The 142949-nt window shown below is 41.1% G+C and overlaps 10 protein-coding genes and 1 long non-coding RNA gene across 22 annotated transcripts; 5 read left to right on the top strand and 6 right to left on the bottom strand.

The window, feature by feature from the left end:
• Positions 1-4640: 4640 nt before the first annotated feature.
• On the bottom strand, positions 4641-7459 carry LOC146980091 (D(1) dopamine receptor-like). Its single transcript, XM_085788302.1, has one exon. It carries the CDS (start codon positions 7098-7100, stop codon positions 5982-5984), a length of 1119 nt encoding a protein of 372 aa, XP_085644428.1. The 5' UTR covers positions 7101-7459; the 3' UTR covers positions 4641-5981.
• A 12134-nt stretch (positions 7460-19593) lies between these two features.
• Positions 19594-21646, bottom strand: nek12 (NIMA-related kinase 12). Its single transcript, XM_085788751.1, has 2 exons — positions 20466-21646; positions 19594-19887 (listed from the first exon to the last, which is right to left on the bottom strand). Exons 1-2 carry the CDS (start codon positions 21547-21549, stop codon positions 19700-19702), a joined length of 1272 nt encoding a protein of 423 aa, XP_085644877.1. The 5' UTR covers positions 21550-21646; the 3' UTR covers positions 19594-19699.
• Positions 21647-25296: 3650 nt separating this feature from the next.
• pin4 (protein (peptidylprolyl cis/trans isomerase) NIMA-interacting, 4 (parvulin)) lies at positions 25297-27369 on the top strand. Its single transcript, XM_085788328.1, has 4 exons — positions 25297-25457; positions 25665-25732; positions 26202-26321; positions 26880-27369. The coding sequence occupies exons 1-4, from the start codon at positions 25421-25423 to the stop codon at positions 27036-27038; spliced, it is 384 nt and encodes a 127-aa protein (XP_085644454.1). The 5' UTR covers positions 25297-25420; the 3' UTR covers positions 27039-27369.
• A 1239-nt stretch (positions 27370-28608) lies between these two features.
• faf2 (Fas associated factor family member 2) lies at positions 28609-32860 on the top strand. Its single transcript, XM_085788320.1, has 11 exons — positions 28609-28690; positions 29627-29695; positions 29845-29979; positions 30259-30335; positions 30427-30565; positions 30685-30770; positions 30981-31072; positions 31311-31488; positions 31659-31830; positions 31957-32100; positions 32427-32860. Exons 1-11 carry the CDS (start codon positions 28628-28630, stop codon positions 32607-32609), a joined length of 1338 nt encoding a protein of 445 aa, XP_085644446.1. The 5' UTR covers positions 28609-28627; the 3' UTR covers positions 32610-32860.
• A 1096-nt stretch (positions 32861-33956) lies between these two features.
• Positions 33957-45725, bottom strand: rnf44 (ring finger protein 44). Of its 12 annotated transcripts, none has more exons than XR_015036771.1 (13): positions 43622-44051; positions 41681-41873; positions 40891-41113; positions 40517-40684; positions 39934-40107; positions 39644-39805; positions 38987-39102; positions 38621-38708; positions 38225-38346; positions 38027-38126; positions 36995-37908; positions 36653-36778; positions 33957-34378 (listed from the first exon to the last, which is right to left on the bottom strand). XR_015036771.1 is itself a non-coding variant. In XM_085788322.1 (11 exons), the coding sequence occupies exons 2-11, from the start codon at positions 41785-41787 to the stop codon at positions 37846-37848; spliced, it is 1323 nt and encodes a 440-aa protein (XP_085644448.1). In that variant the 5' UTR covers positions 41788-41873; positions 45403-45725; the 3' UTR covers positions 33957-37845. The 12 variants fall into 12 exon arrangements, 5 of the variants coding, with proteins under 5 accessions (XP_085644448.1, XP_085644452.1, XP_085644447.1 ...); XR_015036770.1 differs by having other exon boundaries at positions 36653-36774; XR_015036772.1 differs by lacking the exon at positions 36653-36778 and having other exon boundaries at positions 37756-37908; positions 43622-44053.
• Positions 45726-47495: 1770 nt separating this feature from the next.
• On the top strand, positions 47496-49565 carry LOC146980086 (uncharacterized). Its single transcript, XR_015036774.1, has 3 exons — positions 47496-47844; positions 49358-49414; positions 49503-49565. It is a non-coding gene; the product is annotated as an uncharacterized LOC146980086 (long non-coding RNA).
• On the top strand, positions 49565-58003 carry LOC146980085 (cadherin-related family member 2-like). The gene is made up of 25 exons (XM_085788640.1): positions 49565-49574; positions 49659-49792; positions 49903-49953; positions 50040-50129; positions 50309-50398; positions 50488-50607; positions 51512-51658; positions 51989-52064; positions 52156-52265; positions 52421-52633; positions 52776-52925; positions 53048-53209; positions 53295-53356; positions 53452-53657; positions 54240-54289; positions 54387-54538; positions 54779-54875; positions 54996-55084; positions 55203-55265; positions 55703-55838; positions 56495-56616; positions 56735-56848; positions 56961-57032; positions 57381-57444; positions 57540-58003. The coding sequence occupies exons 1-25, from the start codon at positions 49565-49567 to the stop codon at positions 57681-57683; spliced, it is 2724 nt and encodes a 907-aa protein (XP_085644766.1). The 3' UTR covers positions 57684-58003.
• Positions 58004-59305: 1302 nt separating this feature from the next.
• Positions 59306-77685, top strand: cdhr2 (cadherin related family member 2). The gene is made up of 31 exons (XM_085788329.1): positions 59306-59339; positions 60346-60402; positions 60489-60548; positions 60647-60786; positions 60897-60947; positions 61034-61123; positions 61303-61392; positions 61482-61601; positions 62590-62736; positions 63049-63124; positions 63216-63325; positions 63576-63788; positions 63897-64046; positions 69700-69861; positions 69947-70008; positions 70104-70347; positions 71699-71938; positions 72028-72097; positions 72183-72767; positions 72864-72935; positions 73296-73345; positions 73443-73594; positions 73835-73931; positions 74051-74139; positions 74258-74329; positions 74633-74768; positions 75466-75587; positions 75706-75819; positions 75932-76003; positions 76313-76376; positions 76465-77685. The coding sequence occupies exons 2-31, from the start codon at positions 60348-60350 to the stop codon at positions 76606-76608; spliced, it is 3849 nt and encodes a 1282-aa protein (XP_085644455.1). The 5' UTR covers positions 59306-59339; positions 60346-60347; the 3' UTR covers positions 76609-77685.
• Positions 77686-78593: 908 nt separating this feature from the next.
• Positions 78594-81599, bottom strand: gprin1 (G protein regulated inducer of neurite outgrowth 1). The gene is made up of 2 exons (XM_085788313.1): positions 81302-81599; positions 78594-80829 (listed from the first exon to the last, which is right to left on the bottom strand). The coding sequence occupies exon 2, from the start codon at positions 80797-80799 to the stop codon at positions 78628-78630; it is 2172 nt and encodes a 723-aa protein (XP_085644439.1). The 5' UTR covers positions 80800-80829; positions 81302-81599; the 3' UTR covers positions 78594-78627.
• Positions 81600-82623: 1024 nt separating this feature from the next.
• Positions 82624-84003, bottom strand: adirf (adipogenesis regulatory factor). The gene is made up of 3 exons (XM_085788293.1): positions 83747-84003; positions 83497-83559; positions 82624-83001 (listed from the first exon to the last, which is right to left on the bottom strand). The coding sequence occupies exons 1-3, from the start codon at positions 83823-83825 to the stop codon at positions 82898-82900; spliced, it is 246 nt and encodes an 81-aa protein (XP_085644419.1). The 5' UTR covers positions 83826-84003; the 3' UTR covers positions 82624-82897.
• A 222-nt stretch (positions 84004-84225) lies between these two features.
• sncb (synuclein, beta) lies at positions 84226-95129 on the bottom strand. The gene is made up of 6 exons (XM_085788292.1): positions 94903-95129; positions 93748-93881; positions 90004-90033; positions 89634-89719; positions 86600-86686; positions 84226-85023 (listed from the first exon to the last, which is right to left on the bottom strand). Exons 2-6 carry the CDS (start codon positions 93866-93868, stop codon positions 84994-84996), a joined length of 354 nt encoding a protein of 117 aa, XP_085644418.1. The 5' UTR covers positions 93869-93881; positions 94903-95129; the 3' UTR covers positions 84226-84993.
• Positions 95130-142949: the final 47820 nt, after the last annotated feature.

The raw sequence follows: 142949 nt of genomic DNA, 5'->3' as shown, positions 1-142949 counted from the left end.
CACTGCTCCATGGATTGATTTTTCACCAGCTTCGTTAAAAACAAATATACAGTACATGGCCAGGCGGAGGGTTAGCAAAACAGTGGGAAAGCGACCAGACTTGCATAGTGACTTCAGCGCCTACTCTCATGTGACACAGGTTGTATGTGTTTGTGTTATGAGAGTGAGTGATGATTTCTGAAATGTGGGGGGAAAAAAAACAGAAGAAGGGGCAGTGGCCTCTGGATATAAAAGAGAGAGTGCAGTCAGATGTGAAAGTGAAGTGGCTGTTAGCTTAGTGGATTAATGGAGATGTTTACTTAGCAGTTTCTGAGTCCATCTCATAACAGTGAGAACAGGGCTTTGTCAGACACACATAAATGTTGTGAATCTAACAAATCATTGTTTCACCACTTCCCGATTGCTGTTGTAATGAAAATCAAAATCAATGTTTCCAGTTTGGGTTTAAGATTCAGTTAAGCTGCTGTCTTTTTTTCTTCCTTTTAATACTTTTTGGGATCTTCACAAGTTCATTCAAACGCATTAATTTATTTGGCCGAATGAAACTTGCGGTAAATAATTAATGTTTTTCAGTCACTCCATTCTCCCACAGGATTAACTCGGAGATATCAAAGTGGCTTAAGAGGCTTCCCACCCTCAGCGTGACGTCAGAGCTAATTCGCTGCCTTGTGAATGTGATCTACCTCTGCTCCACCTTAATGTGCGACAGCATCCTCTTTCTCTTTCACACACTTGCGTCCTGCCAACTGCAGATAGTAACGGAAGTCCATGTGTCTCTCCAAATAGCCCCATTGGTGGCAGTTGGAGAGACGAATGGGTTAGCATTGCCATTGGCCCGCAGCACATACAGTAAATAGAGCGAGGGAGGAGGAAGAGCGCAGAGAGGGGTGTGATAATAAAGAGGAATGAAAAGCAAGAGTAAACGAGGAGGAGGAATGGAGGGACTTGACGCACTAAAGGTCAAAAGATATGCAGGGTTGTCTCCTCTCCAGCAGAGGCTTATGTACCACATATTTATTTAGAAGTTGTGGATGAAATGGCCTGTTGGTTACATCAGATATGTGTTGCATACTTTTTGAATTTCTTTTTACGGGTTACCACTGTCTTTGCCCTCACATGAACACATTTCCCCTCGATGAGTAAGTGTGTTTCAGCAGCGCCCAGATGCATGCATGTCTTGTCAGTTGAAAATGAATATGGAGCATCCGTTTACCTCACCGAGGAGGCTAGACGCAGACAAACAGAGGGATGGCATTTTTTTCAACATGCAAAGTGCATTCATGTCTGTCGGCATGTGACCGTATTGACGCACTTTGGAACTACCAACGCACTCACTCTCAGATATACTTGTGTCATGTGAGGTATTAAAAATGCATTAGACTCTGTTGCAATTATGATAACGCTGTTGTGAATAATACATATTTCATGGAGAGTAATTTTTTTTGCAAACTCTTTTTGTGATTGCATAAAGACCTACTTTAATATGACCAGGTGTGCTTGTTCATAAGCAGACAGCATTGTGGCCACAGAGGATGCTTCATTATAGATGTGACAGCAGTCTGACTTTGGTGCTACTCTTGGACTATGTGATATTTAGAGAGCATCCTGCGAGTCTCTTTTTTAAGTTGCCATTGCTTGATACTTACATAAGACTCTGTCTCTCTTTGCCCCCTCTGCTCTCTCTGTCTCAGCAAATCATTTCCTCAGGGCCAGTCATTAGCATCATCTGAAGTTGCCATGTCTAATTTCACTTCTTCGATGTGCCAATCTAAAAAGACAGTATCACTTTGAGAATCTCACAGGCTTGACTTGGGAAAAAGGGAATTCATTCTGTGTGTTTTCAGAGTGCAGTTGACATTGCAGGGACCCCGGGTTTGGCACTGGAGCAGGTGATAGTTACGCTGCTGCACCACATACACACACATCCACCGACACATGCACACACTCCCTGTCTTGTCGCCACCTCAGCCATCACTCTGAATGATGTCAGTCAAATTAATTGCTGTTCCCTTCCCGTGGCACGCTTGAGGAGGTTTCACAGAGGCAAGGACAGTGCGAGGCCCAGAGAAAGCGGGCTTTAAAGGACAACTGTGTATGTCTGTGTGTGTGTGTGTGTGCGTGCGTGCGTGCGTGCGTACGTGCACGAAATGGAAAAATAAAGACTTCTCATTTGGGTATTTACAGTTTTTTTTATATTTCTAATGAACATTAAGTTAATTTGATTAAAAGAGCCATCCTCTAAACCCAGCTGTTAAGTAAGAGACACTTATGACTCTCCAATCATTTTAAAATGTTAATACGACAAGTGCAACGTAGTTATTCACATCAAAATACATCAACTTGAGATTTGTATGGTTGTGGAATATCAGACACATTTATAGAGATGTCCATCCACTGTCAGAAACAGCCGATCAGTGGGTAAATGTTTAATTGCATCGTAACAGAATTAAATCCATCACATGTCCTTGTCGCTGCTCTCCTTTCAACAGAAAAGATTAAGGATATAACGTATTGATTTGGTGTCACTCCAAATAAATTATTAGTGTATTTCCAAATTGAGGCCTTTTTATTTGTGCTAATTATTTGTTCTCCAAAAAGTGCATTAGTCTATTTTTCAAATAAACACAACTAAAAATACAATGTAACTTTCACTTCCAAACAAATATTGATTTTCATTACAACAACAAAAAAAGGCATGTGGTGGATCATGCTTTTGTATGAGAAAACATATTTTGGTACACAAATAAAGTCCACATTTGCAGTAAAAAAATCATATTAATTTTTGTTAACTGTTATGCTTATTTATAAAGTTGCTTGTACAGCCGGTGATTACAAATATTTATTTTAGGATTTTCAGGATTTTTAGAAAGTAACTCTTAGAAACTGATCTTAAAGGTCTCCCAGTAGATTGTGATCAACAGGCTGGTGCCCCTTGCTCCATGTGTCACGTAAGAGCCAGCTGAGAGGTTAAAGGGTCAGCGCATGATGACCACCTGAGTGTGATTGATTGAGTCAACTTTGTCATGTGTCATTTTGTGTGTCTGACAGTCCATAAGAGTCGCCCTGTGAGGTAAGTCTAATATTGGTTAAATGAATAGAATAGGGTAAATTCTGATGTGAACAAAAAGTTCCTCAGCTACTGAAAACTAAAATTTACATTTACACATGTCTACAAGATTCACGTGTAGTTTAAAGAGTCCAGTCACTCATCAGAGGCTGAAAAACAACTTTAATGCAACAATTACAGAAACAAATCCAACAGTCGGGACAAAGAGGTATCACAGTGGTTGCTCTACTTTGTTATTATTCACAGCTCCAGAAACTGCCTTTCACTTTTCTAATGACGTCGCCAGACTGAACACACACATGGACACCAGAATTATGTGAGAGTGAAATTTTGGATGTGAGACACAGCTGGTCTCGTCAAGTTTTACCCTTTCTGGTGTGAAATGCGCTTCAGGAAGTTTGTTATGTGGAGGTCAGAGCTGTACAGCCAATCACACACGCACACACGCGCGCACGCACACACACACACACACACACTTTTCATGAAAAATGCACAAATACACTTTTATTTCACTGAGCACTGAGATTTTTCCACAATTGAAACAGACACTGCACTGTTTCTTCCAATGTGTGACACTGTTATGAATGTGACATAACAACATCTATGTAATGGTCTCTCACACTTTCATAACAACTGTATATTCTAGAGAGAGGTTGATTATAGCTAAGTACACACCTACAGTACAGCTTTTGTTTGTGCCATAAATGTTGACTCTAGCTACCTGAAGCAGGTTAGCACTTCAAAAACAATGCAATACACCAAGCCAGAGATAACTGTTAATGAAAAAGGCCATGCTCCGGAGTTCAGTGCTTCTTTTCAAGCTGAAATCTGATGATCTTGCTGAGAGCAACATTAAGGGCCTTTCAAGGAGATGTGTAGCTTATCTTAGAATTAACATTGGTAACAGGGAAACAGTTAGTCCAGCTCTGTCCAAATTTGTATTAAAAAGCATACCAGCACCTGAAAAGATCAACACCAAGCTGTGGTTTTATGCTACTGTACTTTTATAGGAATATTTATAGTTACTGAGTGTAATGAAGTCCTGGAGCCTTGTCACTGTGTGGTTCCCAGGCCCTACAGGGAGAAAACTACCAGGTGTATTTGCCAAAATGTTAGAAACATGTCTTCATCTGGAAACACAGAGACAACTCCACAATGACATCTGACGAGATGAAGTGCTAGCAGTCAAATAATCAGATCTAAGGTTTTAAAATCATAATCAAAAAAGACATGGAATAAATTAAAGAGTAGACAAACTCTCATCACAGTTTACTGACTGCCTGCTTCATTCTTACTTTTGTATCGTGCTTCAAGACTGTCAGTCTTTATTTCAAATTCAAACTACCATCCAAACTGAAAAGTGAAATTATTTATTTGAAGTAAGAATTCACAGTTTGTATGTGCAGGATAAAATGCCTCGACAATGCATGTCCTATTACTATGTTGTTATTTTTACTCACACCATATGTGCACAGTGAGTCAAATTGTGAGGAAGCAATTTGGATTTTGAAAAATCAAGGTTAAATGTAAAGCTATTGTTTAAATTGTATGATTGTCAAACCCTTAATGTGTTTGTTCCTTGTCTTATTTTCAAGACAATCACTAGTGACATCGCGTGTGTGCTCACTTTCCAGTTTGCTTTCAAATAAATTGGCTTCAGCAATCTGCCCAAGCTGTGGGCTGGTTTACTTCTTGACTGAGCGTTTGACTACTCGTGTTTCTTGTCTTGTCGGATTTCATCGTGGTGATGTCAGTGTTTCCCAGATTTCCCTGCAATTACTTTTGTGGAGAACAATGTTATTATAATAAATAGGAATCATAGCTAAACCTGTACAAATAAGATCCAAGTTGTAATAAACCCACATTCACCTTTAATAATTGACTTTAAAGATCAAATTAAAACAGATTTACTCAAACATGACTCAGTCAATTAAGTACAATCCTGTTTCAGCTCCAAAACAAGCAGAACATGTAAAGACACCACGAGCTAGTCAAAACCTTTAAGATCTTTGCCTTTCCCTTAAAAGAGGTCATCAGCTGCTGTTTATGAAAAATACAGGGCACACAAAGTAATATGAGACACTCATCCATAAAACACTTTCAAGCAGTGAAACAAATAATATATGAGGCATCTGTTGAGTAAATTTGGTTTAAAGTTGTAAAAGGTTTGACATTTCAACCTGCAGACTGACAAGCTGCTCTCTCAGTGTCGCATTTTCATTAGTGTCCAGAGGTCTCCCGTAAAACATCAAATCAAATCTGCTCTCCATCTAGCTTTAGTATCGGAGTTGCTTGTTGATGGACTTGTTTATCTATGTAGAAGCATGATTTGGTCTGACGCATTACTGCAAGAATTCCTTGCAGAGCCCAGTATGTTAACGTAATGAGTAACGGTATTTCTATGTGCTGTCATGTAATTTGTTGTAGTGTGCATGCTGGGTGCTGCAACTACACTGTATTTAGAGAGGCATGTTTTGACAGTGTCTGTGTTTGTGTACGAGTGTGTGATGGTATTGAAGAGAGCAGTGTCTGACAGCATTAGGGACTGTGCTGCCCAGTCATGGGATTATCTATCCCAGAGGCGTGTCAGCACCGCTGCACTCCCAGTTCTCTGGCACAGCAGCGGAGAGTCTTAATCTCAATCCCCAATATTCCCTCCCCTCTTTCAGGACTTTCTTCCATCCAAAGAGAGTGTGTAGTGACCATGGCGCACGACAAGCTCGCTCTGACAGTCTGCACACAGGCAGGCCACTCGCCCGGACACGGGTACATATAGGGTCACCGTATCCTTCAGTCACACTGAGAGTTAGCACAGTGAGCAGCGTCCTTGTTTGAAGTCGATCAGACCGGCCTCAACAGGAACGCTTGTACTCTTAGCATTACGGATGAGTCAGTGCTGTGAGAGAGTCATGAGTCATTTCTTGTTTAGACTGACCGTCTCTATGTTGTGGCCTCCTGGATACAGTCTGTGGCAGCCCAGCAGGATGGAGAAGGCCTTGCGGAAATCTGCATTGAAGGCATAGATGATGGGGTTGAGGGAGGAATTAGCCCAGCCAAACCACACGAACACGTCAAACGTGGTAGGGCTGATGCAGGGGAAAGCCTCCCCTCCGCTTGACTGCTCGCAGAAGGGCACCATGCAGTTGAGGATGAAGAATGGGAGCCAGCAGCAGACAAACACCCCCATGATAACCGACAGCGTTTTCAGCACTTTGGTCTCCCTCTTGAAAGTCATTTTGAAAGAGCTCTCAGATTCTGCGATGCTGGACCCTCCGCTCATACTGTCGTGTCTGTTCTTTGCACTTTCGGCCGCTCGCTCTAAGGCAGAGATCCTCCTGATTTGCCTGTGGGCAATGCGGTAAATCTGGGTGTAAGTGGCCACCATGATGACCACAGGAATGTAAAAGCTTATCAGAGATGTGGAGATGGCATAGGTCCTGTTCAGGCGCGAGTCACAGTTCTCTGGGCTGTGGTAAGATGTAGCGTTTAAACCTGAAGAGCCAGATGACCCTTTGAGAGGGGTGTAAGATTTAGTTTGGGCTTTGTGCCAGTTGAGCTGCACCGGAATGAAGGAAATTAGGACGGACAGTGTCCAGGCTACACTGATCATCACATAGGCCACTTTAGGTGTCATCTTCCTCTCATAGCGAAAGGGGCTGGAGATGGCCCAGTACCGGTCCAGGCTTATCACACAAAGGTTCAAAATGGACGCTGTGGAGCACATAATGTCAAAAGCCACCCAGGTGTCACAAAAGGAGCCAAATGGCCAGAATCCCGCAATCTCTGTCACCGCCTTCCACGGCATCACCAAGATGGCGACCAAGAGGTCTGACACAGCCAGTGAGATCACAAAAAAGTTGGTCACTTTGGAGCGAAGATGTCGGAATTTGGTGACAGCCGCGCAAACCAGGGTGTTGCCCAGCAAGGTGGTCAGGATGAGCAGCGATAGGAAACAGCCGGTTAGGACACGGCCCGATGATGCCTCGTCCAAGAACCCACTGTCGATGACAGTTGTAAAGTTCTTGGGATCCATCCCTGGACATGTGTGGGTTGGAGAGTGTTCATTTAAGTCATACTGAAAAGTCGAGCTACATTTTATCCACCGGATTAGAATCTAGGAGGCTCCTGCTCTGTAACCAGGCAAAAAAATCTCCATCATTGTGTCCTCTGATGTATGATGAAGGATTAGATGTTTGAGTCAAACCCTCTCTGTCCTGGACATTTGGTCCGGCTTTGTGAATTAGGTTTGACATCATTTGAGCCGCAGTGCTCCAAGAGTTAGTGGTAACTTAATTCCTTGGTGTAATGAATGGGGCTCTTCTGTCTGCCCCGATTGTTGGTCCCAAACAGCTGTAATTTTAGGAATGCTGTCTGTTTACTAAAGTCACCAGCAGCCCTGTGGATTAAAGAAATGAATTATATAACGTGTGACGAAAGCTTATCTGTATTCATAGCTGTCATAGAAATGCTGGTGTTTAAAATATGTCAGTTATATTTTGGTTTCTTGTTTATGTAAACACTGTTCATAATGCATAGGCTACTGCGCTGTGTAGTGCCTATGATCTGATTTAAAAATCTAATTGCTTTTAACTGTTAGAGCATTTCCCCATAAGCGCACTGTAATTATTAAGGCATGCCTCAAATCAAGAGTCACACCTCCTTATGTACATTACATACTCTAAATGCCGTTTTTTTCTCCAATCTGTATCATCACACTCACCTCCTGAACTCACAGACCTCCGGTGAGCTGAAGCCGGATTAAAAATAATTCAAAATAAACGTCCCATCGCGTCAATAACAACTTCACAGGGCAAACTCCTTTCAAATGGCGTTCCAGCATCCATGTCCGGCAAAACACAAGCAAACAAAGAACAGTCCGACTATGTCCCCGATGGTGTCCGCGTCGCTGCCTGTTGTGCATCAATAAATGATACACACAGCAGGATTCAAATGTCACTCAGCCATCACCGCTGCTGCTGCTGCTGCTGCTGCTGCTGCTGCTGCTGCTGCTGCCTCCCAGTGCGCGTCTGCGGCCGGAGACCGCGCGCTCCGGTGGTCCAGTTTCACACCGGCGCTCTGACGTTGTCCCATTCAAGAGAAAGAAGAAGGGATGAAAGCATGTGAAAGCGACCCTTGGGCGACCGGTTCTCCTATATTGCCTCGTGTAGCCTATACAGTGTGACACAGAAGGCAACTCTTGACTTGGCTCAAGTGACCTCCTCTCCAGAGATTAGAGGTTGGAAAAAAAAAAAAAGGACGATGGTGCCGATTAAACCGTCCTGTCATCAGCAGTGCTTTCTCTTAATTTGACCTAGTTAAATCTGCACTGTGGTGTAGTTTAATGAAATCAAGAAGCACGTTATAAAACTGAATCAGGGCACGGGCCAAACACAGGGGCAATGTGTTACTGGGGCCACCTAATGGAGAAAGAGAATAATTACATCAGTGGAGAGAACCGAAGCTGGGAAGGAGACAAAATAGGTCTCACTTCTGTCTAGGAGTTTTAACAAATGAAATATAGATTTCCTGAAAGACAGGTTTATGCCCAGACAGGAACTCACATACTTCACCCACCAGTGCCAGAATCTTCATGTGTGGACACGTGTCACCTTCATCATTTCTGTCTGCTCAACCGATAAATTGTGCACTGCTTGTAAAAACCCTGACAATATCTGTCAGCATATAACCCTGGTTGTTTTATTTAGTTGAAGCCGGTATCTTGCATGCAGAGCGTCATGGAATGCAGAAACAATCGTGACATGCCAGCTGTCACCTTACAGTGATGTAAGTACTTGTGACAGGAGGAAAAGAAACAGCTTTCACCCTTTTCCTTCACAAACATCCACTCTAATAGAAGGGTTTAAGCTCATGTTTTTATTATTACTGTTATTATTATCATTATTATTAATGATCAATTTCATGATCCATAAAAATAGATTATATGTTTTTAAATGCAAATGAACATGAAGATTATTTGCAGCCATAAATGACTAAGAGACATGATTTGATTCTGTTTACATCACCTTTAAATGCCACATATTATTATGTAAAATGTCATATTTCATTCTAGCTCCTGGTGAGTGTATCTCCCAAATGGTTAACTGATTACTAGTAATATAATTTAATTTGTCAGTTAGTTGGCGTCTGAGCTCTGCTTACCGCTTTCCTCCTGAAATCATTTAAATCTGGGCCAAAAACGGGCAAGATAGTCCATAATGAGCATCTTTTCCTCCCTGTGTTTGATTCTGATTATGTGCCTCATGTTGTCCCTTTTCCTTGCTGCTTTTCTATGACTCAAACTCTGACTGCTGCCTTGCTTCGAGGACATCAAAGACCTGGCAGAGTGAAAAGGTCAGAGGTGAGACCAGGGATAGAGAGGGACGCTGCAGTGCATTGTGGACCTTCTTCAGAGTGACTCTCTACACCTGCCTCCAGCTCTGCTAGTTTTGTGTTCAAAGATGCAGCTGCGGTTCCTCTCATGTCCCATGCAGATCAAAGGCTCTCGTGCCACACTGTCCCTGCTGCTGCTTGTGCTGCATGAACTCTGAGCTCCTGTTTCCCCAAACACGATGATTATCAGATCCTCTGACTCTGTTTTGTTACAATATAATGAGTCACTTTCACTACTTAGACAGTGAGATGTGAGCAACAGACAAAGCAACATAAACATTTTTTCAAGTAATCCATAAGTCATCACTTGCTCTTGAGCATGGCTATTCAAGTCATGACAGAACTACCTGAGTGTTGGTTTTGTCTGATGTGGGAAAATAGGCAGCAGCATACACACACATTCATAACTGTTACGATTAAGACAATGATAAGCAAGACATGCTGCTTTGGTAGCCAAAATGCTTGAAAGCTTAATCCCTTTTTCTGTGCCGCTGCATGTTCTTCCTGTATATTCGTGCAGGTTCATCAGAGTTGATGTATGTCTTTGTGGGCTGTCATGCAAACGAGTCAACTCTCCCTCTCCCCCAGATGGGTAGAATAGATAAAAGAGAGACTGATTCTCACTGACGCTGATTTAGCTCAGTGTGTCTGCCTGTTCCTGTTTGGCTCTTGCATGTAAAGCCACCTCTCTCATACTTTCACAGAACGCCTCGCACTTCTGGGTCAGACAGAAGGTGGGGAACTTTGAGCCTTTGCTAATTGTGTCCTCTTCACCTCCAACACTTCTTCCCCCTCCTCTTCACCCACCATGGCATTACAATATGTAAGTATCAGCAGATGCTTTGGGGAATTTCAATACTGAATTTAGTTCATGTAGCATGGTAAGATACCTCTCTATAACAGTGTCAGGGTTAGCATATGTCATGCTGAGTGGATTCATTTTTTGCATCCAAATAAAGCGCAGTAACAATTCAGTAGGATTTCAACTCAGAGATGACGTATCATTAAAATAGTGAATTTATTTATTAAGACAGCAGCACAATATTTCTGGCCTAAATGGTTCTTCACATAAGTAAATTAACAATTGCAAATAAATTAATAAATAAAAATAAATACTTTTAAATAGTTGTAATAAATATAGAAAACCTTTTTTTTGAAAAACTAGATATTTGTGTAAAAAAACTGTAAAAAAACCGTCTATCACATACACAAAAAACATTTATACCATACATTCAATGGTCATTTCATATCATGTAAAACTGCACTGCAAAAAACAGAGAACAGGTGAGTATCTTCAGTTATCTCACTGCCTTGTTGTTGAGTTTTTTGAGGAAATTAGCATAGTCGGTGAAAACAGCCGAAGGTTTGGTTGTGTTGGTCATGTTGCAGACAGTCTGGTGGACAGTCTGGCAGAGAGCCTGGGAAAGGAACAGAGTTATTAGCCTATGTCGCATCTGGAAACCTACAACTGATGCAACAGTCAAAACGTAGACAGTCAGAGGTCGGTGTATTTTGAGAAACCACACAGTCATATTTTTTGTCAGCTTACCTTATTAACTTGCAGAGCTTCCAAGTTCCCCGTAAGTTCCTCAAGAGTATCTAAGATTAAGTCTGTGTCATCGTGCTTTACGTGATCTGTGAGCAGGGTGTTCAGCTCTCTCTTAAAGTCCTCAACACAGCAAACCTAGAGTGGAGGGATGAATGGCAATTATCAGGCTATTGCATCAAATAACATACAGTACACACCATCCTAAATGAAGCATAGAGCATCGAAATACAGCACAGGGAAGAAAGTTGTATGTAGATCATCCAGAGGGCAGAGGGTGCTAAGAGTATACTTACGGCGTGGTTGCGCATTTCCTTTGATGGCACTCTCAGTGTGTCTGGCTGTAGGGACAAAATAAACATTTTAATGCCTGACATTAAAAGTCGTTGGTCGATGGTGAAGCAAATAGAGAGGGTGAAACAAAATAAAGCGTGAGGGTATCAGCACATTATACTCACAGACGAGATACTGATTTGGTTCTCTTTATAGAGTTTGGTCAGCTTGTGCAGGCTGGCAATAATCTCCTTGTTCAAGTTTAAGTCTAAGGGCATAGTGTTGCAGAGATGCAACAGCACAACAAGGGAAAATACGCGCTTCATCATGCTGCAGTCTTGTGTTGCTCTTTCTTCCTTAACAGCTTCTTGTTTGTTGTCTTAAGTGTGACTACTGATGTGATCGCTATCTTTATATATACGTAGGCCGTCACCAAAAAGAGGAAACTCAACGTCGTCACTCACACCTTTTTTTTTGCAGTGTAATACAAGTATAGATTTAAACGTTGAGACAAATTAAGCCATTTTTAAAATCATTTGTTTTCTTTTTGTCTTTCTTTGCTGTAGTGTACTGCCGCTGACTTTTTAACCTCACCTGTTTTATGAATGACTGCTAACAAACCTGTTTCACAGCATTTTTGTAATATGATATCCTTTACCAAAATAGTAGTGGGCTGGTGATAGGTGGTCTATTGCCAAAAGAACAAATAAACAACAAATAAGTAGTCATAAATGTACAGTTTATTGTGTGATATTGTTTAAATCTATGTATCTATTTTGAGGTAAATGACTCACTGCGTGTCAGGGAAGAACAGCCTATGGTTGCATCACGCTATAACGTAACCAGGGTGACGTCATAGTTTCTGTCAGCGGCTAGAGAAGGTGTTTTTTTTGTTGTTGTTGTTTTTTTAAACACTTCTAATCTTATAGGGCACTGAAATACAGTGAGAGGATTTTTTTTTATTTTTCTTTTTAAATATTGTCAATGCTTGTGCAGATCTTTTTATTTTAAAACAATTGAAACATCACTAGTGGTTATTATTACAAGATACATCTTTGTTGCCTGCAATCTAAACACAGCAGAAGCTCCACTGCTCTAACACTGATGAATGAGGTGTTGTGCACGCACATTGCACAAGTGATATCATTAGCAGCCTTGTTGATTTTTATAAGTTTGTGAAATTTTGGTAGTGTGCAGCTACTGAATGCATGAAGGGGAATCATTGAACACCTTGTCTCAATCAAAATGCACAAACTTACTGTAGAGTACCTCGGAGAATCCTGGGAGTAGAATGAAATCTAGCATCTCACAGCTCTTATGCATCACTTAGTGCTTGGACTGATCAAATTAGGTCAGTATTGTCAGGTTTCATGCAAAACATACAAAACAACACTGTAAACAATAACCTGGATACAAATGATACCTGCCCACCGCTACAAACTGGTTGTCTGCACATGAGGGGACACACAATCAAGTCCAAAATACTGCACCGTCTTTGAGTAGAAGGAAGCACTCAGATGGACTCTTTTGCTTTTTTTCCTCTGTCCTTCTCACTGAAATTTTTTAATGACTCATGTCTGTGGTATAACATACTGCAGTATAAATATCGATTGTTGGCACTGTAATAGTTTCTGTTACATAGTTTCACAACGCAGGCAAAGTATGCCACCTATAACTTCTTGATAATCTGTAGAGGCGGTGGTAAAAGATGGGGGAGATTCTCTGTATAGACCACAGTCCCTGAAGATTTAGCAATTAACTCCACTAATGGAAATGACAGAGACCAGACCACATAGATTTGTCCACCACTGCTTTAATTTCATCATGCAGCCAGTCGGTGACAGACCTATTCTAGCCCTTGTTATGAAAATTCAGCAAAATGAACAGTTACACTTTCCCATAAGCACTGGCAATATTACTAACACGTGTCACGTACCCTCCCCACGATGGCAAGGACACGTTGAAGGGCGTGGCCGGACTTGCCTAAATGATGTTGTTTCGGGTAAACTCTGGACTATATCCCTTCAGGACACTTTGATTGCGGCGACCAAGCAGTGTGGAGGAATATTAGAGGGTTTTTGTGTAGTTTTATGGACCTGTTTGTGTTGGGCACGATGCACGCGTGAATCGTGTGAACGCGAGAGCGCGCCCAAGGCAAATTCAATACAGGACTGTTAAGGCTGTAAAAAATTCCTAAATGACGTTGTTTCAAGTAAACTCTGGATTATATCCCTTCAGGACACATGGATTGCAGTGGACAAGGAGTATGGAGGAATATTACAAGGTTTTTGTGTAGTTGTATGGACTTTTTTGTGTCTGGTGCTATTACTCTCATATAAAGTTTTCGTTGGACTATGAACCCCTCTCCGGGGTCTCCAGATGCACTTTGAGGAATAAAAAACTACTCCGGAGTATTCATCAGCATGAGGGTGAGCCAACAATGAATTTCATTTTTTGGTGAACTATTCCCAGAGGTGGGTAGAGTAGCCAAAAATTGTACTTAAGTAAGAGTATAGTTACTTTAGAATAATACGTAAGTATTATAAGTAAATAAGTAAAAAGTAGCCATTCAAATATTCACTTGAGTAAGAGTAGAAAATACTTGGTGAAAAAGCTACTCAAATACTGAGTAACTGCTGAGTAACCTCTGATTTGTTCGTTTAATAACCTAATTAACCTCCGACCTGAAGGTAACAGTTCAAACTCGGTCTGAAGGGGGTGATCTACGCACTCCTGAATGGAAGTGGCCTTCTTGAACACCTGCCTTTTATAAAGGTCTATAAGATGGGCTTGCCTCCTCCCAGAAATCTTACTGGCCACGTTGATGAGGCTACCCAGCCTGTTTTTGTTGGCTACAGTCAAGTTCCCAAACCAGCCAATAGTGCAAAAATGTTAAAACAGATTTGATAAAACTTCTATAAAATAAAGTCATCATCTCAGTGGACACATTAAAAGAACTCATTTTCCTCAGAAAATAAAGACGTTGTTGAACTTTTATTGTTGTGGCAGTGACATGTTGGTCAAAACAGAGTTTCTTATCAAGAACCACTCCAAGATATTTATAACTGTCCACAATTTCAATCTCTGTACTATTTATGCTGGTGAGTACAGGACTAGGAGGGGTCTTTCTGAAGCTAATTAACATATCTTTAGTCTTTGTCACATTCAGCTGTAAAAAAGACTCATTACACCAGCGAACAAAATCGTCAACCATAGGACCATGTTTTTTTGTGATCAAATGTTTATTTAACAAGAATACAAGTTACAACCAAGAAACATGACTCATTAATTGACAATAGAGACAGTACAAAATTGACTGTAACAACTAAATCACAAAATAATAATAGTGATAGTGTAACCTTGCACTTCAATAAGGTGCAAGAAAAACCAAAACAAATGTGCATAAAAATGATTTATAAAACAATATATATATATATAATTTTTTTTTAAAGGAGAGAGAAAAAGAAAAGGAAAAGGGGCACCACCCCCCACCCCAACAGCACACTCACAGTGGTACGCTCTCTAGCACCCTATGGAGTATCTATATCTAACGTGACACACACACACACAAACCCATTCAGGAAAAACAATGAGGTTAGAGTCTCATTGAGCTTATCTTATAAGTTCTTTCAGTGCATCAGCTGCTGCACGCCAGTTGTTTATGGAAGCCTCACTAGCGCCATTAATTCTAGCAGTTGACACTTCTAGATAAATGACATCTAGGAAAGTAAGTGCCCAGTGTCTGATGGTGAGAGAATGGGGAGGTTTCCATCTTAAGGCTATCAACTTCTTGGCAGCTGTTAAGCCAGCTAGTACAGTGCGCTTTTTTAACTGTGACAGATCAATTAGCAAAAGGACAGGTATAGTCACTGGTATGGTCACTGATACTAATTCAGAAAGCTTGGCTGCCACCTTGGACCAGAACTGTGAAACCGGAGGGAAGTTCCACAACCACAGGACCATGTTGAAACTCATCCCCTTCTAAGAGACTGACGACCACTGAGTCATCCGCAGATTTGATGATATGTCTGTTGGGATGATTGCTACGGCAGTCATTAGTGTACAAGATATAGAGTAAAGGAGAGAGACAGCAGCCCTGAGGAGACCCAGTAGAGGACTGCAGCTGGTTGGAGAAGGAGCCGTTTACCCTCACACACTGAGACCTGACAGTCAAAAAGTCCAGTATCCAGCCCACAAGACCCACAAGAAGATCCAAATTAAAAGTGAATTAGCTTGTCAACTAAAAGATGTGGCTGGATAGTATTAAAAGCTAAAGTCTAAAAACAACAATCTGTTGTCATCATGAGCTTTTGTCCCTTCAAGGTGGCGGTACAGAAGGTGTAGCAGTGTGGTGGTGGCATCCTCTACACCTCTGCCACACCTGTAAGCGAACTGCATGAGATCAAGGAGTGACTCCACCTGTGTTTGAACCTCTTGTTTAATCATTTTTTCTAGTGTTTTCATAATTAAAGAGGTCAATGCTACAGGCCTAAAGTCATTTAATGTTGCTTTGCTACAGGAACAGTATGGACACACAGGCTACAGATCGGATCGGACCACTACCAACATGTAATGTGGACTGTCAGTCAGTGAGGTCGGATCCTGATCAGATTTGCCAAAAAATACTAAGGATTTGTGCTGAACAAGGCCTGAGTGTTAACCTCCTGGGTGCTGTTTAATAGGACCCTTCCACCTGTCCACAGCTCTCCACGCGCTTGACACTGAACCATCAGTCATGGAGGAGGGGTCAATAGGTCAGGCCTCACCTCTCCTATCCAATTTTTATAGTTTTTTTTTAAATTATTAATTGTAAAATTGAACAAGTTCTGTATTGTTGGAGATTTTAATCTCCATATAGATGACATGAGGTGTAATCTTGCTTCCGAATTCCTGATTCTAATGGGTCATTTGATTTCAAGCAACACGCATCAGGGCCTAAGGGTGGGCCTAAGGGTGGGCACACTTTGCACCTTGTTTTGTCCCACAAAGCTTGAGAGCAACTAAAATCCCTCCTCTCCAGACACGCATTTGGCAAGATTGTAGTGTTTTAATCCTGTGCTTGTATCTGTCTCCCATGGTATATTTCGTCTGCTGTTTTTATCTTTTTTTTTCTTCCTTATTCTTTCATTTCTTTTATCACAGTGTTGTCCTACTTGTATGTCCACATCCTCAGGGGAATTCCAAAGAGTAACCCTGAAGAGTGACTAAATGTTTAATTATATATCTAGAACTTCTCTGAAAGTAGAGCAAAATAGATGAGGATCAGTGAGACTTATCTCAGTGAAACTGAGTGAGACAAAAGTCCAATCTCCTTGTGCAACTTTGGGACCCACAATGAGTCAGTCAAGTGCATTGCCATTGAAATTAATTTCCAAACATACAAAGTGCTGTAAATATTCTCAAGTTTGGTCTTTTTTCATGTGAAAGCCTTATTTCCCGAAGAAGCTCACACAGCTTAAAATGACTTCAGGTAAGTGCTGTTGTAAGCAGAGAGATGAGAAAAGATATCATCACAAGCAAAGACCACAGTGTAATTTGATTACACCCAATTTCTTTAAGTATATAAAAATTACCAAGTTTCTTCCTAAGGTTACCTGAAGCACCTCACATGCAGATCATGACTCATACTGTCTAGTGTGGATGTGGTTGCAACAATTGTCATCATGGAAGTTACTTGGGCTGCTTTTGTCTGTTAACACCATCAATGGATGCTAAATGAGTGTGCAGGCGTGAATTTGTGGATGATTTAGAGCAACATCATTGTGTACACAGCAGGGGAATTACCAAGGTTTTGAATCCGGCTGTTCAGGAGTATCAGCGTCTGACTTATTTTGACAAACAGTTTCTAGGCACTGATGCCTTGAAGACCCCCTGTCCCACCCTAACCCTGACCCCACACCACAGGCAGACACAGTTCATAATGGTTTTGTTGTTGTGACGTCTTCAAAGTGAAAATTTCCAGCAAAATTCGTTTTGACTAAACCTTTCGATTCTCCTCCAAAGTTCTCAATCAGCAGATAACTTTCTCTACGCCCAGAGCCACAGCTGCCCCGGCTTTAGGGGTCCTGTGACCTCTTGCCCCCATTTATTAATCCATCCATGACGATGCCTGTGGACAAAACAGAAATTGATGTGTGGTGCTTGCCTGATATATGACATCACCATCCCAAACGAGATCGCTGATGGTTCAGGTAGTTGGATTTTCTGCTCATATGGGGAACCATATGGGGAATCATTCTTCACCCATTAACGAGGGAAAAAATCTTTGCCGATACATCAGTATTGGCTTATGGAAATTTGTTGTGTCTCAGTGTGTCAAAGTGGGACCTGTATGATGTATTGCAAGTAAATGTAATGTGGGTGAACCTGAGACTGCTGACTGCTTAGTGTGGAAAAACTTCGGTCAACTCATGAGAGATCGTGTGTTGATAAAACATGAATCTTACATTTCCGCTGAGAACACTGAACGTTGAGCTTGCCACATTCAAAGCTTAACATTTCCACATCATTACTGGATTTTAAAGCTGTGTACCCAGAAACTGCACTACTGTAAATATGTTAATGTTAAAACATGATTCCTGTAAAGCCCTTCTTCACACCTTACCTGTCATGACAAATCAACAATCTGAGTAGGCTACATACTGTATTTGTTTTAAAAGCCAACATTTTCTATTCACCGTAACTGTTAAGGATAACAACTTCAAATGATGAATAGTTTGTTAAAGAAAAGAAAGAGCAGAAAAGGATTAAAATTATGTCATTGTATATTACATACCACAAAATACTGTTTCCTGTCACAGGCAGAGGTAGAAGCCACAAGGTATTTAGATTATTATGTGGATACTATAGATGGTATCGTTGCCCCCTGGAGACAAAAGCCATGGTCAAGTTGTAAACCATAGGTTGGTAAGTTAATCACAGTTAGTTATGAATTACAAAGTAGTAACATTCATGGTGATAGATCGCTATGGGCAAAAAAACAAACAGTGATAGAAAACATTTTTTGTTAGCAATGTTTATTTTTCACTTGTCCGTATCTCCACATTACTGGACAATATTTGTGAAATTACAGGGAAAAAACGGACACATCAGGCTTAAAGGGATACTTCACCCAATTCAATTTATATGCCTCAATTTACTGAAGAATTTTAAGCCTAAATAACACTAAAACAGTTGTGGTACAAAAAAATTCACCCCCTATTTTAACTATGACTTTTTAAGTTGGCTATTTTAACATGGGGGTCAATGGAGAATTACTCACTTCTGGTCCCAGGGTGTAAACTACAATCTGAGGTGCTCTTGAGCAAGGCGGCAGCTAGTTGCTCCGGTTGTACTGGGAAGTTTTAAACAAGAAAATTTCCATTTTGCAAAGTTGAGTTTTTCCAGCCACCAGTTACCATAGCTGAGCTATTAGTCCCGCTCGCTTACTGATCATATCCTAGTTCCATCTGCTCATGGAGGCAAACGTACAGATTCCCATAAAAACTAGTTATAGCTGTTTAGATTGTGTCTCCTTATGTAAAACATTAAGTCTGTCAGATTTATTTTATTTTTTGGGACTATTTATTAATTTACAGTGTCAGTTTCTGAATGTGCCTCTTATTCTAGGTGTGATGAAATAATATCTTTGTGGAAAGCTGCTTACACCACATATTTCCTTTGTGGACATAGCTGTACGCATATTCTTGACTTAATCTCATTTTGAGTCAGAGATAAAAACTCAGTTGCTTCATTTCAAATGTTTAACCACAATGTTGTGTAACAAAGACAAAAACAAAGGTGGGAAAAAAAACGGACAGGAGAAACTGACACAATGAAACCCTGATATATGCAAGTCATCACTGTGAAATGTAATTTTGATCCTTACTTAAAATAAAGATTGATCTTGACTAATGTATGCTTAGTTTGTTGACTCTCCTAGCTTACACTTACTTAATACAACCTTCTGGTGAGAAACATGCCTGGCTCAGGAGGTAGAGCGGGTTGATTACTAACCAGAAGGCCGATGGTTTGAGTGCCTCATTCATTCACTTTGTGAATGTGAGTATTATTTATAGAGGCTCCACAAGTACATTTCATTGCGTACTGCACAATGACAATAAAGTCTTTGAATTTGAATGTAATTTAAATGGCTGACATGAGTTGTCTAAACACAAGTTATTTTTAGCTTAAACAATTTAGAATTAATGATGTACTTAACATGTTAATTTTGAGGCAATTGGTTTCCAAATTACATTTTTCAGTGTAGTTTTTAATCTGGGTGCAATTTTTTTTAAATAATATAAGCCTTACAATGTCTCATGGTGTCTAATAAATGTACAGTGAGGCATTTATTTTACTTGACAGATATTTAACTGGTCCATCTCCAAAGGTTACATTGTGCTCCACTGCAATGTTCATGTTTTGGGGCTCTTTAAATGTTTTTAACCCTTTTCCTTCAGTGCTTTCAGTGTAACACTCAATCCTCCAGCATCACGGAGCTGAAACACTTCCTCCAAGCCATCCTCGTCATGTGGCTGCTGAAGAGCATCAGTGTCGACAAAGTCTGCTTCACTGTCATCATCTTCCCTCTCCTCATCTTCCTCAAAGTCGTCTGGATAATCATCTTGTTCTGAAACACCAAACAAGTCTGTTGAGTGATTTGTCATACCTCAGAAAAGTTTACAAGAATTTAGGGCCTATATTTTATTTTATTTTTTACCATTTTTACAAGCTCATATTGTCTACCAAATTATCACCAGAATGCTAAAAAAGGTTACTATCATAATTTACATACAAAAAGCTTGTGGCGTGCATAATATTTTGGTTAGGCTATATATTTACATTTTTTTCATTATTATGTTCAGTAAAAACTATGAGTCAAAAACTACGAGTAAAAACTATGAGTCAAAACTATGAGTCGGGCCAGAGTCAGACAGTCTCTAATTGTTTGTTTTCTCTGACCAAAATTTTATTTCAAGACTCAAAGTGGTCATATTAAAGTTCACTTTGTTGACTCACTCTGATCCTGGTAGGGGAACCACTTAACAAAAGTGTAAAAAAGAGTGTGCTCTTTCTTTAGCATACATTTGAATGCACTTTTTGTTGATAGCACTGGTGCTTTCACAGATGTGATTCCCCCTGAACCTTTTTTTTTTTTTTTTAAGATGCTTGTTTATATATATATATATTTTTTCAGCTCAATTTTACCAGTGTGTTCGGCTGAATCACTCCTCATTGGAGACCTGCAGTGTTCAATGTGCTCCTCTCCAGAGGACAACGTCTCATCCTCATCGAAGTCTTCGGGATAGCAGCAGTCACACTGGGTGTGTCCTCCAACACACAGAGCATCACAATCTTCCTCCTCCTCATTGCTCAGGCTGTCCTGCATAGTGTGAATTTTCTCTTTCAACAAGTGAGATTGACCGAGAGCATGTGGCCCTGTGTTGCATTCAGCCACTGGAGCACAGTCAGTCTCTGTGTTTGTGATATTCCTTAGGTGATCCTGCACATGTGCACTGCTCAGTATGCACGCCGCACTTGGCCTCTCTTCTGGGTTGAGGCAGAGCATCCTCTTTACCAAAGATGAGATACTGTCTGAGTATGTGTCAGGCACGGGATCGTACTCCCCTTTGGTGATCTTGTACAACAGACTGAGGAGGTTTGTGGCTGTAAATGGGGCTCTGAGGGCACAGATCTCGTAAAGCAGACAGCCAAGGGCCCAGATGTCGGACTTGGAGCTGTATGGGACATCCTGGCAAAGCTCGGGACTAAGGTAGCTGGGTGTCCCAACACATGTGGATGCCATATCAGCTGTGTTGGTCATTACTTTGGATATCCCAAAGTCCCCTAACTTCACCACACCTTGCTTTGTTAGCAGCACATTAGACGTTTTGATGTCCCTGTGCAGTATTTTAGCAGTGTGTATGTAAGTGACAGCCATAGCCACCTGCACAAACCACCCCATCACAGTGTCCTCTGTGAAAAACTCCCCCGGTGTCCTCTGTTTCACTTCGTCATCCAAAGTCCCACCGTCACAGTAGTTCATCACAATGTAAATAAAGCCGTCATCCGGGTTTACAAAGGCATCGCTACATGTGACTATGTGGGGATGCTCTAGCCTCCTGATGATTTCCGCCTCTTGGAGAACAGCCCTCCGTGATCTCGCTGACCGTGCCTCCTCCACTTTCACCCTCTTCACGGCGTGCAGGCTCTTCCGCTCCACATGCCTCATGAGGAACACGTCTGCCGCTCCCCCCCGACCCAGACACAGCACCTTATCGTACATCTCCATGCTTTGAACTGAAGCAAAGTTCAAAAACAGCTTCTTCTCGCCACCACACAAGACACCTGTCAGTACCACACGGTCGCACGGTCGGTTTGTGTTCAGTGTCGTCGTCATGGTAACCACTGCACAACAGTGCCGCAGGGAACATCGATGGAAGAAGACGACCAGCGTTAAAGCTGTGGTTCACTGGTGTTAGTTAGGCTAGGCTAAATGTATGTTAATCTATCATCTCTTGACTGTTTATTTGTCAGCAGGACTATCTATCTATCTATCTATCTATCTATCTATCTATCTATCTATCTATCTATCTATCTATCTATCTATCTATCTATCTATCTAGGGTGAATTCGCCTAATGTGGGACACTTAAGCTTACTGTAAATGGGTGTAGGTCTTCCTATAGCAAAAGAAAGTTAATGTAAATGTGGTCTCACACAAGCTGTGATATTGCATGACATCTCAAATGTCCAATCATAGATTTGGGAGGGAGAGCCCGGAGGCACCCTGTGTGAAGACCACCAAAATGCTAGTTACTTAGGGTTTGGACAAAAATAATGTTAAGGCCATAATTTATTAACAAAAAAAACAAAATTATTGCAATTTTTTGTCAAATTGTGTTTATAATATGTTGATGCATTAAAATATATCTTAATATGGTGTAACCATTCTCAATATTTAGAATTTTGATCAACATTTCTACTGTCCCACTTTAGGAAACATGCCTCCCTAAAGCGGGACAGGTGGTTTTTCCTAATGTGGGACAGGGCTTTTCCAGGTAAAACTGTGTAGTTGAATAGGTTGAACAATAACAATGGTTGTTTACATGGTTTTATTGTTATAATGCATTGTTTTGAATATTTTACAACAAAAGAACATTATATTTATTAACTGGAAGTAGTCATAATACTGTTAAAGGGGTAAATGGCTCTGATTTTTTTTATTTCTTGTTTCTAAATCTTTTCTTTTTTGATAATGTTCATGAAAAATGTTTGAGTTTAGAAGTAATCAAAGGATAGCACATTATTGATTAATTAAATGATATATATTTCAGATCACAGTGGAAAAGAAGAGTAAGGCAATGAGACAAAATCAGGGAAAGAAAACATTGGAAAAGAAAGGAAAATAATCAAGCAAGAGAACTCAACCAGTGGAAAAAAGACAGGATGAGGGGAGACATTACTGATAGGGGGATCACTGAGGATGGTGGCGTCCCACAATTGAGGTTGTCGACCAGGGCTTGGAATGACCCTAAGTCCACTCTGTAGCGAAGGGTCAAAGGTCACCTCCACCACACAGTTGGTAGAAAACCATTAATACTATAGAAGATGAAGCAGAACTAGGACAATAAGTGATATGAACACTGGTTTGCAATCTAGCATTTATCATGTACATTAAGATGACTTTTAAACAGACTTTTTAGTGTCCCACATTAGGAGCATGACTGTCCCACATTAGGGAACGGAGATTGCCGCAAAAAACTTTGCAGTCAGAGTTGAAATATGTATGGTATTTCTTTTAGGAGTGTGATATCAGAATTTTCTCTTTGGATTCCATTAGATCACAACCTAAGGATTTCAGAATGGTACAGGATGTAGATTTAAAGTGTTTGCTTCATATCACAATATACACAGAAGTCTAAATTGCAAAAAATGTCAAAAATGTCCCACATTTGGCGAATACCCTATCTGTCTATCTATTGTAGTGTATTATCCACCTGAACTTTTTGCTTTAACATCATGCATTATGTTCTTCTGTTTTTCTTGGAACTGAAGGAAAGTGTTTAGTAACAGTAATAGATGAGACATGAGTGACCCTTGTGAGATGCACCCTAGGAGAATGTGTTTTTGTTGTTCACAGATTCTTAAGCTGATGATTAGCCCCCTTGTCCGAAGGATGAACCCAAGGTCGTAAAATTATATATAGGCTAGGCTAGATCCTGTCTTGTGTTCATGAACACAAAACATGAACTGTGTATGTTAGACAGATACAGGTTACTGTAATGCCTAATATGGTAAGCTATATCCTTATGAGGGGAGAAGGTGGAGTTTTGGAGTTAGAAAGCATAAAGATTGTGGTTTTGAGCCATAGGGAGAGATCTCACATTGGCACCATGAGATGCTCCAAGACTCGACATTTTTTCCTACACTGTTCTTCTTCTATCTATCTATCTATCTATCTATCTATCTATCTATCTATCTATCTATCTATCTATCTATCTATCTATCTATCTATCTATCTATCTATCTATCTATCTATCTATCTACCTACCTACAGTAGCCTATTGTAAAAAACAAAAAACTGAAATGATCTATCACAGAATACCGGAATGTCTTACTCCTAATGTCCCTTTTGGTGTAAACTTTATGATGTAAATGACTGTAATGACTCTGAGCTCATCTTTGTGACATGAGGTGGTGATGATGCTGCAGCACGTACTCACTCTTTGAAACTTTTCCACCAAGCTGCGTTCACCCGGAATTGTGCCATTTCCCCTCATGGCTTTTCTCAATTGGAAGCTTAAATTACTTTATGTGTTGGCTAAATACTTGACATGCTAATAATATTCCAACACACATCCAAACACATTTGCATACTTACAGTATCTTCTATTGCACTTAGATTGACACTTTTATTGAGTTTGTACATGTGGTAGGAAGTAGGCTAATGTCTGCCCACAGGATATCCTGGCAAACCACCAGGCTGAAGATCAGCTTCTTCCCAGATGCTGTGAGACTGCTGAGACTGAACTGCTCCTCAAAGCCACACCTCTGAACTTACATCTACTTTGATACATCTACAAATATTTGTATTCACTTTTACTTATATAGACCCTTTCTACTTTAGTATGTTAGTTCTTATTTATTGTTTATTTATTTTATTACTTAAGTACTGAGACCTGAGTAGCTGCATCTCGTTCTGCATGTTTCATGGTGTGAATGATAATTAAAAATCTAGCTAGCTAGAAAGCTAAATAAAACAAATGTGTAGCTACATAAGTAGGCTAATGGCATGAAAGAGATAGCACAGGCCAAAAATATGTGATGGCAGTAGCTTTTGTGGGTACAGCTGTGAAGGTAGTAGCATACTCATACATGGAAGTTTTGACCACACAGGCCGCTATCAGTCTTTCCCACAGCGTCACTGAGTGAGCTGGCTGTTGCAGCCTAATGATGATGGTGTTGATGATGGTGTGACAATGTGGTTTGAGTTAATCTCATCTTTAGCACTTCGCTGGCTTTGATGAGAAAAGTGTGCTATAACATTAAACTTGCTGATTAATTATAGTTTGAGAAACACCCGCAAAGAGCAATGTGTGCTACTGCTGCAGCATCATCACCACCTCATGTCACAAGATGGGCTAGATAATCCTTCTGACAAATAAACAGAGAGGATGACTTTGACCTATAGAGGCATAGTGTTTTTCTTTACCTTAACTTTAAAATATAAAAAAATATAAAAGTCTGAAAAGCTGGAAAAGCATAAGTCCCCTTTAACTTTAAACATGAGCTGATGGAATAACTGAACTGATGATAGGCTAACAAATATTTAATAGCCTAACTAACACCAGTGTTTCCCCAACCAGCCCAGCACTATTTTCATAGCTACACCCGCTCACACATGCATACACAGCATGGATGTATTATATTAGGCTATACACAGTCAAACCTCGACAGATAAAACACATTTATAAGGTGTCATGTCGGGTCACTACACGAGGTGGCGGTGTGGAGAATTAACTACCTGCAATCTGCCAATAACTATCTAAAGAAGAAGAGCGGTGTGACGTCACTGCTAATCACAACAGAGCATGAGCGCGTGCTGTTAAATTTCCTGTTTTAATTATTTCTTGAATTGCAGTTTACTTTAATCAAAAAAAAATGCCACCCAAGGGTAAAGGTGGCAAGGGTGGTAAAGGTCAGTGACTGCCAGCTATGTCCTGTTTGTCATGTATTGCGTATTTCTGAGCTTTTAGTCTGTAGCATTGAACTGCAGTAGCCTAACTTCTACATGTTTTTACTGTGATTGTGGTCGTCAGGTAGTGCTGCGCTGCTTGTTTTTAACATTATAGTACTTATTAGGTCTACTCTTGTTGTGTTGTGACACTCGGTTCGTTCTGTGCAGGAGCCGCTTCAGGAAGTGCAGACGCCGAGAAGAAAGAGAAAACACCCAAAGGCGGCACAGCTGTAAAGGTAGTAGCCCACTCATCCATATTTTTCCGCTGAGGTCAAGTGCGGTGCTGCAGGGGAAGTTTGACCACGCACGCCGCTGTCAGTCCTTCCCCCACAGCGTCACTGAGTAAACTGGCTGTCATAGCCTAATGATGATGATGATGATGTTAATGATTGTGGTGATGATGATCTTGAAGATGGTGTGACTATGTGGTTGAGTTGAACTTTAGCACCTCGCTGGCATCTATGAGAAAAGTGTGCACCTTAAAAAATTTCCCGTCCATAGATAGACGAGTTAAGAGGAAATGAACCATGGCTAAGCCCCAACCCTTTCAGCTGGTCATCGTTTAGGAAATTCCTTTGAAACTCTGGCCTGCATGCATTAACAAGCAAGGTCTCAATGAAGTGCTCAGTGAGTGTATCATTGCAGGGCTTCACTGTTGTTTACTCCTGGAAGTCAAACTGTGCTTTCATGTTCTGTGTTCCCCAGGTTCGACATATCCTCTGTGAAAAACATGGCAAATGCATGGAGGCGATGGAGAAACTGAAATCTGGTGTCCGCTTCAGTGAAGTAGCATCACAGTACAGTGAAGACAAAGCTAGACAAGGAGTAAGAGCATGTTCTCATATTCAGATATCATTCAGATATAATCAGTTTTGGTCAGGTTCAGCTCCATTACTTCTTCTTATTGCTTGATTCAAATCCTTCCCCATTACTTGTATTTCGCCCTATTTTGGACACCATCATTCTTGAGATTTATACACAAGGGAGTTGTATCCGTTCCAATGATCAGTAGGATCTGATGATGATAAAACTGACTGTTTGGTTACATCGGTGCCCTAAAGCATGGAAATCCCAGCACATGGCTGCAGTCAGAAGTTGCATCTGAATGCAGGCATTAGCATCTTTCAATTTGGATTTGGAGATGTCATATAATATACAGGCCTAAAACTCATGAGTTCTCAAGTCATTACTAAATAAGTACAGTGTGTAATTGTACCTGCTTATTCACACCTGCATGTCATCACAGCACCTACACTAGTGTATTCTTGTGCACTGGAAAACTTGGGGGGTGTCAGGGTAATTTTCTTATAATTAAACTTGTGTTGCTCATGCTGACTCACTATTTTTCTGCTTGGGTAACCATGAGTGTTATATTGATGACAGGGTGATCTGGGGTGGATGACTCGGGGATCAATGGTTGGACCTTTCCAGGATGCAGCATTTGCCCTACCTACCAGCTCCATGGATAAACCTGTCTACACTGACCCTCCAGTCAAGACTAAGTTTGGCTACCACATCATTATGGTAGAAGGAAAAAAGTGATGCGGAGTGACTCAACATTTGAAATCAGGACACATTTCAATTCAACAGTTCGCTTTTCATTTTTTTCAACAGTTCGCTGTTTTGTGAAACTGATGATTTCCTGATATCACCTCTTCATGTTTTGCTTGGTGTTATAATATGAAACAGAAATGATGCTGTCTGGTTTGTTTTTTTGGTATACATACACTACCACAGTGACAATTCAACCTTGGGGGGATATTTTTGCAAGCTCAACTTTTACATTCTCATAATCATCTGGATTTTCCTTTTCTGTTGGATCAGTTATGTGGAACTCAAAACACCAATGGCCAAATAAATGCATTTTCACTCACATAGTATAAGATGTGTGTGGTTTATGAGATGTGTTTTATGAGAAAGCTGAGAAGGGCTTGATGGAACCAGACGGGAGGCGTGGGATAGTGGGAACTTTGACTCATAAAAGAACACCTCAGTATTTTGAGTTTGCTGTTCACATGAAACATCCTCGTTGCCTCACAGAAAAACACCTCTTTCACAGAAGGTTACATCACACCAAATTGTTGCCCCAAAAAGTAATGCTAGATTAGTTACTAGATAAATCGTCCCATGGGGGAATTCTTTTCCCCTGCATTGGACCATACCTATGACAGAAGGTTAAAACAATACACACAGCATGTCAAGACTTGGCTCTGTCACTGAGGCACCTCGTTTAGGGCTGCTATGGGCTTGGGTACCAGGCTTTTGCCAAAGTGCAACTTTATTTATTGAACCCTCGGGACCTGGACCTGCTCCCAGAGGGCAGTAAGGTTTGTCTGTATGATGGCCTCACTGTTGAGCTCTGAGAGATTGGGTGCTGTGAGACCAATTATATTGTCAGTAAAATAAGTTAAATTGGGTGCTGGGAGACCAATTATCTTGGCAGTGAAATAAGTTAAATTTGTGAGTTTAGGACCTGCTTTGTGACAGAAAGCATACTGAAGAAGCAGGTGGAGCAGTAGAGCAGGACTGGTTGAACAATGCTGCTGTGCAGCTGAAGGAGAAGATGGAGGGCAATATTAAGTCCTTAAAGCTTAGCCTACAGATTGAGAGTCTTCTTTGCTGATGAATATAATTTAGGCCAAGATGATTTTAAATGAATCTTCGGAGCTGGTTTACATCTCTGTTCATGAGTCCGTCATTCACAGATCACAGAGCTCAGAGCAGGAGGAAGCTGTTGCTCTCCAGGACAATCATCTCCTCACCTCAAGAGAGCACAGTGACTCTGTAGCCTACATCACATCTGGGAAATGTTTTGTAGACTGATGAAACTCAGGTTGGGGCTGCTTAGCGTGCAACACTATGATTAGGAATTGTGAGAAAAAAAAAAGAAAAAAAAAGGAGAACTGCAAACCAACAAAAGAAAAACGGGTGAATTTCGGTGGAGGAGGGGGGCATCGTGGGTATTTCCTCAGTCTCTCTCCGAAACAAGTGCAGTGTTTTGAGTAGCCGACGTGGGGACATCCAGACCGCCAGGCGGCGGTAGCCCGCAGAGGCTGCGGGCGCCCGGCTGCCTCGCACCGGGAAAAGACGGTGGACGTTGATACGCCTTGCTAGATGATTGGCGAGGTAAGATGGCGGCGCCAGAGGAGCCAGAATTATCCCAGGCGCAGACCGAAAAACTCCTCCAGTTTCAGGTCAGGGGACAGCTCAAATACACCGCTAACATGCTTCTGTGTGAAACCTCATACTCTTTTACGCTGCTGTTGTTACTAACTCGTTGTAAAAAAGAGGAAACCGCGCGACTTGAAGCGTTTTTCGCACAGTCAACTTCGGGACCGTTTCCCCTTAATGTTGCCGTCAACTGGAGCCACAGCTAGCGTTAGCAGCCACAGCTAACATTAGCCAAGCTAGCAAGTTAGCTTACTTCAAGGGCCAATGGGTGGACTTACACATCATAACGATGGTTTTGTTGCACTAACAGGCGTATACCCGGTTCAACTGTGTTCATCCAAATCACTCGTGGCTCGCTCTCCCGATGTAAATGTTGACTTTCCGTGGAGTTGGCTGACTGACGGGGGGTTTCTCCTGACGCTCCCTCCAACACTTGCTGAGTTAACATTAGCACAACAGTCATGATCGAGCTGTCACTGAAGTTTCTCAGCGACACAATTGTTTGTTTTTGGGCGAAATTAAGCGGAATCAGTAATTTTTTATAACGATGAGAGTAATGCAGTTCTCCCCATCCTTCGTGCCAAGGCCTGTTGTGTGATCTCAGTCTGTCAGTGGAAAGGCTAGCTAGTAAAAGTGTTATCTTGATGTTTTGAGAGCTAGCTATGCTTTAACGTCAGCCTGCATTGGGATAAACGATATTTTTTCCTGTTCATGTTGACGTTAGTTAGCTGTGTAACTAAATGGTAGTTAATCTGCCATATTAATAATGTGATCCTGACTCGGCTGACCGCAGTTATTTTGTGGTTTCTTCCTGCTAACATTTTTCATGAGGAACTTGACATGGTGAAGCTGTAGTAGATGAGCTACAGGGGGGAAGCCCTGGTTGTGGATGCTCAAACGTACCTTCCTGCAGGTCTGATGCACCTGAGGCCTTCAATCTGATTGTATTTCTTCAACAGGACCTAACTGGGCTGGAGTCTATGGACCAATGTCGTCGCACATTAGAGCAGCATAACTGGAACATAGAGGTAACTTTAAGTGATTTAATGACTCTTAATGCTTTAATTTCTAAATTAATTCTGTGAAATGTGTTGTGTGTCTCTTATTGAGTTGTCATTCCCTCAGTTCAATGAAGGACTTGACTTGAGTGTGATGGGCTTAACTCTGTCCATTTCAGGCTGCAGTACAAGACAGACTTAATGAGCAGGAAGGAGTGCCCAGTGTGTTTAACCCTCCACCATCCAGACCATTGCAGGTCAATACAGCAGACCATAGAGTATATAGTTACATCGTGTCAAGGCCACAACCCAGGGTAGGTCAGCACACTTTCATGTATTCGCTTTTAGGATAATATCTCTGCTTCGATGTTGACTATTTTCACACCAAAAAGTATACATGGTTCCTGTTCAGTCTTAATAGTTGACGTAACTGTTGTTCAGGCTTGACACTTGGGACATTCTGCCTATTCTTTCTTAGTCAATATTTTCATTGGTATGATGTCACACGGATACTGAGACTTAGATGACTGTGTGATTATAATGTTTTTATATGTTTATAATATATATTATAGGCTGTTGGTTCTTCTTTTCAGGGATTACTAGGATGGAGTTACTACTTGATAATGCTGCCATTCAGATTTACATATTACACACTCCTGGACATATTCAGGTAATTTGAGCACATTGATTTTAAACTGTAGTTGCTACTTACGCTACACAGAGCAATGTAATGTAATCGCTACAATGTTTTCTTCTTCAAGGTTTGCCCTGCGGTTCATCAGGCCAGATCCTCGTGGTCGTGTGACAGACCCTGTCGGAGATGTTGTGTCCTTCATTCATAGTTTTGAGGAGAAGTATGGGCAGGCACACCCTGTATTTTACCAGGGAACATACAGCCAGGTAAGTTAAAGACATGTGCAAACATACTATTAGGAAAAGGAATATGCATCTTGTTTCTGCCCCAACAAGGTAAATGGACAACATCCTGTGTTGCTTTTGTTTACTCTTGACACGTGTAGGCGCTGAATGATGCCAAACGGGAACTCCGCTACCTATTAGTGTACCTTCATGGGGATGATCATCAAGACACTGACGAGTTTTGCCGGTAACAGCTGATTTCTGTCTGTCATGCAATTGCCAGCCAAGTTTTGTACAGTTGCTAGAATTTGTTTTGTGAAGTCTACTGGGATTTTCCCACATGGTTAGAAAACTATTATTGCTAACTGTTTTATATAACTTTGTTTCTCGTAAACATTTGCGCATAAAAAAAGATATTGGTCTTTCAAATTGTTGGTTTTTTGTTTGTATCTCATAGCTCCACGTTATGTACAGAAGAGGTCATAACTTTCCTCAACACACGAATGCTTTTTTGGGCATGCTCAACCAGCAAACCTGAGGGCTACAGAGGTATGCACATTCACTGTTGTTGAATACACCATTTGTTGTGAATTAGCTGTCAGTGTAACATGGGTTACTGTAATCATGAAAAAATATGTTTATGAGCGATTGATAGAAATGTTTTGCTTGTAGGCTACCAGAGAGCTAACTGGGATATGATTTGTTTTGTGCATGTATTTTTGTGTGCTTGGGTAGCAGCACTGTGTAACGCAGTGATATTACTGTTTAATACTTGGGTGTGTTTCAGTGTCTCAGGCATTGCGGGAGAACACCTATCCATTCCTGGCCATGATAATGCTGAAGGACCGCAAGATGACGGTGGTGGGAAGGCTCGAGGGCCTCATTCAGCCAGAGGACCTCATCAATCAGCTTACTTTCATCATGGATGCCAACCAAACATATCTGATGTCAGAGCGCCTTGAACGGTATGAGGAATAAATCAAGTCACTTAAAGAAAGGAACAGTGAAAGTCATGTGTTCTAAGGTATGACTGTCGAGGTTACCGTTGAGAAGCAGCTCTGTGTTTAATGCCACAATCTGCCATGTGCCACAATAGGAACTAGTGTGCAACTAAAGAATAATGTGTTTGTGTCAGGGAGGAGAGGAACCAGACCCAAGTGCTAAGGCAGCAGCAGGATGAGGCCTATCTGGCCTCCCTCCGTGCCGACCAGGAGAAGGACAGAAAGAAACGGGAGGAACAGGAGCAGCGCAGGCAAGAGGAGGAGAAGGTCCGACAAAGTGCTCTTGCTGAGGAACGGAGACGAAGAGTGAGTCTAATTTTCCATTCGTGTTGTGAATGCCAAATTTGCACAGGGGGGAGACCTCATCCAATAATTATTTGAAATACAAGTCGTTTTTTCCCTAATGTTGTCACTTTTTGCTGTGACTTCCAGACACTCGAGGAGGAGAAGGAGAGGAAGTCAGAATGTCTTCCTCCAGAGCCGCCTGCAGATGACCCAGAGAGCGTCAAAATAGTGTTTAAACTGCCGAATGACACGCGAGTAGAGAGACGGTTCCTCTTCGGGCAGTCTCTGACGGTGAGTATCCCGGTGGATTTCTCTTAACCAGAGGTTTTCAGTAGGTTTGACAAGGAACTCAGGTTTTGTCGAAGCTACGTAGAATTAATTTTTATCACTGCATGATACCATGTACAGTGAAGCAACACAAGATTTTCATTCCAGCCAAACACCACCACATATAATAATGTTAGTCTTGGGTTGGAACAAAATCATGCACGCTGAAGCATGCAGTCAACACCACATGGTTTGACACCCATAATTGGAAGAATGTCTCCTTGGTGAATACTTTTGTTGCTTCAGAAATTAATTACATGCCCATTCACTTGCCTGTTTTCCTCCCACAGGTAATATACGACTTCCTTTTCTCACTGAAAGAAACCCCAGAGAAGTTTCAGATAGTTACAAACTTCCCTCGCCGAGTCTTGCCCTGCCTCCCGACTGAGGAGCAGCCCAACCCACCCACACTGAAAGAGGCAGGACTCAGCCGCTCCGAGGTCCTTTTTGTTCAGGACCTTACGGACGATTAATAGATGACATGCCTCCTCTACATGGAAACACATTTTCCCTTGATGCCCTCCCTCCCCGTTCCTCCCCTTTTTTTTTGTCCTTTTTCTTCTTTTGTTGAATGGCCATTATGCACAAGGGGATCATTGAGATAAAATCCTGACTTGGAAAAAGTAAATCCACCTTGCATTCAGTCCTTGTTCAGTTGTGTTTACAGGGTTCCCAGTAGCCTGGAAAGTCTTGAATTTTATCAAATAAATATTTCTTGAAGTCCTTCCTTGAGCTCATCTTTGTATCGGTGTGGAGAAAGAAGTTTGTTTTCCATTGTCTGTACTAGTTACCTGTTAATTCTTGTCCTTCCTCACCAGTAATTGTTGCATCAAAGGATTAATCATCTACTGAAATATACTGAAACAGTAGCATAGCTTTGTGCAAAACCAGAACCATATCCCAAATTACTTTAATGACAACTGGGCAACTGAGGAAGGCAGGTTGTCTTAATACCTACTGATACACACAGGATGAAGCATGGAGACGTGTGGATCTCCATGATGGTGTGAATGCCTTGCCTATTTCTTTTTTGTCAGACTTGATGTTTGTTCCATTTGTCCTAATTCAACACCCTTTTTTGCCTTAAGTTTACACATGCTTCCTCCACAGTGAGAGAAGAGCACAGAGGTGGTCTTATTTTGGAATGGTGCTGCTGTTGTGGTTTATCCATGTGGTGTGGAGAGCAAATGTATTACTTCAGGGAGCAGGTTGATGGATTTGGACAAAAAGGAAATATGGGAACCCTGTTATAAATGAGCCATGACCTGTACATAAGTTAGATATTTAAAACCTTCAAATTTACCGAACTTCTTTTTTTTTTTTTTTTGACTCATGTGTCATAAAATGACCAAATGCAGGTTGGTTACTATGTCAAGCAGACTGCCTCAAGCTCATGAAGTTTAAAAAGATGATATTTAACAGAGGCCACAGCTTTTACATGTGGCTGTACCTAGTCTAGTACAAGTCTGCCCATAGTGTGCCTGTGGTAACTCATAGATGCCTGTTTTGCCTGTAACATCTAAATGGGCTCATGTAAAGATGTAATTTTCCAACTATAAATTAAAAACATTTTAAAAACGCAGGTTTATGGCGAATGTACGACTTGCTTGTTGTAACAAAATGCATTGAATAATCACTTCTTTTGTCTGTGGGGAAACAACTGGAAGAGAAGCTTTCATTTTGATAAGTGGAAGATTTTAGGTAGTTTTTAAAGTTTGTTTTCGCTAGAATCACATTGAAAGTCCACTGAGGGTCAACTTTATTTAAAGTACTGCAGCTTTATCCTTTTATTTTCTTGAAGTCAACTGCAACAAGTGTGATATTGGTATACATCATACATTTATTAGTGAACAACCCTCTCAGATCAGCCACAACAATTAAAAAAAAATATGATTGCACTACTTGGTAAAGCATAACTAGCAACTTTCATTTAAAAAAAGTACAAATCTTAAAAATTTCAAACAGTATACAGATGTATATATAATACACTAACTAGTTATGTTAAATGCTACAAACAATATGATTCCAATGGAATGAAAAATTATAACATTAATAAGAACCATTTCCTATATATAATATATATTAGTCGTTTTCTCCCCCATCCCCCACCCCCCAATACAAACATGGAAAAAATGAGGTAACTGTAAATGTGCAAGTACCAAAGCAAAATATCTGCCTAACACAGAACACATGCCCCTGGCTCTGTTGGCGGGTGGGTAGTCTGGTGTTCAGGCAAGGACCCCTAGAGGCCAGGGAGAGTAAGAACAGTAAACCACTATCCCACCACAGCAAAAATCATTGGTAAACAATAAATGGCATCTACGGAGCAATCAATCACAAATCCTAAATAAATTTTAGCTGCTTATTGGAACACATTTTTGCACCACACAAGCTGTGAGATTATTCAATAACTCTTAACAGAAAGACTACAAGACTCTATTCTCAGTTGTTGTTAAAAATTACCTCATTACCTAGGCGTTAATGGGAGTTTCTCTTTTCATTTGACAGGGTAGCTGGATATTGTCAATTAGATATTAACTCCAAAAATAATAGTGCTAACATCAACATGAATTAAGGTATCTATATGTGAACAATACATTTTAAGATATTGATACACTGAGAGGAAGAGCCTGATAGGCAGGTACAGTACTACACTGAAATAAGTATGACAACACTTTATTCTTTTTTAATAATCCCTTAAACTATATTGATTTTCACTGACATTGTTTTAGGGGTATTAGTATAACATGCTTTAAGAATACATGGGATCCATGACAAACTATTGCATTCACGCAAGTGAGTTTTCATACCTAAAAGCAGAACATCTAGCACCTTTTCACTATGGCTTTTGATAAACTACAGTAGTTTCAGAGCATGTTATTTTCAGTCGTTAGGGCAATAACAGTAACACAATGTATGTAAGAATTTCTGGAATCAAGACCAGTTTTTTTTTTTTTTTTCTATAAAATGAAGTTAGCGCAATAAAATCTTGTAGTCATTCAGTTCTATTACAAATGTGTGCAGTACAATGCATGGCAGTTATCAGCTGAGCGTTAAGATCCAAACCCCCAGAACCCAAAGCCAACTAGAGCTAAAAATCAGTTGGGATCTGGTTGACAAGCATGCATATTGTGCACCATTAAATAGGTCCCCACCAGATTTTGAGATATCCTCCACTATAACACACTTGTTTAACTTTTTTTTTTTAAGTCATGCAAAACACCTCTGAAGTAGATTTGGGAGTGAATTAGGTAGGATAGTGTGCACCGCCGCACATTTAGAAATGGGATCACAACCGCTATGTTTCAACATATGGTTTGAGTACAAGAACAAAAACCAAACAGGTTTGAATAATACACTTGTAATGAGTTGCAGTGTACATTGCCTCTTTTCAGTGAATATCAATAACATATTTACTGATCTTTTTTTCTTGCATGCCTGTCTTTAAATGATGTAATATCTACTATTTCAGACAAAACAGAATATTATAATTGATTACATTAAATTATTTATGGTCTGAGGAAAACGACCAAACTAAATTCAGATATACCCTTTTCATGGCATCCTTTCCATTTGAAATGGACTGTTCTCCTTTATTTTTTATATACCGAGAGGCCCTGAGTGATTTTTTTTAACTTACAATATATGCCAGCGAATAGATATGTACACATAGGTTAATTCTCAGAGCTGTGGGTTTAACTCATTAAATGGCTTCTTTTTTTCTCTTGAAGGTGGCACACACATCAAAGACTCACATTCACTTAAGAAACAAAAGTAAAGAAAAAGGCAAGATCCCTTTACACATAAAAGCAAAGGTTACAACTGCCTGTTAGTGCTTACTGGGGCAGTTAAGAGATAAGAGTGAATCCAAAGCAAAAGTTCATTTGTTGCTCTTCTCCCTCCCACCCCAAATATATCCTGTTTTTTTTAGTGTGAACACAAGCAGGGAACTAGAAGTCTAACAGTGTTTCTACACTACTGAACACTCCAGCTCTGTGTCATCTGAAGGCCGTCTTGATCACTGTGGGATGCAGACAGCTGGCATAACAGGGAGTGTCACCAGTGACTTCTACAATGGTTTTAAACATTCTTCTGTCTTCAAACGTTTATCTAAAAGCATTCACACTGAAGCTATACATACAGTTGCTCTTTTACAACACCATTACCATGGCCTAAGACAATGACCTGACCAAGTTACCAGAATATAACACATACCATACACAAACATTGTTAGTGCTCCAACTGTTTCCTTCAATGTATTTTCTCTAGAAGATAAAACCAATAAATAAACCTTTTTCTTTTTTCTAAAAAAAACGGCATACCTTTAAAACAAGTGGAAATGACAAAGTATTTTCAGGATTAGTAATAGGTTTGTGCTTGTCAAGGTCATAAGAAGGCAGATCTGAAATCTTGAACAGTAGGCTATATCTGTATATTGGATTTGGCTCACAAAGAAATAAAAAGCCCAGTCTTCCTAAAAGGGCAAGAAAATGTTCATTTAAAACTCGCCACTCACTGCACATATTGCTTTCTGCACAGGCCTCAGGAGGTCTATGGCATCAGCATAGCCTTCAGACGAGGACTCCCATCCTTTAACGCAGTCGGGTTGGAACCACATGCTAGTCTTCCCTCATGGCGCTTTCTGAATAAGCAAGCAGTTCTTTTAGTATGCTTCTTTGTCTCTTCTTTTTCTTAAATTTGATAATTTTGGTGGCAATGCTTGATTAAAATATTGCTAGTCTGAATCAACAGTTCATGCAAATCCTAGCATGCTGCCCTGTATCCAGTGGTTACACAATGCATTGGGTCTGTGAACAGGACAAACATACACACACAATATGCACACGCGCGTACACACTTGCCAGAGGAACAATGCTGACGTGGAGGGTGGATGTAGCACTTGTGCAGTTATGCCAGATGACCTCGAAAAGATGCAGTCCATTAATCCATGACTGCTTTTGTACAGATCTGTGTTCCAGAGTGGATGATCTGGGGTAGAAGATACCCCACAGTTGCATGTCCCATAACCTCAGGCTTAACAGAATCTGCATGTAACCACAGCAAGTCACACTGTCACAATAGCATTGGCAAAATCTAAAACAAATAAGGGGTAAAACTGTTGAAATTATCAATACATTATTGCAGAACATACATTATTAACAAGTCACTTTGCCCAACACCTACAGAAACATGCATCTATGATGGTCAGGCGTCGCCTCCAAACACAGATACCCATGTTGAAGTATTCCTATTATTTTTCTGCTAACTGCACAAGGTGTCCAGCCTATGATCCTCCAGGCTCCCAGCTCACCTCTTCCAACGCAAGAAGCGCACTACTCATGAACACCACAACCAAATCCATTAAAGAAAAATGAAACCCTGTAAACAAAAGCAGCAAATAATGCATTGTAGGGAAAATCTTTGGAATCTGCAACGAGGGGGCAGAGAAAGAACTGGCTGGCGATCCCAGGACTCTGGCTATAGGCTGCAATAGGCAGTGGGTTTCATGAGACTCAGACCATGAAGCACAGCAGAGGTACAACAGGCTCCAGAAACAATCCTGGATTGCTTATTATTTAGGAAGGGGGCAGAAGTAGTGGGTTGGTAAGCTATATTTACTGGAGGACGCAGGTTAGGTGGCAGGTGTCCCCAGCTTTGGGACAAACTCTGGTGTGTACAGCTTTCCAGTTCAGCACTCAGAGACAGTTCTCACTCCACCTCCCGGTGTACGTCCGAGGCATCGGCTCGGCAGATAGGACAAGTGCGATTGGTCTGGAAATGCAAACAACATCCAAGTATAAGAACACCAGCCACTAGTTATGACAGTACTCACACAAAACAATGGAACAAAAAGGTGAAATAATCAAATTTGAAACTGGCATCAACTTACCTTTAACCATTTATCCACACACTTGGCGTGGAATTCGTGGTTACAAGGTAATACCCGAAGTAGCTGCCTACACTCAAAGTCACTAAAGCATACAACACACCTGGAAGAGAAAAGGGGGAAATGAGCAGGATGAAGATGCATCTATAAGGACTGAATCTAACTGGTGAGACTCATTGATAAGGTGAGGAGTGGGCTTACAGCGTTTGCTCAGATAGATGATTCTCTGAGTTGAATCTGTAGGACGGAAGTTGCTCTATATCTGCTTTTGTGAGTCCACGTGGTTTCGCTTCACCAAGCCTCTCTGCCAGATTCAGTAATGCCTACAGAGAGAAAGCAAAAATAATGTCCCAGCTTTAACCTTTCAGATATCAAACAATCCAGAAAGGAAAGAAGAAACCTTCCATTAAAACAGTTTATTGTTATTTTCTAGCGAGCACAGGCTAAATCTTAAATCTTGTGCATGACAACCGAACACTGGTTGCAATGACAGTCCTACTCTGAAATGAGTGCAACACAGATTGATGTCAGTATCAATATTCAACAACAAAGGGGAGTTTGCGACCATATTTTGGGTTCAATCCACCAAATTCTAACCTCATAGTTCTCCATCTCCACATCATCCACATCCAGGTCTAGACTGATGGCTGGGCCCACTGCTGTTGGAGGCACAGGAAGCATTGACCTGAGCAGAGGAGGAGAGACATGAACTACTGAGCAAGCTTTCACTGTGATCACAAGCAACACTAGTCCTGCAAATACCAATGATGAATGCTAACTTAATAACTGTTTCTGCTACTTTGCTGTTCATTTCTGGATCGCACAGATGGAAATCCTAGAGGTAGCACACTCACCCAGCTGCAGTATTCTAATAAATAATAGTAGACCAGTTGATCACTGTGAAGCCTGTAACTTGGTATCATCTAGCACTTTAAAATCAAAGAAATAATGGCAGACACTCACAGGAAGTAAGGGAGGAAGCCTGGGTAGTAAGATGGAGGGGGTGGAGGAGGGGGGAGTGGTTGCTGCAAGCGGTATCTCTGTCCACTCACTCGCCGGGGCAACATGTGGGGATATGGCTGTGGAGAAACACAGATCCGTGAATTTACGTAAATTTGAAGTCTGTGATTGAAGTTACTGATCTGTATCTTTGTATTATCTGCAGTTTGACAGTTTCCATAGTCTGCAATGCAGCAACTGACGTTTTAAGTTACACCTTTGCTGCTGTGAAAAGGGTCTACATAACTTTAAGTTTTCTTCTGGTTGGTGGTCAGTGGTATAAATTTAACTCAGGGTTCCTGTGGGGTTCATCAAGTACGCAAATACACGTACGCGTACGCATAGTATGTATGATGACTGTGCATCCTAGTTATTGTTGCTTACAGTTGCAACATTGCTTCCTATTCCATAAAGAAGGACTAAGCTCCTCCTCTGTCATGACAATCTGTCTGCATATAGTAGACAGAACTGTTCAAGACTTTTGTATAAATTACAAAAATAGTACAGTAATAAGATAAAATAAATTCAAACTTTCTAATAATCAGATGTCCTGTGTACTGGACTGTCCTTTGTCAATATCCCTGTGAAATAACTGGCTGAAAATGTTTCTGTTTGTCTTACCACTCCGAAGGGAAGCTCCTGATGCAGAGGCTCTTGAGGAAGATACTGCAGGGGTAGAGAAGGAGGCAGCGCTGGTGGGTGATGAGAGGGAGGGTAGGAGAAGGTCCCTAATGGGTGCTGGTCCCCTCTTAGGTCAACTTCATTCTCTACCCTCTGTAGAGGCTAAGAGGAGAAAGGAAACACTGCTATTAGACTCAAAATAGGCATGCAAGTGAACAAACCAGTGATTACACCCTACATGCACTGTACTGTGTCTTCATTGATAAACATGTACAATGTCAACTACTCACCATGCGTGGGTGCTGAGGCTGTAAAGGGACAAACTGGCTCAAAGGAGTAAGGTGCGGCGGCTGGTGGGGGGGTACAGATGGGGTTGGGTGCAATACAAAATGTTCGCTGGAGATCAGGGGTGGAAAGGCTTGATAAGACACTGGCATATGCTGCATGGTACATGCCTGTATGAGCTGAAGAGAGGAGAAAAAAACACAAGAAGGGACATAGATTTATGACAGTCCACCACAATTTAGGATATTTGATTATGCGAACACTTTGAAGCAGCCTCCACCTAACCAAAGTAAACAAACACCTTAGATTACAGTACGGCAGTTACAATGAAAGCATGTAAAGCGTGTAGTGAACAGAGGTGATGTATTACTTAAAACCACAGCACTGACAATATTGCCAAACAAACAAACTAAATGTACAACAGAATTGTTTTGGGCGCAATCGTGCCAACATCAGGACTATATTACAAACCCTGCACACTAACAGCAGCAGCTTATTTGTTAGTCATGAACAGTGACAGATTGCATAGCTGGTATGGTGTGCTACATGGATGCCACTGACATTTGGGCTCTTCCTTTTTAAACTCACAGGAGGAGGAAGGCAGCAGAGCAGAGAGAGCTGTCCGCTGAACATTACCGAGCATGCTGGGAGCTGCTGAGTGTTGCACCCTGGAAGGGGCTGCCCGGTGTGGATGGGAAATCCATGGGTCGTCACCGTCGTAACAGTGTATGATATTGGAACTGATCCCTGGTGCATCTTTTGAGAAAAGAAGTGGGGGGGGGAGACATGTGGTGACTCCTCAATCTGCCTAAACAGAAGCATGTCTGCCAAAAACAACTTAATATACAACTACACCACATTAAATCTGCACATTACTATGACATCTGGTCATGGCAGAAAGAACATTATACTCAGGAAATGTTATAACCTTTTTCCCCATCAGGTTGTACTGGTTCCTTTACCTGGTCATGTAGATCCACCATGATGGGGCTCTGCTGGGGCAGGTGAGCAGCAGGGTGAAGCATGCGTGGTGGTGTGCTGGTGTGGCTGTATTGTCTGGACTCATCTAAAGGAACCTGTTGGTGATGCTGGGAGAAAAGCAGATGATGGAAGTTTTCATCCTGGACCAGGGAAGTGTGCAGTACAGGTCTGTCTCGTCTCCCCCACTGGCGTCTCACTGGCGGGCTGTAAGATCATGTAGACAAAAGTTAAACATTGCCACACTTCAACCCATCATCTCTACAAACCCCCAAAACTTCTGAGGTAAATGGACATCATTTTTCCCCTAATTTGAATGTGTTTAAGTGTTAAAATACTTTGTTTTCAAGGCAAGTGGCCATACAAAAAAAGACAAGTCAGTTTGGTCATTTAGCACTGACAACTGATTTGACTTCACTGTAATATTTGGATGTTTTTCTACCTAAAAATGAATGAAACTGTGTGTGTAATTAATTAATAGCATACTACTGATAGAAAAATGTAGAAATATTTTTCCTGAACAGTAAAATTTTGTGTATCTTGTGGGAAAACAAGCAGGTCATGTTTTTGAGTGTTTAGTATGTCTACATTTCTTGCAGGGGTTAATTATGGTGCTTAAAAAAGTCTTATTGGAATAATAACAGGTGTTGGTTGATGTTTTAAAAGTTTTTAAAGTGTTTAAAAATCACAATCTCAATCTCAATAGGTGCACACTACAAAATAAATGAAATCAATATTTAAAAGACAAAACTCTTGGGCAAAGATGTGTTTTACCTTCTCCTGAGATGCACTGGCGCGTTGCAGGGCTCTCCAAGGAACCTCCTCGGGTTTAAGGGGGCTGTTGGTGGCAGCCTATTTACTGCTATTTCCCATGGTCGCATTGGTGACGTCGTGCAGACGAGTCACACTCTGGGAAAGGAAACGGTACAGTGGAGGCACTTGTATGTTGCCTCTGATTGTCTTAACCCTGAAAAAACAACAACAAATTGACAAACAGATTAGCTTTTTTTTTTTCCACCGAGGATAACCAAATAAAAATAAATAAAAATTATGTTTTTCCCAGTAATATATCAGCAAACAAGTGTACATGTCCTGTATCAGAAATTCTGATTTTCAGGGGCGGTGTTTAGCTCACTTGGTAGACCTGCCGTCCCATGTTGAGGCTATAGTCCTCACTGCAGGTGTCCCCGGTTCGAATCCCGCATCAGGCAGCCCTTTCCTGCCTGTATGACCCCCCCCCCCCCCCATTTCCTGTTTCTCCCTTAAAAAGCCCAAAAAAATATACTTAAAAAAAAGAAAGAAAGAGATTCTGATTTTCAGATCTCATATAACACAAACCAGAGGGACATGATGTGATGTTGACATATATAATAATTATCTTTACATGCTATTGAAACAGGGGTTGAAAAACCAGTAAAGTTAAATCAGTGTTTACGTGATGACCTCATAAGGCATTGGGTCCCTGATCCAAATCCAATCAAACATAGAATCAGCTGCATCTTAAATAGCCCAAAATTCAGAATATATGTGAGAGAAACTGTGATCTCATATTTCACTAAAGCAAATGAAGCCTGTGGTCACTTGTGTTTTATATTTTATATTACACAGTAGGCTACATTTCGCTGTTGCATTTCACTGACCCTATTCTGGCTTCTCCCATCCTATTGGAAATGACCTATTTAACACACACTGTACTTTTGCTAGCATTCTCTGCATGCATTAACATAAAGTGATTCTGAAAAACCTACATGCTTTTTGACAGTGGAAGCTGCATATCCAAAAACTATAACATTGTAACGATTTATCAGAATAATATTTAATTCTACATTGCCAGGAGAGATCCTGTGAGCTGACATTTGCCCCCAATGATGACTGTTGTGTTGAGTCAGTAAAATATTTGAATTAGTGTTTTATTGATTGAAAACAATGTAAGTTTGACACATTAAAACAGCACCAATAACAAGAAAAAGAAGGGCATGCTGTCAGCTACAGGTGCGTAATCAGGGCTTATATCTAGGCCAATTATAAGTGAACTCATACCATGTAAGATGAAGAAAGGAGTCACAAATGTGTCTCTGTTTAGTCATAAATATTCGGTTGTCACATCTTTAATTACAAACGCTTTACCGTCGCATGTGTCGAGCGAAACTAAAAGGCGTACCGTACTCAGAAACACTAAAGTGGCAGTGTAATTAATACTGCATGTTCAGGGGCAGGATAAATAGGGGTCGCTGTAGCCTGCCTGAACAAAAACATGGAAAGCCATGTGCTCAAAAGACAAAGCAACAACAAAAGATGTAGTAAGCGAGCGCACCGCTCGCAGGCAGTTTAGGAGGCCACTGTACCATTACATTGTTTACCAAGAGTATTATGCAAAGTCCAGCATACATTGCCGTGGTAGTGAGATTATTTTGTCGTTGTTACATCCGCTGGTTGGTTCCTCTCTGCCAAAGCAAATTCGACGTCCCCCGTTGAAGGGGGGCTGCTAAGTTTAGCCAAGCTAGGCTAACGCTTTGTCCAAACAGACCGAGGCTCTGCTGCAGATGAGTAGCAGGCAACTTAGCCAGCATGCTAAATGTGGCTAGACGTATGTTGAGCTATCACTCAGTATTCTCCTGATGTAGCCGATATGTTACACCACAGACAGACAAACACCAACATTGTACGGACACGTTTAGCTATGCGAGTTGGCCAACAACACAGCCCACAGCTTACTTTCTGAGCTAGTTCGCTGGCTCGATGAGAAGGGGAGATGGCAGGTGTTTCAGTCTCCGAAACGTCGTGTCCCATGAAGTTATCCTTGCGTGTAAGCGACCACCACCATCTGGTAGAAACGGGCGATAACCGACTATCAATTGACAGGTCCTTCCTCCGACAGATTTTTGATAATGTCCCCGACCGAGCTGCTATTAGCTTGCTAACGCTAACCAGCTAACACAACACTTCCAACTGCTGCATGAGGAATCCGCTCTCTATGGTAACCGTAAATCAACGTCCTTCTGTTAAGGGCAACGTTCACTCGAGCAGAGAGACGCCGTTAAACGTTTAGAACGACAGAGGTTAACGACAAAGCGACAGAAAACATTCCTTGGCGCGTGTATGTTCCTTGAAATGCATTGTTATGGCGAAACCACGCCCCCTTCCCCCCAACGGCCAATCGGGGTGCAGCAAACACAGACAGCAGACATCCAGACTGTCTTGGCTACAGTGTATCTAAACAAACAGTTCCTCTTGTTATTCGTGGTTTATAAACAATAAGCTCCTGTGAGGTTACACGCACCAAAACTAGCTAAAATACCGTATTAGTTAGTTAAATAGCCATAAACTTTATGGTAAACCCAACGAAACTGTGAATAATTACTCTGGCCTAAGGTTTATGTTGTTGTTTGTTTCTTTGCTCACTGTTGCATAGGCAGCTATATTGTGTTTTCTTTTTAAATAATAGTTGAGGGTTGAAATAAGCAAGTATATTTCCTGCAGTGCACATTTCATAAAAATACTATGCATTGTTATACAATTTTCTTTATTATTAATAAAGCAATCCAATGTACAACTCCACCACAACATTTATACATAAGAAATAATAACAGTAATAGTTATTCAGTAATTTTAAGTAGCACTGACAGGATCCAGTCTGTACACTGAGCACTTTAACTTTTTAAACTTCAAGTGCCTTGTCAGAAAAGATGTCCATTGGTCAGACTGTTTGAAAATAGAGAACTCGAGTAAATATTCAGTCATCTGAGCATCCTCTATCTCAAAAGCTCTCTCCAAGAATATTCCAAACAAAGCATCTCTCCTTTTAAGTAAAAACATTAGTGATCAGTCTAAACCAAAAGTACATTTTTTCATTATAATACATTATTCAGCCCATATAGCCGAAGTGTTAATTTGTAGAATATACTGTTTTGCTGTAGGTCTGTTACTCTTCTGTGGCCTACACTCTGTTTTGACTCCCACTGGAGGCCACAGTGTCCTACTGTAGACTACCCAGTCGGTTATGTAATATTGCACTTGCATGATCAAGTGAGAAACATCTTCCATCAACTGTGATACGAAATTCCTCCTTCACATCTTTGCAGGACAGCAAATGCAGCTACCAAACATTAGATGTGATACTACACTTGTGAATTTCCCAGCTTTGTTAGGCCTTAGCTACCTATCAGGCCCAGTTTGTCCAGTAAGAGTTAATAAATAATGTCTCCGTCTGTTTTGACTGCTTCACTTCGAAGCATTGGGTTGTATCTAGCCTTCTGAACGGACCCAAAAGTAAGCGCCAAATGCAAAGCTACCTAATGAGAGGAGCAGGGGTATGCAACATGGACTAAATGTAAACATTACAACATCGCACTCGGTAGCAGCAAAACAAGGAGGGGCTGGAGGTTGAGCAGGATGACAGCCCTAATCACCCGTCTAACCACCTCCCGTAAACACGCACCGTAAACCTCCAAAATTCAACCGAGACCAAGCAATAACAAGAGGAGCAGTGCAGTTACCTGATTGTTAATATGCAAGCATCGGATCATTGATATTTTCCTTGTAATGTTCACATCTCGTTAGGCTAAGTGCGGCATCCTATGGTCAGCTGTCCCCGTGTGGAACATTCCGTGGATTTCACCACTGCTGCGAAAAAAGGTGCTAAACATTAGACTCTCGCATTATCACCACATGCTGTCTAAATCTTGCGCTGCGTCGTGGCTATACAACCCATGGAATTACTTCCGTAATCGCCACTTTTTGGTTTTGAAATTGGTAATCCAGCCACACTGTTGTTTTGGGTTTCTGCAGTTCCCTGTTACACCCCCATTTCTGCGTATTTCCAGAGCGGAGGGCATCCGCTGGGCTGCCATTTTTACCGTAATGGACAGAAAAAAGTCAGTGTGACTCGAAAGTTCAGAGTCGCCTTGACAAGCGTTCATTTGTAGGCTATCCTAGACAGAGAAACTGAACCGGTGTCCTGCATCAACTAAAAGTAGCCTATGACTTGTGTAGTAACGTCGTCATACAGTCGAAATTCTAACTCCATGAAAGCGCAGAATTACCAGCAGCATTTGTTTAACATATCGTTGGTAAAATTGCATGTAAGCCTGCTGTTATTGTTTTGTTCTAAGAAGGCTATAGGCTATATTTTATAATTAAAAAAACATAATAGCATAGGCTGCAATTTTGCCAAAAGCCAATTTACCTTCTTTGCTGGGCAGTTTAACCCATAGTAGTAGTAGACAACATCGTGTAGGTTTTGTATCTAAGTAAATAGACTTATTTACTACAAGCATAGTCCTCAACATAACAGATTATGTCTTGATATGACGAATTGTCTCTTTAAAGATCCATGTGTCTTCAGCCAATAATACATTTTGCCTTCTTTTTGTGTGGAAAATTTATAAAGGAATGCCACTGCCTTTTCTTTTTCTTACTTTCTTTTTTCTTTTTAAATAAGTGGCTGCCTTTTTGACACCTGCTCAAAAAGAGAAATTCTACAGTGTCTTTTGGGATTTTCTCTTCTTTGCTTGAGTGGTGACCAAATTTAAAAAGAAATATCTTCACTAGAAGTTAGTTTAGCCCATGTTAGATCTTGATTACTCCGAGTTATATATTTTCCGCCACTTTTCATTTGATATTTAAAAAGTTTACTTTTACTATTAAAGGGATAGTTCACCCAAAATTCAAATTTCACTCATTATCTACTCACCCTCATGTCGACTAAGGGCTGGGAGAATTTTCAGAGTCCTCCGTGCCTTCTCGGAATTACGGGGGGTCCGCGCAGCAGTATTTGTCCGTAAAATGGTTGTGAATGGAACAATGCACAATGGAACAATTTCTCATGTCGGGGCTTCAATACAAGAGGGACATTACAGACGAGCTGTGTGGAGGTATTTGGATGTTTTTTGGTGTGTCTTTTTGGACAAAGAAAAGTGAGCATCATTCACAACCATTATATGGACAAATACTGCTGCGCGGACCCCCCGCCCCCCCGTAACTCAGAGAAGGCACGGAGGACCCTGAAAATTCTCCCAGCCCTTAGTCGACATGAGGGTGAGTAGATAAATGAAATTTGAATTTTGGGTGAACTATCCCTTTAAAAAGCTATAAAGGCCAAGTCCCCAGTCATAAGGAAGCAACTAAAACAACATATCATAGGTCCTCCAGATGAAAAACAAGGCTAGTACCTTTGTGTACTGAAATGAAAAAAATATGAAGAGTCCAAACGAAAGGGAAAAAAGTGTGCCTTATTACTTATCTGAACTTATTTTATTATCATGTCTGCGTGGAAAGACAACACCCTCATTCATTTTGACTTAGCCTATTTTTAAATTTAGATTCTGTTTACTGCATGCTATGGCAGTGTTTTATTATGTTCACACCCGTTTCCATTGCCCGGTCAGCAATGGCAGTGATATGTTTTATAGTTACAGTCAGTCATAAACCAGAAGTCTAATTGGATAATATTAAGGAACAGATTTCTGGAATATATAGGCCTACAGAATGGGTAAATGATAATATTCCTGTGTAGAATAATTGTTTGTTTATCTCCTCATAATTTACCAGTTACACATACGATCTCGAGAAGTTGTAAAAACAAAACAAAAAAAAACTTCGATCTGGAATCGATCTGATCTGATCTGACTTTGATATTTGCTGACACCTTTGTCATAGAACATTATACCAAAAATCATGTTGCCTACAGCTTCACAGAGCCTCTAGCGTGACTATGACAAGACATGTGTAGCCCACCTCATTTGAAATGTCAGTTCTCTCAAATAAATGAATATTTTTCATCAGAAAGAAACATTTACTGTCGATGTAGCCTACATCCTTGGTTGACCTGTTAATCATTCACATTTATGACTCTGTGACGGTAATCGCTTGAACGAACAAGAACCAAAGGTCTCATCCAGATGTCAGTAAAGGAGAAGCTTCCCTGTGGACGCCATCCGGTAAGTCTGACTGCTGCATTTTAAATTACACTTCACCTTTTTTGTGTCAGTGTCTTGCTTTTAGTGAATGTTAGCTGAGATAAAATCACAAACAAAACAAAATAGTTCACAGCATACAAAATGTGCTGCGAGTTTAATTTGCTGACATTATGTTTCGTCGATCAAGCTTGCTAAAACAAAAACATTTGATTGTAAGATGTAGTGACATATGACTCATCCTCATAAATGTCAGTATTAAAAAAATTTTATTAAAATTTTTTAAATACGTTTATAATTAGGCTACTCTTATCATAGCAAAAGGAAGAACATCAAATGTTATAGTCCAGGCTGAAGCAGTAGAACCAGTGGCAAAATTTATATGAAGATCTGATCATGTAAGCGAAGGGGTACTTAAATCCGTAAAAAAAAAAATTCAAACAGAATCATAAATGTGAAACCAAACACATTTACAACTTGATTTTGATCCATTACAGATAATCTCTTGTGCATCTCATGTTCCTAATAAGCAGTGGTGTTTCTAGACACTCTGGTAACCCCAGGCACGAGGCACCCTGTAAGCCCATCACCATTGATGACTCAGTTTTGCAGTAACAACTTCAATGCTTCACGTTAACATATTGTTTAGTGCAACAGTTATATACCAGAAAATTCAAGGAGATGTTTAATACCTTCCTCTTCCAAATACAAATGAGTAACAGTTTGGACTGAACAAGCCGATCTACTGACAGCAAAACTGATGTTGGTATCAATGTTATCATTTCACAACAAATGCATTATTCTATACTGCTAATGGAAGAACTTAGTATTTGCGTTGGCAGCACTGTGAGTACTATGCCATTAGCAACATCATGTCATTCGTCACTGATATGGACCAATGTCAGCCGTCTCTTAGGGGCCCCCTTCCAGCCCGGGGCCGTAGGAACACAGGGTTGCCTGCCCTGTTGCAACGCCTTTGCTAATGAGGGAGACAGCACAGATAGCTGCTCTGCATTCTCCATAAATGAAACTTTACAGCAGGTGACAGCACATTTAGTGTCGTCATATCATAGCAAGTGTTTTCACCACCTGCCATGATATTACCGGGTGTGGTCATAATTCAACCCACCGAAATCAGAGCAACAGTTTTCTGTCCTGTGCGATTCACAGATAACTGAATACATCTTACACCGTAAACTAATTAATATTTGTTTTGGAATAAAATGTAAAAATATTACAATTTTGATCTTCAAGAGAGAAGCTTTGAAGTCAGAATGTCAGATGTTGATCTGTCAGTTGCTCACTGAAATATCTCAACAACAATTGGATGAATTAATTTTGGAGTGTTTTAATAAACATTAACACTCCAGACGTTGGTGATCCTCTGAGTTTTCGTCTAACTTAAGTAAAACTTAACAAATTATAATATTCCGAACTTAAATGGTGAAATTTGTAGATATGGTAAACATGAAATTTACTGGACAGCTGCACGTTAGCATTGCCTGGATTTACTAATTATCTTTATTTTTAGTTGCAGACATGGAGCGGATCAGAGGAACTATTCTACTGTTGTGCCTTATTGGCTTAACTAATGGTGAATATTCAGTCATTTTTATTTGTCTGCAGTTGTGTCTTTATGTATTTACTTCACAAACTAACACTTTAATTCTGTGTGTTGACAGCAAATTCCCCTCCTACAATCGAGACAAATCTTTATAATTTGTGTGAAGACATCCCCGTAGGTATGCATGTGTGTGAAAAACTGACTGTTTTCATTTCACCTTTGTGATTTTCTGCCTGCGCATCTTTCATTGCATGTTCCACTGATGTTTTCACAGGTGAACCTGCATTTCAGATAGATGCAACATCCAATGACACTCTAACTTATTCAATCTCTGGGCCCAATGCTGCTTTCTTCAGTGTTAACAGAGACACTGGGGTTGTAACAGTCCGTCAGCCCCTTGATCGAGAGGTATGGCGGGGTAGAAGGCCAGAAGAAACCAATAACTTCATTTTGATTATATGTCAATTTGTTTCATTGAGTTAATTTTTTACCTGTTTTTTTTTAATTTTTCATTGTAGAGTAATGTCGTCATGACGCTTCAAGTTGTTGTTTCTGATGGCCCCAATAGTGTAAGTCACATGTAATCTGTGTTAGTCACCAATTTCATACAAATCTACCAATATACTCACAGACTCTGTCATAAAATGTCTTTCAGACACCAGGGGAATTAAATCTCATATTATTGGATGCCAATGACAACAGACCCCTATTTCAGCAGTCTTCATATGATGCTACTGTCGCAGAAGTAAGTCAAACAGAAGTTAATCGTTCTCTTTACCTTTTCCTTAACCACTTCTTCCATCCCTGCAGGATTTTTACCATGCTTCAGTGAGAGAAAAAACAGCTTTCCAACCCACCATGACATTTCAGTGTTAATTATTTTGTTCTTTTTTATTTTGTTCTTATCCCTATCTAATTTATCAGAATACCACTGCAGGAACATCTCTGTTTACGGTGCACGCCATAGATGCAGACTCTGGAGCTGCTGGTGCCATTCAGTACAAAATTGAAGACGTAAGCTTCCTCAATAAATCATGTCATTGATATTATATTCTGATGTTACATTAATGTGTTGAAAGCTTCAACTGCACTCTGTTTTCTAGGTTATTCCAAATAGTGGATCAGGTTTTTTCAGCATCAGTGCAACTGGTGAAGTCAAATTGGAGAAACGTCTGAATTATACATCACTGAGCACTTTCTATCGGCTTAATATCACTGCAACTGTAAGTATTTTAGTTGGGGTTTGATGTGTTTGTCCTTAGTGATACTCATCATTATTAAGGAAAAGTGGAACTAGTGCCAAAGCATCTCTGAAAACTCAAAACATCTGTGAAAATACCTCCTAATAAAATCTCATGGTTCATTGAATCTTCCAGGCCATAATTTCACATTAAGGGGGAATTCAGTTGCTTTCTCGCTGAAGTATAGGTCGAGATCAGAAGATCCAAGCTTGCTGCCATTGTCTTAGTCATATCTCTCTGATACTAACTAGGCCATTATCTTAGCCTAGCATAAAGACTAAGGGGAACAGCTATGTGGGAGAGAAATCTCCACCAGGGCCAAATGGGCTCAGAACTCAGTTTAAGTATTCCTTCATTGTGATTGATTGCAGATAATTATTCAGAGGAAAATAAATTATACAATTGGTATAAAATTCCCTGATATATTTGATAAGATATTAGAATAGACTCTGGAGCAATAAAACACATTATTAGAAATATTTTCAGTGCTAGCCAATCTCTGTCTAAGTTCTAGTTAAAACCACTTGTCATGTTAACATTAATTACATCAGTGATTTAGAACATGTAGCCTTTCTCAGCGAGTATCAGAGGTGTTGGCAGCGATATATTCCCCAAATTTCTTTATGATTTAGTTGTCATGAATTGACGTTCATCAGTAAGAGCAAAATGAGGAACAAAGTGCTTATTACATGTATCTTTATCTTGACTGTAATATGAAAAGTTTAATGTGAGGATCTCTGGAGTGATGTGACATCATCTATTATCCTTAGATGGTCATATAATGACTCAACAATATTGACTTTATGGGTCTTTAATTCTAAAATATTTTAAGACAAGTTGGTTTAAGACAAATGGATTAGAATAACAACTGTGTGTTTCATCACAGGACGGCGGAGGAAAGTGTCATTCAACTGAATCTAATGTCTTCACAAGCTTCGCATTGTCCTTCATTACTGTTGCGGATGTCGCAGACCTGGACCCACAGTTCATCAATCCTCCCTATCAAGCCAGAGTTGAGGAGAATTCTCCTGTGGTAAGTTTTATTCAAGATGCCGCATCAGGAAATGTGCTGAAAAATTCATTTTTGATGAGTAAAATGAAGAGGAGATGAGGCTCTTATCCATGTCATTATTACACATTTTAACATTTCTATATGTGTGACATGTGCTTTTAATTCTGACGTGTCCTTGAGTGCTTTTAATGTATCTTTCTGCCCGTTTAATATGACAATGCTGCTGCAAATTCATAGTGTAGCATGACACAGATCTAGAAGTAACCCTGCATTCAGTTGCCAGGCTTTTGAATGTGACGAGACCATCAGCTACCTCAGGTTTCAGAAAATCTGACATTTTTTCATTTCCAGGAAACCTCTGTGTTTGTAGTGACCGCCATAGACCCAGACACAGGAATCAATGATAAGATCATCTATAGCATTGAAGGTCAGCCTCAATATTTTTGGTTGATTTGTTTGTTGTTTATAGTCAGTGAGCAAGTCAGAAATGTTTCTGTGTTTTCCACATTGTTCAACAGCTTCAACGGAAGACGGCCTGTTCACAGTCAATCCAGACAGTGGTGTCATAACTGTGGCGTCACCAATTGACAGAGAAGATGTTGGTGATACTGTTACTCTGACTGTAAAGGTAAAGTTGTTCTATCCTCTATTACTAACAAATGATGTTGTGAATAAGTTGTGCGCAGAATTAGAAAAGATCGATGCTAGTCAAGTTCTAAATTACATTTATTTATTTTGGTAAAATGTTGAGGCAGTAAAATATTATGCTCTGTTGTATTTTAGGCCACCGAGTCTAGACAAAACATCAATGGGGTACAAGCCAGCACGACGGAAACCGTACACATCACCATTACTGACAAAAATGACAACAAACCCGAGTTTTACAAGTGTGGAGAAACTGGAAAGTGTGTTCTAGATACTAACTTCACAGGAGAGGTCGAGGAGAACTCGCTGGGGTCCGTTTCCATCAACATGACAGTCAAAGATCCTGATGAGGTAAAAAAAAATAAATTAATAATAATAATAAGAAGAAAAAATAAGAAAAGTCATTTTAGCAGCTTAAAGGTGTGATTTCCATCCATGAGTTACCATCACTGACAATAACAATTAAACATGAATTATTGTTGTATTGTCACAGTTTCCCAGAACTAGACTAACCCTGGAGGGAGCTGACAAAGATGTGTTTTCTGTGGATCCTCGAATTGCGACATCAGACAGCATCGTTCAGCTTCTGGTCAAGCAGCCGCAGATGCTGGACTTTGAGAAAAAACAGCAAATGGTTTTACAGGTACAAAGGAATGTTAAAAACAGCAGTGATCATAGTATTACTCATGTATTGTTTCTTGAATTTATGATTTGTCTAAGTGCTTTACCAATCTGTGTTTCATGCAATTCTTGTGTCATGTGCAGGTGATCGCTGTAGATGAAGAGGACCCCACCTTCCACTCCACTGCTACAGTTACTATTGACATCAGGGACGCCAATGACAACATCCCCAAGTTCCAAAATGACACATATGAGCTTCAGGTGCCTGAAAACTCTCCCGCTGGGACGACAGTGGGCACGATAACTGTGAGTCAGACATGTTTCTCACTCAGACCGTTCAAGCCTACATGTCATGTACTTTTGAATGGCTCATTGTGTTTCTCTTCCCCAGGCGGAGGATCCTGACACGATGGATCAAGACAAGCTCACCTACAAACTTCTTCCAGACAGCATGTACGTCTACACTCAAACCAAACAGAGTAACTCTGCCTATTTGAATGCAGACCCTGTGTGTTTTGTGCTGTCATAAAAATGTCCTGTATTTCCAGACTACCATACTTTGATGTGGTTCCACGGACGGGAGCAATCTATGTGAAAAACCAAACTCTGTTGGATCGTGAGGTCAGATCTTTTTATTCGATGACTCTGCAGGCCAAAGACACAGACAATAAAGTCGGCTCCACAGCGGTAGATATAACAGTGACTGACGTCAATGACAATGTTCCAGAATTCATTCCCTCAGATGCCGTGTTTGGTGAGTGTGCGTGTGCATGTCTGAGTGAGGGCTCTGTTTTTCTTACTTGTGACACTTTAAACTAAATGCTGTGTTCTCCTGATCCACTGTCACAGCTAAAAAAACACTTATTCTTTCACAATGTCAGTAAAAAATGTGCAGCTGTTAGTAACTACATGAAAAATTACATCATCGTGGCACAACAATGTCAATTCAAAGTCCACTTAAAAGCTCCTTTTTCTCCAGCATTTTAAACTGTATCACATAATCGTAATTAGTGTCTAGAGATTTCTCAACATGACCTATGATTTAATCAATGGTGTTGTAACATCTACAAATCATTGTTATTATTGGTGAATATAAATATAGTTTTCTTTAGATTTGTTTCTGTCAGGTCTTTACATCTTTCATGTGATCATGTGCAGGTGTCTTGACTCTTAGGGTTAGGAACCACTGATTTAAAGAGACATTGTCCTACTCAGCACAAACATAGTCATTTATATCAGCAAACAACTTTTCCCCTCTTGGAACTGTCATTAAAAACCCCCACAAATGTTGTTATTCTGTGACATTAATACACATTTTTCTGTCTGTGTGCATTAGTTGTGGTGTCAGAAAGTGCCAGTAAAGGGACCTCGGTGGCAGGAGTCACAGTGAGTATGAAAAGAAAAGAAAACTGACATGATTTCAGCAACAACAGTAACAAGATGTGTGACCAACATACCTGCTCTTGTCTCATGCTTCTCTCAGGCAACGGATCGTGACTCTGGAATAAACCGGCAGATTGAATTTGAAGTGACAAAAGTCCTATTTCAAGACAACAACGATCAGACAAGTGACGAGGGGATGCTGTTCGAGGCTGTGACCACACAGCAAAACGACATTTATGTTGGGATTATACAGTGAGTGCAAAGTCACATCGATATCATATGAACACTTATCAACAAAAGAGAAACTAAACAACCAAGTGACACAGGAGAGACACATGATTTTAAATCTTTAACCGTCATTAAGTGACTGAAAACAACAGTGATGACATGCCACACCTCACAAAGAGACAAAAGCTGACCACAAAGATTTGTGTCTGTACCTTTTGTTGGCTTGTTTGTCCACGGCTTCATGATTTCTTCAACTTTCCACAGAACTACTAAAGGGCTCGACACGTCACTGAAAGGAAAGTATTTGGTGACAGTAAATGCCACTGATAAGGGCGGCCTCTACAGCAGCACCGTACTGGACGTGAGTGACTGGAGTCATCCAACTGACTTGCACTGAAGTGTTTTTGTGAACACCAGGTGGTGGGGACGGGGGGTAAAAACTGCAGTCTTTGTTGACACTTGTGTTGGTCTTATATTGCAGATTTTCACAGTTGATGAGTCGTATAAAGTGGAATTGCAGTTTGAAAAAAGTCTTGCTTACGTTGAACAGAATCGTGATAAAATCATCAGGTAAACATTTCTCCAGGCTGCACCATGTGTCAGTAAATTCTGCATCTGTCGACAGGATTTTTCGGTGGATCTCTTCTCATTGAGTTCTTAGTGTTTTCTCTGATCTCTACATATCCAGGTCATTGACTGCTGCCACCAAAGCTGCTGTTGAGGTTGTCGCTACCACAGCTGAAAAATCAAGGTAAGTTCATCAAACATAACATCAAAATGTTTCTCACAAATTACAAAGCACTGTTTTAGGCTGAATTTAATTATCCCTAGCTTTTCTCTTATTACACTTACAGTTTTTGTCCAGCAGGTGGTGCTGTACAAGTTGCTACTTGTTAAAATAATATGGGCAACATGATCCAACATTAGCTATGTTTATTAGCTCATCAACTTGCAAAGCTTTCTTACAGACCGACACTCAACTCCCTATAGTGTGATGTGATACCTCTAAAGAAACATACACAGTAAACAGTCCCTGAAATACATGTGCACAAACATACCATTGAGAACAATTTATTTGATGATAGTAGTTGATTCTACATTTAATAGCTAAAATAGTTGATTTGGCTATGGTGTTTTATATTAATACATTATTATCATATGTCTGATGTCTTTGAATTCCTCTCTCAGGGCGACAGATATCACTGTCATGGTGGCATATTTCGTCTACTCCAACGGGACAGCTCTGACCTCTGATGAAGTGGAAGAGATGGTCTCTGATCCTGAGCACTATCCCATACTGGCAGAACTTGGCCTCATGTACATTGTAAGTATGAACAGGTTTAAAACTGAATTCTCCGACAGCCTTTCTGCCGTCTGTATTTCTTTTCATCACATTATCCCCTTAATTACAGTAGCATTATTAATATTTGGAGTCAATTTACATCACATCCTCTTCCACTGACGTTGCTGCATAATCTCTCACTGTGCTGTGTGAGATGTGCTCATCTCTGGAAAAGTGAGTACCTGAAAAAGATGAGTTCAACTAAAGAAGAACAAGAAGCACATCAGTGCAGGAGTTTCCTGTTGTTTTTGTCTTTGTTCACTGATCCATGTAAATGACTTATTATTTTTAGTTTATCTTGAGCAATAACTCATCTGTTGTTAGAATTCAACAACACCCACTGATGATGGACTGTTAAATACTTTTCCCAATTATTAGCCTCAAGTAACCATATTTCTTTGTTGCTGCAATTAATTATAAAGAATCAGAATTTAGTGACAGTGGAGATTATTGCAGAAGTACAAAATGTCACATAACTCTTTATGTTCGAAATAAATATTAACAAAAGTTGATCATTCATAAATGGAGATAAAAAATAATTATTGAAATGTTTCTATTTTTCTTATATTGTAGTGTAATGAATGAATGATAGTTTCAGACAACATTACACTAAGACAGATTTCCTACCTCTGTTTCAGGGGAAGGCTCCTGTGGTGGAAGCGGCCGTAGATCCTCTAAAGTACATCCTGCTGGGGATGGTGGGAGGTCTCATCATCGTGCTGGCTGTCCTCACCACCTCTCTGCTGTGCACTCGCAGAACGTAAGTGAAGAGGACATGACAAAAACATATTGTCCTTTTCCAGTAAAGACAAACAGCCAATATTAAAAAACACTAAGGTACTGGGTCTGTGCACTCATCAACTCACTTCATACCACAGCTACAAGAGGAAGCTGAAGGCAGCTAAGGCCATGAACTCTGCATCTATGGTGACGTCTGACAACCAGAAAGGTGGTCCTGTGGTACCTGGAACCAACAAGTACACCATGGAGGGGTGAGGAGACATTAGCATCTGCCAAAACAAAGAATCCAAGCCAATGAATGAGCAATAGAAACTTAAGTATGACTTATTTTCTGACTCGGTGCATGTCGTTACTCTGTGACAGAGCGAATCCTGTTCTCAACCTCAACATCGACACAACGGCCCTGGATGAGGACTCAGATGTGGACAAAGTCAGGTAAAGACGACCTCTGTCCACCATCGGTGACAGCAGTCATTTCTGCTCGGTTTGACAAGGTGGTGGCTCACAGTGACACAAACACTCATGCTCCACTCCCTAGAAGTGCTGCTTGATAAACTGGGATGGTTTCCAGGTGGACAAACAAATCTATGAATAAAGTCACCTGAACCTGAACATTTGGTCACAGAGAGCATTACATCATGTTGTGAAAGAGAGCTGGCTTTCAGCCTCTGTCAGTGCCGTTAAATCAAAAATGTAAACTTAGATTTAAAGAACAAGCTTATTTTTCAGAGATGTTTAATTTTTAATTTTTATTTTGATGCCGTTTTCTTCTTTTCATTGAAGCATCAACTCCCTTGACTACACTGATGAAGTGACTCTGAGTGGAAAGGACACAAAACCTATCATGGTGAGTATCCATTTTAAAATCCATCCATTTTTTAAAGATAGAATCTTTTTATTATACTATAGTCTAATTTTAAAAATGTGTCTGCTCCTCATTAGCAGGGGATCCAGGAGGAGGAGGACGATGACGCGCCACCAGAGTACATTGAGCCTCTGGGTGCAGCTCTGGCCCAGCGGGGACAGAAGAAAAACAACCCTCTGATGGGTTATAACAACCCTGCCTTCGGCGCCACAGACCTGTAACGGGAATAATGAAGTGAGAGGGACTGAGCTGAGGCCTCAGATGGACACATGTTGCCTCTTTGTCATCACAAATGACCAAATCACAAATCAAACATAATCATGCATGAAGGCCTTGTTCTCAAATAACCTAAACCTTCTGCTCTGACCAGTACTGACCAATACTGGCCAAAAATTGTTTGTTTTTATTTTTCCAAAAAGCATGTATCTATTTCTAAGATTAATAATACTATTTCATGACAAATTAAACAACTGCAACACAATTAGCTTAGCTTTGGTAGTCTAGTTCTGTCCAAAGCGGGAAAAGCAAGCAAAACAACTGTTTGTTGCACATGAAAATATTTGTTCATATATTAAGCAATGGTTTAATGTTTTTTGCATTGAAATAAACTGTATTATAAATTATGCCAATGTAACGAGGTGCACTCACTCACCCATAAAGGATGTGCTAACCAGACTGCCAAGCGCTCATTGAGCTCTTGGCAAAAAACGGTTTGCATCGTCACCTGCCGTGCAGGAGATCACAACGCAGAGGGCCAGATCGACATCGGCTACACCAAGTGTGCCTAATTGATAGGACAGTAGATCTAGACAGGAAATGGGGAGGCAGAGGAGGGGGAATGACACACGGCAAAGGGTACACTAGGATTCAAACCGGGGCCGGCTGCAGCGAGGACTAGCCTCTGTGTATGGGGCGCCTGCTCAACTCAGTGAGCAATATGACGCTCCACTGAAATCATTTTTTATAACAGCATGGCAGTCTTAATGTTTAACCTAATGCATGATTCAGTGTTTGCTTGGGGTTTGAGATTCTTGTTGCTGAAATAAAAAGTCATGCAGTGTGACGTGGCAGCGGCCTCCAACAAGCAGCAGATTGAAAAGACTATTTCACTGTTTACTGACATCTAAATGAATGTAAAAGGTGCAATCTGTGAATAAAATAATTATCTTTAAAAGGATTTTAGCTCATGGAGTTAATGTGTGAACACCAACATCACTGACACTGTAACAACCTCTGAATTCAAAACATTTAAAGTAAGTTTCATCACATAAACTACAACTGAATCACGTATGATGGCATTATGTGGTGCTGTCCCACAGGAGCTGGGGAACATGGTTCATGGGAAGGTGGATTAGAGGGGTTTCGAGCTGATGGCGCAGTCATCATGATAGTCTCAGTTTCTGTCCTGACCCGTGGGAGTGTTGTTGTTGTTGCCATGACAACAAAAGACTCAATCGGACAATAGAGTGGTTCACATGCTTCTGGGGTTCGGGTATGGACACTGGTGACCCAGCATGGCACACTGCCATGTATCGCTGATGACAGGGTCGGCCAGCCAATGATGGTGTGAGAAGAGTGCTGCTCCTGTCTCTCATTACAACCCATGCGTAAACAGCATAATTCAGCCATGTGTGAGGGCATTCAAGGGGTGGGTGTTTTGCAAAGTGGATCTGGTTTCTGGAGGTTTTCTGGTCACTTTTGGGTTTTGTTCAAGACACAAATACAAAGGAGGAGTCTGAGTGCTGTGAAACGTTTGTATACATGTTAATCATTCATATTTATGACTGTGAGGGTCACGGTAATCAACTGAATCAACAAGAACCAAAGGTCTCATCCAGACATCAGTAAAGGAGAAGCTTCCCTGTGGACGCCGTCTGGTAAGTCTGACTCTTCATTTTATATAATAAATGCTTTTTAAAGTGAACGTTAGCTCAGATGAAATCACAAACAAAACAAAACTGTTCTCGGCATACAAAATGTGCTGTGCTGACATTGTGTTTCGTCGATCAAGTGTGGTAAAAAAACAACATGTGATTGTCAGATGCAGTACGACTCATCCTCAGAAATCTTAACGTAAAAACTCTTTATTCTCATATTTATCATTTATATTTATTCTTAATCAGAGTTTCATCAAGTTTATAATTACTCTTAACATTCAAAACCTAACACAGGGCAAACCACAAACTTAACATGAGTCCAGGTAGAACTACCGGCAAAATCCTTCAACCTAAAAAAAAAAAGTCTTATGAAGACTTGTAGCTATGTCCTTAAATGCTTTAAAAATTTCAAACTGAATCATAAATATAACACATAACTTGATTTGGATCTATTACTTGTTAGCTTAAACCATGCATCTCTAATAATGTTCCTCTAACTTTAACAGTAATAAAGAGGAATATCCAGCACAGATAGCTCTGCTTTCTCCAGAAATGAAACTTACAGCAGGTTACAGCACATCACTTAGTATTGTCGTGTCATAGCAGGTGTTTTCACCACGTGCCATGATGTTACTCATCTGGGTGTGGTCATAAATGCAGTATTCTGTTAATTTTCAACCCACAGAAACCATATATTAGCATTTTAACACGCTGAACTAAGATGGTGAACACTGTATGGTAAACATTAAATCGACTGGGGGTGCTGTATAGTTCACTGGGTTGAGAAGGTGCCCCATATACAGAGGCCACAGTCCTCGTTGCAGCAGCCCCGGTTCAATTCCCCCAATGGCCCTTTCCTGCATATCATTCCCCCTATCTGTCTCCTCACTCTCCAACTGTTATATCAAGTAAAAGCCCCCAAAATACTTACAAAACTAAAACAAATACATTAAATTGACTGGACAGCTGCACGTTAGCATACTGATATTTTTCTTTTTATTTGCAGGCATGGAGGGGATCAGAGGAACTATTCTACTGTTGTGCCTCGTTGGTTTAACTAATGGTGAATATTACATTATTTTTATTTGTCTGCAGTTGTGTCTTTATGTATTTACTTCACAAACTAATACTTCAATTCTGTGTTGACAGCAAATACCAGTCCTGCAATCCTGAAACGTCTTTATCAATTGTGTGAAGACATCCCCGTAGGTATGCATGTGTGTGAAAAACTGACTGTTTTCATTTCATTTCTGTGATTTTCAGCCTGCACATCTTTCATTGCATTCATTCCACTGATGTTTTCACAGGAGGAACTGCATTTCGGATAAATGCAACAGATGCAGAAAATGACCCACTAACTTATTCAATCTCTGGGCCCAATGCTGCTTTCTTCAGTGTTAACAGAGACACTGGGGTTGTAACAGTCCGTCAGCCCCTAGACAGAGAGGTATGGTGGGGTAGAAGGCCAGAAGAAACCAATAACTTCATTTTGATTATATGTCAATTTGTTTCATTGAGTTCATTTTTTACCTGGTTTTTTTTATTTTTTCATTGTAGAGTGATGTCGTCATGATGCTTGACGTTGTTGTTTCTGATGGCCCCAATAGTGTAAGTCACATGTAATCTGTGTTAGTCACCAATTTCATACAAATCTATCACTATTCTCACAGACTGCATCATAAAATGTCTTTCAGACACCAGACACCTTAACTCTCATATTATTGGATGCCAATGACAACAGACCCCTATTTCAGCAGTCTTCATATGATGCTACTGTCCGAGAAGTAAGTCAAACACAAGTTAATCGTTCTCTTTACCTTTTCCTTAACCACTTTTTCCATCCCTGCAGGATTTTTACCATGCTTCAGTGAGAGAAAAAACAGCTTTCCACCCCACCATGACATTTTAGTGTTAATTATTTTGTTCTTTTTTATTTTGTTCTTATCCCCATCTAATTTATCAGAATGCCACTGCAGGAACATCTCTGTTTACGGTGCACGCCATAGATGCAGACTCTGGAGCTGCTGGTGCCATTCAGTACAGAATTGAAGACGTAAGCTTCCTCAATAAATCATGTCATTGATATTATATTCTGATGTTACATTAATGTGTTGAAAGCTTCAACTGCACTCTGTTTTCTAGGTTATTCCAAGTAGTGGATCAAGTTTTTTCAGCATCAGTACAACTGGTGAAGTCAAATTGGAGAAACGTCTGAATTATACATCACTGAGCACTTTCTATCGGCTTAATATCACTGCAACTGTAAGTATTATTTATTTATTTATTTATTTGGTTCATTTCGGGCATGTCACACATGACCGAAAGGGAAAGCGGGAGAAGCAAAAGCTTATCTAGTCCCGCCCCCAAAAATGCTTCTAGTTTAGTTGGGGTTTGATGTGTTTGTCCTTAGTGATACTCATCATTATTAAGGAAAAGTGGAACTAGTGCCAAAGCATCTCTGAAACATCTGTGCAAATACCTTTTAATAAAATCTCATGGTTCATTGAGTCTTCCAGGCCATAATTTCACATTAAGGGGGAATTCAGTTGCTTTCCTGCTGGAGTATAGGTCGAGATCAGAAGATCCAAGGTTGCTGCCATTGTCTTAGTCATATCTCACTGATACTAACTAGGCCATTATCTTAGCCTAGCATAAAGACTGAGGGGAACAGCTATGTGGGAGAGAAATCTCCACCAGGGCCAAATGGGTTCAGAACTCAGTTTAGGTATTCCTTCATTGTGATTGATTGCAGAGAGGAAAATAAATTAATATACTGTACAATTGGCATAAAATTCCCTGACATATTTGATAAGATATTAGAATAGACTCTTGAGCAATAAAACACATTATTAGAAATATTTTCAGTGCTAGCCAATCTCTGTCTAAGTTCTAGTTAAAATCACTTGTCATGTTAACATTAATTACATCAGTGATTTAGAACATGTAGAGTATCAGCGTTGGCAGTGACACATTCCCCAAATTTCTTTATGATTTAGTTGTCATGAATTGACGTTCATCAGTAAGAGCAGAATGAGGAACAAAGTGCTTATTACATGTATCTTTATCTTGACTGTAATATGAAAAGTTTAATGTGAGGATCTCTGGAGTGATGTGACATCATCTATTATCCTTAGATGGTCATATAATGACTCAACAATATTGACTTTATGGGTCTTTAATTCTAAAATATTTTAAGACAAGTTGGTTTAAGACAAATGGATTAGAATAACAACTGTGTGTTTCATCACAGGACGGCGGAGGAAAGTGTCATTCAACTGAATCTAATGTCTTCACAAGCTTCGCATTGTCCTTCATTACTGTTGCGGATGTCGCAGACCTGGACCCACAGTTCATCAATCCTCCCTATCAAGCCAGAGTTGAGGAGAATTCTCCTGTGGTAAGTTTTATTCAAGATGCCGCATCAGGAAATGTGCTGAAAAATTCATTTTTGATGAGTAAAATGAAGAGGAGATGAGTCATTACACATTTTAACATTTCTATGTGTGACATGTGCTTTTAATTCTGACGTGTCCTTGAGTGGTTTTAATGTATCTTTCTGCCTGTTTAATATGACAATGCTGCTGCAAATTCATAGTGTAGCATGACACAGATCTAGAAGTAACCCTGCGTTCAGTTGCCAGACTTTTGAATGTGACGAGACCATCAGCTACCTCAGGTTTCAGAAAATCTGACATTTTTTCATTTCCAGGAAACCTCTGTGTTTGTAGTGACCGCCATAGACCCAGACACAGGAATCAATGATAAGATCATCTATAGCATTGAAGGTCAGCCTCAATATTTTTGGTTGATTTGTTTGTTGTTTATAGTCAGTGAGCAAGTCAGAAATGTTTCTGTGTTTTCCACATTGTTCAACAGCTTCAACAGAAGACGGCCTGTTCACAGTCAATCCAGACAGTGGTGTCATAACTGTGGCGTCACCAATTGACAGAGAAGATGTTGGTGATACTGTTACTCTGACTGTAAAGGTAAAGTTGTTCTTTCCTCTATTACTAACAAATGATGTTGTGATAGTATAGTACAGTTCACTCATGACAAAAGTTCTGCTTCTATATTTCACATTTTCTGTCCCTTTATCTTATGTATCAATATTCAAAGGAATAGTTCAACATTTGGGATATACTTTTTTTTTGTCTTACTGAGAATTAGAAAAGATCGATGCTAGTCAAGTTTGTAAAATGTTGAGGCAGTAAAATATTCTGCTCTGTTGTATTTTAGGCCACCGAGTCTAAACAAAACATCAATGGGGTACAAGCCAGTGCCACGGCAACTGTACAGATCACCATTACTGACAAAAATGACAACTCACCCAAGTTTTACAAGTGTGGAGAAACTGGAAAGTGTGTTCTAGATACTCACTTCACAGGAGAGGTCGAGGAGAACTCGCTAGGGTCTGTTTTCATCAACATGACAGTCAAAGATCGTGATGAGGTAAAAAAAAAAAAAGACATTTTATCAGCTTAAAGGTGTGATTTCCATCCATAAGTTACCATCACTGACAATAACAATTAAACTTGAATTATTGTTGTATTGTCACAGTTTCCCAGAACTAGACTAACCCTGGAGGGAGCTGACAAAGATGTGTTTTCTGTGGATCCTCAAATTGCGACATCAGACAGCATCGTTCAGCTTCTGGTCAAGCAGCCGCAAATGCTGGACTTTGAGGAAAAACAGCAAATGGTTTTACAGGTACAAAGAAATGTTAAAAACAGCAGTGGTCATAGTATTACTCATGTATCGTTTCTTGAATTCATGATTTGTCCAGGTGCTTTACCAATCTGTGCCATTCTTGTGTCATGTGCAGATTAACTTTTCTACAGATGATGACAAAAATTTAAATGGTGTATCTGACAATAATAATTCAATGTTCCTTAGTGGAGTTTGTGAAGGTGATGTGGTTAGAAATTTTAAGAACAAAAAATCTCTTGATGGAAACAGCATTGATATGTCACCTGTAAAAGAAGTGATGGATTGTGTCCTTCAGCCATTTACTTATACATGTAATAAATCTTTGTCAACAGGCATTTTTCCAACAAAATGAAAATGGCCAAAGTGATTCCAATCTATAAAAATGGTGACAAACATATGGTATCAAATTATAGACCTGTATCTTTACTACCTCAATTTTCTAATATTTTCGAAAAATTATTTGTAAATAGACTTGATAACTTCATTGAGAAATATGAGCTACTGAGTGACCATCAATACGGGTTTAGGAGCATTCGTTCATCATCCTTAGCAAGTAGTGATTACAGGGAGATGGAATTGCCTGCTAGGCATTGCTGCCGGTTGCACCTCCTCCGGTGCACACGGGTCAGCTGCTGGGTCATCAGCCAGGAACCTCCAATCACCGATGATTCGCTCCTTTAATCCTGGAACGTCTCCTGGAACGTCTCCTGGTGACAGGGACGTCTCCCTGCCACCCCCTGCAGCTGATGGGTGTTCCCCCCTGCAGCTGTTGTTGGGGTTGGTTGTTCTTTCCCCAGCACTTGTCCTTCCTCCTTAACCAGAGCCAAAAGCTTCCTTTCTCAGCCTCCTCTGCCAGCTCTTTGGTTGATTTCTTCAGGTTCCCTCCTGTCACTCCTGCATCCATCAGAAGGCGTCTGGTTGACAGCCCCACATAGCCTCGGCATCCAACTTCCACTGGATAGATGGTGGTCTTCCAGCCAGCCATCCGGCACTCAGCAGCCAACTCTGAGTACTTGGCCTTTTTTTGCTCGTAGGCGGCCTCCATCCTCTCCTCTACTGGTATCGTGAGCTCAATGAGGAGTAGGGATTTTGCCTTAGAGGACCACAGCACTATGTCCGGGCGGAGCGATGTAGCAGTGATCTCGACTGGGAAACGGAGCTGCCTGTCGAGGTTGACTCTCATGTTCCACTCCTGGTTAGGGGAGAATGGCCTAGGTGTTTCTTTTGGCCTGGTGTCTCTTCTCCCCCCACCTTCCGTGATGAAGCCGATGAAGCTGTGGTTTTCTGCAGGTGGTACCCCTCTGCTGCCCTGTCGACGGCCCTCCAACACCTCTGCTAGCTTCCTCAGGACCTGGTCATGGCGCCACCTGTAGCATCCCTGGGAGAGTGCGATCTTACAGCCTGACAGGATGTACTGGAGGTTTGCATTAGGGGTGTTGCAGAGTGTGCAGCATTCCTCACTCCCAAACCACTGGTGAAGGTTCCGAGGACAGGGAAGCGTGTCATATGTTGCACGAATGAGGTAGCTGAGCCTTGCCTGCGGGATCTTCCAAAGGTCTGTCCAACTGATGTTTCGGTTGATGACTCCTTCCCAGGTTGTCCAGCTTCCTTGTCGGCCCTGTGACACAGCCTTGATCTTATAGCGCTCTTCCTCCATCCTCGTCACCTCCGCCACCACCATCTCCTTCCTCTCTTTACGGTTGGCCTTGGACCAGAACCATGATGCTTCTCCCCACCCTAGGCCTGCCCTTCCTGCCTGGACTCTGCCGACAATCTCTTGGTGTTGCAGGCGACTGATGGCTCTGTCGACCTCAGTTTGGGCATTCCACTTCTGGCCTGTCGGAATCTTGATGTTTGCATTCCTTACAGCCTGGTCGGTAGACTCTCTTACTGTAACTCGAGAACGAGCCTGGTCTTTTCCTGCTTGTAGCCCAAACTGATGGATTGGAGCGGAAGTTGGAGGGTGTTCCTTCCGAACAGGCCCGTTTCAGAGAGGCATCGTGGCAGCCCCAACCACTTTCTGATGAATGAGTTGGCCTTTCCATCCATCTTACTTGTGGTGGATGAGGGGATCTCACTCATTTTCAGCGGCCACATCACTCTCCTGTAGAGTGTGAACTGGTAGCACCAGACTTTGTACTTACCTGGGAGTTGTCTTTGGTCAATCTCTGCCAGGCCTTCTGAGAGCTGTTTCAACACGGTTCTCCCAATCTGTTTGTCCGAAAGCTATGCCGTGTATTGCCTCCCAAGGCTTTTTATGGGTTGCTCATGTGACAGTTGAGGTTCCTGTCACTATGCCCCCAATTGATCATGTACCCTGGCTACATGGCCAAGGGGATGTCCCTTTGGCCAAGTGGCAAGCGCGCATGACTCTTACCCGGGAGGTGTGGGTTCAATCCCCGCCCGGGCCCTCTTCACCTTGCCACACACACTCCCCCTACGATGAAGGTGGTGCTGTCGTTTCTGACTCCTCTTCTGAGAGACAGGCTCCGTGATTTTGAGGGCTTAATCCTCATTCGAGCCCACGACATCAGCTCATCCATCCTTTTCTGCAGTCTTGATGTACATGCTGCAGTTTGAAGGAGGCTTGTGACGTCGTCCATGTACGTCCTCAGTGGGGCTAGTCTCTTCCCAGCTGGGAGCCTGATCCCTCCAATTATCTGTCTATGGGAGAGATGGCACAGCCCATAGCGATACTTACCTCCAACTGTTGCCATCCGGTGGTGAAATCTTGGCGAGCAAAGCACATCTGCAGGTCGTTGAAGTAGGATGCAACCATGTTCTAGATGCAGGAGGGCATGTGAAAGAACTCCATGGCATAGTTGATCAGCTGGTGCGGGACTGATCCATATGCATTTGATAGATCAAGCCAGATGACGTGGAGGTCCGTCTTCTCCTTTTTGGCCTTCTGGATCTGGTCCCAGATCATTGTGGAGTGCTCGACACACCCTGGGAAGCCTGGGACTCCTGCTTTCTGGCAGTTGGTGTCTATGTAGCCGTTTTCGAGCAGGTAGGTGGTCATCCTTTTGGCCAGCACGGAGAAAAAGATTTTTCCTTCCACATTCAGCAGGGCGATGTTCCTGAACTGGCTGATGTCTTTGGAGTTTGCTTCCTTGGGAATGAAGACCGCTACAGCTCTTTGCCATTCGGATGGAATGCGTTGCTTTTTCCAGGCAGCTCTCATAAGGTACCACAGCAACTCTAGCACCTTAGGGCAGTTCGTATATAGCTTGTAGGGGACTCCATTGGGGCCTGATGCTGATGAGGACCTTGCCTTCCTCACGACCTGCCTAACTTGACTGAGCTTCGGGGGCATGATGTTGAACTCAGTAACTGGAGGTGCAGGCCGGGGCACGTACCCTGGTGTTCCTAATGGGACGTTCTTTGCTGGATCACTGTACTGCTCTCTGACGTGCTGTTTCAGTTGGTGGTTTCGAGCTTCCCACTCTTCTTCTCCTCCAGCAGCTGTCTGGCATGCTTAAAGGGGTCTTTGAAGAAGCTGGCTCGTTCTTTTTGTTTCCATTTGCTACGCTTGCGGATACGTTCAGCTCTGTGGAGCCTGAACAGTCTTTGTCTGACCTCCTCCCACAGGGTTTTCAGGCCCTCTTTCTCTTCCTGTGTTGCCTTCCTCCAGTTCTTACGGAGTTGCCGGCGCCTTCGCACTAGATGGTCAATCTCCTTTTCCCTCCTTCCCTTCTCTCTTTGTATTGTGTAGTCCTCTGGTTGGAGGTCTCCTCGCCAAACCTGTCCTTGCAGACCTGGTACAGAATGTCCCCAACCTGATTGAGCTTGGTTTCCACACCTCCTTGCAATGTTTCCTCCAGTTTCTTGACCAGGTCTGTGTCTAGCATATGCCATGCCATGCATATGCCTCACTTGACTTTGGCCATTTGAATTTACTCTTTCTAGTTGGATTCTTGGCTCTGTTCTGTGTGAGTTGGTGGTGACTGGGTCTTGGTGCTCATGTGGCAAGGTGAAGAGGGCCCTGGTGGGGATTGAACCCACACCTCCCGGGTAAGATTCATGCGCGGCACTTACCAGTCACCCAAAGGGACATCCCCTTGGCCAATTAGCCAGGGCACATGATCAATTGGAGGCATAGTGACAGGAACCGTCAACTGTCACACTCACATGGGGGCTCGTCCTCCACCAGTGGGCCTTCTTCCTCTGTGCCGTCTTTGCCTTCTGCAACACTGGGTCCATCGGCTATGTGGTTTTCGACCTGGCTTTTGGTCCCTCTTGTCTCACCTGCCGGGGCAGTGCAAGGTTGCTGTTGGCCCTTCTGCCCACACTTGCGCTTCCCCTGGTGGATTCGCAACCCCTTGAATGTGGTCACTTTCTCCCATCCGCATGCACACTTCTGGAGGGTCTCCTCATTTCATGGAGTTCTGGTGTTCGTCTCGTTGTTCGTTTCCGTTGCTGTCGTTACCGTGTTGTCCATCCTATTAGGCCCATTTTTCATCCCGCCTCTCGGAGGGCCTGCGGGTTGTATTCTCTTAGAATTCTTCGTAGTTATGGTTGGGTGTCCCTCCTCTGAGGTACTAGTGGGTTGGGTAACTAGCCGCCCTCTCCCGGTGCGGTCTTTCCCTGCCGTCATCCAGTCTTTCCTGGCTGTCCTCCAGTCTTCCCTGGACTCCACCTGCTCTGTTCACAGTAGTCACTGGGTTACCAGAACTTCAGTAGTGATTACAGGGAGATGGAATCGCCCCCGCTAGGCATTGCTGCCAATCGCACCTCCTCCGGTGCCCACGGGTCAGCTGCAGGGTAATCAATGATGGATATCATAGAAAATATAGCTACGGCTTTATACAAGCAACACACTGTTGGTGTATTTATTGATTCATGTAATGCTTTTGACACAATCGATCATTCCTTACTTCTGCAGAAATTGGAACGGCGTCACACAACAGTGGGTAGGAAGTTATTTAAGTAATAGGTTTCAATATGTTGAAATTAATAAGACTAAATCACACTTCAGAAGAGTAACCTGTGGTGTTCCACAAGGCTCGGTATTGGGACCTAAGTTATTTATACTTAATATAAATTATATTTATACAGTGTCTAATAAGTTTGGAAAATTATCCAAATCTATTGCTATTCTTTATAAAACAAGGGACTTCTTAATAAGAAATGTCTGCATATGTTATATTATTCTCTTATATTCCCATATTTGACATACTGTGTTGAGATCCTGGGAAATGTATATAAAACAAACATAGACCCTATAATTAAACTTCAAAAAAGAGTAATTAGAATAATAAACAAAGTGTGCTATTGTGAAGCTACTAAAACACTAAGATCTTGTACATTAAAATTTTCAGATTTTTGAAGTTATGTAGATCTTTGTTGAGTTTTAAGAAAGCCTTAAAATGTAAAATAATGAATAATTATAAATGACAGAAATTATTATTTTCGTCTTATTATTTTGTGCTGTTGATATAGGTAATCTAATTTTATGGAGTGTATAGGATAGGCAAATATAAGCCTTGGGCTTCAGCCTATTTCCTTTTCTGCCACTGTATGATTTTTTTGTGTGTGAAATGTATGGTTGCAATTATGTATAATATGTGCTGGCTCAATTATTCATGCAAAATGGTTGATTTTGATGTTGGTGTTGTGTGACTGAAATAATCAATTTAATTCATTAATTCAGGTGATCGCTGTAGATGAAGAGGAGCCCACCTTCCGCTCCACTGCTACAGTTACTATTGACATCAGGGACGCCAATGACAACATCCCCAAGTTCCAAAAGGACACATATAAGCTTCAGGTGCCTGAAAACTCTCCCGATGGGACGACAGTGGGCACGATAACTGTGAGTCAGACATGTTTCTCACTCAGACCGTTCAAGCCTACATGTCATGTACTTTTGAATGGCTCATTGTGTTTCTCTTCCCCAGGCGGAGGATCCTGACACGATGGATCAAGACAAGCTCACCTACAAACTTCTTCCAGACAGCATGTACGTCTACACTCAAACCAAACAGAGTAACTCTGCCTATTTGAATGCAGACCCTGTGTGTTTTGTGCTGTCATAAAAATGTCCTGTATTTCCAGACTACCATACTTTGATGTGGTTCCACGGACGGGAGCAATCTATGTGAAAAACCAAACTCTGTTGGATCGGGAGGTCAGATCTCTGTATTCGGTGACTTTGCAGGCCAAAGACACAGACAATAAAGTCGGCTCCACAGCGGTAGAGATAACAGTGACTGACGTCAATGACCAGGCTCCAGTCTTCAACAGAGACTCTTACCTGGTGTTTGTGGAAGAAGGTGGAGAGTGTCGAGTTAAGATAGAGGTAAATGTCAAACCATTTATTATTTCCATCTCATAGGTGTTGGTGCTGTATTTAACAGGATCTCTGATTCATTAGCAAATGCACAGCAATCTTGTAACACTGTCAACTCATGAGAGAGAGTTTATAAAAATGAAGAAACAAATTATTCCATGCATTATTCTGGGCTATTTTGGGCTTTTTCGCCTTTAATCATATAGTATAGTCGAGAGAGAGACAGGAAATGGGAGACAAAGAGAGGGGGAATGACATGCAGCAAAGAGCCACCTGAGTCGGGATTTGATATAGGCCAGCTGCAGTGAGGACTGTCATATGGGGCGCCTGCTCTACCAACTGAGCTAAACGACACCTCTCCATGCACTATTCTTTTTTTTGCCTTTAATAGACAGGATAGTTGAGAGAGAGAGAGACAGGAAACGGGAGGCAGAGAGGGGGGGAATGACACGCAGGACAGGGCCGCTCGGCGTGGGACTTGAACCGGGGCTGCCTGCAGTGAGGACTATAGCCTCAACACACGGGGCGGGTGCTAAACGACGCCTCTACATGCACTATTCTTAACTGCAATGCAGTTTTGACATGAGAGGAGGTCTATTTCCTGTTTCAACATGACAATGCCCCTGAGCATGGTGCATAAAGAAATGATTGGAAGAACTGACGACCAGCATGAATGATCATCCAATGTTTGGAACATTTTTACTGTGAACATCAGTGTTCATCAGTGATAAGTAGTGTTCCTATAAGGTGTCCTCATGCATATGGCACTGCAGTGTTCTTATGATATAAAGTAATTAGGGCCGCGGGGCAAACGCACCGAGGCACTATTATTATACTGTGAATTTTTTCTTTTTCTTTTTCCTCTTCCATGTCAAATTGGATTGGTGTGCTAGAATCCAAATTTTTCGTGACATAAGTCACAAAAAACTTCTCATAGAGAATGAATGGGTCCCTTCTGCTACTCCTGTTTATAACTTGCAAGTGTTTCCAAAACATTTACTGTAGAAACACCAACAGCATATCAAATCATTCAGGAAGTCCTTACAACAACCACGGTCTGCTGCTTTTTCTGATAGGAGCTACCGTTTTGTCAGAATAAGCCCAAATGTGAGACCAGCGCATAGGCGCACGTGCAATCCTCTACCACACACACAGGAAATCTAATGTGATTACAGCTCCTCCATATCAGTGCTTATAGAAAGATGATCATGTGTCTGATCAGCTCTGTCTTGACCATAAGGTCGTGGGTTTGACTCCCATGTTGACAGAGATGGCAACCCCGGCAGTAGCTCCCGCGGCCCTATAAAAATTTCCCAGAGAAAATTTTCTAGTTTGTTACTTTTATTTCTCACTTGGACAGGCTACTGATGCAGATGAGCCTGATACACCAAACAGCCAAATTGTGTATGGAATCCTGCCAAGCCAGTACAGTGGCAACTTCACCATCAACCCAAACACCGGTGTGTTGGAAAACAGTGGTGTGCTGGATCGTGAGGATATCGATCCAGAGCTGAATGGGAGGATTGAAGTCAACGTAACTGCTACTGACGGGGGAACTCCTCATTTGTCCTCTCTGGTCCCAGTTCTTATCAATGTGGAGGTAAGACTTCACTAGTACATGCTGCACTGGGAATAATGCTGCCACTACTGGTGAGGATGATAACAGTCAGTGCTTTCTTTTTGGTGCAGGATATGAATGACAACACGCCACAGTTTCAACCCACGTCTTACACATTTTCTGTTAAAGAGGGAGAAAAAGGTCAGTGTTTCATCTTGAAAGTGACTGTCCAGTATTCAGAACTGTGTGGCTGTTTTTTTAAATTGTATTTTTCCATTAAAATCAGGTGTATTTGTGGGTTCTGTTTTCGCTGAGGATTTGGACCAGACGACAGACTTCAACCGCATTTCTTTCAGCATCATTGACGGCAGCTTCGGCAGCTTCATCATTCGCACTTTTCCATATGAAGTGGGTTACAGGGGAAACATCACTGTAGATCCAGACATTGAGTTGGATTATGAGAGCAACCGCACAGAGTTCAGACTGCGGGTAGAGGCAACAGATCTGGGGCAGAAGAAAGCTGAAGTGATGGTGGTGGTGAAAGTGCTGGACGTGAATGACGAGAGGCCTGAGTTCAAGCCAACAGGGCCTGTGACAGTGAAAGAGAACACAAGCATCAGTGAGACTATTGGGAGTTTCACAGCACAGGACAAAGATGGGAACCACTCGCTGGTGTATGAGCTGGAATCCATCAAGTGCAGATGCAACGGCTCCCTGACAACCTGCAACTGGTTTATCCTCGATCCATCAGGGGAAGTCAGGCTCAACACAGAGGAAACGTTGGACTATGAACAATGTAATCAGGCGGTGGTGGAGGCTCAGGTTGTGGACGAAAAGACAGAAAAGGGAGAGAACAACAGTGTTACAACAGGTCAGAGCTGGTTTGTTTTTCAGATGGAAAAAGACCATCAAATATTCACAAGTCACACATATGGGCTCACTGTGTTTTTCCTCCCAACAATTTCAGGTAAATTGGTGATCAACATTGAAGACATCAACGACAATATTCCAGAATTCATTCCCTCAGATGCTGTTTTTGGTGAGTGTGTGTCTGCATGTCTGAGTGTGGCTCTTATCTGTGACATTTTAAACTAAATGCTGTGTACTCATGACCCACTGTCACAACTTGAAAACATCTAACACCAGGTCTAAAATAAACTGCCTCTTTTTCACAGTTCATTTGAACAATGTCATGTGATCATGTGCAGATGCATATTCATTGTCCTTGTCAGCACAAACATACTGAATAAGTACCAACCAACTTTTGCATCCTTGGAACTTAAAAACTACAACTATAAAACGTTGGGGTTACATTGAACTGCTATGTCATTGTCATGGTTGAAAATCAAAGTTTGTTATCCTGTGAGTTTAATACAGATCTATTGTCTGTGTACATTAGTTGTGGTGTCAGAAAGTGCCAGTAAAGGGACCTCGGTGGCAGGAGTCACAGTGAGTATGAAAAGAAAAGAAAACTGACATGATTTCAGCAACAACAGTAACAAGATGTGTGACCAACGTACCTGCTCTTGTCTCATGCTTCTCTCAGGCAACGGATCGTGACTCTGGAATAAACCGGCAGATTGAATTTAAAGTGACAAAAGTCCAATTTCAAGACAACAACAATCAGACAAGTAACATGAGGATGCTGTTCGAGGCTGTGACCACACAGCAAAACGACATTTATGTTGGGATTATACAGTGAGTGCAAAGTCACATCGATATCATATGAACACTTATCAACAAAAGAGAAACTAAACAACCAAGTGACACAGGAGAGACACATGATTTTAAATCTTTAACCATCATTAAGTGACTGAAAACAACAGTGATGACATGCCACACCTCACAAAGAGACAAAAGCTGACCACAAAGATTTATGTCTGTACCTTTTGTTGGCTTGTTTGTCCACGGCTTCATGATTTCTTCAACTTTCCACAGAACTACTGAAGGGCTCGACACGTCACTGAAAGGAAAGTATTTGGTGACAGTAAATGCCACTGATAAGGGCGGCCTCTACAGCAGCACCGTACTGGACGTGAGTGACTGGAGTCATCCAACTGACTTGCACTTAGTGTTTTTGTGAACACCAGGTGGTGGGGAGGGGGGGTAAAAACTGCAGTCTTTGTTGACACTCGTGTTGGTCTTATATTGCAGATTTTCACAGTTGATGAGTCGTATAAAGTGGAATTGCAATTTACACAAAGTGTCTCTGATGTTGAACAGAATCGTGATAAAATCATCAGGTAAACATTTCTCCAGGCTGCACCATGTGTCAGTAAATTCTGCATCTGTCGACAGGATTTTTCGGTGGATCTCTTCTCATTGAGTTCTTAGTGTTTTCTCTGATCTCTACATATCCAGGTCATTAATGTCTGCCACCAAAGCTGCTGTTGAGGTTGTTGCTATCAGGGCTGACACAGCTGAAGAATCAAGGTAAGTTCAGGTGAAATCAGCTTGCATCAAAATATTTCTCACAGATTACAAATCATTGATGGTTGAAACTAAATATCCTTAGCTTTCCACTTTTCCACTTAGCGTTTTTATCCACTAGGTGGTGCAAGTGTGCCTGAGAACAAACACTACCATTGAAAACATCTATCAACATTTATTTGATGATAGTAGTTGATAGTGAATTCTACATTTAATAGCTTAAATTGTTGATTTGGCCTTATTATATGGTGTTTTATATTAATATATTATTATCCTATGTTTGATGTCTTTGAATTCCTCTCTCAGGGCGACAGATATCACTGTCATGGTGGCATATTTTGTCTACTCCAACGGGACAGCTCTGACCTCTGATGATGTGGAAGAGATGGTCTCTGATCCTGAGCACTATCCCATACTGGCAGACCTTGGCCTCATGTACATTGTAAGTATGAACAGGTTTAAAACTGAATTCTCAATTACAGTAGCATTTACGTTCCTCATGTTAATATTTGGAGTCAATTTACATCACATCCTCTTCCACTGACGTTGCTGCATAATCTCTCACTGTGCTGTGTGAGATGTGCTCATCTCTGGAAAAGTGAGTACCTGAAAAAGATGAGTTCAACTAAAGAAGAACAAGAAGCACATCAGTGCAGGAGTTTCCTGTTGTTTTTGTCTTTGTTCACTGATCCATGTAAATTACAAAAAAATGACAAAAAAGCAATGACCCATAAGAAACATTTGTTGAAATAATATGTACACATTAGGAGGTTTTTTTTTGTTTTTTGTTTGGTTTATCTTGAGCAATAACTCATCTGTTGTTAGAATTCAACAACACCCACTGATGATGGACTGTTAAATACTTTTCCCAATTATTAGCCTCAAGTAACCATATTTCTTTGTTGCTGCAATTAATTATAAAGAATCAGAATTTAGTGACAGTGGAGATTATTGCAGAAGTACAAAATGTCACATAACTCTTTATGTTCGAAATAAATATTAACAAAAGTTGATCATTCATAAATGGAGATAAAAAATAATTATTGAAATGTTTCTATTTTTCTTATATTGTAGTGTAATGAATGATTGATAGTTTCAGACAACATTACACTAAGACAGATTGCCTACCTCTGTTTCAGGGGAAGGCTCCTGTGGTGGAAGCGGCCGTAGATCCTCTAAAGTACATCCTGCTGGGGATGGTGGGAGGTCTCATCATCGTGCTGGCTGTCCTCACCACCTCTCTGCTGTGCACTCGCAGAACGTAAGTGGAGAGGACATGACAAAAACATATTGTCCTTTTCCAGTAAAGACAAACAGCCAATATTAAAAAACACTAAGGTACTGGGTCTGTGCACTCATCAACTCACTTCATACCACAGCTACAAGAGGAAGCTGAAGGCAGCTAAGGCCATGAACTCTGCATCTATGGTGACGTCTGACAACCAGAAAGGTGGTCCTGTGGTACCTGGAACCAACAAGTACACCATGGAGGGGTGAGGAGACATTAGCATCTGCCAAAACAAAGAATTGAAGCCAATGGATGAGCAATAGAAACTTAAGTATGACTTATTTTCTGACTCGGTGCATGTCGTTACTCTGTGACAGAGCGAATCCTGTTCTCAACCTCAACATCGACACAACGGCCCTGGATGAGGACTCAGATGTGGACAAAGTCAGGTAAAGACGACCTCTGTCCACCATCGGTGACAGCAGTCATTTCTGCTCAGTTTGACAAGGTGGTGGCTCACAGTGACACAAACACTCATGCTCCACTCCCTAGAAGTGCTGCTTGATAAACTGGGATGGTTTCCAGGTGGACAAACAAATCTATGAATAAAGTCACCTGAACCTGAACATTTGGTCACAGAGAGCATTACATCATGTTGTGACAGAGAGCTGGCTTTCAGCCTCTGTCAGTGCCGTGTCATCTACATTTGTTTATTTCTACATAGGATTATTTTGATGCTTTTTTCTTTTTCATCAAAGCCTCAACTCCCTTGACTACACTGATGAAGTGACTCCGAGTGGAAAGGACACAAAACCTATCATGGTGAGTATCCATTTTAAATTCATCCAATGAAAAAAGGAAAAAAAAGAGAATCTTTTCACTATACTAAAATGTGTCTGCTCCTCATTAGCAGGGGATCCAGGAGGAGGAGGACGATGACGCGCCACCAGAGTACATTGAGCCTCTGGGTGCAGCTCTGGCCCAGCGGGGACAGAAGAAAAACAACCCTCTGATGGGTTATAACAACCCTGCATTCAGCACCACAGACCTGTAACGGAAATAATGAAGTGAGAGGGACTGAGCTGAGGCCTCAGATGGACACATGTTGCCTCTTTGTCATCAGGCTGACCAAATCACAAATCAAACATAATCATGCATGAAGGCCTTGTTCTCAAATAACCTTCTGCTCTGATGAATAATTAAATATTACTGAAATTCCACTATGAGTTTTGTGCAAGCATCTGAAGGGACATTGAGTTTGAGGAAAAACAAAAAGGAAAACCAAAATAGGAGACGTTCCTTGAATGAAAACGACATCTTGCTATTATTTTGGTTGTTTTGTGGGGGTTTTTTTTCTTTAAATGTATTTCTTTATCTTCATTTACATGTTATCATTTTCTTGCTGAGAGTTAGATAAGATAATTAATACCACTTTCATGGCAAATGAAACCACAGCTACAATACAATTAGCTTATCTTTGGTAGCCTAGTTCTGTCCAAAACTCAGTAATGTTAAACTTGATTTTTTAATCTGCATAACATTTTTTTTTTAAAGCTAAGTTCATATAACTGTAGCTTCACCTTTACAGTTCAGAGAACAGTGCTATTGATCCAGTCTTCTAACTCTCGGTAAGGAAGCAAGGAGCAAATGTTGACACTTTATCCGTTCAAACTTTCTTCATATAAACACCATCTAGACAATGAAAATCTATGGAAACAATTGTTTGTTGCACATGAACCACTTTATTTTGTTCATATAATAAGCAATGGTTTAAAAGTGCTTGGTTTTCTTTTAAATAAACTGTATTATAAATTATAAATGCCAACACACAATGCTAATTTTTGTTGCAGCTGATGCTACGAGACAGAAATTAAAAACAAGAGAATATTGCATAATGTCACATACAAATGAAATCTTTTTATAACAGCATGTCAGTCTTAACCTAATGCATGTTTCATTTGTCAGTGTTTGCTTTGGGTTTGAGATACTTGCTGAAATAAAAACTCATGCAGTGTGATGTGGCGGCGTCCTACAAGCAGCAGATTGAAAAGACTATTTCACTGTTCACTGACATCTAAATGAATGTATTACAAGTGCAATCTATGAATAAAATAATTATCTTTAAAATGTGGATTTTAGCCCACTTTCATGGAGTTAATGTTTGAACACTAACAACATCACTGACACTGTAACAAGCTCTGAATTAAAAACATTTAAAGTAAGTTTCATCACATAAACTACAACTGAATCACTTATCATGGCATTAAAACACACACATTAAAACGGTAATGACAGGAGTCACTACTTTTCTAAAATAATCATGATTGTGCTCGTCATTAGTACATTTTTATACTTTTCACAATACAAACGTCAAAAGTCATTGTGCCAAATCTAAAAGCAGAATATAAGACATACAAAAGCCTGCACTAATTTTAGGGACTTGCCTTTCACACACATCAAGGCAACATTTCCATCAATTCAAACTTCCATACATTCAAAACAAAATGACCCAGGCCATAAATCCTAATCAGAAACTGTCACTGCCGTCCACTCTCCTGCTCAACGCTGTTAAGTGTTAAGCTACAAGCAGAAGGATAGCTGGTTGCCATGGCTTCATATTGTCTCAGGTGCATTAAAAAAGAAGAAGCATCAACAGCTAGAATGATTCATTGGACAGTTGAATGGTCTGGGTGAAAAATATTAAAGGAGAAGAGCTAAAAATGACACTGATATATAACCCTCATTTTTCCGTCCATTACTCTGTCGGTCTGTACAGCGAGAAGTCCCAGGAGATTTGTGAAAAACAAAAATCCAAGAAAAAAGGAACAAAAAACAAACAAACAACCTTATGGCTGCTTCTCAGTGACAGGTGCTTCACCATAGAAACTGTATATTAAATGCTTTTGTGCTTTTTTGTCTTGTGTGAGGAGGTGATTTACTTCTCTCACTTTCAAGACCCTGTCACATAGAAGTGAATCAGTGAGCATCACAGCCACATGTCAGATCTCATATGACTTTCACAGATGTTTATTTCTCTCCTTTACCTGCAGCCAGCTGTTGCTTTATTCTCATGTCACTCGGTGGTATGAGCTCTGGAGCAGCAATGTGGCTGCTGCATGTTCTCCATCAGCAGACGGAAGGGGTTTCTTCTGCGTCGGCTCACCTTCCCATCCGTCTCCCCTCTCTTCCCGGCCCGGCCTTTACCCGACCACGAGCCCCCCTGGGTGGACTCTAAGGTGAGGGGTGTGGCAGAGGGGTTGAGTGGAGGAGGGGGAGGCATGGAGGCCTGCCTCTTCTGCTTCTTCACCTGTTTTTCCAGGTGTTTCTGGATGGCTGTGCCCAGCACGGCCACCTCCACCACCGCCCCGTACACCTCCCACGTCATTCCTTTCTCGTCCCAGCTCACCTCCTGGACCGGCTCCTCACATTTCTCCTCGTCTGTCTCATTACCGTGCACTGCCTCCTTTGTGTCCTCTTCAGCTGCCTCCACTGTTTTCTCTTCATTCACTTTCTCCTCCTCCATAAGCGCTTCCTCTTTGTCCTCCTCAGCCTCCAGCTTTGTATCATCTTCCTCTTCCTCTACTATCTTCTCTTCTACACTGGCTTCCTTCCTAATCTCAGGAAAAGTTGTAGTGATGGGTGTCCTCGGGGTCATGGGCGCTGTAGCGACAGAGCGAAACTCCACCTGTTGACCCACTTGCAGCTCAGCGTCTTTACTGTCTGTACCCACAGCCCCAGATTTCCCAAAGGAGCTTGGAAAGTAGAAGGCATGGTCCCCCTCAGGAGGGGTCATGGGGCTGGTAGCCACAGACTGACACTGCACCACCTCCAGGCTCACCTGTGTGCGGATGTTGTGGCAGCCGAAGGGAGCTGGAGATTCAGGGATAGGAGGTTTCGTCATGGAAACATCTTTCACCTCTTCACATGCGTCTCTGTATTCTCTGACCTCTGAACTTTCAGACTTTATCTCACCAGCAGGAACAGATGATTCTTCAGTCTTGTTTTGTGGGGGGTTTGTGTTTGAGGTATCCTGTGCCTGATCAGGAACAACACTTTCCTCATCTTCATCTATCTTGACCATCTCTGGCTCAATGGAATAAAGAGATAACTCAGTCTTCTCTTCATCTTCCTCCTCTCCGTTGCTATAGTGGGTCACCAGGATTGTAATGTCCTGATCCATACTTCCCATCCTCTGCTGCTTACATTGCTGGTTACTATCCCCCTTACTTCCTTGTGACTCTATCATCCCAGCAGCTGGGCAGCTGACAGAGCCCTCTGGAGATGCATTTGAGCTGGAGCCTTCAGTGAGTTCCTCTGATGTACCAAATTTCATAGCTGCACTTATCTCTGACTCAGCTTCTGCCAGACTCTTTGTCACAGGGAAACTCTCGTGCTGGCCACTCTCTCTCTGATCCCCGCTCTTCTTCACTCTCTCCTCCTTCCGTACAGTCTCCCTCCCGATAAGCTCTGGGAAAGCAGTGGTCGATGGCGTCTTTGGGGTCATGGGGGAGGTAGCGACCGAGCAGAACTCCACCTGCTGACCCACCTGTAGCTCAGCATCTTTAGTGTCAGTGCCCACACCTTCGGATCTTCCAAAAGAGCTTGGGAAGAAGAAGGAATGGCCGCCCTCAGGGGGAGTCATGGGGCTGGTGGCTGCAGAGCGACACTGGACCACCTCCAGGCTCACCTGTGTGCGCATGTGGTGCTGTCCCATAGGAGCTGGGGAACGCGGGTCAGGGGAAGATGGGGCGAAGGGGTTCGGAGTTGACGGCACAGGCACCATGATAGTCTCAGTTTCTGCTTCTTTTTTTCTGTCCTGAGCTGGGCTTTTATCCTGAGACTCTCCCCTCTGAATTTCAGCTTCTCCTTCACCATCATTCGTGACCTTATTAGAGATTGTCACATTGTTGGGAATAGCTGTTGTTTCAGGTTGTTGTGTTGGAGGGATGGCATCACCCTCTGTATGGTCTTTAATTTGTATAGAGTCAGTACTGTTGCTTTCTCCTCCTGAGAGCGCTGGATCTTTGGATATTGGATTATTGCCTCCCTCCTCAGCAGGGCTGACATTCACTTGTGGCTTTAGCTGGTTGTCCCCTTGAGTTGTTGATTCTTGACTTGTGTTTATCTGAGGTCCCTCGGGCACGACGCTGCCATCTGAGCCACCTGGATGCTCTCCATCGTCTGTCTTCTCACGAGGCTGGTGGTCCTCTCTGAGACTCCTCATATCGTCCTTAATACTTCCCATTCTGTCTCTGTATTAAAGTGGTACAAGTACCTGCAAGGCATAACACAGCGATGACACACTGTTTGTGCAATTTGTAACTCAGTAACCACAACAACGAGCTCCAGCAATAGCAAGGAATAAAACCAGTCTATTTTTGTGATAAAAATATTCTGTCATACGATACTGATGTCAAGTATCCAGACGCTGCCATGTTAGTTACATCACTGCTACTACTGCTGGAAATTATACACATGCATTTTAGCAGCATATCCCCCTGTAATCTGGGATATTTACTATTCTCAAACATTGTGCTTCATATTTTTCAAAATATTTTACTGCTTGATCATAATTCATATTTCTTTCTGCTCTAAGAATACACTCACAGAGCTCAGATCTAAAATCTGTTTTAGTCCACAATCACAAATCAAACCCAAAAGCATGCACAGGAATCCAGAGCAGTGGTGCAATTTTTAACTATGAAAACAAACAGGATCAAATATTCTGCAGGAAATCAAAGACATACCTCAGCACGTCAAACATCGCAAATCTCAGCGCTGATGGAGACCCACATCTGTCCGCACATCTCCCCTGTTGATTGATAGTGCTTGCAGAGGCTACAGGTTTGTCTCTAGAAGAATCTATCTTAGGCAATCCTCGCTCTTTCAGCTGTGGCTGTGGCTGTGTCTGTTGAAAAGCTTCACATTCACAGTTTCCCTGGAAACCACGGTCGGGTTCTGGCAGTGAGTGGTATAATGTAATGACAAAATCTCTGTTCAACTCTCTAATCATCAGTAAATCATAGTAATTAACTCCAGGTTCTCATAGCAACATAAAGGCAACTCTGTGTTGAAATAAACCGGTGAGTTAGCTTTGCTGGAGAGATTTTTTAGATGAGGCATAAATAGGTGACAAAAGCTTTAATGCGAGCACAGGTGGTCAGTGTGAAGGCTTCAGATGGGAGGGTGAAGTGTGCTGAAGAGGGATTTCTCTTCATGAAAATGGCTTTACATAAGACAGTAATGTGTGAGTCTATAAAAGGCCATATTTGTGTGACCACTCAGAAATCAGTGATCAGCTGGAGTAAACAGCTGTTATGATTAATAAAAAAAAGACATTTCCTCTCATCCACATTTAGTTTTGTGGAGGCAGATCATCACAGGACCAGAGAAGCAATGCAAGCTCAGGTCTTGTGGAGGAAATCTGTGCAATATTTAGTACTGCTGCAACAGTGAGAGAACATGAAAGACAAGAGGGGTTAACAGCTAAAGAAGCCTGGAGGAAGCAGAGCTGCACCTCCCACACAAATAAACACTTGTAAACCACCACATCTTTCACACTCAGTCCTCCCTTCATCCTCTCCGCTTTGCGACACACGTTCCTCTAGAGCTTCAGTAATTCTGCTTGCCTCGAGTAATTGTGTGGGACCAAGGATGTTTATCCTATTTCCTTTATATTTGAATCTTCCCCGTCTTGGTTGTACTGTAGCGGTGGGCTGCAGCTTGGCCAGAACACCGTGTACTGACAGAAGTATTCTCACCATTAATTCAGAGGCCTCCACCAATCCCCGGCCACCACAGAGTTCTGTTGCCTAGCAACCGCGTACTGTGATGGAGGGAGGTGTGCTGCTTTGGGCCAAGGTAGACAGCTATGATCACATTCTCATCAGGAACCATCAGCCTGCCAAAGGCCATCTTCTCAGCAATGTGTTGGTAATAATGACCATGGTGATTCATTGATGAGCACTCTCCACAACAGGATGCATCGCAGGCAAAGAGCTTCTACAGCTACTAACAGTGTTATTCCTACTGTACGTGGCAGAATATCACAGTTTATGAACCTGAGAAACACATTGGTATCTGTTTTTATTGCCCAAAATAGTCACATATAATGAAATGTATAATAGCAAGAAACACAAATGGAAAAAGGTAAGGGGGTAAATTAAAAAAAGACAATTTGGAATGTGAGCTGTGTGGAGATATATAGGCTACTCTATATACTATATCACTGCTTTTCTGATGCCAACATGCTTCCATTCCTGCATTACTTCTTGTCTATAACCCATGGATGATCAGACATGTTGGCTCCAGTGTTTCAGATAGAATAGTCCATATTTCAGGGATCATTTGGTCTCCAATTTCTGTCCAAACTCCTTGATGGTGTCCGTGGCCTTGTCTGCAGCTTTCCCTATGGCTGCTTGAGTCTGTTTGCCGGCTTCTTGAGCAGCTTTAAAGAGTCAGAGTGAAGCAGAGGAGAAATAATCACTACATGGCTGTGGAAAGTCGTTACAGATGACAGATTACAGAGTTTGGGCAAGATTGCCAAACTTTTTTTATCAACTCATGCACAATGCACAATAAGTGTGTCTGTAAAAAGCTCAAAAAAATGCAATATATTCAATTTAGACTGTTACTGACTCTTGAAGACTTTAACCAAGAAACATCTTAGATATTCATCTAAGTTGACAAATAGTTCTGTAGTAATTCCAAGTGCACTTCTTCCCACATTTTCAGCTCTGACAGATGAGTGGGGCTTTTTGCTTCATTTGTCATGCCCTTTCACAAACTCATTTTTCATAATCCATTTAACAGTTAATTTGGGAGCAAAGTTTTTTCATCCTCTGACATCCCGGCTCTGCTCTCGAGCTCTTATCTGCTCAGAAAATGACATGTCTCACTGTAACACCATGAGGCTTCAAAGACAGAGACGTGAAAGCGTTACCTGTGCTGACTGTTTCTTTGGAGGAGTCTGCCACCTGCTGCACAGCATCTTGAGCTGCCTGCACTGAAAACACATCACATGACCTCAGGAGCAGCTGACACCTCTTGCTTTTTAAGATTTTTTAACAGTTTTAAAAGATAAAAAAAACAAACATAATTCCTTGCAAGACAAATGATCGTGATAACTGCATGGTTTTCCTCCACCAGACCTTACACACACCCTGTGCCATCCCATAGCTGGAGTTCTGTACCTGCAGTGTCAGTGACTCCTTTCGCAGCTGTGTGGCTTGTGCTTTTTAGGCCCTCAAAGGACTTCTTGAATGAGGCCATGGCTCCTGTCTTTGTCCCTGCGGTGTCCACACATCAGTCTGAGCCAGCGGCAGCAGGAGCGGCTGTTTAATACCCTCTGTTTGAGCCCGACACCACAGAGCAGGCACGTTCCAGCCGGATTAACCCAAACAAAACCCGCCCAAAAAGGCGCGATCAGACTGGCATCCCAGCTATGGCAGCGTCCTGCCAGGGGCCAGAGCCCGCTCAGCAGATTCTACACATCCTGTAATCAAACCCCAGACAAGAGCGAGCAAAAAGGGAAGCACGCGAGGATGATGCATAACAAATCCTCATTTAGATCAACAGGCAGAAAAACAGCTAGTTACAAGAGGTTTAAAGTCTAATGAGCGACCAATGCCAAAAGTGAGTTTAAACATTATCAAACAACACTAACAAAGTATTTCTTTTTTACTTTTTATTTACAGAGGATTTGTATGTCTGGCTTAACACATAAACCTTAATATTGACAAGTCCTGCAATTTAAAGCACATATTGATATGACAACCATTATGATCTCAAGACATAATATATTGATTTGATAAAATCTTCAGTACGCACAAACACACGCACACACAAACATGAATACTCTGTTCATTTCTAACAGATAGTTTACTGGAATGATTCACAAGCAACTATAAAGATACAATGTAAAAAACTCTTACTTCAAAAACGTTCAAATAAATGTCCAAAGAAAATGCAAAAAGAAACAAAAAACCCACAAACAGGCATTGTCGACACTTAAGGGAATATTATTGTATTCATATCTGCTTGCAACCGGACATTGTTTATTTTTCAACTCCCAATGTCTCATTGGAAGATGATTAACACCTATTGCACGTTTCTAAATACAGATACACACAGTACAAAGTCACAAGCCCCGGCTCTGGTCTCATTTCATTGGGAGGGAATCAAGGAAATGAGACTGAGAGGACAACTCCTACATCTCAATAAATACCTACACCCAACACATTACATTAATAACATGACATTTACAATATATAATAATAAAAGATTTGTCTTGAAGGAAGAACATTTTTCAGTGGGAATGCTTGTCTTTTTGTGGTTTTTTTGCAACGGGGGTATAATTGTAATAGTTTCAGCATTTGTCCTTTTTATTATTAGAAATATTATTGTGCTGCTGGTTGGATAGTGGCTTGGAATGATGCTTTTATGCTTCTGGCTCGTAATCCTGGCTCTCCTGGGGAAAGAAGAACAGATTTTAAGGGACAGGAAGGTCACATGTCCTCCAGATTAAATTCATCACTAAGACTTTAATTGAAACTTAATCACATACACCTAGACCAGTTTAAGAACAATGTATATGACAGGGAGCTTATGGTAACACATGATATCACTCTGCTGAAGATAATGATGTCACTCCATCTCAGCTGAGCTCCTCTGCTGGTTCAGTGACTCTCTGCAGCCTGCAGAGGGCAGCACAAGCCTGCACCAGCTTCAAGGGCGAGTCGTGAGCACATTCCCATCATCCTTGTAACCCAGCACACGCCTCCTCCGCGCACATGATCATAAAAAATAAATAAATAAATAAAAAAAACAGCCTCCAGGGTAGTGCAATAGTCTTAGGTCATCTGATGCTGTCACAAAACCTGGTGTGATACTGGCTAAGAGAGATTTTTATCTCCAAATCCTCCCCTAGAAGGCTTGGCTCACTCTGCAGCACACAGGCTCCATATTTACAGCAATGCAGGGAGACCCTGACATTACCCACAATGCAAGGAGGCAGAGAGCGTCATCACCACACCCATTCAGACAGAGCTCGCACATCGCTGGTGTAGCAAAGGTTGGGGGAGGGGAAAGAGATGCAGAGGAGTGGGAGAGAGATGGAGGAGGACATGCATGATATCTGCTACTGCCTCTGAGAAATTCACTTTTAATTTGCATCTCAGGAAATATATCCATTTTATTACTTCAGCTGATTAATGCAATAATCCGCTGATTGAGGCTGTAAGTGGGAATGAAGAGAAAATGCGAGCAAATGCACAGGATGAATTCAACATTGTCACAAATCATGTAAAATATGATAATAAATCTTCCCTCAACTGAAGAATATTAGAATATTCTACATGAATAAAACAGGTGTCTGTCTGAAATCATAATTGGTGCAGTGCTTTAAATCAATGAGCTATATATATATATATATATATATATATATTGATCCAACATTATGTGCATTCTGGGATATTTTTACTTACTATTAGGGCTATTTAAAATTTATTTTCAAAGCAATGGGTTCTGCACAGTTTGTCTCGCCCCTGACAGCCAAATTCCAAAAATAACTATCTGTGTCAGACTCCTATCCCTCCTCCACACACACACACCGACACACACCCAACACTCTGTAGGTAGGTGGTGCTATATTCACTGTTCCTGCCGTGTGGCAATTGGCTTGTTAAACCCTCTGTTTTCATATCTACAGACAAGAAGAATTACCTCAGCGTGAGCTGTAGTGTTTGTGCAGGGCAGAAGTGGGGGCAAGTGTGGAGTGCTATTGAAATGCAATACAGCTAAAATGTGTAACCATAAGAGCTGGTGAATACTGATCAGTCTCCATCTACTGTGAGTGAATGGATTCATCTCTGCCTGTAGTCCACAGCTTTAATGTACAATATATATATATATATGTATATATTCTTTTTTTTAACAAACCTTTGACATAATATACAAACTGCTGGTTACACTGAAATCATATAGTCTATCATATGGTTTTAAGTCAAACACTGAGGCAGACGCTTTGTGTCGTGTAGGCTGATTACCTGCTGGGTCTCATCATATGTCTCCCCTTCTGCCTCCAGCATTGCCTCTCCCTGGCCCTCCATGGCCTCCTGCCCATACTCCTCAGGCTGCAGAGACAGGGAGAAAGAGAGAGAGAGAGAGAGACAGAGAGAGACAGAGTGAGAGAAAGATGAGGACAGGGCAGATTCACAGGAAAAGAAATTACACATTTCTGAACGTATTTTACTTGTCTCTGATATTGTGGCTATATTTCCTGTGCAGGACTCACCAGACAGGACACAACATGCTAAAATAAGATGGTGAACATAGAAAATGTGCTGCTTAACATCAGTGCATTAGCATTGTTGTTAAAAGTATGTTAGCATGGTAATGTTAGTATATAGCTCCAACCTTCACTGTGCTAAAGCAGAGCCACACCAGGGGCCATACTGTACACTCTTATCCTCATCCAAAATCACTGGGTATTTCACTCAATCAGACTCTTAGCTCTCTGACATGAATGTAATGGTAACAGATAAGAGGAAAAATTGAAAAGATGGGCTAAATGGGCTGGAAAATATGAAAACAGGAAAGAGATATATATATACTTCACACCTTTCCTGTCTGTGGTTTTATTTTCAACCAAAGGATCAATAATCTGCTAAACCTGTTGGACACTGTAGTTTATTGCTCTTTCAAACAGAACTACTTCACATAGGATAATTCTTTCTGTGGCTGGTATCGATGCATCAGTGTAATTGAACATCACCTGCCTTATCATTCAATAAATCTGGGAGCAGACCACACTCCATCATTGCTGCACCTGCTACAGTACAATGAGCCTTGAAAACAAAACTAGTGGGTCACCACACATTTATTTTTAAACCCAACACTAATCAAGTCAATTAGGTCAGAGAAGAACAGACCATAATCCTTGGTGCTGTATCGAGCTGGTGTTATTGCTGTAAGCCCACCAACACGATTAGCATTGCCTTAAACGCTACACAGTGGGAAACCACCACAGAGGCACCTAATCACACTGATCATTGCCCGAGAAGAAGTGAACATGGAAAATGGCTCTTTATATGATCATAACAAAGGGGATACAGAAATTCTGTGTCTGATTTGTCACACAATTAAATTCAGTTGAGACTCAAACAAAAGTAAATCCTCCACAGTTCAGACTGTGAAGCACAACTCACTTGGAGACAATGTTTTAAATCCTGTTTTAAAAAACTCTGAGAAAGATATTTTATAGTGTGAGTGCAATTTTATGTAAAAAAAAAAATCTGGCTCTTTAGGTAAAATATCTGCAGGACAGAGTTAAACAGAGTGGATGAACGAGAAGGACCATAACTATAAAGCAGCTCAGTTCTGTTGTCAGGGTGTTGAAATGAGTAGTTTTATGACTCAGACAGTGGCTTCCAGCAGCCTATTAGAGCGGGCTGTCAGATTTACTAGATTAGCGAGACAGTGGAGAGGGTCCAACTCTGAAGGATGAAGGCTTACGACAGCACAAGGACCTCCCTGTTTCACTGACAGTCTGACAGAGATAGACCAAATGTCAACATGCTGACAGCACAGGTCGAGAGTGGCTTCTCTACAGTGAGGAGCACAGGAGGAAAACACTGTGACCGAAATGAGCATCAGTCAAAATGAGGTGATTGGTTTTTTCTCTGTGTTTGTGGAAAGTCAAATGTGTTTCACCATCTTCCCTTACAGATCACAGTCTGAACCAGCTGACGTCAGCAGTGACATTAGCAGAGGTCAACAGGGGGGCAGGGTATTGTAATGGAAAAGCTGTGTGTTAAAGACAGCTGATAGTCCCACAGAGAGACTTCCACCTGAATATTGAAGCAGACTGAAGCTTTATTACAGAGTGAAGGCAGCTAGGTGTATAGTGCAGACTATGTGGAGTAACCATTCATGCTTCAAGGATGCTTAAAGCAAACAAACACAAAACATAATAGAATTATTTATTTGGCCCAATTTTATGCGTATAGCTGCCCACCAAAAGTCGACTTAATTTTGATTTTTCTAAAAGAACCATGATTGTGTTTGCTCACGTATGAGAAATTCAGCTGCAGTAAATGAGCCTGCTGACAGCTGAGGAATATAATAGATGAAATGCAGACTAGTAACTGTTTTGGAACGTCATGCAGATTTATCAGCCTTATAAATCTGGCTCTGCTACAACCACCATCCTGTCCAGACTTTAATGAGTGCAACTTACAAGAAGTTGCCAACTGTAAGTGAGCCTGGGATCTGCAACAGAGGTTTCTCTATCTCTTTCACTCTTGGACTTTTGTGCACAAACATTAATAGACTCAGTCCAGAATAACAGTGAGATGCTGCATTGTTACCAAGCATGCACTGAGCAGGTTCTGTAGTCATTTTACTGCAGCCATGAAAAATCCCCAGATAGTAGAAATGATGTTTAATCTACTTGTCATACATCACTGTTTCTCCTGTGGCTCTGAAAGTTTGAATTAGTAATCCTGATGATATCATCTGGTGTCTGATGATCGCATAAACTAAGCTCAGCACTCAGCTTTGTGGTAGTGAAACATTCAATAGTGTGAGTGCAGCTTTTTCATTTTGAAACTTAAAGGAGGCCTTTTTAATGGGTTTGAAGTTGTATTTTTGATGCAGGACTGTAATTGTGCAGTACGTTGCAGAACCCTACACTCCGAGAGGACTGAACATCCTGGTACTTTTCCTGGGACAGGTACTCAATTTATTGATTAGCTTACCACCAAAAAATATGAGAATTTTACCGTTTCCATCTTCCTCGATCATTTAATCAGAGATAAAATATAACATGTTGTGGCTCTGGTGGTAAACCCTCACTTAAGTATACCTAGGTACCTCAACTTTTTACATGTTTCAGTTTCAGCAGTCTGTTTTTTCGGAGCAACCCAGATGCATCATGATACAAACCAAGATGACCTCACAGTTCAGACCCAACACAGCAGCTGTGTGTGAGCACATTTCATACTTTGTCTGAGGCAGAAAATGAAACATTGTGTACTAATACAGAGTTAATCGTGCTGATGATTGTAATGTTGTACATACATTCATGTCAGTGGGGAACTCGTCCTTTTTCACCAGGCCAGTGGCAGCAGCGATGTTCCCCATAGCGCCAGTGGTCTTCTCAGCCACTGCATAATCACACGAAACAAAAAACATCACACACACACACACAAGCACAATGTAACATTATCTCAAGTGACTCTGCAGACAGATTAAAAGCGTACACATGATCTTAGCTCTCTTCTCTTTCCCAAGTGAACATTGTACATAATGACCATTCACATATTGCCCACCTCCCCTTTCACTATACTGAATTTGTCACTTTCCAGTTAGAAGTTTCTTGTCACTGTCAGAAAACTGAGCTTCTTACTGCAACAGTAATAATGTTAATGTTTAAAAAAAAACAACGTACCTGTTCCCACGCTGTCTTTGGCCTTGCTACCTAGATTGGCAAAAAAAGGAAAGAGTTAGAAAAGGTTCATGTTTTTTGCAATTAGGTGTAATTTTGCATGTCAAGATTAGTTTTGTATGCAGGTTAACTAATCATCAAAGAGTTTCTACCATTCATTCAAAATGAATGGTAGTAACAGAAAGTCTATGATTGATAGGTCAGTTTTGTCCCTGACTGATCCCTGATTGATGACACTTTGATGCCAACAGGAAGGAAAACAGTATCAGCCCACTACAACACTGCAGCCTCCTTTTCATGAAACAAATTCAAACTGACATAATTAACTTTGAACTCTGCAGACCAATTAGATTTGATAAAAGTCTTGAAAAAAAATGTCACAACTTTTGGAGCGCTTGGCCACTTGACCACATTGGAAGCTGCAGCCTCTTCTGATTTGATAGCTTGCAATAGCTTTGCTGGCACAACAGAGCAGTCATATGTACCGCTCGGGGTTTACTATGTACTTTTATTGAGAGGAGTTATTAAACTTTGTAGCTCATTTAAACCCAGAACACGGCATTGCTCAGTTCTCTGACTTTTGGCAGATCTCATCCATCTACACTGAACTCCATCGAGCTATTTGGGCAATCTGTGTGCCCACTGGTACCGATCACTCAGGCCTTGTCATCCTCCCTACTGTGCAGCAGTCACATGCCTTATTGGTCCCTGAGGGCCTTTAAAAGCCAACTGAGGAGAGATGAAATGATGATGAAGTACAGAACCATCTCTACAAACGTCAAGCCTCACAGCAAAACATACATCTAAGAAATCCATCCATTTAAGCATTGGTTGTGGTGAAGCGCTGCGACTCAAATGGATGGTGGGTGGCTGTAGGTGTTATAGATGAAATACATTAGTAATATAACTACAGTAGTACAAATGACTATTGATCTTTTCAAGCATCCCCTAAAAAAAACCTGTGACAAAATTTAAGTTTTTCCTTCAGTGAACAAAGAGTAAATTCAATGATAATTGTTGAAACTGTATTTCAAACTCTTTTCCAAAGAAAGTCGAGTTCTTAAGTGTGATTTTTCTGACATATTCTAAGTTGGTGATTTATTTCCATGATTTCCCTCCTGGCACATGCTATTCATCATCTTTAAAGGAATTGACTTAAATGAAAGTTGACTCAATAATGCAAAAAAAGAAACAGTTTTCACTATATTAAATTATTATCATTTAAACAACATAATAAACGTGTCATTTTTTTGTAATGTAATTTGAGGCTGTTGCTGTTGCTTGGATAATATGGTATTATATATAATATAGTAAAAGTGATTATTTCCTGAATTACACTGAAGAGATGGGTAGCCATATAGTGACACTGATATGGTGTCACTGCAAGGTTTCAAAAAATAAATTACATTGGTTTTAAAATAGCACTGTCTAAATACTCCACTGTGTCATAGCAGGATACGTACATACTGTATGAATGAGACTGCTGAGTGACATTAAATGGCATCTAGTACAGCAGGCTTTTCTCATATCCGCCTCTTCTTCTTCACTCACTCAGGCTGACTGCTCAGCTCAGCTGGGTGGGCGGTCTTCAGCAGTAGCAGCTGTCAAAAGGTGGGCCACAGACCTATCAGATTGCTCTTACCCCTCCTCCAAGATGGGCCTTCAAGCGAATCATACGCAGCTTTCTAGGGCACCACCATGCTCAACAAGCAACACGCAGAAGCACACAGATGCCACTGAAACGCTCCTTTCTCTTTCTGCGTGCAAGGGGCAAAAGTCAAACGAATGGGGGGCGCAACACGCACGGGATGAAAACGAGCCTGCACAATGTTGTGACACGTTTAGCTGTGCTGATGGTGCTTAATATGTGGGGTAATTGGATTTCATCTCCTTGCAGACACATCGGACAACTTCTCCTGGAGGACCCTACATCCAGGCACCAGATCAATGGAACAAGCTGGTGACCGTGGAGCTACCAGCAGCAGCTCTGGGTCCACTGAGTCCTAGAGCCCCAGAGATCCTCCCACTCACCGCTAACACACCAACAGGAAGAGCCAGCCAATACAGAGGAAAATATTTACCATAAACGATAAAGCACATAATGTTCACTACACCCATTTGTGTGTGTACATGACAATTTTATTGCTTAAAGATTAGTCAAGTAACGGCTTCTTTGATCAACAGATCATTGATGAGCAACTATTTTGATCATTTCTTTGTAGTTACCAAGCATTGTTCAAGCCAAACCACACCTGCATTCAGCCTCTTAATCATGAGGATTTCCTGATTTTCTATATCTTATATAACAGTAAATCTTTGCATTGTGGATAAAACAAGTCATCTTAAGATGTCTGACATCTCTCTCCCAGTGTTCTTACATTTTATAAACCAAATGTTAGAGAGACCACTCAAGAGAATTACATTATAAGTAATACATAATTAAAAGTTGCCTTGCTTGCATCCCTAGACATATTAAAACCAAAACCAGAAGACTCAAATCAGGTTCTCTGTTTTATGCTCAACATCTGATTTCACAGTCTTATTCATTATTTAGACAACAGAACTGGTTAGTATTGGTTACCATGACATTAAACTTTCATTATTTCATAATGATTTGACACCATTAAAGAATAATTCTGAACTATTGCCCAGCAACACAGATAATTAAATTATGCATAACACCGCCTTTACAAATGAAGCATAACAGAAACTGGACTGGAAAATGACAACTGTGAAACTTGCTCTTCTGTAACGTTACCAACACAACATGACGTCATGTTTGTGTCATTTATCCCGGTCCAGCTGCTTTTTTCTGATCTAAAGTAAGTGGTATAGGTTGGGTCAATAGTCTCAGTCACGTATACTCAGCCACATACGTATCTGTGTGGATGTAATACTGTGTAGTTTCAATTTTCACAGCACTGAAAGGGCCAAAAGCCTTTAGCCTGTGCCTGCAGGAGGCGATGGCAGGTTTGGACTGTTTTACAATCTGCTGCCATCCAATGCATGGACATCTAGCAGGAGCTGCTCCCACCATCCTGCTGCCCCACCCCCACCCCTGTTCTCGTCTTCTGCCTGTAGCCCAGTCAAGTGGGGCAAGGGGGCAAAAGGACATTCAGAGCCTCGTGTCACATCATCCACAAAAAATAACTCTTATCCTTGTATCCTTTTGAGAACTACCAACATTTAGAGGGACAAATACTTGATTACTGATTTCCACATGATGAGGAAAACCACTGATTATTTATACACCGCATCAACCTGCATTAGTAAAACAAGATATTGATCAACTGGCAGGCTGACTAATTCTTCAAATTACTGCTGCTATAATAAACTACACTCAAATTGCATTCAGTTGTTCTTTACCTTACCCTATACTGTGAAATATCTCTCATTTTGACATTAAATCCAATAAAATAAATATAGCTATTAAGGGGAAGCTGCATCATGGTGTTAAACAAATAGGTTATGCAGCCTGCTGGTTTTGTCCATGTGTGGGGGAAGGAGACCTCTGTTACTTATCAAGCCACTATAGGGAATTTGTGCATAATTTCACCATTTGTTCCAGGATATATGGAAAAGTGCGGCATTAAGCTAATAGTAATATTTTCTCCCTGCTTATTTGTTGCTGCTCCTGCATGAAGCAGGAACATTAGCAGCCTAAATGATGTGTGCATATCTGTGTACTGTATGTGTGTGTGATTTGCATGCAAATAACCTACTGAAAAAGATTTGTGATAATCTTACCTACAAACATGACTCCTTCTTTAGTCTTCTCAGCTGCGACTGCAACTCCTTCCTTGGTCTTCTCTGCAGCCACAGCCATCCCCTCTTTTGCTTTAGACAAACCCTTCATAAACACATCCATCTTGGCCGAGCTTCTGTGGAGAGATGGACCATAGGTGCTGTCAATCAATGTGTGCACATGCGGTCGTTTTTATTTGTATGCATGAATGGTATTTAATGGGTTGCACCACCAGAAAGCATCTTTTATGGATCATAATCAGTCTATTTCTAAGAGGCTCAGTGGATGTCAGTTACATAGGACCATACGTTATGGTGCTGGGTGAGAGTAGGCAGTATCGCCTCCTGTGGCAGATCCTGGAAGCTGCAGTCCAGCCATCAGGCTGTAGTAAAAACCTCTGTTCACTCGTGCATTCAAAGCCCTTTTCACGTCCTCGTCAGTGCATGAAATATTCAAAGGCAAAAAGATTTCAATGAAATGGTTAATTGTGACGGCGCTCATTAATTATTGCTCGCCTGTAACGCTACTCTCGGTGGCAGCGAGATGACAGGACTGCGCCTGGGAAAAGACACAGGCCTGAGCAAGGGACAGTACAACATGTTACACTAGAAGGTGGCATTTATTGCAAGAGCTGCACAGTGTTGCTGGGGGAAGGGAGGCACGATGTCCACTATGAAATCTGCACGCATCGCGGTTTTAACGTGGAAATACGTGGATGTAATCTGAGCTCGCCCGATCACACACAGGGAAAGGTTTTGATCAAATACACCAGGCTGCAGCCTGATCAGATCGAAATGATATTCTTGCATCAGACACCGGTCCCATCCTGGATGTTGCAGGTCAAGCCTTCAATTACTACATGCACCAATATCCACCATTTATCACGTTTGCATACGTGCCCGCCTCAATATCTTTGTCATTGCATTGTCTTACATTCAGAATAAATATCAAACCCAGACAAAAACTGAGGCAAGAGCATCCTTAGGCTATTAGACATGTATGTGTACAGGAATGTGGGTTAAGAGCGTTAAGTCATTTCAGACACAGTGTCTTCCCATGACGACGCTGACATGCATGGTCCTTAAATGGTGGTGACCTCTATATGCTTATAAAATAACAATAATTAAGCATTACAATGGGAATAAAATAGTCCTTACCTGTTTACAAATAGCCTTCGACTTGTCCCCTTATGATTCTGTCGCACGGCCGAGTCAAACTATCGTCTAAAAGGGAGATATCTTCAAATGATCACTAGGTGGGCCTTCCTCGGGCTGATCTCCACCAACAGGGACGGCCCCCTTCACAGTGCGGCTGAGACTATCACGCCCCCCCTCCCTCCTCCCTCCTTCCCCCTCCCCCTCCCCCCTTCCCTCCCCTCTCTCGCTCCACCATCACTGGCTCCCTCCACTATTGATCACCCTCAGATGTCAACTGGTAGGGTAAGGAAATACGCTTAACATAGGCACAGGGCATCATCAGTCTCTTTTCTACTGCAACACACAGTGTCCATATTTAACGACCATTCCATTCAATGTGGATGAAATGTGACTACACAGTGGTACACTATGGACATCCAGTTGTAGGCCCTGGACATATACAGTCCCACAATTGGATACTGAAGGCAGTATGTGTGAAATTATTATCTCTATTTATTAAATAGTTATTCAATTAAAATGAATCAATTAAAAGAACTGACTTCCCCGCCCCTACTTGGCTGATGGGTTATTGTGGACTCCATTTTGGATTTAACTTTGCTTCCAATACTCTTTATTGCAATGAAAACTGCACTTTTTGCATTAAGAAATATAATCACAAACCAATGTCATAGTGAAAGTTAAAGTATAGTCCATCTTTTAATTTTAACAATCTCAATTAGTCAGGTGTCTCACTGACTATTTGTGGTGGGAGATATTTAAAACCACATGCAACCTAGCCTATGTGTAATGTGCCAATACCGACATGCTTGGAGCAGCACCTACGAGCATCGAGCGTAGTGTGATATGAGGGTGATACCATTTGGTCGAGGAGATGGGGTGGGTTCATTTAGCATGGAGTCACATGAGACTGTGCTGAATATTGATTTTTTTTTTTTTGGCCAGGAAATGAAAAATAATTGATCATATTTAAGGATAAACAGACATGTAGTTACTTTAAATAATACACATATTCAAAACGTAAAACAATCTAAGTATACTCGACGGGTTTTTCAGTGTCCCACGTTTTTTTAATGTCTTGAACGTCATCCCACGGTTTCTACTATTGCGTAGTATCTAATTGAGATGAAACGCTGAGCGGTCACCATTCGTGCGTTTGTCGTGTATTATTTTACGACTGCATCGAACATCCCACAGCCAATCAGAGCGGAGGTGCAGGTCAGATCGAATCACGACGTCGCTCGGATAGAATATCGAACATTCCATGAGGTCACGCTCCAAACCACAGACCGCTACAACATGCACTAACACACTTTATTCTGCTGTCCGTGGATACTGCACGTTTCCTTGCGTTGATCTCATTTGCAGCCCGGACGAAGGGTTAAGTACCACCCCTGTCTGACGTATGTACAGTGACGCCATCGTAGTCGTAGTGGGCGAGTGATTGCGAAATCCTCCTTGTCCCCCCATCACCCCCCTTCTCCTCCCCCAGTTAGAGGAAATCCCAGCTAGCTACATCTCCTTGACTTGTCCTGTCTCAGAGGGTCTGTGAGTGTGGGTGGGCAGACTGTGAGATGGATCTGCACATTGGATGTAGTCCCAAGAGGAAATAAAAGTAACGCCACCATGATGGCAGTCCAGTTTTTTGGGTGACAAGGTGTAACCAACCATAATGACCCCCTTGCCTTCCCATTAATAAAATACCACTTCATGTGATATGCAGGCTCCAAGGTGAATAGAGCATCATCCAGCACCCAGTCCCAGCCAGGAGCTGTCCATGGTGCTGAACTAAAGTGTGTGCGTGTTTATGGTACTAAGCAGCATTACACAGGCCTGCAGGACAAGGCCCGAGACAAAGGGGCAGTAACATCTTCCATTAACACAATGTAAGATAACTTTACATACTGTAAACCTGGTTGTCTTTTAAAACCTGTTGTCAGCTCAGTTCACCACCATGGTGTCCTTATTGCTTAAATGCATGTGTGAGACACATCTGCCCTCTTGTGGTGCTATGTGGATATGGCACGCTAATCACCCTGCATTTACAGTACAGCATCCTTTTACTGAAATTGCATATGAATATTAAAAGCGAGAGCTGTTTATGAGACCATATCATTATGTTCTTATAATAGCAGAGGCACTCTTTAGGCTAATTGGCTGCGAGTGCGAGCAGCAGTTTAGTACTTCATCTGAGCATCTTTAGTTAAAAAGTTGGAAATATTCAACGGCAGCATTTCCAAATCCATCTCATTAATTTAAACAACACCAACGGTATTATTTCAATTTAACCCAACTCAGTTAAGGCTCATTTAAGTGGAGGAATGTTTGCATATCAAATTTAATTTTATGCACTTTGGGTTTACATTTAATGGTAAGTGCTGTATAAATAAAGTTGCCTGCCTGATTCAGATGAATTAAAATTGTTTTTAAATCACTCTTAAAGTATGCACAATTTCTTTATTCTGCCATGCACTTGTTTATTCCCCAAGATAAACTTAGTGAAAGAAAGTAATTCAACCTCCAGAATCAAGGACACATTCAGTGTGAAAAAAAGAAAGCAAAACATTAAGTTCTGCAGTTTTATCTCTCTTTCTTTTGGCAGGGTGTTGTGAAGTTGATTTAATGAAGAGCTTTTTCAGCTGAGCCTTGGCCACAGAAGCAGGAGGACTGAACTTCATTAAGCTGTAGGTTATGATCTTCTGGTATGACCAAGAAGTTGGTGGGTTTTGCCTTTATTCAAGGTCATCAAGGGGAACGTTGAGAAAATCTAATGACAGAATTAGGAAAATGTATAAGAAGTGTTTTCAAGTCAGCCTAATTGGGTTGTTCATGTTCCCTTTAAAATTGTCAGTCAGTCAGTCAGTCAGTCAGTCAGTCAGAAAAAGCCATTTACTCTCCCCCACATTTTCAAAATGACTCACCAAGTCAATTTAACAGGTTCAATACACTTAACGGGTGTAAGCATCAGTCAGCAATGATTATATCATACCAACTTCTCAGGTTTGGTTTCCAGTAACATCATGTTGTACGCATCTCAATCAGTGCAGCTTTTACTGCAACTGTCAGACCAGTAATAATAACACATTTCCCATCTGCAGTTCAGGTGACTAATGACTGTGGGAATACGTCTTGAAATGGATCCTGAGATTTAAAACCTGTCACACAGCTATTAAGTGGGAGTACACACACAAGTTCAGTTCATGCGCATCCATTTAAAATGTTGGATTTTTATAGTGTCAACATATATGCTGGGAAATACAATATGTCAAAACGGTCGAGAGAATTTTTCAAAATAACGTAATGTCATGTTAAATTAATCACGTTAATAGCCTTCTGCAGATGAGCTGGTCGAAGATCTTTTCTTATCATTAATTCAATTTCAATAATTTCATTTACTTCAAGACGTTCATCATTAACAATAACAATTGTTGAATTGTATGACACTGGTTAAATTCTTAAAATGAAGCTGAAAGACTAAGTTGAATATGGTTCATTTATCAATATTTAATGATAATATTTATGTAAATAAAATTAATGTAGATTTCAGTGGCAAAAATGTTGCTGCTTGAAAAAAAAAAATCTGATTTATAAGACTGAATTATTTCAGTAAACACATCACGGCTGGATTTGGTCCTGGTTGGCTCCCTTTGGTGAAAAAAACCCAGTTAACAGCACTTTAATGATGAGCACCTTGTAAAGCCTCCTCTCAGCAGGTTTACTTATTTGAATTAGAGGAGCTTGCTGTTTGATGCTAATAAGGGTCCAGTGTTCTGCCTGTGAGAACTTGACTTTCCAATCCATTTAACAAATACCCATTTACTGCACTACATTAACTTGCACAACACTTCGAAGGAAACAACTTTCATCCTGAGCGGCAGCATATTCATGAAAATTGAATAATGCAGCCTTCTTAACCTCCAGTGTTTGGCCAAAATGTGCTCAGTGGTCCACATCAGAAGATTATGATTGCACAGTTTGCTGCCCAGCAGTTTAAGTGTGAATGAGTCGCAGGGCATTTCTGAAGTAGACTGTACAAATACGCTTTTACTGCACTACAAGCTCCACAGGCCCAGCAGGCCAAAAAATATAGGTGATTTGCCACACATACTCTGAGAAATAAATTGTGAAATACAGTTTTTTATGATCGCTATGACCCGTTTTTCAGTACTTTTTCAAAACTCTTCACACAGTTAGCACAACATCAGCCATACAATTAACATATTTCCTGTTCTTATGACACAAAATACGTAACCTTAAACACATTTTAAATGTGTTTTAACATCTTTTGCACACAAACTGAACCAAGACCAAAACAGTAGCTGTTTACTGCTAAATCAGCCATGACCTATTTTGGCGGATTTTTTTTATTTTTTACTATATTTCTTCTATTGGTAAATTGCATTTTCACAAATCTATGAATGAACAGCAGCTATGGTGCAGATTTTTCAGTGTTAATTCTGCATAGCTGCTCTGAGATGGGTTGTTCAGTGTTTGCAAAAAAAAAGAATCAAATTCCTTCATTTACTGTACTAAACCCAAAAATGAAAAATGAAGAGGTTAAAAAAAAACTACAGCCCAAAAGTCAATTTATGATCAATACAATATTCTGTCTATAAATAGATCTGACACATGGCACCCCGGTTCGAATCCGTGTCGGGCAGCCCTTTCCTGCATGTCATTCCCCCTCTCTCTGCCTCCCCCTTTCCTGTGTATCTCTACTGTGTGCTATCAAATAAAAGCAAAAAGCAAAAAAAAATATATATATATATAGTATATATAAAAAAGAAAAAAGTATAGGTCCTTTCAGCCCTGTGTAAACTTGCCTTTACCTGTTATGGCTTTTTTATATAACTCGAGCTCCTGCATGAGACTTTGCCTTTTTACAGATCCGTTGAGTGGAGTCAGTCAGTCACAGCAACCATCATATAATTCCAATCAATCTGAGTTATAAAATCTTGACATAGACCGCGGCTGTGTGCTACAGCTGAAATTTACAGCTGTTTAGATTGCAAGTCATTTCCCCATGGCATGTGCATACACACTGCATCTGCCTGGTGGAGATGAAAATAAAACCTCCCGGTGAGAGACCTCAAATCTGAGTTTTACTCGCTCTTTGAAGCAATTATGAATGAATGGCTGTATTTACTGCGTCAGATGGTTTTTATATTCTTTAGTCTGCCATAAACTGGGAGGGGATATTGCTTGCTGCGGGTCTTTGAGTAGAAAACATCCGTGATGTTTTTAAGAATGACGAATAAACCGACAAATTGAAGTAGCCCTCAACACCTGTAGGTGGCAGCAGAGACTGTTTATCTTCTCCAGGGTTGTGATTGCTATTCACAGCACTAACCAGGGAACATATCAGTGCAGGACATATGTGAATCGATTCAGTTTAATGTACACCCGCAGAATGAAATATTTACTTATATATGACACTTCTCTGGAGCTGGAGAGTGGCTGTTATTAGACGAAGCAGGACGCTGCTGTCATCACCTTGAACAGTCTCAGCTCTGTGTGTCTCTGTGCATGTGTTACACCAGCCAGTTTAGCATCTACATCCAAAACCGCTCAACAAGAATTGCTGTCTCACTATTAAGATGCTGAGGGAAATGCTTAATTTGGATGTGTGCTTTACATAGACACACACTGCAGGCTCCTCTCACCATGACTGCCATAATGTGCCCTGTTTACAGCTCTCAGAGAGGATTATGCTATATTTGTTTTGGTTTATTACACTGGCCTGTATTTGTCATAAAGGTGACGCTGTGACCTCTCCATATCTCTAAAGAATACACCCACGCTTTTGATAATGTGTGCTAGTTTAAGTAGCATTTGTTGTTAACATATTTGTTTTAGTGATCCTTTATCCACGTTATACATTATACTCAGAGTGGGCAGTCGGCTGATGGAACTATCCTTTGGGTATAATAACGGATGTACTAAAATTAAATGCTTTATGCAAGTTGTACATACAAAGTGCTCAAAGCTATTCTCCATCTTCTTTATGCATGCAGGCTTAATTCAATGAATCTGTGTGAGAGCACTTTCACCAATGATTGAGCTCGATATGCAGCACCTGAATGTAAGCCAAGCTATACAGATTAACAATGTGACATACTGGAAGCAATATTACAATTATGTCATAGCAATTTGTTAAACTGTCTCAAGGGGGCCCGCATGAACAGAAAGCTAACTTATGGTTATTGTGTGCCTGTATGTGTGTGTGTGTTAGTCTGAATTTGATCCTTACAGGAAAAGGTTGCCCATTTCTATTTTATTCGTTAATTTTTGGCAGTTATATAAACCCATCGCAGCTGGCTGGTTGCCTGCACAATTGACTGCTATTAATGTTGATGCATAATTGCATTACATAATGTGTTGTGCTGTCTTTTAGAGGAGTCAAGCAGCTGTGGCTATTGGCTGTCTCTGCTGTGCACAGAGTCAAGCACTCTCCTCTAGTGCACTGCCAGACAACAGCCTAATCATAAATGGGAGCTGTCACAGGACATTGTCAGTTTTAGGCTATATCAGAGTGGCTTTGGTAACCGCTACAGTGCTTCAACATATTGTAAGATTTTAAATTCAGGGATATTTGATTCATTTATACTCTTTTATCAGGCCAACGCTAATTTAAATACAGCAGTCGTACAATGTCATCAGTGACAGACAGAGAAATCAATCTCTGTTATGGGGAGAGGGAGTGAGTGAGAGAGAGAGAAAGAGAGAGAGAGAGAGGTGGAAGGGGACGTGAACATTTGCTGCGACTGACTCTGCCTGTAGGTTCCCCAGCAGATGGTAGTGCAGCTTCGCCGAGAAGCTTCTTTCAGAACAGGCTGAAAATGGTGCAGGAGACTAGCTGTCTGAAAATGAACGCTGCAGATTCTGAGGTACGGACCTTAATGGGATAATAGGGTAATATCTTACCTACAACATCATTGTGCAAGGCAGCACATTTATATATAAAAAAAGACAGAATCTCGAATGACAGCAGTATATCTTTCAACATCTCCCATATGGTGTACCCAGGGGGATGATTAAAAGTGGAGCACATTGATAGCCGGGGTGCAATGAATGTATGTGCGTATGGCTGCAGTTTTGAATCCAGTCACTTACGTAAATGAATCCAGGATTGAGTGCAATCATAATATTCAAACTGCAGATTAAACACTCGATACGGCGGGAGCAAAGACATCCATTCGGCTTTACAGAAAGCAAACAAGGACGACAGCAAATATCAAATGTGCTCACATGCGATGAGTCAAAAGTGTCTACAAGGGCTTCATTTGCATCACAAAGAGAATATTTAAAGGAGGATTTGTGATTTTTGTGCCATCAGACATTGCTCTGTTTTGCATAGGGCTTGCATGTGAAATATAGGTATTCACCTGTCAAATATAAAACACCCTCTACCTGTTACAAGGCTGAAACACTTTGCAGATATTATTACACATCTGGCCTTTTCAAATTTACCTCACAGTCAGTGCGTGTTGAGGGGAGATCAAATTGGCAGATTCATGAGTTTCCAATTGCTTCTGCCCCTAAAAACCAAGTCAAGTATTGTTTCTGTACTGAATTGCTTGCCATTTGGGAAATAACTTGGCTGTCTTTTAGCTCTATATTGGATGGCCGCTGATAGATTCACACTCTCAAAAGTGCTTGAAGAAAGTGTGGTGAAGGAAGTTTGTCACACTGGAGCAGAAGAACAAAATAGGCTCAGAACAGCGAGTGGCCGCACATAACAATGCAGCATTTTCCGTGCTCACCGAGCATAAGGCCGGATGTCATGCTCCGGCGACGGGCGTTCAGGGCAAATTTCATTAACAAGAACAGAGGAGTTTTTAAGGTGAGGCATATCTCGTCATATACATATGTTCTGACAAAATATATCAGTGCTGGAGACATCAGCCACAAGTTCTAAGGCAGGGCTGTATCCTTTGAAGTTGTGCAAAACGGCTCTCATCAGATAAGAGCTCTGTAGACTGAGACATCCAGCATATAAAAAAAAATGCTGTGATTGGAAACCTGGTAAGCTAATGAGTTTGCACTTCTATCTTCTCAATTTGTACAGGCTTTTGTGCCAAGGCCTTTGAGGCTTTTCTGTGCCAAGTCTTGTAATAGTGTTCTCATTGTTCGCCTAAGAATCTGACACTTTTTCATGAAACTTAGGGGGAATCCATTGCTTAACTTTTTTCACATGGGAAAGACAAAGAGGCCGGGCAAATCACTGTGAATTATGGATATTGCTGCAGTGAAATTAAGATGACAAAGAAATGGCGGAAAAAAAGAATCCTGTCTTAATAGGCTCCAAAGGGTGGAAATTTCACAACTGCTTCTGAGCTGCAATGCGGCGTAACAAGTCATAAGTAGTTCTTGTTAAAGACTTATGAAACCATATTGCTCATTCCTCCTTCCCCCTCTCCTCATGTCAGCCAGAGAGACTGAACTCCTGCAATATAGGCAATAACCATCTGTAACTATTAGCTATTGGCTCCTCAAATAATGTGTATATTAGAGTCTCATATTTCCCACTTTTTTCAGACTTGTGGCTATAGAAGCGAAACTCTTTACAACCGGTGGTGTGATAGTCATCTCCCTCTTTCCCTGTCTACCTCTCCCTCTAGCTTGTCTATGCCTTAGCAAACCGCATAACTATCTGATGAATGAGCGACAAACGAGAGAGGGATTCTTACACTTGGGAGTTGTTCAAATTATTGGGAGGGCAGTGACCATAGTGCTTATTTGAGCTTAAGATGCAGGCTGTTGAGATTTGCTAGGAGCGAATCTAGAGGCTGGTTGAGTCTTCAGGCATGTCCAATCCTATCCATTCAACCATTAATGCCTGAGAGTAGACTGGAGGAAACGTTACAGCCCTCAGATCAACTCAGAGGCAGCGGGTCCAAGGTCCCTTTCCTCCTCAAACTCACTGCCTCCTTTACCCAGCCTTGGTAAAAATTCAATAATTCTTACACATGACAGGACAGTACAGAGCGCTCTCCATATCCTCCTCCTCCTCCCCCTACTCCTCATCCTCCTCACTATTTTAAACTCCTGTTCGCTCAGCACTTTTATTTCCTTAATCATTCTAACTTTCGATCTAATAATAAACTGTCTGGGGAGTTAGAGACGCACATGGAGCTGAACAGACAGTGCGCATTATGCACTTAGTTGTTTATGTTTACATATTTACTTGCAAATATCCTACAGGTTAAACATCCTCCAAATTGTTTAATTAGAAGAAAAAATCAGCACAAATTCCTTTACTGTAAAAGTAATATAAAGTTTGTCTGTACAGTTGAGGTGTACAGTAGGAAACAGCCCACCCACAGGCACTAACGCACACACACACACACAAACACAAATGCAGTAATTCTATGAGGCTCAAGGTTGTCGTACTTATTGAATATATCAACTTAACCACTGATGTCATTGATCAAAAAGCCAATTCCAGTTCTATTATTGTGTTAGAGGGTAAAACAATTGCCAAATGACTTTGTAAGGTGCACTCACTTGGTAAACAGATCTGAGATCCATTAAAGCCTTGGAGATTATCAAGCCTCAGTCCAACAATTTGTGGAGATTGCTCTAAACACCTTGCTGGTGACCTTCCTCGTCCAGTTGAAAGTCAATGGGAAATGTGGCAAGGAGCCCGCTAGCGCCACAAGCGCCCCCTGCAATTTAATTACACCACACCTCAACGGCCGGCAATTTCCTCGTCCCCTCACCACACTTATACAACCACGCATCCCTATCAATACTTCGGACCCTCTCATATAGTCCAGATGTGCCGGAGGGCTTAATAGCCCCCACGATACTGCAGACCACACTTAATCAGAGTATCTTTGCTCCATGATAGATATGGCATAGCATGAACTCTGTCTCATTAATATTAATGTCAGGACTTTGCTCCATGCTGTGCTTTGTGGTTTACTGTAGCTGCTTCCCTCTGACCTCTGAGTGAGCAACGTGGAAGTTTTCCATGTGCTTAATCATAATGCACAGTGCCTACTGCACTGATAGGTTAATGTACCCGAGAGGATCAATGCAGTCTCGAGGACGTCTAGTATAACAGGCATTTAAAGGTTCGGGAAAGGCTTTAACAATGAGTGCAGTCTGTCTATGTTATGATCTCAACCCAGCTTAATTAAATGGGGTTGTGTAAGGTCTGGTGACTGGTGTGATGAGTTACTGTAGATAATTGGCACAAGCAACTGTTCTAAAGAATGCAAATTTCACCAAGAGCTCATTAGAAGCACATAAACAATATTTTCTCCCGATTTTTGAAAACTCATTCCTAAAGATTGGTGTCAGTTCAATTCTTTTCTGAAAAACAGGCATTATAATGAACGTCAGTAACCTGTGGGGTCCTGAATCAGATCAAACTCAAAGCTCTCTTGAAGTGGCTTCCATCACAGTTATAAAATGCTGAAGTGATATTTAGAATATTTGAAGATATCTGAGCTCGATCCCTGAATAACACTGACTGGCACGGGATCAACAGTAGAAGCATTTTTGTGCTGATAATCTCCATAAAACTTTATGCAAATCTGCCTGGAAAAAAAAGGATAGACACTTTGCCTCACACAGAAAACTCAGCAATAATTGAAAAACAAGTCAGAAACTACTTTTATGCAAGTCAAGATAACGTTTTCAGTCTACTATTTGTGTACATGGACAGGAAACATGAAAAAGTGTTTCTTTTTTATTTTGTTGAATAACACCAGATGACTGTACTATCTTTGTCCTCTGAAGGAGAAAAAGCGTCTGCATGGATACAAAGAGAAACATTTGCTCCCCATGAATAAATAATGACAGAAAACGAGGTGCTTGCATTCATTTGCAAAGTAGAAAACGCAGAAATTTTTGGATTTCTCAACAAAGGTTTTTGGGCTCTATCATTTACCTCACAGCGTGGTGTTACAATATGCAGCCAAATATAGCAGCACTTTGGTGAGGAAACTTTAAAAATGCAGGATATTTGACAGTAAATGAAATGGAAAACATTCTACAATGTTTTTTTAATTTTTAAGACGACTGGAGTTGAATCCAATCGTAAAATGAGAGGGATGTTTTTAAACTTGAGGCTATAGAATCTATGTTGTAGAAATATGAACATTTTATTGTTCATCTTTCCTTTTTGTACATGCCCATATTTGTAGCAGTGGATTATATTTATACAGGGCAGCTTTGCTTACATTCACTGCTATAACAATATTGTAGCTCCTCTCCTGCTGCACAGCTGATGAAGACAGTACTCAATTTACAGAGGACCATTGAGCATCTGCAGGCCAATTGTCTCTTTTATTTCCCAGTGTCTGGCAAGCCATAGCAGAGCTTTACGGTCCAAGAACTGGAAAGCTGCTGTCTTTTCTTGCTGGAGACCTGAAAGCAAACACGGTCGTGTGCCAGTGACTGGTTGGTGCGACATGGTCATTTATCTTTAGAGGACAAGCCATATTGTGAATGAGACTATAAAGATGTTGAATTAGATCTCTCGCTAAAATGGCGCTGCAGAATATTAATTAATATGTAGCCCTTGGCTTGTGTCATAGCAGGGGTCCCTGCCCATGGTAATAGAGCAGAAATGCCCCCAGCGGACAGGGAGTTCATTCACCATCAGTATTACATTATCTCACTCTGAACAAGCAGTTTTGTCCCTGTATTTCAGTGCTGAAGAAATATCTGGAGAAGAAATCCTGATAATGTAGGTAAACATTTTAACATCCTTTTCTTGGCAAAGGATTTGAGTGAGCAGAATAAATAATAAGAGCAATGATCTGTCCCACACGGAAAATTATTTGTGACTATGAAGTATTACATCACTTAACGGTAAGACTTAGGAAAAAAAAAACAAAAAAAAAACTTAATTATCGCCTCCAGAGAGCAGAAACAGATCCAAGATTTCAAGGGTAACACTCAGCCAAAATCTCAGCCAATATATTATCTCTCACATTAGCTGGTACTCCTGCTGCAAGAGAGCACTCTTTTCATTTAGAGATATACAATATGGCAGGCGCTGATGAATAAATGTGAGTTCTGGTCGTAAGCCCAAACATTTTCCATGTTTAATTAACCAAGCTGCCATCAAGCTACTCATACTCTGCTTCTCCCCGAGTCAGGCTTGTATCATGCCACCGTTATGTGAGTACCACTGTATCTGACATCAGGAAGAAGAGAAAGATAGGATCTTTGTTTTCATTTCTGTTATTCTTAAAGGGGAAGAAAGGCTACAGTGCGTGTCGACCTTTACGAAGAGGGGCTTCCAGGGCTTAGACGTGTTCCAAACTTGTGAAATACGATTGAGCCGTACAGCTCCTGGATGGAGCCGAGGGTCTTAATTGGCATGTGATTGCCTGTCATGAGTCATCACAGAAATGCTGGGGTGTTTGTCAATGTCGCTCACTGTGTGCAAACACACGGGTCCAACAGATGGCAACATTGTTCCTTCTTCACCAGAACAGGTTACTTGGTGATCTGCCAGCGAGGTATGGGTGCATCGACAAGCCCTCCAAAATAAAAACAGCCATCAAATACAAGTGTGGGCGATGACGATGTGACTAATTGTTGCCATGGTGATCTGGTCTTTGAGATAATGTCTGACGGTAAGGGAAAAGGAGCCTGCCGTATAGAGAGCAGAGAAGAAAATGAGAAAGGAAGAGGGGGAGAGGAGAGGAGGAGATGAAGAGGGTGGAAGAAAAGGAGCACTAATGTTCCACGTGGGAGACGAGAAAGGAGAGAAGTCACCCTATAATGTAAGGTCAATTCAATGTCCTCCAGTCAATTCAGCGATGTAAATACCTTTCGATTCATTCATTCAAGAACTGGCCTTCATCCTTTGAGACTATCACTTCTCATTTTACAATAACGGGTATTCAAAATGGATTTTAACTGAACCCCGGTCAACCACCACTAAGGTTATTGCTAGTAGAAAAGGTTTGTCTGTTTTGCGTAAGTAGTAGCATTGTGGTTTCTGAGCAACATCACAAACTGCAGGTAAATGTATGCCTATCCAAAATGATTACAGTTCTGGACAGGAAGCCTTCTCACACCAGTCTTCTAAAAGTCAGAAATTACATGCTCGTGCTTTTCTCTCAGGGAAAAAAGGGGATTTATACCTGCCATGAGCTGCAGTCTGCAGGATGTACTTATCCCTTCAATCACCTTTCGTTAGGTTTCGTCTATAACCAAGGTACCATGGCTGGCGTGTGTGTGTGTGCTGCTTGTTCAAGCGGCGTTGCCCAACAGCGAGTGCCGAGTCAGTGTCTGCTGTGCTATGTTGTGCCAGGGAGAGACGCCTGGCCACAGACTGTTGCATCAGCCCTTCCCTTTGTTTAACAGGACAATAAACACTGGATGCTAGTAAAATGCAAGACAGAGAGAGTGAAAGGGGGGCGGGGGGCTTGAAAAGGAAGAGGCTCTTCATTTCAACAGCATAACATCATCCCGCCTCTTTGTTAAAAAAAATCAGACTAATCCAGTTTTCCCCATGGTCAAGGTCAGCTCTTTAATAAGGCAGATAAAAATCACCACCGGGTTCACATTTCCCCTTGGTGCTATCTGAGACCCTGCAGTGCTGTTGTGTTGTGTATTATCACATGGGAACTGCCAGTGGTGTGGCAAACTATGCTGAGCTGTGGCTTGTCACTGCACTGTGTCATATGACAGCCTGCTACCTGGCAATAGTTTCCACTGGGGCTGAGCGATAAGAGGGGTGCCGCAGATAAGACGTCTCCTATTCTGGATGTGCCAGGAGCCCATGCCATTTACAAGGCAGGAACTGATCATTTTTAAAACAGCATTAGGACTGTCAGGACTCTGTTTCACCCTACAAGCTGTGATTTGTTTTTCCACCGCACGAAACAACCTTTATAATATGTTTGATGTCTCTCACCAGAAAAAAAAAAGTCATTAAGGGCAGGAATTTGAAGTTGCTATAACTGACATCTTCTTCATGATGACTGGTGAATCGCAGCCACCACTGTACGTGACTAATCATTACTCACGCCTCCGACTGCAGTGTGCCTGATAGCGAGGCAGGAATGTGGATTTGTCTTCACTCCCACACACGCTGTTGCTGAATGACACTGAAGCGACGAGTCCTGACGATTTTGACGTGATACATGTCGTCTCTCGCCGGGCAAAAATTTGTCAGTAACACTGGTGACCGTGCCACTTGTCACGGTGCTCCTGCTGCTCATTGCCGTCCCTGTCACTGTGATGTTACACCAAAAAAAGACCCTGCTCCCTGCTCCCCTTTCCTGCCTGGGTCTCTTCGGGTCCTATATGATATAAAAGGCCTCTATTTTGTTCATTAACTAATGCAGGAAATTTTTGTCCTGGACACATAATACAGGGGAGAGAATGGTGTTTTGTAATGTAATGCACCCCTGGCTTTGCTCTCTGCTCTCACCCTATGTTTACAGGACAGTTTATTTCTGCAACAACCTCTCAGCAGAAGTGTGGTAAATTAGCGAGTCCCGTGTGTGTGTGTGTGTGTGTGTGTGTGTGTGTGTGTGTGTGTGTGTGTGCGTGTGTACGTGTGTTTGCAGGCTTGCGTGGGCAAGTGTGCATCAGGCTTTTTTCTTTTTTCCGATGTAAGTGTTTGCGTGCTCCTGGTGTGCTCCACGTAAGCACAAACTAGGCAAGTTGTGTGGAACGCCACGTAATCGCAATCAGCTAAGGCTTCATTAAAATGTAAATTCAACCCAAGCCTCTTGTGAGTCTTTACAGTGTTTCCAAAATAACAGGCAAAGGCCTTCTGGGGTCTTAACTTATGATCTAATCTGTGCGTCTTATTCGAAACCGCCCTCCCTTTCTCTGTTGGAGCAGAATTGGAGAGTCCTGTCTGATTTGGGGGAACAGAACACTTAGAACCGGTGCCTGGCCGGCGTTCAGAACGTCCCGCTTTCAATGTTTGTTTGCTTTTCAAGAGCAGCACAAAGCTAATTAGACAGTTGGTGTTGAGCCAATTTGTGTCCCTCAGTCTGTTGTTTACTCACTTTTTGCATAATGCAGACATGATTGTTGACATTGTATGATGCCGCTACAATACATGGTCACAAGTGGCCATTTGGTTTATTTAACTTGGTGCAGCCTGAGTGACAGGGAGGGAGCTGGGCTTTCTTGGTTTAGGAGGAATAAGTGAGTGTCCTAAGCACTTGTCCATTTGTGATTAAGACCCACACACATTAACTGCCACACAAACAGAGAGTGGGGGGGATGCCAACAATGGCCTGTGGGCAGGAACACCAAGCATATAGTTTATGGTGCGCATCTTGAATGTTAGTCCACCAAGGTGCCCATGAAAATTACATTTCACCCAAATTACTCTGAAACTGAGTTTTATAAACTTACTGTAGAAGGAGATAACGATCCGTCATTAAATTATCCATCTAATTTATGAGAGAGAAACTGTTCGTCTTTTCTGCAGTGCACTTGTATGATGGCTGCAGTAAAGATTTTACATAATCTGAACCTAACTTTGAACATCAAAGTGTTTTACACACTCAACAGTTAAGTCAGAGGAATCATAACAACTTCCATCATTAAGTGCTGCTTACAGGTCAACACATGAATCTGCCAAACACGGTCATTTAAATTCTTTCTTTTATTGATGATTATTATTTTGTGACTAATATTTTCAGCACAATACATTACCATTTTGAGTATATTTACTTACAATGGACTTTTACTATTTTGACTTCAAGAAGGAGGGTATGGTTTCATCCATGTGTGTGTGTGTGTGTGTGTGTGTGTGTGTGTGTGTGTGTGTGTCTGTCAGCAGAATTGGTATTTAACAGATTTGCTGTAAAGTGGAGGGATGAGACATGCGTCAGGAAGGAACTTGTTAAATTTTGTTGTGCGTCCAGTTAAAGTGGCAGTTACCGGGATGCCTTTTATCATTTTATGCAAGCAGGCATGTTGCGCATGTTTTAATTTCTGAGGATATAATTTGAGAATTTGAATTTTGGTCAAAATAATAAGACATAGTATATTCATATTCATTCTGTATAACTTGATGCATATCCAGGTCATAATCTGGATCCTGTATGATAATCTGGATCCAAATCATTGTCTGTATCTGTGAACATAGGAGTGTTTGACTATTCTATTTTTCAATATTTTACATTATGCCTGTAAGAGATGGAAAACAAATCGTTGGCTTGACTTAAAGAGGTGAAATGCTTGAGTGACTCTTAAACTCTGAATAAGATCTCGTTGATAAGTATGAAATCAATGCTTATCGACAAGAAGCATCTATCCATCCAGTCTCTACAGCCTCTTCTCCTGCCTAGAGTCTCAGCGGGCCGTATCATATAGGTGTTATACACTCTGCACAGGTCAACAGCTTATCACAGCGCCAACACATAAAAACAACATATTCACACTGAGTTCACAAGCACTGCACATAATTAGGGGCCTTCAGTTCTGCAGTTTTTTTTTCCACGGTGAGAGGAAAAAGGAGCAACAGGATGACACCCATGCAGATCCAAGAGGAACATAGAAACTCCTCACAGAAAGGCTCCAGCTGGTCGGGTTGGGTTCTTGCTGTGAAGTAACAGCACCAACCACTGAGCCACTGCTGTGCTCATGGAACAACCATCTCAGGCCAAATAAGATTTTCGAAACATTTTGTATTTATACACTTTTACAGACTAAGGTAGAGGCTGAATGCTAACTGCACTTTGCTGAGTCAGATAACAAGTAAAAATGCATACGAGAAAACGCTAAATGTATAAATATAAGCTATAGACTGCTGCAAATTGATCTATCAAAATAGAATTATTCTTCTTGGTTGTTTCCTCCCTGGTGGTTTTTTAAACCATGAATTGATACGTTGTTGTTTTTTAATATCATTTTCTGGAGAGTGCTCATCATGGAAAAGCAGAGTATATAATAATTTATGAGTTATATGAGTATGAGAAATATATCACCCATCATGTGATATAATTTAAACTGCACACAAAATAAATGTTATTCCAAAAAGGCTGAACTATTGCAATTCTATTTTTTTTCACCTCCTCTGTGGCAAACTGGGCATAGTCCTGAGTGTGTTCGATTAGAGGATGACACCACTTGGGAGAGATTAAAGTTTGATGAAGCCAGCATCTGCTCACAGACAGAAATGTTGTTTTGGGGTTGTTGCACTGGTTACTCTGCCCAAGTGACACAAAAAATATATTTAGCAGTCTGAAAAGACAAGAATGTGGAACAGTTGTTGAGAATTACTAAATCATTCCATGCCTTCGCCATGATGCAAATGATGGCATTGTGCGCTGTTTTACAAATGTGCAATTTAAATAAATGAAGGAGAAATTCATTTTTCAAGTGATTTAATATCATTCAGTGACCTCCGGGGGAAAATGTAGAAAGTATTTAGGTTTATTGCTGTAGATCGGAGAATTAGGTTAACAGTTTTCAATCGTGTTGTGCTTCAGGTGAAGATCTGTGGAGAATACTTTAGAAAAGAGACGTATGACAGTGAGCGAATGGATGACAAATGAGATGACTCAACAAGTTCAATCACATTACGACAGCTTGTGCACGTATGTTTCCTTCTATGAGAGCAGACATCAATATACCTTTAACATACAGTCCTAGTGAGACTGTTGAGCCTGTGTTACAGATAGAGGTTAGTAAAATGCTGGTATATATTTCTTGACCATCACAAACTGTCTACACTGTGGCAACTATCTCTTACATCTCTACGTGTCCAGTCGACCACAGTAATGGGCAATGTCATATTTCAATCTAAAGTGTTACGGCAAAGACTAGATTTTCACATGTTTTTTTGTTTCAATGTGACTTAAGGACTGTGGTTTTTCAGATATTTATTTAATTGGATCAGCCAAAAATCCATATTAATGTTCTTTTTAAATTATTTACTAGACAATGTCTTGTGTTTGAAATTAAAATTATTGTTATGTTATAATAACTGCCCATCCCTTTTTTCAGGCCTGTTTGAGAATACAGGGTCTGGTGCAGCTCCATTAAGCACTGAAGCCTTGTTGCAGTGTTATTGTTCTCTGCTGAGTAACTGGATCATGACAGCCGGTTGTGCTGGATGGTTCTCCAACCAGTGGGAGTAAGTAAAGATAACACAGTACTGGGTCGGTGCGCCATCGACCTGAATTTGGTTGATTCTGACCCAGTGTGTACTCAGTGTGTATTCACTGTCTTAAAAAATTTAACTATGTCAAGCCGGCGTTAATAGCATCAACAATAAAACTCTTTTAAACACCTCTTTGAAAAGATAAAAATGTATAAGCTATAAAGATAGAATATTAGAATAATTCTCACACACCCACTGAGACCGTCCTGCCAGACACCACGCTGCTGGCTGCTTCAACATTGTGAAATTTGTGACAACCAAAGCTAAATATGCGCACAGGGTTTTCCCCCAGTGAAAAGCTCAGTTGCATGAAGGCAGATCAAGAGGACTCTTTTTCTCAAAGGGTTTCATGCTGCAGAGTGCAGACCACAAGAAGCTTCTGAAGGCAACTAAAGTTGGTACATTATTCTTTTTGTGACGCGCAGCTCTGTATTACTGCTATTGTCTTTTTCATTCAGACCTAAGTTTCATTCTTTGCATCGAGACTGAGTTTAGTAAAACTGCGAGTAATGAGGCAGCACACTCACCATTATGTAACATGATGCATGGATACACATGGCGTGAGAGTTCTGGGTTTACTGTACGCAGGATGACACACTGTAGGTGCTCTCCTGCCTGTTGTCCTGCTGAACCAAGTGGACCACTTACGTTACTATGTTAGTCATTTGTTTTTGCATCAATGTACCAAACACAAATTCACATTATTTTCACATTGCTGCTCTTAGCAAACAGTGTTTTCTAATTGCCTATTATTTGCATAAATTCAATTGCGCTAGAAAGGGTTTGTATGTAAGCACATGAGCAAAAATAAATAAAAGCAAGCGACATTTTGTTATGCATGAGCCTCCAACGGCGCAAGATTAAAGAAGAAATATGAGGAATAAATAGTGAATAACGACTGCCCTGGACCAAAGACTGCCTGGATAAAAGTTGGCATATCGAGCTGTGGAGAAGCCTCAGACAAGGGAGTAATTGGTTTCTCTGGGACATGTGGCATGGTGTCAGTGGAAAGGTCACGAGAGGCCAGCAGACTTGCAGCTCCCTGGACCACGACACAAGTGACAATTTTTAAGAATGCCTCATCATCTCTCATTCACATCATGTTTATCTTTTCATCGATAGCGGGAAGCTTGGAAAAGAAAATGTGGCTTGTGGATATAATGCCAGCGTAAACCTCCCTTTCCTATAGTAACTTTTTATCTTTCACATTTTATAGGACAACATGTATCACGATGAAAAGGAAACAGAATAAAGGCGCAGTGCAGTGAGGGGGGTCAGAGGGCAGCTGAGGAAAGAAAAAGCAATAATCCAAAAGTAATAAAGGTGGCACTGCTCTAAAACTAGCCGTTTGCTGATTTGTTTGCTTATGCCTTTGGTGTGTGTATATGTGAGTGAGTATGAGTGTGCCCATATTATCTTTTCATGCTTCTCATACTCAGGCTGAATGAGATGAAAGCTGTGTTTGGACGGCGAGCTCTTTGTTTAAATGTGACTCTTTATTTCCTTTATCAGGGAGAAGTCAGATCGCGACCCCACGCTTCTGTCAGTCATCTCTTCAGCCCAGAGGGGAGCAGTCTGTCTTCATCACGCAGGCCTTCCATCCGCCGCTGTCCTTTTGTTTCAGACTCTATTCATAGATCATGAAAAGAGAGACGTCTTTCACATTTCTCTCCCTGTCTTTAATCCTATTTTTGTCCTTGTGCGGCTTGATTAAGTTGTCATGTGTGAGGCTGTATCCTCTCGCTGCCTATTCATCCTTGCAGTGTAATAATTATCACAATGGATGCATCTCTCTCTCTCTCTCTCTCTCTCTCTCTCTCTCTCACACACACACACACACACACACACACACACACACACACACACACACACACACACACACACATAAGGTGCTCATGTCTCTTATCGTCAACAAACACAATCAATCAGTGATCATGTTCCCAGTGGAGGTCCTCTTATCTAAACTGTGCTTTATGTGATACAGGAACATACTAAAATATTACTATATATTTGCACACATTTTCATGTATGTGTGTGTGTGTGTGTGTGTTTATCTGCCTGGTTGCACTATGTGCCCGTGTGAGCCATGTACAGTATCTGCTCTCCGAGTACTTAGCCAGAGGAGCTGTCTGCTGTTTGAATAAGGGCAGTCAGTCACCGGCACTAAAGAGAACATTCATCAAGCACTTTCACAGCTTACACCTGTTTCTGCTGGCTAAGACAGACAAGCTGGGACGGCTGCGATGCCACATCACTCTCCGCACTCTCTCAAGTGTTCCTGAGGGGGCTGCGCACGCACATTGTTCCTGATGCTTTTCGCATTAGCTCCCCACAATGACCATCACCATTTGCAGGTAAATAAAGCTAACCTGCCCCGGCGTGACAAGAGGGGACTAACGAGGAAACTGTTGTCATTAACACCCCTAAATCACATGTTTACCCGCAACACGGCAGCAGTGGTGCATTTCAAACAACATTACAGCATTGCCATCCCTCACGATTGACTCATGTTTGACTTCACTGTGGGGGATCTGACCTCATAGCTGCCAGGGGTTTGATACATTTGTTGCCAGTAACAACAGGCGTCCATGCCTGCTGCTCGGCTAAATGCTACGACGATAGCACTGCTTAATATCCTACTAATATGACAGCTGTGTTCTAATCATGATAAAGGGCTGCCTGTAATGCACAAGGACCCAGTGGTTTCACCTTAGTGCTCCAAGCGTTGCACCCTTTCACTACTCTGCCGCATCACACATAATTGCCTTACTCTATTCTGACACGGCCACTCAGTGGAATTGGGCCTTTCTAGCTTGACATATCACACTCCTCTCTTTGGTGAGGTGTGTGTGTGTCACATATTTTTGGTCTTCACTTCAGTGTACATCTCCTTATATGGACAGGATATGGGCCTTATTAGTGTGATCCATCAGAGGACGTGCGTCACTCCTTCATATTTTCTTTCCTCCCGCCTTAGGTTTTGATATTACTCTCTTATCTTCGTGGCGCCCTTGTTGTCTGCCGTGGTGCAGCGGAGAAGGGGGGAAAAAAAGAGCTACTCCACTCCTCTCACATGCAGTACACATTCACGGCTTTATCGATTTCCTTTAAAATTGTATTTGCAGAAAACAGGAAGACTGTGGGCTTTAATATTTCCTATACTCTCTGCAACACCTGGTCTGGGGTTGCTAGGTAACACGTTGCACGGCAGCGTTTGATGTGTGTGTGCTCTTTGCAAATGGCTTTGATCCTTAGCACACTGACAGACTCTCCACAGAGTTGCCTTCCCCTGGTAGTTTTGGCACGTCATCACACCATGGAGACTAAAATGAATCTGAAAGCTCCCAAGTGAAATGGAATAGCTACCTTGTTAGGCAAAGTAGGAAAGGGAAGCTGTCCAGAAAAGTTTAAGCTTTAAACTCTTTTCATTAAGAACGCCACTGGACAGGCCAGACGGTGCCTCTCAAGTCATAAAGTCATGTGACAAAAGAGACTGCTGCAGCTCTCAGAGAGCAGCAGACTGCATTATGATATGCTCTTATCAAGGATTAGAAAGATACTGTTTCATATCACCAACACCTAAAGCAATCCCTCTGTGTGATGCTTGTAATTAATATAGACTACAGCTGCATCCAAGCTATTGACGGCATCCTTGAAATGTAATGAGATGTGGGATCTTCAAAGTGAGACCTTGCTATGTTGCACGTAATTCATAATAACTAGGTAAACACTCCGTGAAACCACTCCCAGCACGACGTTTCACTTCTACACCGTGACTTTGTATTTAAACTCTCAATCTGATACAAACACAAGAAAATACTTTGTTAGGAGAAAAAACCTGAAGTTTAACCGTTTTAAAGCTCACTTCCCTGATAGAGCCAGGAGTCAAATTTATTGCTTGAGAAAACACACGTTACAGCATCTGATGGGTAAAGTTTTACTCACAACTCATTCTGAAGATAATTGAATCTTTTTTAATGTATGATTTACACGTTTTATTTTCAGAAGAAGCACACTAATCAGTATGTATTGCTGCTGGGGGAAAAAATCTGCTCTTGAAGATCCACAATGATGTTACATTTTGTGTGAAATTATTTATTTATTGTACACCAAAGCAAGTGAGCTAAAGGGTAACTTTTGACCTGTGATGGAGCAAATATTCAAGATACAGCAAGCGTGGAAATTAGAATAAATCCGATATCCATTTAATGTTAGCTTAGTTTTTACAAAATGGAAATGCAGACTTTACTGCAGTGTCAAGCCATGTGAACTAACTTGAAAAATGTAGTTTCAGGTCGGCATATTCCGAGGTCAAATAACTGAGTCCAAAATTAATCATCCTCGGTTTGCCATTTTCACACAGACCTGCACAACATTTGGATTTGGGCCAAAGAAGAGACACCGAGAGAAAGCGGGAGAAATGTGTAGAGGGCTGCATTCAGAGTGGTGTGAGGTTATTACAGGTTTGATTATTTAGTTCCACAGGGCAATTGGCTCAAATGAGGGCTGACAGCTTTGGAGGGCAGCAAACAGCTGGAGAGCTCATCTCTGCCAGCAGCCATATTAAGACCATTTCACTCCCAGGTGCATCAGCTGCTATGATCTGTGATTAAGGCATAACTAATGAAGAGCTGATGAAAGTAATCAGGTGCCACTGCATCTGTAGACGCTTTCAAGATGCTGGAGCCAAGTCCTTGTAGCTTTGGAGGTAAAAAAAAAGAAAAGAAAACGCAAACATAAAAACCTGAGCAGGAACTATGTCAGTAAATCTAAAATTAAAATACATAAAATATAGCATCTCCTCATGTTGTTATTGTCTCATCAAAGATAACAACACAATAAGCTCATCTGTCACAGCTTTTGGATGAGTACTAATACTTGTCAATACTGTGTGACCCACGTTATTTACCAATTCATATCAGTAACCTAGCAACCAATTAGCAGCAGGCAGCTAGGCAACCCAAACTAAGCTTCTTCATACCTCTGTGTACCTCTGTGTAAAAACATCGTGGGTGGCAACTCCCTCTCATGTGATGTTGCTTAGTTTGTTAACATGAACTTAAAGGAAATCCTGAGCTGCAGACCCAGAATTAAATTATCTTTTGAATTTGTTATCAGGAGGTGGGGTGGGATTTTGGCTCAAGTCCAGGTGCATCAATTTTTGAGTGTTAACACTTACTGCGAAATGATGTGAAGGCCCGGTGGAAATGAATTGACATAATCTCCCTTTAGTGCAATATGTATGAGTAACCACTCAAAAGAAAATTTGGCCCAATGTAATGCACAACGTGGGTGTTCGGACCCCTGAGCAACTTGTAATTGCGTTTCATAATGGTTATTTCTTCCTCTCTACTCTTTTCTCTTGCAATACAGAAGATAATGAGAACTGCAGAGAAAGGGAATGATAAGGTGTTTACTAGGTTCAAAGATGTGTGTGATTTCACCTGAATCCAGGACTTTGATGAAACCGTGTATACAGACATCCTGCCATTTGGCAGGTAGGGAGCCCACAACACAAACTGACAGTAGCAGTAGGTTTCATTCATCATTTAATTCTTCGGAGATGTCTCATCAGCCTGTCACCTGTTGTGCTGGCGGTAAAAGACAATGAATGATGAATTACAGAATTCAATTAGGTGACAGCAGCTGTCACCCAGGCTAGTTAAACTATTTGCAGTACTAATCCGGAGAAAGTCTTCAGAGTCTCTGCCTCGCTTTTTTCCCAGTTCTGCTTGTGGTCTAGGCTCCTGTTGACAAACGCTGCATCATTGTAGAGGACAGGAAGCTGAATTGCATCTCAAGGCTGTTTCCATGTAATATTCATTGTCATCTGAGAACACAGCGGCCTCGAGTTTTAGATCAAAAGCATTTCTATTCAGCAACAAGGGAAAGCACTTGAGTGTGGAGTAGGAATTCACAAAACGCCTTGGTCTGTTTTTGATATTTTACTTTTCTATCGGACCTTTGCCTGTGAAGGAGTGCAGCTCATGGATGTCACATTAATGACAAGGAACTGATTTTTGGGTGAGCTGCCGCACATTGTGGCATGACGTTGTATGACTCATCAATCAGGCTTGGTTTTACTTAGGGCAAGAATATTTAGTTTCATGTTCTGCACTGAATGAAATGTACATTATTTGTGCATGGTGCAGAGGCATTCATCTTGTTTCTGTCATGGTGTTGCTTGTTTCATGCCATTTCTTCAGCCTTGCTTTCAATATTCATAATGCTGCCATCCATTCAGACACAGTACTGCAGCACAACATTTTATGCTAAAGCGAAAAAAAAAAATGTTCTAATTGTGATCTCAGACAAATAATCAATGTTTATAAACAGGAGAAATTTAATCATGAAAAGCTAGAGACTAAAATCTTGTGGCACAGCTCTGTGAGATAAAACTGGAGCACCAACAAGTGAAAATGGAGATTTGTGGTGATGAATCATGGTTTATTTTCTTTCTGGGCTCTTCGTTCCACTTTGCATCATAAAAATATATGATACTGGTATTTTTGTCAGTCCCCCTTTCATTGTCAGCTGTCACTGTAGCCTCCAGCCCTCAAGAGTCGTCTTACTGACATTTTCAACTACTTCGCCTCAAGCTACGACTAGAAATATCTAAATTTAGGTAGCAATATGTAAAAAAAAAAAAATTATGGGTTTAAATGAGTTGTTTTTTTAATACTTTCATACCTATACCATTCAGACACCATATACATGGCTCGAGTGTTCCTCGACAAATGGACAATCTTATCTTTGTATCTGTGCACATACAGCGCCACTGCATTAATTTCACCCTCCCATGGTAGTGCTTGATAAAATGTAAGATGTAAATGTAGAGTAGGCTACTTTGCTTTTGCATAATAGTCTTTCGTGGGAGTTGACATTAAAGACATGATATAGACTTGATGGTCTAATTTAAGACTCTGATGATGAGATAAAGCACATTCATTTCTTAACCAACAGGATTTGCCTTCTACACCCATTTCTTCCTCCTACATATGTGCACATGTTAAAGTGATATATTGAAGTCCAACCAGTTCATTAAATATCCATTCTTAATTTCCTGAGCTTGTACAGATAGCCAGCCTATTACATATTTAGTTGACTCGGCTGCTGCACAGCACAGCTGCCGCACAGCACAGAAATCAATCTGCAGGGGGATACAAAGTACAGTAGCCAATGTGAGGGCCCCCGCCCCCCATCCTTACCACATTTATACATGTTTCATTACTTTTCTCTCACAATTGATCAGGAGCTCTTCTGATTAACACTCAGAGGACGCCTTTTTTATGATACTCAAAAAGGCATCAGAAACTGCTGGCATCCAAGATGAATCAGTTCTGAAGTGTCATTGTACAAAGAGCTACCAGCTCAAAGCCCAGCTGAAAGATCAAAAGTCTCAATAATCTGATGAATCTATGCTTTTGCATGTGTTTACTGTAGCCTACCACTGAGTATAATTTATTCATTATTCACAGTTGCAATAATGATGCAATGCTGTATTTCTTTTTCTTTTTTTTAAGGTAACGGTCAGAAATAAATGCGCAGGAATCATTAGATGCTTGTTCAGATTGCAACTCCCAGAAGCAAAAGAGCCTGACATCATAGCAAACGATGACAGCATCTTCACAAACCCATGCTTAAGCTCAGGATACACAGTCTGTGCTCCTGAGCATGAGGAGACTAGCAGAAGACACAGCTATCACATTTTCCCCACTTTTGTGCATGCCATGATTTGCATTTGAAAGGCAATATTTATTTTGAGATCCAGCAGCAAACAGATTGTACAGCAGCAAACACAAGTGTTTAGCTTCTCTGAATACCAGCATAAATACCACCTTATCATAAATGAAGAAATTAAGCAAAGCATGGCACTGTGTATGTAAAATTACACGGATTATTGAAGAGTGTCTTAACTGGAATAGGAGAACATGTGAAAAAGCAGCAGATTACATGTACAGAAATACGATAAAGTGATGGTGAACTAATGAGAGACAAGGAGAATTACTATGATTTAGCTTGTGGAAAGGACAATTCTGTCGAGCTGCTGAGCACACCAAGGTCTGAAGTACCGATGATACTCTAAAGTGTTAGATTGATAGGATACTTAGTCCCTGAGTGAAACACACCATTTATAATGGCCTGAGTACAGCACGTCCCTGACAGCACAAACTCACCTAATAATCCTTGAAACCTGGGACAGCCTGACAACTGCGCTTCAGTGCCAAATAAATACTCTGGAAGGGGCCAGAAACTACCTTATGGTTTTATTTATTTCATCTTATGAGATAGCTTTTAAACATTGCGTTTAACTTTTTATATTATTGCTTGTACAAGACGTTTTACTTTTCTTTTCCTACATGAATGCCCTAGGGTTATTCACAGTATAAAGCGGTACAATAGCAGCTTGCTGAAGGACAGGTAGAAGGTGCAAGTCAAACCATCTGGGATATTTGTGTCCCAGGTGATTAAAATTCAGCGTGAGCGAGGATGCATCCTTAGGACTGATAAGTATGCATGTACCAGGGGAAGATCCTGTCTTTTTGCGGTACATGTAACATGCTTACTGGCAGAGTTTAATTCTGCTCTTCACCAAGCCTTCAGGGATGATGGAAGGCCAAGTGTTGTTGCATCTCACTTCTTTCTCTGTGGGGAATGAGAGGTTATGTAGATAAGCTTGTGTTCCACTTTGGTCGATTCATCCGGTGTTAAGACCAACTGTGTGGATGATATAAACCCTGGCAGTTCAGCTTAGAGAAGAAAAGAGGTTAATGGGAACCCCTCACATTCATATGCTAGTGTCTAATGACTGTATTGAGGTGAAACACAGTTATCATCAATGGCATCTCTCAATGAAAGTCATTTAAATAATTCCAAGATGCAGTTTCACTCCTGTGACAGTGTATGTGAGTGTTGCCAGGCAATCAGCCCTCCTAGCGGTGAAGGCTGCGGTAATAATATGCATGATCCAAAGGGACAAAGACTATTTCAACAGAGCCTGCACTGAGCTGGATTTACAAAGCAAGCAAACAGCTGATTGCACGAGTCAAGAGGCAGGTATGTGCCTTAAATATGTAATGAACCCAGAGGGCAGTTGGTCTCTCTTGTGCTTTAGAAGCACGAGAGAGAAATAAGGGCTGTGTCAAAGGCAACAGCTTTTTAAGACAGGCTAAGAGCCTTATGAGTACACACGAAATTAGGATATAATAGCGGTGCAGAAGGTGTGAGCCGACAGCGCGTGAAAGTCAAATATTATCTTGGCAGAGCAGAGAGCCAAGAACAGGGCAGTTTTAAGACTACCACTTGAAGACCTGCTGAATCCAGCAGTTCAAAAGGGGACTCATATCATATATCTACCAACAAGGACAGACCCCAGGAGACTGTGATGACAGTGAACCCGTGTCGACCAGCGTGCACCTTTTATCAATACCAATGAAGTAAGCACATCTAGCTGCAGAATAGACTGCAATGGCAAATAAGAAAAGGCTAGAAAACCGCAATTCATAGATAGATAAAAACATTTATCCCCCAATATAAAGTTGCTAATGGCATATAAATTATAATCCAGTATGGAATTTAATGGGCAAGAGGTGGGAAAAATATATAGTATAAAGTCGCTAATAACTGATTAAATCTGTTATCTCATCTGAAGTTACTTTTATATAAATGGCTTTGCCTGAAAATCTCTACCAGTTTTGTAATTTCTTGCTCCTTTTAATCATGTTTCATCATAATTTCTAAAATATCACCTAAACCTCTTAAAAGTAGCATGCAATAATTCAAGACTTTCCATCAGTGTTCATATCTTCTAATTTAATCTCTTAATGTATGAATATACTTCTACCATCACTGCAGATATTTTAACCTTGGTGTGCTGAGCAGGTATCTCGACTGTCAGTATGTAAATGTAGTCCACTTCTGCCAGTCTGTGCCTGGATAGAGATAGTCATGCTGATGCCAGACTGAGGGAATGACTACATGAGCATGGTGGGTCTTTAGCTGTGATGTTGACAAGTGCACAGATGCTGTATGAGCTGACAGGTTTGTCAAATGACTTTCCAATAAATCCAACTCTGTGAACTAGGCCAAGAAATATAGGAGAAAGTCACAGCAAACTCCACAGCAGCTTCAGCTTATCAGTAAAAGTTGAACATTTTCAGAGTTGAACAAAGAGTGAAGTTGCCAGGGGAGGAAGTTAGCATGAGCCATATTTGCTGCTGTACCAGACGGACGGGGCAGCAGGCCAAAGTACCCTGAAGAAATCCACACCTCTGTGGCAGTGTGGGAAAGATGAGGGGCTCAAGTGCCATCTGCAACTTATCTGGACTCCTGCGTTTCTTTGAGTGAGGTAGGTTAAAGCTCTCTTGTCAGAGGGATCACAACCTGTTGCTAGACCTGTCGGCTCAATTGCGATGGGACTTAGCTGTCACCGTGGAAGCAGACTGAGGATTGCACAGAGGCGGAGTGTGGTCAAAAGAGGAGAATCCATCTTGTCCAACATTTCACTACAAGGGAAGCTAGTTCTTTGTGCATCGCCACACTCACACCTCTCATCCAGAGAAAGCCAGCTGCGGTGCTCAGTGCTTTAGAAAGAATATCAAAGCACTGCTGTAGGTATTTCTTTCCCATGTGGATGCAGTGGCAGTGAAAGGAGGGGTTACCCACAGCTTGTTGGACATTTGCCAAGCTGACACCGACCAGGCAGATGGAGAGTGTGCCCAATGAGGAGAGGTTGAAGTAACAACCTGAACACAAGCTGCCTAAACTTAGTTGTGCTGCCTGCCTGGCGAGTCATACAAAATGACATTGCTGGCTTGCAGCAAAACATCTAAGCACGGCAGAGCACCTGCAGCAACAAAAGCTCAGCAACAAAAACCAAAGTCACTCTCTAGTAACTCTCCTGCACAGAACACCTTGATCACAGCAGAAAACAACTCTGCATGTCAGGGCTGCTGATAGCTGTTATTATCCATTAGCTATTTATCTGTTGGTTATGCTCTGGATTTATCAATTAACTGTTTGGTCTTTAAAATATCAAAAAATAAAAATAACCCACAGTCAAAAAGGTCAAATCTTCAAATGCCTTGATTTGTCCCACCAACAGTTAAAAACCTCAAAATATTCACTTTGTAATGATTGTAAGGCTGGAATTAAAACAATTTAGGAAGCATTTTACTAAAAAAAACAAAACAAAAGAAACACTTTTAAGATTCTCAAAATAGTTACAAATTGATTTTCTGTCAATCTACTTAGCAGTTAATTGACTAATTAATGCAGCTCTGCTTGATATGGCATTCTTCAGTTCAGTTTCAGTGTTCTTGGTCAAAGAAAAATATTCCCTGTGTGTAAGAATGCTATCCGTATCTCTTAAAGTATGATTTGCAGCTTGGTTATTTGCTTGAGAGGAAACTCCTTTTTATCTTTTCCTAATATGTGCACAGGGAGTGCACATGCATGCATGTATGATGCTCCTGTGGGTTAGAAAGCTCTCTATATATGACCTGGATTATGAGGATGTAACTTCTAGCCTGAGAACAGGTTCTGCTTCAACTGAGCGATTTAGCCCTTGGTAGTTGTCAACTGTGCTTCTAAAAAGCTTAATATACATTTACGACAACCTTCTCGTTTTATATACTCCGCAGGCTGTGTATTGGAGTGAAAGTATGATTTTGACAGATGGAGGAGAAAAAAAATCTGCAGAACTTCCCTTGGGGACATCTTAAGGGGATTCATTTCATTCTTTGACTGCATTTCTAAACAGAGAGAAATGCAATGAGCTGACACATCAAACATTATCATGGCAAGTTAAAAGTAGATTTAAGCTCTTTATGTCTACCTCTTGATTTGAAGTTTTGTTGAAATCCTTCCAGTGAACTCATTCATGCTACATTTTGATGTGAATGCTCTCTATCAAAAGCGCATAGTCTTTCTTCCTTCTTCAGATCTCATGTTTCACTTTAACAGGTATAATAAATCACCATTATCACACATCTAAGAAAGCTCCCCACTTTCCTCCCACTGGAAATACCTCTATTTATTAGTCTGGTAACCTTGAGTTGCAACAGGAAGCAAAGAGTTGCATTTTAGGGCCTCCATAGAGGATATCAATCAGCCATAGTCGACTAATAACTTGTGCAGCATTTATCTCCTTGTCAGAAAATGGAGGGGGGAGGAATGATGAAGGTAGACAACCTCTAGTGCTGTTCACATTACAACATGGATTTCCGCAGCCCTCAGGCTAAAGGGGGAATGTCAAGGGGGGAATTTGAAAGGAGCGGAGAGTCAAAAGAATAAAGGCAGGGTCTTGAGATGGCATGCCAAACAGAGAATGGAGCTGAGACCTTTTGAAAAGTCAGACAGTAAACTTCTGACTGATTCACTTCATCTCCATCGGCATTGTTTATTTATGTGGCAGATGGGTTGCATAAATTTCATTGTGGACCTCACCGTTATAAACTTAACTCAATTAGCCAGCCGGGGTGTTAGCAGACACTTAGCTGGATCCATCGCAGCAAATCACAATGGGCAGATGGGTGATATTTTTCTTTTTTGGTGGCTAAGGCTCAAACCCATTATTTTTCCTTGTTTGTGTGAGTGCCTGACTCATTGAATAATCAGTTTGATTAATAAAACCAGTCTCCCCAGGCATAATGTTTTTGGCTTACACTGCAACGTGGAACCTAGTCTCTGTAGAAAAGAGTCAGCTTCACTAGTTCACTATGTGTTCCCGTGCTGGGTGAATTCTGATTGTTTTCATTCTCTAACATCGTTACGAATAATGTGACAAATTTATCATTAATTCAAATTAACTTAGCTCATCACATCATGTTTTCTCCACCTGTCGCCTTTTGTCTTCCACTCATAACCCCTCATTACTCTCTCTCACCCCCGCTTCCATATTTCCCCTCCCATCGCCCACTTACCTGTACCCTCTTTAATCGATCTCTCTTTCACTTTTCATCATTTCTCTCTCTCGTTTTAAATATTTCTCACGTCCCCACTTCATCTACATACCGGCCTCTTCTCCCCGCCTCCTCATCCATCGCTCACTTCATATCTCCCTCTTTCTCTCCCCACCAGTGAGCCCACCCTTGCAGCCTTGGCCCTCTTAAATGCATCATTTCTTCCAAGAGATATCCTTCTGCACTGACCTCTGTGCTAGCTGGCTGGCTGCCATCTCCACTCAATGGACTCATCAATCCATCTTGGTTCTTGGATGGCCTTGATTTTATTGTCTCACACAGCCCTCTGTCATCCTGTTCATCTCTCATCCTTAATGTCATCCTTTCAGATTTTAACATGTCTGCATTTTCTGAGCACACAGCGTTTGATTACATTGAGCTGGAATGGCAGAGTCCAGGTGGGCCATTGTTGTCAAGTCCTTGCCGGGGCAACGGATGTGCAGGCATGGATGTGCTATTTTCGCAGAGTTAATCATTGGGTTGTGGAGCAGTGGCTACTTTCAAACTCCATTTATTTTTTCTACTCATTATTGCTGATGATTGATGGGATATATTAATGCATTGATGCTTTACGTTAAACGATGCTTGCCCTGTATTTATCAATCATATTGCGCTGCCAAACTCAGGGGCTTTGTAGAAAAACAATGACATCGCTGATAGGGTGAACTACACCTGAGCTTCAATAACAAGTGTAATGATGAAAATTGTAGAGACTTGACGACCTGCAAGGCAGAGGTCATGTGACAGACAATAAAGATGAAGGTGTCAGTTGGCTGCTATAAGAGAAGGTGAAGAAGATGATCTGCTCTCAGCACAAGTCTTTTTCGTTGTTTAGCAAAGGGAGAAACTTTAAAAAGCTTGTTAATCAGCCTGTTGCATTTTTTATTCTTCCATCTCTGTGATCTGAACAATGCAAGACCTTAAAAACACTATATTCATTACTAGAGAAACCGTTGCGTGGCAACCTTAATTCAAAATTATCCGTATATCCATTATGAATGACTGGACAAACACAACTTCAAAATAATGAGACCAAAATGAAGGATCCTTCCAAGTGTTTTTTTTCCCCGTTGCATCAGTTCCCTCTGTGTCTTGGGTCTGTTGCCCAGCCAAATATTTCCAGCAGCTCTGTTCAGTATGTCTAGAGAAATATCAGATAACACCTCGATGTCAGTGAAATTATCAGACAACAAATGCTGTTTGATGAAAGAATTCCTTCCAAAAATAAAATACAACATAAAACAACGCTGTGAAACTGACAGCAACTGTGGTCTATGAGATAACACAGTAACAGCTCACACAGCCAATAGTGCTCAGCCAGCAGTAAACGGGTTAGCAGAACTTGATAGCAGTAGTGCCAGCTCAGCTACCCTCTCGTCCGACTCGAGAGCATGGGTCACTTGCAGATGCGGCTTGCAACCTTATAGAAAATGTTTAAGCATTACTGAAGATCAACACTCATCATGCACCGAGTACATATTATGAATTTATATCCACCTTCTTTCTGATTGCTTGTTTAAATGCACTCTTGTCTCTCCTCTCTGGGTGAGTGGGGTCATGAGCATAATGAATAAATGCATGACCATTTACGCCTTGTTCCTTATTTGCTGAGAAATGCCTTTATGAGGCCATTGCAGATCAATAAGTACTGTAGCTTGCCACGATATACCTACAGGACAACTTTCAGGCAGGCCTGGGAGTTTTCTGTTATATATGGACATGCTTAATGTCAGTCATGCTTCTCCAGCTCTCCAAGGCCATTATGAACATTCGCTCGGCACTATTTATAGAGAGCCCCGGCATGTTTAGTCATGAAACACCTGACCCTTCAAATAAGAGCTCACTGAGCAGAGCATCTGAAACTTGCTTGTATCATAATTTTTTTGACCTCCGCAGCAGCAGCAGCAGCAGCAGCAGCAGCAGCAGCAGCAGCAGCAGCAGCAGCAGCAGCAGCAGCAGCAGCAGCAGGAGCGTGAGACAAGTGAAATTTCAAAAATCAGGTGAGAAATATGTTAATTTTAAAAAGGTGGAGGTGTCGTTGTAACCTTCACCTTTATCTCTTGTCAGCCTTTCATCACATTCTTCACCTGTCCCTCTTTCAAATATGCCTCGCCTTTTTCTCCCTGAAGGCGCTCTTGCTCCTGGCACCGCTGCTTCGGTTACAGGTTGAAAACGCAGCACACACGCAAGCTTGTGTTTGTGTTTCTGCCTCAGACTGAACCCTCAGGTTTAGACCTTACTATCCATATATGCAATTTTTCCAGCAACCCTGCTGTGCTGAGGAAACTTCACAGACAAGGAACAGAGATGGAGGGCACTTACTGCTCACACACTCCAAAGACAGCCTCCTTTGCTTTTAGCTTGATTCAAATCAGGTTCACTCATAAAATTATTTAAATGTGCTCTTGGCATTTTAACACCGACTTTCAATTTGAGTTTCACTAGACTTTCGGTGGAAATGAATGGAAATAATAAAAATTGCATATTACCACAACAACTCAAATGTGTGTGTGTGTGTGTGTGTGTGTGTGTTTGAGAGTTGCATGAAAAATCTATGAAAAGCAGTGTTACTTAAAATGAAATCAGTTTGCTGCAGATGCATTGCAATGGTTTTGCAATCACCCTGTTGCTGTTTTTTTCCTGTCTACAAAGGCAAAATGATATTTAATTGCTATATTGCAAGTGTACATCTGTGTGCCTGTGAATATAAATGAGACTGCTGGGCCTCTTGTTCTCATGGTAACACAAGTAGGATGTGATGTGCTGATTGACCTTGGGGGTGTGGAGTTTCCTCTTCCATGTGAATTTAACAGCAAGGTAAGTCTCGGTGTGTCTGCACGGCAACAGCTTTTCCGTTTGTGACGGCCAACTGTCGGATGTTGCTGTTTGTGTTGGGTAATTTTTTTCTGCCTGCATATAAATTTGGAGGAGTCTAAATAGTTTATGTAATGAGAAAACAAGTCTGTCAGAAAAAGAAATTGCATTCATTTCATTCATTGCACTTATCTTATTAGAAAATGACTGCAGCCATTCAGGTGATCCTTGTGTAATGTTTCAATTTACACAGCCAGTGCATTACAATAATACATGGATCAGTGTGTGTTGCCATGGCGGTGCCTCAGCAGGCCTGTGGGGGGCACTCCAGCACTTTCCCCTTCATCTGTTGCTCTCTTTCCTCCATCTCCACTTTTCCTGAGCTCTCCCTCTCTATTTTCTGTCTTCCTCCTTTTGTTCTGTGACTCTATCACTCCTCACTCTTCCTCTCTCTCTCTTTCTTGTACTAATGCGCTCTCTCATCACCGCCTCTCTCTGTCGCTCTCTCCCCTTCTCTCTCCCCCCTCTCTCTCTCTCTCACACCCTCTTCTCAAGTTCTTCCCCCTCTTGCTCCACTATTTCACTTTAGGTAGACACCCATTTTCTCCCCTACGCTCCCTCTTTCTTCTCTGTCCCTCGTGCTCATTTCTGTTGTCTGTCTGCCACTTTTTGTTCTTGGTTTTATAATCGATGCTGAACTATCCCCTCCCACGTCTCCCTTCACATCTACATGAAACAAAATGTACACACACATGAGTAAACTTGACCTTCTTTCTGTTGCACTTATTTTTCATTCCTTGCATTTCCATATTGCACCAGGGTATAATTAGTATGGCTGTCCATACAAGAGCATTATCAGGTTGCTGTTAGATAGAAAAAAATAATAATGGGAGTCTGATGACACAGGACATTCTTTTTTTCCTGTGATTTTCCAGCGAGCGATAGCGAGTTTGACGTCAGCTCATCAGTCATTCCACACATTCTTGTTCATCCAACGTGTTTAATCCTTGGGCAGCTCTGAAAAGATAACTGGCCATCAAATTAAGGGAATACATTTACATTAAGTTGTCAGAAATGTGCCGAATGTTTTGAGAGATATTAGAGGAGCTCCACGATCCAATCCTTCTTCGAATAAATCCACCTCCCTCTTTGGAAGGATGAGAAAAGGATGGAAATATTTAATCATTTTTGCTTTTGTTTCAAATCATTTGCAGATTCACAAACAATCGCCCAGCCATTTAATCTTGTTGGAGCTCCAAGGCATCAGAAAAGTGTCTTCTCAAGTAGACAGATATTTATCTAAAAAATGTCACTTTGCCAAGTGTATTCATTCATGCCAGGAGTTGTAATCGAGTTGACAACATCTGCACTCCAGGGATTAAGTGAAAGAACAGCAAAATGCTGAGATAGATTGGGCGAACCATATTCAGTCACCCTACTTATGGACAAACAGAGCCACTTTAAAGTTTGATGTGACTGTCCTTTGTGCAAACGAACTGTCAGCTATATACAGCACCCAATTTATTTCATTAAAACATTATTGATTTCTTCTGTGTCACAAATTATAATAAAAAGCAGGCCATGTCAAGAGATGGTAATTAATGATTAGCCCTTATATGTATTACTTTGTCAGGAAATGACTGATGGATGCTTGATGGCTGATGGCCATGACCTTGACTTGGGAAATTACCACCGAGGGATCAGACCAAGGAGATAGGTTGCATGAAGCAGCCATTTCTTAATGACTGAGTTATATAATGTCATAGCTTATGGCTTTATGCCCTGAGAACACACAGATAATTCATTTTTAACCACTTCCCCAAGTTTAATTTTACCAGAACCCTCACACCGATGCAAATAACGCACTGATTAATCAGTAATTGGTTTCTCTCCAAATAATGTGATTGGTTAAACTATGGTGATGAACAATATGAGAGACGATGGTGGACATAGTCGGAGGATGAGCTGTGGGTTTGATTCACAGTGTGTGGCTGCATCATTAACTGGTCCCTTTGTCTGTTTATTGAGATGGAGTTGTAGGTAGATGTGTGGTGGCCACCTGTAAAGTATGCATATAAAGTAACTGCTTTGCTGAACAAACAAAAACAATAACAAACATCCCACCACACTATGGCAGCAGTGTGGTCTAGCTAGCTATCCAGAGACCTATGCTAATGCTACATTCATGCAGAGGAGAGGGAAAGATTCACATTGACACATTAACAACTTATTCATGAAATGAAGATGGTTGTATTATTAATGAGCTTCTTGGGAGAAACATAACATTGACATATAATGTTATATCCATGACTTGGATTCAACCCAGCACTCGTGTTTGTCTGAAGTCACATAGATCACAGCTTTCATAAAAATCTGAATTTCCAAGTCGTCATTACAAGTTGGTATTTGACGTGAAAGCTGCGCTTACAAGTCGAAACATGAACGCATGCATGAAAATAATTACCATTAAGTGAAGACAGAGGCACAGTCAACACAAATGCTGATGTCATAATGACACTTTTGCTCCTCTTTGGGTGAAAACTCCACTTCACTGGTGGAGGTGAAATGTTTGAGGATACCCTGGGCTGGCAGAATAAACACAACAGTATTTGTCAGTGCTTGTGTGTCCCCAGGAAATCTGTCCTGTCTGAGCAGGTGTTTCCAACATCTGGATCAGATACAGTGAACAAACAGCTGCAGTTTGCTGGGACACTGGTTTTTCAACAAAAGTGGTAAAACTGAAGATGTAACACACTTTACTTTTACTTTCGTGACAACTACTTAAAGCCAACTTCATGAGGTTACACAGTCTACCGTAACTTAACTGTAATTGTTACATCCTGTAATTTATGCCCTCCAATGAAGTCTGGAGGAGTAGCACTATTTACTATATTTAATTAATTGGTGGAAATTAGCTGAATAACATTAAAAGTAAGTTGGGGGAAGCACGATTTAATGCCTTAAGTGAAAGCATTATCTTGTTTTATTATTAAAATATGCTCACTTTATATATTGCACAAACACCTAATTTAATTGGCTTAGTAGTGATAGTGTTTAACAACACTTTTATGATGGAAAAATTGGCACTTTGAGTTGCACCATTTCTTAATGACTATCCAAGTATCGATTGTTAAAATGTCCAATAATGGATTCAGAAAATCCCTGAATTTTGCAGCCTTACTTGATATGTTTATTGATTAGATTTATTAACAAGAATGGCTCATAATTTCATCTGAACATCTCACTTTGCAGACAGTTCTGTAATATCAGCAGTTTAGACTCTGGTTATGAGGGTAATTTATAATGTGTACAATACTATAGTTCATGTAATTAAGAACAAGACAGGATAAGTCATTTGGAGACTTTATTCTCCTCCACTAATTTAGACGAACTCACCGTGGGGTTGTCATTTAATTAATGGGATGCTTTCACAAATCTGTTACTGGTGATTTGATACACAGTGAACTATCATTAATCTATTTCCACAAGAGAAACCGAAAAGAAAACAAATATTCATCTTTTATAATATGTAAGTGATTATTAACCAAATGCAACGCTTAATTTAAAAGAAAGAAGACCCAGAAAATTGAGTGAGGGGCAAATTCTGCATGGTGGTTTACATGGACAAGTCCCAGAATAGGGATCAAGTCGTGAACGCGTCAGAGGTGGAAAATGTCCACCATGAAGAGAAGGATTATTTTGTCAAAGCATGGATTGTCTGCCAATACACAGCCTTCTACCCACATAGCGCCGGCTTAGACATTATTTACAGGTTATCATGGGCTTCATTCTGGGCTGAGAGGAGGGAATGTCGGCCTCAATTAGTGGATCACAAAGTGTGTTTTAAACAGCCTCCACATTGAGATTGTGGATAAGCGAGAAATTGTTTTTTTTGGATGGGGATACAGTCTGTTTTTTGGTTTGGTTTTGAACAATTTTCCATCACGAGAAATAATTTCACAAGCGTTTAGCTTCAAAGAACAATGCCAGCACCTCCCACTGTGCAGAGGAGGCTGACTTTGGGAGTAAATAGATGTTTAGGCAACCTTGATGCAAGCAAATTAAATAAACTTGAATTAATCAACTTAACATCTGCTTTAATTTCACTTAAAACACAGTATAACTTTGCTCCATGGTGCAATATGAGCAGGTGGGCAATTTATGAAACTATGTTTGTGAAACACTGTCAGCTATTCTACAAGTTTTTTCCCCCTAAAATGTCGCCTCGTAGTCTGAACTTCAGTTGTACACAGAGTATTATGCATGCGTCAACACGTGTATCTATGAATATCACACAGACACTCACATTTGGAGGGGATGGGTAAGAGGTGGTAGGTACTCTCCAGCAGACAGAGTATAATCTATTTTATAGCAGCGCCGCTCTGTTCTGAGCAGCTTATCCAGAGTCCGGCCACATGAGTAGGACGCTCCTCTGCCACAAAGCAAACATCTACTAAAATGCAGATTTTCTTAGGCTGTAGCGTTCAGTGCAATTATGTGCTATTTAAGTTGGAGCAGAAATTACTGAGGTCACAGAAGCCCTGATAAAATGACTGACAGTTCTGTGAATATAAAAACATGCTGGGACCCCTGTTCCTGGGAGACCATTTGTTAAATGGCAAGTATTTTCTCATAAATTGTACCACATGGAGGGTAATGGAACACATACTTAGCTGCTCTGTGAATTTAATTTTCAAGTCTTTGAAAGCTTGTTTAATTTTAAAAGTTAAAGCCACATCTACATAATGACTGAACTTTTGCCAGCTCTTTCTGTCCTCCGTTTGTTATGAGTTCAAAAACATTTTGAGCTTTTAGAGAGATGTTCACAAATAATTCCAAAGTTTGTAGTGGTAAAAATCGACATTTGTGAATCTGTGAAATAAATCTGCCAAGAAAGATCTGTGTTGCTAAGGAAAAAAGAGAGACTGTGTGAATACTGTGAAAATATTTCAGTGGCTCTTCCACAGCCCGTGTGTATCCGCATACATGCAAAGCACACTGGTAATTTATCCTATTCTTTACAACATGATCAAATGTTATTACAAACCGATGACAATCTTCAAAATCTACAAAACCTCTCGACATCTGCAGCACAGATGAAAGCAACTGAGCCACCTGCCACCCTCTGATTGGTCTCTCTGACATTGTGAATGTCACTATCCAATCAGATTCAGGTGTGAAATCAAGGTCAAAAATCATATGAGCAACTCCAACTTCAGACAGTTTTGTGCTCTGTGTCGGTGCACAGATGTTTGCAAAAGCACTTCTGTCACAGTGTCTTTGTGTAACCTTAGAACTGACATCATTTTTCACAGGTTTTATTCACACGGTCTCTTTTTTTCTTTTTACAAATACAAGTGTTTTCTGCATGCGCAAAAACATTTTTCTTTTTACAAGTTTACAAAGGCTGATTTACAATTTAATTTTTGTCAAGCATCACTTTAAAAGCTCAAAATCTTTTTGACCTCAATTTGAGCCTGTACGATTGGATCATAAATACAACAACAAGGAACAAGTAAATGGATTTACAATTAGAGGCTTTTGCAATTAAATTAATTTGAATACTATTCCTCCAAAAAAAAAACCGTGACAGCACAACATTAAACTGATTGTCTTCCCCAACACTCCCAGTTACATCTATTAGTGGTAGGATTTCTCTTCTTGTATGCTTTGTTAAAATAAAATCAATTATCTGTGATTAAAACAATCCAGCAGCCGCCGGTCCCTAAAGCAGGAGGTGATTTAGAATTATCTGTCAGCTATGTTAGAGAAGAGATGGCAGAGCGCCATCCTCGTGTGGTGATGAATCTGGTGGAATACCAATGGAAACAGAAAAAGCTACAGCTCAGAGGAGAGACACACAGAGAGAGAAAGGACATTTCTGCTACACAAAAGCTTGCTTCATGTTTTTTGTGCTGCAGACTAAAAACCACGCAAGAAAAATCGAAACTTTCAAGTTCATCATCTTTATTTTGTATTTTCTCTGCGCTCGCTGCAAAATGGTCCTCTCGCAGTTCACCCTATGTCTCTCATAAGAGGCTGTGTTCCCTGCTCCCCCATAAAAGGTTGACCAGCCTCCCCCCTACTCTCCTCCACCTCCTCCTCCTCTTTACTAAAATTGCAGCAGCTATACCATGCTGTCATTTGTAGCTTGCACTGAGACAAAAAAGCCTTCTGGGTAACATCGTTTGAATGTGCCCAGCTCAAACAGACTCCCAGCACCAACAGAACTGCTCGCACAAATCTCACAGTCAGTCCTTATTATTGTGGAGGGCTGAGCAGCTCCAAATAGTCGACATTCTCTGCAAACCCCTGCAGCAGAGTGAATCAATGAGCCAAAAGTACATAAAGATTGTGCCAATGTCTCACCACAAATCAAAGCTTTATGGCTTCATATCAACAATTTTCGCAACTAAATTGGTTGTGGAGCTCTCTAAAACTTGAAGAAGTTAGACACTTGGGCTTAAAATCTGAAGCAAACAAAGCATTTCATCTGATGTACAACTGATAAAACTAGAGTGATGCTGGCACACAAATAATATTAGCTGCTAATCATTCAGAACACTGAGTAAGTGCAGAACAAATCAAAGTCCTCAAATAAGAGTTGAGATGCGTTTATTTTCTTGTCTGAGAAACAACAAACCTGTGGTTATTCATGATGTTAAGTCAGAATCCGTTTGAGCCGAGCCATATGAGCAGCAAAGGCCAAGTGGAAGGGAGTCAGAGCTCCTTCAACGTCTAATTGAAAGAAATGCATTTGTGCAGGGCTCTTAGCTGCCCTGCCTTTTAGTTGAAAGTCTGGGCTCTGAAGCCAGCAGGTAGGCTTTTCTACTTCTTATGGTTAGCTCATTAGCTAAGCTACCGCCGCCTGACGGAGCCGGAGCTCTGAAAACGTGCCAAAAATCAAAGTCGGGATCAGCCAAAGTGACTTTATTGGCAACCAGCTATACAGTATGTGTGTTCACACCATGATAGTTGGCTTAGATATGGATGTTGTGTTTCTGTTCAATGCCTACTCGTAAGAGCTGCGGGATAAATTGGCAAGATTAACTGTACAGTAGATGTAGAGGATATGCTCTTGCGTGGCAGAATGTGATGACTTCCTATGAGAACATTTTACAGCTACAGATTATTTTTGTAAATTTATACTTTGAGTCTCAGTACCAGCCGGCCCTCTGACTGATTATTGGGTGAATTTATGACCATTCCTGTGAACCTGCATGGTTCTTGAGTTTAGCTGAGTTTTCTCTTTGTGAACTCAACACACTACTCTCCTCTGGAAAAACATGAAAGATTTTTTTTATTCTTTATTTTGTCTGGAGAGATGGGATTTTGCCAGTAACAACACAAGTCATTATGCATTTATTGTGCCCACTGTTAAGTTATGTAAACAGAAAATAGTGCCGCTTTCTCAATTAAGTGGAACAGCAGAATGAATGACTGTTAAATGGATATGACTTTCCTATCTTGTTTTCCCCAAGCACAAAGAGATTTGTTACCCAGAATCTAATTTATTTCAAATGTGAACCTTACGATTAATAGACAGCAGCAAAACAATTATAATCCAAAGTGAAGTTTTTTCAAAACGGCTGGCTGTAATGAATATCCAGTGTCAACTACTTAATTTGCGATTTCAGCCACTGAGTGCTAACCATGCGAGTAGTAGATTACCTCGGCAGACAAAACGGAGATGAGCATAATGTTTTCATTCAATTAGCCAACAAAAGGAAATTCCATAAGAGAAAACATAAACTGTTTGTCGGCATCAAAGGTGAGCCAACCGCGCTGAGACTTGATTTTAACAAGATATGGTAATTTGTCCAGCTATTGGGAGTCTTGTAAATTGCTACCTTAACTTAATTTGTCGTGCAATTTAACAAGTTGATGCGTCTGTCTCCGGATTTTGATGTGTCTGCAGCTGATGAAATATGTGTTAAGTCTCATCAGTCGAGCGGAGTCTGTGCACTTGATATTCTTGAGACACAATTCCTTCCATAAAATTTTCAGACAGGGACTGTCTGACCCGAGGAGCGCCCTGGACAATAACAAGGTCTCCTGCGCTGTTGAAGGTGGGTAGCTACATACAGCCTTTCTCTGTATCTCATTATCAAATTGGCTCTTCTTCCTCCTCTCTCCTGTAATGTAGCATGCAGAGATTTTCTGTGCTCTCTGCATGATCCCCGAAATGTCAATGGATCTGGGATATGAGCCTGCCAGTTATGCTGCAAGCCGAGGGATCCCTCTCATTTCCTCTTTTAATAATGGGCACAGTGTGCAGCAGTGGCCAAGTGCATACAATGAGTAGTCGTGGCCAAAAGTAAACACTTTGAAGACAAAGCCTTGCAAATGGTGACTCACTCCTAGTCAGCCGTTCAAAGTCCAGACATTATCACAATGCCCACCTCTTTTATTCTGATAGACGAGGGCAGCGCCAGGACCAGAATAGCTCACTGAGAAGTGGCCAAGAGTGATGGAAAAGTCTCAGTGGCACAGTGTGTTTGTATTGTCAAAACAAAAACAAAAATTGATGAAATGTAGGTGCAAAAAATAACAATAGCCAGTCCTGAAAAGAAGGAGCATTATGAGAAGGGAACAGCTCATTAGCTGCAGTGGATTTGGCTGTTCAAAACAATGTGTCACGACACGTTTCAAAATGACATCCTGCTGAGACACAAACAGACAACATTCCTCTCCTATCGCTGTGCTGAAGTCAGAAGAAACATGAAGCTGCACAGACAGCATAATCTTCAAGACTTCGGTATCTCACTGCCTCTGAAAAGTGTTTTTTCTTTTCTTTTCAAATAATGTAAGCAGCACTTTATCTATATGTACACGTACAGTGCTTATAGGCTCACGTAAGAAGCTTTAATTCAGCATATTTTAATGTGACTGAGGCAATTATCATTTTATTCTAAGCAAACCAGGAAATAAATAAATAAGCGAATAACATCGGAATAGTTCAAAGCAGCACTTCCTAACCTTGGCTCACTGATCGAACATGAAAAGGGGCCCCAGGAGATGGTGGGTTTCACATACCAGCATGATTTATGGTCTACCATAACAAATCAACAAGTTTAACTTTAATTGTTTTCTTTGCGATGGGAGGTGGGGTAGTTAATACAGAGCAATGATTGATGGAACGGGGCACCATGTTTGGCTTGGCACTTTGTCTTTTGCAGTGCAGCTCAGGAATTGAACCAGTTGATAGAAGCAATTAATTTGAGGGGGGGAGGGGGATTTTCTTTTCCTTTTTTTTCTTGATTTGGGAAATATACAGGTCCTAAAAATATCCTGCAAATTGTACCGTTTGCTGTGTCATCTAGGTGGGCTTCTACGTGTGTGTTTTTTTTTTTTTAATTTTCATTAATTGTTTTAGGTGTGTGAGTGTAAGTATAGTCAAGTCTTTGATGTCCTACACTGCCTTTGTATTTTAAAATTTCAATTAAAATGGCTTTACACCTGCATTCCTTTAGATTAGTACTGGAACATTTGTGTAAAACTTTATCTGAGCGGGTGACATTTCATATGGTTTAATAAAGTTAGCTTCTGTTTAAGCTACATTAGTTTGCTAAGTAATTGAGACAACCATTTAATTAAATGCTTTGCTGATGATGCTTCTCTCGGAATAGTGGCTGTTAACCATTAATCAGTGGTGCACACCTAATTTACAAGGACAACAGAGCAGGGATGGGGCCTGCACAGGAGTGGAAACGGTCACGCCGTTACTCTAAATCACCATTAGTAATTAGTGAAGCCAGTGACACCAGTAGCGCTGAGGATATATTGTGATTGCACTGGATCACAGGGTAAAATAACATCTATAGCTAATATCACAGCTGATCAGCACTCCATAGATCATAGTGCTTTGCTTTAAGCAGCCTCTCTCTCTCTCTCTTGCTGTGAGAACTGCAGCCATGTGGTCTAAAGGTGTCTCTGAGTGCTCCGCAGAGTAACCTTAAAGCTCCTGCCAGTAACTCAGGGCATGCCAGAGTAGGTCTGTTTATTCTTTGCATTTGTTCCAGCCTTCTGGCGAGCGATGCAATAGACTGTAGATGATTTACTTCTGTTGATTATTGAATCATAGTGGTAGAAAAAAAGAAAGCCTTGCACAGAAAACTGTGCCTGAGTTTTAATTAAGTTTGAACAAAAACTAGTCTTTCCTCAGTCAATTCATAAAAATTACCTTCATTGTGGATTACAGTAATGAAGTATGATGAGCACGGCTTGGGAGCGTTGATTCCACACCACACAGAAGGGCTGGGGAAAAAAGACAGAAAGTCTGTATCGTTACAATGGCCACACAATGCACACTGAAACTGCAAAGACAATAAATCAAACACAACTGATTGCAATACTGTCTTAGAGTGTTTTTGCAAGCATCAATCACATTTACAATGAATTACAAGGACTGCTGCAAATGCTTATGATGCAGAACAAACCGAGATGGACTCACCACAACAAACAAATTATATTGTTGTGTTTGGTGCTAGGAAGGTGAACGGCACCGGAGCAGCAGTTTATCAAGTTCAGATTCAAATTAAAAATAATAAAAATAAATAATACAATGATAATCAGACACATCATCTGATTAGACTGATTAGTCAGACATTAAATGTCAGATCCTCATTTAGAATATGTCAACATTTAAAGAACAAAACAGAAATAAGATTGTATTTAACTCTCCAAATTAAATCTGCTACAACTTTTAAAGCTCTTAAATCATTGATTAAAAAGACAATACTCTGAATGAGGATGTGCTGTATAAGAATGAGAGATGCTTTAAAAGATTATGCTGTATGGAAACTTCATTAGGCAACACCTAATCGACCAGTGCCAGGTGCAGTCGGCAGGAATAGTTCAACATTATGTGAAAATTGCTTTTTTGTGAGACTTAGAGACCACATTAGAGGCTACATCCACACTTAAAGACTACAAGATTTTCAGCTACACATCATTATCCATATTAACACATTTGAAAACACCATCACAAGATCGTTAATATAAACTAAACATGGGCATTGTCTACTCTGCAGTTGGTTTGAAACAAGGACTGGCAAAGACGTTTGTAGCATTAAAATGCAGCATTTAGTTTCACAAAGTCTCTGTTTTAGGGGTTTTAAAACTGTGGAGTGTTGTGGAGATAAGGGAACAAATGTAGCAAAAAGTGACATGTTTTAAAACTAAAATGATTAGTGTGGATGTAGGCTTAGTTTAACACAAAGGGACACAGCTCGCCTGGCTCTCTCTCATGGGAACAAGAGCCACCTAAAAGAACCTCTACAGCTCAGCAGTCGACATGTTACATCTTGTTTGTCTGGTCTGTACAAAAACTCAAAAGTAAATGTGGCAATTTGCCATTTTATGTGGATAAAGTGCTGGACAATTTCTTGGTGCATTTTCTTAATAAACACTATAGTGCTCTCTCCACAGTAACAAGACAACTGACACTGAAATAAGGGATTGTCTCACACTCAGGACCATTTTACACAAAATGTGAAATATTGAACAGGAACAACACATCTAATTATGCAATATAACAGGCTGAGTTTACAATAAAATGCAGGGCATCTGAATGTATTTGGCCTTTTCCTTGCTTCTGGTGCAGCCAGACAGAATTTATATAAAATAAAATAAAAATCCAATTACTGCCTCTTTACTTTGGGCATTGGGAGGACCCAACAATGACATAAACCAACAGCAGACCCAGGTTATACAAGACATTAAATCCCTCATCAATAATATAAGTGAGTCGATAAGGACTGAGGACAGACAGGAGGTCGACCCACAGGCAGCTGAACTGTAAAACAAAGAAAAGAGTCTGTGAGGAGAATTGTGTGCAAGAAAGCATGAGGTTGGAGTGGCATCAGGAAGACTATTAGCTGACGGCACAAAGGGCCAGGCAAAGGTTGGAATACACATGGACAGTATTAATGAGCCTCCACCGTTCTCTGGGAGGTTTGACATAAAAACCTTCAGACGATTTCGCTCACTCCAGGTCACCAGGCTAACCTGGTGGGACCTCTATTACCAACATCTCCCACCTCAAAGTCACACTCATCTTCGCTCATCACAGCTCAACACCATCTGTCCTCCCACCCTGTCCTCCTCACCTGCACTCATGCTCTGGTCACTTCTACACTTGTAAATCGTTCCATTTCCCCGTACAAATGTTTTTCTTCCTCTTAAGGACATGGCAACCTCTTAACAGGTGCACATCAGAACTATCACACCTATTTCCTGTGCCCCTACAGTAGATTGTTAAAAGTCTACTATATATGGCCTCTGTCTCTCGACAGGCTTTAAAGATGAATATTTCCTTCATGAGTTGCAGAGATTAAACCAGATGAATATTGCATTGTTGCTAACACTCTGACCATATCAAAGGTTGGTGAAAACTCTTAATCCATGTTTTGTATATCAATTTTATGAACAAGAAGATGCAAGTAGAAAGAAATAGCTTTATTATTTCCTCTCCCAAATGAGCTCTCCTGTGAAGTTGGCAATCGTTTTTTTTTCCCTCGCAGCCCTTTCCTCCTTTCCGTTCCCTTTTTAGTCCCGACCTCGGTACATTCTTCCTTGCTCCAAAGATTCACCGAGGCTGCCTTTGTGAATGTTTAATGATGCATGCAAATGCAAATAAACCCACGGACAATCTCAGACTATTGGTACTGAACCTGGAGGGGATGAACGGGGCGGGACAAACAGACTTTTCCTACTTCATGAGAGAGTCATTTTTAACCCCTATCCCCGGGTTGGAAAAAATACATACATAAAATCAGTTCAGCAGCAGAAACCAATTACCCCTCCCGCTCCCATTCCTCTGCACAACAAACTCTTTTATTGATCTGGTGATAATTACCTCAGTCACATCATAAAGCACCTGGAACAGATTGGTGGCTCAAATTATCGATTACCCCTGGGCTACCCTTCCTCGTTCATTGTATTGCTGCTATACATTACTTGATGAGATCTGCTTTGCCGTGCTTCTCCCCTGCATTTCTCATTGGCACTATGCTGCAATACATTGACAAAGGGGTTTGGTGGTCAAATGCACGCTTTCAAAGTCATTTGTCATCTTTTCTCAGTCTTTACGTGGTCCTGCACGCCACTCCAAACCCAGATTGACCTGCGTAGAGTAGCTGGCACCTGCACCGTCTATCCGGCACCTCTGAAACATTAAATTAATTTAAAACAATTTTGGTCCAAAAGTGACCTTTCATTCCCGGTGGTAACTTGGGGCCTGCCCTGGCAAGCACCAGCTGTGTCTAATGCTTCATTACACTGCTTCCTTGAGGCTTGTCAGTGCATGACCCCGAAACCTCTGCCCAGTAGCCACACATACGTCCACCATAGCCACAGTCACAACAACATACTGACCTCCACCGAGGCCGGCGCATTTTGTCGGCAATAAATAATGAAGTTGGGATTTCGGCTCCATCTCCTTTTTGCCTCTCGTTTCTCAATATTTTACAAAGCTTACTAGAAGGTGCCTGTATTATTTTACGAGCCTTAATTTTTTATAGATAACCATGGCAGCCTGTCAGAAGTCTCCCTCAGCTTGTTTCAATTGAAAAGGAGAACAACAAGACAACACACAGGAGATGTTCTGCTTTGTTACCGAGTCGGTCTCAGCTTTGTGCTTGTCTGGTTATCACAAGAACAATGGCTCCTGGCTTTTCCTCCGATTCCTCTATCTTCAAACACGATGAAAATACATCAGGATCTAAACCAAAAATGGCTGCATGACTTGCAAAGTGAAAGCTGTGGCTATAAATGGTTGCCTTTCCCATATACAACTTTTTCTTTTTTACATTTTAAACTGAGAATTGTTGACCTGAAGATCAAACAAATAACTAATTTGAATGTTGACTATATGGAAAACCTTCATTTCTGTTTTTAGATTAAAATACGATTCTATTGTGCTAATGTACTCATTAAACACAACTGGATTCAGCAGCAGGTCAACCACAGGGAGACTTTTTAAATGAGTAATTCCACAATATGTCGCATCTCAACACAAGGTCAATAATAGACTATTCCCAGGATATGTAATTATGTACTGTATTTTGTAAGTGGGCTGTAGCTATAAGGATCCAATGAAAAACAAATTTCTGCTTTAAAATAATGATCACTGTGATGTAATCTCTTGCGCACAGTAAAAAGCT

Source organism: Trachurus japonicus, chromosome 10 (assembly GCF_045865225.1).
Source record: "Trachurus japonicus isolate A0001 chromosome 10, Traja_1.0".
Classification (NCBI taxonomy): domain Eukaryota; kingdom Metazoa; phylum Chordata; class Actinopteri; order Carangiformes; family Carangidae; genus Trachurus; species Trachurus japonicus.
This window is presented reverse-complemented; position numbering and strand designations above follow the sequence as displayed.

Coding starts and splice junctions, on each gene's coding strand:
- adirf (XM_085788293.1), bottom strand. CDS start 83,825: ATGGCCTCATTCAAGAAGTCCTTTGAGGGCCTAAAAAGCACAAGCCAC. Junction 83,560..83,746: donor AGGAGTCACTGACACTGCAG/GTACAGAACTCC, acceptor ATGTGTTTTCAG/TGCAGGCAGCTCAAGATGCT. Junction 83,002..83,496: donor CAAAGAAACAGTCAGCACAG/GTAACGCTTTCA, acceptor GACTCTTTAAAG/CTGCTCAAGAAGCCGGCAAA.
- pin4 (XM_085788328.1), top strand. CDS start 25,421: ATGCCACCCAAGGGTAAAGGTGGCAAGGGTGGTAAAG. Junction 25,458..25,664: donor AGGTGGCAAGGGTGGTAAAG/GTCAGTGACTGC, acceptor CGTTCTGTGCAG/GAGCCGCTTCAGGAAGTGCA. Junction 25,733..26,201: donor AAGGCGGCACAGCTGTAAAG/GTAGTAGCCCAC, acceptor TGTGTTCCCCAG/GTTCGACATATCCTCTGTGA.
- cdhr2 (XM_085788329.1), top strand. CDS start 60,348: ATGGAGGGGATCAGAGGAACTATTCTACTGTTGTGCCTCGTTGGTTTA. Junction 69,862..69,946: donor CGACAGTGGGCACGATAACT/GTGAGTCAGACA, acceptor TCTCTTCCCCAG/GCGGAGGATCCTGACACGAT. Junction 73,346..73,442: donor CCTCGGTGGCAGGAGTCACA/GTGAGTATGAAA, acceptor TGCTTCTCTCAG/GCAACGGATCGTGACTCTGG.
- nek12 (XM_085788751.1), bottom strand. CDS start 21,549: ATGGAGATGTACGATAAGGTGCTGTGTCTGGGTCGGGGGGGAGCGGCA. Junction 19,888..20,465: donor TGATTCAGCCGAACACACTG/GTAAAATTGAGC, acceptor TTGGTGTTTCAG/AACAAGATGATTATCCAGAC.
- gprin1 (XM_085788313.1), bottom strand. CDS start 80,799: ATGGGAAGTATTAAGGACGATATGAGGAGTCTCAGAGAGGACCACCAG.
- sncb (XM_085788292.1), bottom strand. CDS start 93,868: ATGGATGTGTTTATGAAGGGTTTGTCTAAAGCAAAAGAGGGGATGGCT. Junction 89,720..90,003: donor CAAAGACAGCGTGGGAACAG/GTACGTTGTTTT, acceptor GTGATTATGCAG/TGGCTGAGAAGACCACTGGC. Junction 86,687..89,633: donor AGTTCCCCACTGACATGAAT/GTATGTACAACA, acceptor CTGTCTCTGCAG/CCTGAGGAGTATGGGCAGGA.
- faf2 (XM_085788320.1), top strand. CDS start 28,628: ATGGCGGCGCCAGAGGAGCCAGAATTATCCCAGGCGCAGACCGAAAAA. Junction 30,336..30,426: donor ACACTCCTGGACATATTCAG/GTAATTTGAGCA, acceptor TTCTTCTTCAAG/GTTTGCCCTGCGGTTCATCA. Junction 32,101..32,426: donor TCTTCGGGCAGTCTCTGACG/GTGAGTATCCCG, acceptor TTCCTCCCACAG/GTAATATACGACTTCCTTTT.
- rnf44 (XM_085788322.1), bottom strand. CDS start 41,787: ATGCGACCATGGGAAATAGCAGTAAATAGGCTGCCACCAACAGCCCCC. Junction 40,685..40,890: donor TGGTGGATCTACATGACCAG/GTAAAGGAACCA, acceptor TTTTCTCAAAAG/ATGCACCAGGGATCAGTTCC. Junction 38,347..38,620: donor TGGAGATGGAGAACTATGAG/GTTAGAATTTGG, acceptor TTCTCTCTGTAG/GCATTACTGAATCTGGCAGA.
- LOC146980091 (XM_085788302.1), bottom strand. CDS start 7,100: ATGGATCCCAAGAACTTTACAACTGTCATCGACAGTGGGTTCTTGGAC.
- LOC146980085 (XM_085788640.1), top strand. Junction 53,658..54,239: donor TCCCTCAGATGCCGTGTTTG/GTGAGTGTGCGT, acceptor TGTGTGCATTAG/TTGTGGTGTCAGAAAGTGCC. Junction 57,445..57,539: donor AGGACACAAAACCTATCATG/GTGAGTATCCAT, acceptor GCTCCTCATTAG/CAGGGGATCCAGGAGGAGGA.